This window comes from Halichoeres trimaculatus, unplaced genomic scaffold (assembly GCF_033239565.1).
Source record: "Halichoeres trimaculatus isolate MK-OKI-2021-1 unplaced genomic scaffold, fHalTri1.1 fHalTri1_scaffold_22, whole genome shotgun sequence".
Taxonomy (NCBI): domain Eukaryota; kingdom Metazoa; phylum Chordata; class Actinopteri; order Labriformes; family Labridae; genus Halichoeres; species Halichoeres trimaculatus.
In genome coordinates this window covers 23,914,987-24,037,268 of record NW_027437200.1, presented here as the reverse complement: position 1 = coordinate 24,037,268, position 122,282 = coordinate 23,914,987, and the positions used below count along the sequence as shown (strand labels likewise).

At 40.9% G+C, this 122,282-nt stretch overlaps 10 protein-coding genes across 13 annotated transcripts; 4 read left to right on the top strand and 6 right to left on the bottom strand.

Annotated features, from left to right (window-relative positions):
- The first annotated feature begins 12,790 nt into the window (after positions 1-12,790).
- Positions 12,791-43,631, top strand: LOC141811293 (endophilin-A1-like). Its single transcript, XM_074699296.1, has 9 exons — positions 12,791-13,067; positions 35,214-35,282; positions 37,314-37,386; positions 37,480-37,623; positions 37,707-37,840; positions 37,975-38,133; positions 38,543-38,646; positions 38,748-38,878; positions 39,159-43,631. The coding sequence occupies exons 1-9, from the start codon at positions 13,023-13,025 to the stop codon at positions 39,353-39,355; spliced, it is 1,056 nt and encodes a 351-aa protein (XP_074555397.1). The 5' UTR covers positions 12,791-13,022; the 3' UTR covers positions 39,356-43,631.
- A 1,157-nt stretch (positions 43,632-44,788) lies between these two features.
- On the top strand, positions 44,789-50,348 carry LOC141784297 (acidic leucine-rich nuclear phosphoprotein 32 family member D-like). Its single transcript, XM_074662077.1, has 7 exons — positions 44,789-44,969; positions 47,125-47,274; positions 48,174-48,296; positions 48,799-48,985; positions 49,065-49,171; positions 49,284-49,347; positions 49,482-50,348. The coding sequence occupies exons 1-7, from the start codon at positions 44,916-44,918 to the stop codon at positions 49,547-49,549; spliced, it is 753 nt and encodes a 250-aa protein (XP_074518178.1). The 5' UTR covers positions 44,789-44,915; the 3' UTR covers positions 49,550-50,348.
- A 1,633-nt stretch (positions 50,349-51,981) lies between these two features.
- On the bottom strand, positions 51,982-56,530 carry coro2ab (coronin 2Ab). Its single transcript, XM_074662076.1, has 14 exons — positions 56,402-56,530; positions 55,063-55,263; positions 54,852-54,968; positions 54,577-54,726; positions 54,095-54,295; positions 53,902-54,018; positions 53,714-53,818; positions 53,518-53,614; positions 53,177-53,292; positions 53,005-53,095; positions 52,814-52,935; positions 52,371-52,538; positions 52,214-52,282; positions 51,982-52,047 (listed from the first exon to the last, which is right to left on the bottom strand). The coding sequence occupies exons 1-14, from the start codon at positions 56,414-56,416 to the stop codon at positions 51,982-51,984; spliced, it is 1,635 nt and encodes a 544-aa protein (XP_074518177.1). The 5' UTR covers positions 56,417-56,530.
- Positions 56,531-58,644: 2,114 nt separating this feature from the next.
- On the bottom strand, positions 58,645-60,051 carry LOC141811229 (endonuclease domain-containing 1 protein-like). The gene is made up of 3 exons (XM_074699210.1): positions 59,725-60,051; positions 58,981-59,420; positions 58,645-58,846 (listed from the first exon to the last, which is right to left on the bottom strand). The coding sequence occupies exons 1-3, from the start codon at positions 60,049-60,051 to the stop codon at positions 58,645-58,647; spliced, it is 969 nt and encodes a 322-aa protein (XP_074555311.1).
- Positions 60,052-62,283: 2,232 nt separating this feature from the next.
- Positions 62,284-67,600, bottom strand: LOC141811228 (protein-glutamine gamma-glutamyltransferase 2-like). Its single transcript, XM_074699209.1, has 14 exons — positions 67,588-67,600; positions 66,190-66,357; positions 65,850-66,101; positions 65,561-65,679; positions 64,660-64,788; positions 64,400-64,577; positions 64,185-64,320; positions 63,975-64,084; positions 63,734-63,849; positions 63,366-63,608; positions 63,107-63,281; positions 62,865-63,028; positions 62,522-62,655; positions 62,284-62,437 (listed from the first exon to the last, which is right to left on the bottom strand). The coding sequence occupies exons 1-14, from the start codon at positions 67,598-67,600 to the stop codon at positions 62,284-62,286; spliced, it is 2,091 nt and encodes a 696-aa protein (XP_074555310.1).
- A 731-nt stretch (positions 67,601-68,331) lies between these two features.
- tec (tec protein tyrosine kinase) lies at positions 68,332-79,232 on the bottom strand. The gene is made up of 18 exons (XM_074699362.1): positions 79,139-79,232; positions 75,904-76,107; positions 75,716-75,820; positions 75,496-75,577; positions 74,783-74,911; positions 73,245-73,294; positions 72,927-73,108; positions 72,752-72,817; positions 72,360-72,414; positions 71,790-71,872; positions 71,563-71,696; positions 70,712-70,786; positions 70,102-70,273; positions 69,799-70,015; positions 69,645-69,709; positions 69,429-69,547; positions 68,952-69,109; positions 68,332-68,871 (listed from the first exon to the last, which is right to left on the bottom strand). Exons 2-18 carry the CDS (start codon positions 76,054-76,056, stop codon positions 68,788-68,790), a joined length of 1,929 nt encoding a protein of 642 aa, XP_074555463.1. The 5' UTR covers positions 76,057-76,107; positions 79,139-79,232; the 3' UTR covers positions 68,332-68,787.
- A 1,612-nt stretch (positions 79,233-80,844) lies between these two features.
- Positions 80,845-89,558, top strand: txk (TXK tyrosine kinase). Its single transcript, XM_074699384.1, has 16 exons — positions 80,845-81,610; positions 83,923-83,971; positions 85,312-85,393; positions 85,483-85,614; positions 85,701-85,765; positions 85,858-85,917; positions 86,022-86,076; positions 86,163-86,242; positions 86,330-86,454; positions 86,537-86,611; positions 88,009-88,180; positions 88,326-88,542; positions 88,624-88,688; positions 88,780-88,898; positions 89,137-89,294; positions 89,424-89,558. Exons 1-16 carry the CDS (start codon positions 81,598-81,600, stop codon positions 89,493-89,495), a joined length of 1,539 nt encoding a protein of 512 aa, XP_074555485.1. The 5' UTR covers positions 80,845-81,597; the 3' UTR covers positions 89,496-89,558.
- Positions 89,559-90,705: 1,147 nt separating this feature from the next.
- LOC141811056 (uncharacterized) lies at positions 90,706-95,865 on the top strand. The gene is made up of 10 exons (XM_074698909.1): positions 90,706-90,797; positions 91,446-91,619; positions 91,937-92,131; positions 92,219-92,403; positions 92,517-92,629; positions 92,725-92,864; positions 92,943-93,031; positions 93,123-95,069; positions 95,163-95,256; positions 95,332-95,865. The coding sequence occupies exons 2-10, from the start codon at positions 91,452-91,454 to the stop codon at positions 95,515-95,517; spliced, it is 3,117 nt and encodes a 1,038-aa protein (XP_074555010.1). The 5' UTR covers positions 90,706-90,797; positions 91,446-91,451; the 3' UTR covers positions 95,518-95,865.
- A 4,463-nt stretch (positions 95,866-100,328) lies between these two features.
- abcg2a (ATP-binding cassette, sub-family G (WHITE), member 2a) lies at positions 100,329-111,554 on the bottom strand. Of its 2 annotated transcripts, none has more exons than XM_074662141.1 (19): positions 111,402-111,554; positions 109,631-109,715; positions 109,426-109,556; positions 105,848-105,907; positions 105,615-105,729; positions 105,232-105,384; positions 104,970-105,127; positions 104,620-104,722; positions 104,471-104,519; positions 104,280-104,378; positions 104,086-104,190; positions 103,645-103,790; positions 103,473-103,555; positions 103,299-103,388; positions 103,057-103,181; positions 102,801-102,955; positions 101,366-101,455; positions 101,017-101,096; positions 100,329-100,840 (listed from the first exon to the last, which is right to left on the bottom strand). In XM_074662141.1, the coding sequence occupies exons 2-19, from the start codon at positions 109,685-109,687 to the stop codon at positions 100,693-100,695; spliced, it is 1,947 nt and encodes a 648-aa protein (XP_074518242.1). In that variant the 5' UTR covers positions 109,688-109,715; positions 111,402-111,554; the 3' UTR covers positions 100,329-100,692. The 2 variants fall into 2 exon arrangements, with proteins under 2 accessions (XP_074518242.1, XP_074518243.1); XM_074662142.1 differs by having other exon boundaries at positions 109,631-109,725; positions 111,402-111,500.
- A 1,640-nt stretch (positions 111,555-113,194) lies between these two features.
- ppm1ka (protein phosphatase, Mg2+/Mn2+ dependent 1Ka) lies at positions 113,195-117,996 on the bottom strand. Of its 3 annotated transcripts, none has more exons than XM_074662039.1 (9): positions 117,920-117,989; positions 116,326-116,459; positions 116,015-116,161; positions 115,739-115,911; positions 115,552-115,652; positions 115,298-115,463; positions 113,775-113,919; positions 113,536-113,670; positions 113,195-113,439 (listed from the first exon to the last, which is right to left on the bottom strand). In XM_074662039.1, exons 2-9 carry the CDS (start codon positions 116,434-116,436, stop codon positions 113,308-113,310), a joined length of 1,110 nt encoding a protein of 369 aa, XP_074518140.1. In that variant the 5' UTR covers positions 116,437-116,459; positions 117,920-117,989; the 3' UTR covers positions 113,195-113,307. The 3 variants fall into 3 exon arrangements, with proteins under 3 accessions (XP_074518140.1, XP_074518138.1, XP_074518139.1); XM_074662037.1 differs by lacking the exon at positions 117,920-117,989 and adding an exon at positions 117,867-117,919 and having other exon boundaries at positions 116,326-116,465; XM_074662038.1 differs by having other exon boundaries at positions 113,197-113,439; positions 116,326-116,465; positions 117,920-117,996.
- Positions 117,997-122,282: the final 4,286 nt, after the last annotated feature.

Here is a 122,282-nt window from a genome sequence, read left to right as displayed (position 1 = left end):
TTTTTATATATATATATATATATATATATATATATATATATATATATATATATATAAACCCTGGTATAAGAAAAGACAAAGGGGACCTAAAATGGAGCCTTGCGGGACTCCTCAACCTTGCTGGCCCGCTGCTGAAGAGTACTGGAGGATGAAAAATGATTGTATGCTGAGCTCCTTTAATTCAACAACATCTTAGGGATTATGACGTCCTCTTCCTCAGTTTAAGTGCAAGTTTAAAAGAACTCTGCCGCCCCAAAACCTCTTCAGGTCAGACTTTTCTAGAGGTTCCCAGAGATCCAATTTTAGGGACTTCCTTTTGTTCCCCTGAGCGAATGTTTTTGATAATTGATTCTTAATAGTCATTGGTATTTTCTGTTGTATGTTTTGCTTTCTTTTGATTAAGTCAGAAATCCCCTGGTGTTTCAGAATCAGAATTCAATTGTCTGGGTACCAGCAGTTCTCTGGTCATAGGTCTTTAGTATTTCTTGGTTAAGGAGAGGTTTTTCTTTGGTTGAGAGGAGGTCAGAGGAGCAATGGTCCACTTCACGGCTGGCTCAGTGTCCTCTCATGGTTTGCTCATTCAATTCAGGATTGCTTTTGTTTCTCTTGTTTTCACTTTTCATTTGGAAGGGTTTTATTTTACAAAGCTCGCTTGTGAAATCTTTTATATCTGATTCTATGACTTCTTTAAAGAGAGTGATATGACACCCCCTTTTGGTCAAAGGAGAATTTTGGAGCAACTTTTAGGGATCCTTTCCGTAGTACCATAAGCTGCATAAAAACAATCTGAGCCTATCAGAGACAAAAACAAAAACTGACAGTCTGTCACATGAAATAAATGACTAAAGGAAGACCTGTCTGGTGGGGGTCAGAAGGTAGGACATGGGTAAAGAAAGAAAAGGGATTTCCATACACAGACAAGGACTGCCCCTAAACTCCAGACGAGGTCACCTCTCACTTTCAATTTACTAAAAAAAATTCAACTTGACTCCTGTTTTGATTCATCAGAAATGTTTCAACAATGTTACTGAACAGAAAATAATCTGGAAGTATGGCTGTGGCTCCATCTAGTGGTGAAAAGACAGCACAACAGTCTTAAGCTGTGGTTCACAAAGACTTTACTCATATTCAACCACTTCCAAGAAAGACTCATCTCCATGCCACCCTGTGCTGAAGTCAACTTAGAATAATAAGTAAAAACAGACTCAAAATGATACAGTTTGTTTTTATGTTAAAAAGTGAAAAAATGATCAGATCAGGAAACTTAGACAACAGATACATCATCCTGTACAATGAACTGAAACCAAAGACACAAAACACACTTCCTTGAAGTTGCATAATGTAGCACCATGCGTAAGGTACAGTTAAGGCTACCAGGAATAACATTTGATTGAAAGGTAGTTTATTAATTTAAAAAAAAAAACGAACATTGAAATTATTCACCATATATGAACAAATGAAGGAATGTTTGTCCACAACTCGTGTAATCGCCTTCATATTTCATGCTAACGTCATTTTTCCATCTGCAGTGGGGTTACTTACCTATCCTTGAATGACCTCTTTGATTAAATGGACTTAAGTTTGGTTCAGGGGAACTTACAACTCTAACCCCACAACATTTGAGTCATACTTTTGAGTCCTCCGCATCTCTATAAATACTCTCTTAACACACACAGCAAGTGTTGCTCAGATCAGGCAGTTCATTCAGCAGAGCTAGTGACAGCTCAGTGAGGTAGCAAACAAAACATGAGGACCTACAGGTCACTCAGAGGACACGCCCCTTTTTACTAGTTAGAGATACCAACATTTATTTTTCAATAATAAACTTTAAAGGTGTTTGTGGAGAATGGAGCTCACTCTGGCATCAAATGCAGAACCCAGCTGCCATCACTTCCAAACGGAAGCAATTATATTTGTAGACCCAAAAGTGCAAACCCTCTGCTGGTGACATTGGCAACATTCAACCAGGAAGCAAATGCACTCCCTGAAAATTCATCAATCCCAATGTTTGGAATTGGTCCCTCAACGAAGCAGACACTCCTGTATTCAGTGATTGCTTAAACACTCAGTGCCAGCTACCCATCACCATTTCCAACCCCTGTGAGGTCCTGGATTTCTCTCTCAAGCCTTGCAACCTTTTCCCTTAAACGACCATTTTCTGTGGTCAAATCTGCATTTTGTTGCTGCAGCAGTTCAAGTTGTTCCTGAAAGTTGATGTTTTCACCCACGGGAAGTTGTGCAAGTGGAATTCCAGGCTCGTCTATCTCATCTGGGAAAGAAAAGTAGAATGTTTTCAGTTTTGTGTGGTAAAGTTGGAGTATCCAACATAGTATCCAATATAGTACAGGTATCACCAGTAACAGTATCATCACTTATACTTTGTCAATTTTCCATTGGGCATTCTGTTTGAGGGTTAGTTGGTTTTTCATTGTCTATTTCTATGCTGTGCTTACAAGAGTTAGGCAATGCCAGCCAAAGACCAAATAACTAATTATAGCAGAGATGGAGAATGTCTGTGAACCATTTGTAGAGTGGACACAGCATCTTAGATTGTATGTTTTGGGGATGACCAGGAAAGGTTCCTTGATCTGTCTTCTACCCTTTTTAAATGCTGTGTTCTGACCTGGCACCTGGATCGTCACATGAAACTGTTGTCTTGTTTCAATCTCTTGAGACGTCTGATGAAATATGGCCTCAATGCTTAGTTTAGGTCTTCCGCAGTACAATATGATCGTTTGGAGAATTACCATACAGTTAAGGGAGCATCTTCCTGTGATTGACACAATATTTCTCTAAGTGGTCCCTAAACTTCTCAATGCCAAGTCAGAAAAACGGTTATCCGTGAACCAATGTTTAACTGAATGTCTACCATTTAAAACATAATGACCTCTTTCTGTGGCACCCACTGGTAACGCTAGCTACCATCAGTCGTCATCAAAACATTGCTTACCCTCAACTTCTTCTCCTTCTATTTCTGATTGGTCCATTGGTGTTGGTCCTGAATGAGAAAGGCGAGATGATAATCGGTTTCCTAATTGGCTCGTTAAAGTGTGAGGCCCATATAAGCAATGAGCCACAACAAGAGCTGAATTTATCCCCTTTTTGAATTCCAAAACCAATGCAGTATAGTTGAGCCTGCTTCCTTGCTAAGGTCATTGAGTGCACTTTCTTCAATCTACATATGTCTGTGCAAAAATGAGCCTCAGTTCTTGCCAACAGGAGAAAAACATGGAAAACTTCCGTCTCAAACTGGTTTCTCTTGGCTTCGAAGCTACGATGGTGATGGTCAGACTCAAGGTCTTTTATGGTGGTCTACTTCTACCTTTTCATAAGGATCTTGGTGCACTCTGAACACCTCTGACCTCTGTGTAAAACAATCCACTATTAACAAAATGTTACCAACCGTTTTCTTGTGGCGGTGCACCTTCCGAAGCTGCATCTGCATGAAAACATAAAAACTGATCATTGATTGAAAATAAAACAGTTTTTACAAGAAATCCGTCCTTTCTAGTTTAACTTTAGTGTCTCAAACTCAACCCCAAAAATAGACAAAAGTAAAATCTTAAATAATCAAAATATTACATACCTTTTTTCCTGACCAGATTTTTCCCGGCTGGCACAAAGAAATGTGGTTTTAATGAAAGGATAAGATTATTTGAGCAATGTTTTTGGTGACATTTGTCAGAAGCTAAATTTCTTACCCCAAACTAGCATCACTACCCCCAGAATCAATGCAGCAAGAAACAGCAGTAGTGCAACTACGAGCCATCCACGAAGATGAAACGACAAGATCTTCAGTGAAGCTACTTCCCCGTAGACTTCTGTTAAACCAAAACTAGTTAGAGGGTAAAATTTGGACAGAGTACGGGTTCAGTGATAGTTTCTGGAGGTGTTGATAGAAACTAGCAAAGACTCGCCTGGAGGCGTGTAGCTGGCCACCCTGACTTGTCCGATGTCTGGTTGTCGAACTGTGCACGTGTAATTCTTGCTAGCCGCGATGTCCACTTTAATTTTGCTGTAGATGGAGAAGTACTCATTGTGTTCTGTGTAAATGTGGTCATGAGGAACAATTCGTCCTTCGCTGTCCGTCCACTCCATCTTTGGCTCTGGGTACCAGTTCTTAGCCTCACACCTAAAAACCAGTTTGTCAACAGATTTCTCAGGGAAGATTTGTGGCTCGGATACAGCACCTATGACTGAGCGGAAAGATTAGTTTCAAACATGTTTATCAGAAATTCCTTCGAACCAAACTTATTTTTAAATACTGACTGTAAAGCTGATATACTTACTTACAGACACCTGAAGAGAAGTTTCAGACCTGGTTATTAACTTGCACGTGTACGTCCCGGTGTCAGAGACTTTGAGGTCGCTCAGTTTTAAGGACAAGTTGCCGTTCCTTAGCTCCTGTTCGAATAAATTCGCTCTTTGGAGGAAGGATGGGTTTACATCATCATACAACAACCTCCCTTGACGGAAAATGTGAACGTAACTGGGATTCAGGTCTGATCGGGTCCACTCCACGGTCTTCTCAGCAACGGTTTCTGCAGGTTGGAGGCTACATGGCAGAACACAGTAATGACCCTCTAATCCCACCACAGGGTCTGGTGATCCAATCAACTGAGGCTCCCCTAGAAATGACACAAAGAGCAGAAAATACTCACTTTAAAGGGGAATTCTATGAATTTAATAGCAGGAACTACACTCACTGGCCATTTTATTAAGCACACCTTTCCAACTGCTTGTTAACGCAAATTTCTAATCAGCCAATCACATGGCAGCAACTCAATGCATTTAGGCATGTAGACATGGGGAAGAGGATCTGCTGCAGTTCAAAGCGAGCATCAGAATGGGAAATAAAGGTGATTTAAGGGACTTTATGGGATGGCTGTTGGTCTGAGTATTTCAGAAACTGCTGATCTACTGGGATTTTAACTCACAACCATCTCTAGGGTTTACAGAGAATGGTCCCAAAAAGAGAAAATATCCAGTGAGCAGCAGTTCTGTGGGACTAAATGCCTTGTTGATGCCAGAGGTCAGAGGAGAATGGACAGACTGGTTGGAGCTGATAGAAAGGCAACAGTAACTCAAATAACCACTGGTTACAACCGAGGTCTGCAGAAGAGCATCTCTGAACACACAACACGTCCAACCTTGAGGCAGATGGCACTTTGGGCCCCTTAGTACCAACTGAGCATGGTTTAAAGTCCACAGCCTACCTGAGTATTGTTGCTGACCATGTCCATCCCTTTATGAGCACAGTGTACCCATCTTCTGATGGCTACTTCCAGCAGGATAACGCTCCATGTCATAAAGCTGGAATCATCTCAGACTGCTTTCTTCAACATGACAATGAGTTCCCTGTACTCAAATGTCCTCCACAGTCCCCAGATCTCAATCCAATAGAGCACCTTTGGGATGTGGTGGAACGGGAGATTCTCATCATGGATGTTCAGACGACAAATCTGCAGCAACTGTGTGATGCTATCATGTCAATATGGACCAAACTCTCTGAGGAAGGTTTCCAGGACCTTGTTGAATCTATGCCACCAAGGATTAAGGTGGTTCTGAAGGCAAAAGGGGGTCCAACCCGGGACTAGCAAGGTGGACCTAATAAAGTGGCCGGTAAGTGTAGTTTCATAATTGTTTTTTTGACTTGTGCAGAAAAGTTGTGGTGCCGTCAGTGGCCTAATTGAAGAGTTGGTTACATCAGAATTGGAGTAATATCTGGAGCTCACAAAGATAGAGCCTGGGTCTACTTAAGATGGCTCTCATGTACAGCTTAGCATTTTCATTAGTGTAGAACATCTTGTTATTTTGCACTCATTTATACCGATGGTAATTTGTACCCAGAGCACCTTTCGGCCTTGAGCAATGTGAGCTGACTTGACTGAAAGATCCACCTGAGCCCTCTTATTTATTCACCTGTTTGTTATCATATTCCAGTTTATTCTTCACGGGTGAGGAATGACATGGTGGGATACAACCAAGTCACAATCCCGTCTTCAAACCCTTTCCACTGAACTCCACGAGCTACCAGAAACAAGGATGGCAGGTATGCTGTCTTAAGGATGTACTATCTGGTCTTACCTTTGAAAACAGGAAGCAAAATGAGTCCCAGTAATGGTTCAGTCACAGTACAGGTTCCTCTGGAGGTCATCCTGCCTCTGTGTCACATCAGGACTACATAAAGTAAGAGATCAGGTAGCTTCACCTCAAATGCTCATCCTTTGTAGCTCTGTACAGGCACCTGGGTACCTGCTCTGATGGAGTGACTGGTGGATTGGGGAACCTGTATGTCAGCATTACAAGCAGTGAAAGGTGTGGTTTGAGAGGTATGTGGGCCCTGTTAACACAGAAGACGATCAATCAAACGACCAATCAGAGGTCACTAGGACATAGCTAGCCAATTACAGCTGGAATGGAGTCGACCCATTGCTGCGTATATGCAAAGCTTACTCGCGATGTTTTTCGTGGTAAGATACAACTTCGTGTACCTGAGGTTTTGCTTGGACAAAATGCACGTGAAGTTCAGCGCCATATTTTGTGGGAGGAGCTTTGCTAAGTTCCTCTTACCAGATATTCATAACAGATCCTTTTTCTTTCGAGCCTGTTTCTGCAGCTTTAAGTGCTTCCTTTTATAAAATGTTGATGGGTAAACACTTGGCATTTGGAGGCATTTTGAAGTATAAACATGACATGTGGTGACTGGACAGCGGAGAAATGATCAGTAGGAACTTGAGATTGTCGTTGTTTACTTGTCTGCAGATGTTGTTGACTGATACTCTGATGTAAATGTGTCAAAACTGAAACCGGACGCGTGAGCTGCAGCGTAAGTTTTGTCACCAAACAGGATTCCTGAGGATGATCACTCCATTTCTGAAATTCCTCAACAGCATCAACCAGCTGGACCGGTTTGTTGTTTTCTGAGTTTTGGCTCCGCCTGCTGAGGTTCAAACCGACCAATGAAATCACAGGGAATCCATCTCAGGGAGTGTGAAAGGTAAAACATTTTCTGTCCAGGATGCACAAACTAAACAGCTGACGGTGCAGGTTTCAGTTTGTCAGTCACAGGTTGCTCTTCGTGTACCAGATGAATGGTGCATGGACTGGTCCTGAATCTTTGCCAGGGCTTAGAGGACTTCTGTCTTAATGCATGTGGTGCCCAACTTGGATCCTTTTCAGGATTGTCTTCTACGTGTTGGAGGTGCATCAAACCCCTAAAGTGTTAAAGCTGACACACCTGCACCCAGACAATCGTCTTGGAAGGAAAGGAAACGTAGCGGGGGGCCTGGTGCCTGTTTAGTTCAGGACGTCTTCAGGACACTCAGGCCCTGGTCTTTTCAAGAGTTTGCCTTCCACAAGAGCACCTTAGAGTAGAAGATCCTCTGCAGTAGATGTGCCCTCGTTAATACTCAGGTCCTGCCTTCAGGGGGCCAACCCACCTGGAGCACATTCAGCAGCCTGCTTAGGTCTCACTCAAACCCACTTAGTTCCTATTTGAAGCCTGTGTGGGCGTCTCATTAAGGTTTGGGTTAAGGGTTATGGTTAAGGTGCAGGGTTTAGGGTTTAGTCACATGGTTATGGTTTGAGTTTCAGGTGAAGAGTTAAGGTTTTACGGTTAGGGTTCAGGATTTGGAGCTACGGCTTTGGAATTTAGATAATGTCTAAGATTAGGGTTTGGGGTTTAGGGTTTTGGGATCAGGGTTCAAAGGGTTACAGTTTAAGGTTTAGTTTTCACAGAGTTTGGTTTCAGGATCTGGGTATTAAGGTTAAGAGTTTTCTGGTTGGGATAAGGTTTAGGATTAGGATTAAGGGTTAGGGTTCAAAATTTGGGGGTAAAGGCTTTAGAATTTGGTGATGGGATAGGATGGTCCTCTTTGTCAACACGTAGACTTATTGGCACATTCTCATTTATAAGGCGATTTTAGGTCTACTCCCTTCATATCGTCTGACCTTCATCAGTCAAAGGACTTCAGGGTCTTATAATCTTCGGTCCCAGAATTTCCTCTCGTTCTCTGTTCCTAAGGTTCGAACTGAGCAGGGAAAAAGGCCTTTAAATCCACTGCTTCTTTTGCTTGGAATGAGCTGCAAAAAGACCTGAAACTGAATGAGCTGGTCTCATTGGACACTTTTAAGAGATTGTTAAATGATGTAAACACTGAGGCATCTGGCTGCAGATGTGTCGACAGATGATCTTGCTTCCTTTAATAATCCAGTCCGTCAAATATCTTTATTTATTGTACATAAAGTGTTTTACAGGTCTGTGTATTTTGTGAGTAATGCTGTTTGTGAATGTAGGAAACTTGTACATTGTGCTGCTGCCTATCTTGGCCAGGACAACTCTTGTAAAAGAGATTTTCAATCTCAATGAGTTTCTTTTCCTGGTTAAATAAATAAAATAATAATAAAAAGAATCTGGATAAGGATTGTGATTACGGTTTGGGGTCAGGGTTAGGGTTACAGTCTAGGGTTTAGGACTCAGAGGGTTAGCTTTTAGGATTTAGGTATTAGGGTCAAGATTCAAACTGTTAGGACAGCACAGTTTTACAGTAAAGAATTTTTTTTTCTTGTACGATGAAATCCCTTTACTTAAGAGTTTTTGGTTTAGGATGGAGTTCAGGTTTGGGGTTTAGGCTTTAGGGTTTTCAGGGCTTGAGGGATCAGTTTAGGGGGTTTAGGGCCATCATGGGACCCACATACAACTGGAACAAGCCTGTTTGGGTACCATAATTGCAGCCTATGTTCAGCCTATGTAAGGCACCCATGCTGAGAGGACACTGATGCTCCGTCTCTTCCAGTGTTGACAAAATGAACTCAGTGATGGCTGCTCTGTGACCTTGAGGGGGGCGAAGCTTTTCTTTCAACCAGACATTAGCTTAGCATTGCTTATATGTTCCATGGTCCAGAAAAGTTGGGGAGGAAAACATTAAGAATGCAGATCAACATCATCACACCGACTTAATGCAGAGTGAACTTTTATTCAGTCCCTGCCGCTGTGAACCAATAAACACACAGGGGTCCGTGCACCACAAACACGTCTAGGGTTTGGTTTCAGAGAGGAAGTGCAGAGCAGACTACAAAGACATCGCTCAGTCGTCTTTCAGCAGCGAGAGTAAAGTGAGATGAGGACCACCATGCTGTTCTTCAGCCTCTGTGAGTAACTGATTTCTCTTTCTGTGCTTTAACATTCAGGATCATATCACAGATTTTTGACCTGTCCCGCACACCTTGAATCTTCTTTTCCCTCCGTCTACTTTCATATTCCTCAGGTGCGGTCTTTGCATTAGGGTCACCTGACAGCAGAAGCAAAGGTAATGATCTTGTTCTTTCTGTCACCTTCGGAGTGCACCGGGGTGATGTTTGGTTGTTGGACTGTCTTCATCAACAGTTAGTTTGTAAAACAGATGAAATCTTTCTGCAGATATTTCTTCTTGGTCGTTGCAGAAGCAAACAGGAAACAGACAGGCTCGACAAAAAGCAGTAGGTGGGCCTTCATGGAAATGACCTGCTTAGAAAAAATGACTCACGGAAACATTTGACCACAGCGGGACGGCTGGGTGTATCTATGGCTGATCCTTTGGCAGATGCTTTCTGCGTGACTTAAGCTCGTTGGGAAATGAAACAAAAGAAAGTCAAGTTTGAAACTTTGTTATAACAGAAATACGTGAGTGTTTATCAGGGCTGGTCCAAGCCCAGGGGAGCATAAACTACAAGCTTTACTAAATAAAGGAAAGTATTGAGCTAATGTCTAAAAGCAGAGGGTGTTTACCTCCTGGACTGTGGCTGGTCGATGATTCTTAAGGAGAAGGACTAGATAACTGAAGGCTCAACCTCCCAGACTACTTTTAGGAAACACAAGCCGGCCTGTACTGGAAACATCATGTTCTAAAAAGGTCTTAGGACACTGTGTGCTCTTTTCAACGAGTCTTCCTGTTGTTTTTTGCAGTGGCCCTGAGAGTTGTCCCTGACAGATCCCAGTTCTTTGAGTATGAGTCCGTATCTCTGAGTTGTGAGCAGCAGGGAAACTCTTCTGGGTGGACGGTCATGAGGAACAGAAGTACAACGACTGAGGACGACGATTTCACCTCAGGGGAAAAAATAATTGAAGGCGAAACCTCCTTTGATGCTTCCTGGTTTGACAGTGGAGTGTACTGGTGTGAGTCTGCAGCAGGAGAGCGCAGCGAGGCCGTCAACATCACTGTGACCAGTGAGTACAAAGACAGCTGAAAGACACACAAAGATGATTTATCAACACTAAATGATCTCATGACTAATCGATCTCTCCTTCAGGTGATTCTGTGATTCTGCAGAGTCCGGCTCTTCCTGTGAAGGAAGGAGACGATCTGACTCTGCAATGTTTAAGCAAGATACCTTCAGACTCCAGTTCCTCTACTCTTGATTTCATCCCGGGTTTCCCCGTAAATCACACCGCTGACTTCTACAAAGATGATGTCTTTGTTGGGAGCAGCTCCACAGGAAACATGACCATCCAGAGAGTTTCTGGATCTGATGAAGGGTTCTACGAGTGCAACATCTCTGGAGTGGGACGGTCACCAAACAGCTGGCTGAGTGTCCAAGGGGAGGCTGTCAATGCTGTTATGAACTGTAAGAAATACAATTTACCTAAAACAAGAGTTCTCAGCCCTGCTTTGTGCAAACCACTCTGAAAAACTGAAGTTTGATCTTTAACCCCATAAAGCCTGACCCATCAAAAAAACCTAATTTTTTAGAGCTAAGATGTTTAAAAACCCTTTTAACAGAATCCAAAAAGGTTTTGCCATATTGTTTTGTTGATGGTGTTTTTTTTTTTGTATCAACCTTTTTGTAGCAACATCTTTTTTTGGTAAAGTCTTTAGTAAATACACATTATTTTGATGCAGAAAATACTTTTTAAAAATGAGTGACAATTCAGATGTCGACCTTACCGCAACTTCTTAAAAAATTTCCATAATTTTTCTGGAAAAAAAAGCTTCTTGTGTTTCTTTACCCAGGGATCACAACCCCTTAGAAAAATTAAAAGTGAGGGAATATATTAACTAAGAAGTATTATCCTGTCCCCCTGCTGGTCAGTAAGAATACTGCAGTTGTGAAGCATTTCAGCTTTATTTTTGCCAGTGGTGAGATCCATTACCTTGAAAGTTCTTCTTCTGCAACTCCAGTTTCTGAAAATGGGCTTCTAAAGTTTGAAAGATAAAAAAAACACACATGTATGATTGTTTTGGTTTTTTTTACTTTGTAAAAATAACAACAATAACCTCGCTCTTGTTTCCAACCACACAGGTCCTGCTGCCCCTGTGTCCGTACTTAGAATTATTAGTCATGCAGCCATAGGAATACCCCTGCTGTTGTTCACCATCATCCTGGCCCTCATATACAGAAACAAGAGAAAAGGTGAGAACTCCTCATACACACCTGGAAACATTATAGTTGATCAACTTTTCTTTTTATTTGTTATTTCTCACAGTTTTTTCTTCTTGTTGTGTTGCAGAGAATCAGCGCCACCATGTGATCACAGAATATGAATGAAACTAAACATGAACCTGAAATAAATTTCAAACGATAGTGATGTTATTCCAACCATGTATTCATTTGGACTCCTGCAATTTCAAAGGGAGCTCTAATTTCCAAGCTGGCCCTGAATGCATCATTGGCGTCCCCCCAAAACGAGCTGTCCGTGGTGCTGAAACCCGAGCCCCCTTCCCTGGACGCAGCTCCTCTGCCTCTCCTGTGTTACATGTTGAGATGTACAGTCTCGTGCCGTCTTATTAGGTCACGTGAACGTATGTTTGTCTTCGCGGCAGCAGGGTCTGAGGGGAGGAGGGGGCGTCGGACGGAACGTCAAAGAAAACGTGACTTTCCTTTACTGACAAAGATCGTCTCCACATGACAGATGGAGTCAGAAACAGAATTCTAGGGATTTATATGGTTTTATATGTTTTACTATTTTTGTTTTTCCAGTAAAAAATCATTTTCATCAGTCATTTTCACGTTACCTTATGTGTTAGACTAATATTAGAATCAAATTTCATTGGTTTAATTTTAACAAAGCAAGATGTACGAGCTTTGTGACTGAAGTGTAAATATTTAGACTGAGGAAGCGAACACAGCACTTCTTACCACTTATTTATACAGGAGGATTTTCTGGTTATGTAGCCTTCAGTATTTACTTCAAGTTAGGAAAATGTTTTATTTTTCTTCCATGCTCCAGCAGACACTTCACTACTGTCGGTAATAACTGAGTATGTGACTGCATGAGACACACTGGGATATGAAATATTATAAAATTTCAGCATAAGTTATTTTGAAAATATATTTTCTTGCTAATAGATCATATTATTTTATGTTTTCGCTTTGTGTTATTTTGTTTTATCCTTTCAGAAATGGTTTTAACACATGTAGCTGGGTTGTACCTTACTCTGTGTTCTGATGTATTGTTTTATGGTTTGTTTGTTTTCATACTGTCAAGCCTGACACTGCTACAAAGCACTTTGGGAACCGTTTTAGGTGATTGTAAAGGGATACAGAAATAAATATTGATTGATTATTTGTATCACGTGTTTCTGTAAAATGTCCATATTATGTTTTGTTTTGTTTGTTGTTTGATTAATTTTAATTTTTCAATTTTATTCGTAACCTTTTGGATTGGATGTTTCATCTTTGTATTTTATAATGAAACTGTGCTGAATCTCAAATAAATTAGATCAAAGAATTTTCCTTTGAACTACTGTTATGAACGCATCTTATCGCTTGACGATCTTTGTCTTTGTGTCCCTTTTCCCTCCCTCTCTCCCTCTCTGACTGAAAATAGATCCAGCTGGGTTTGGTCTGGCAATCATCGCCTTCGGATCCCACCAGCAGTTTCACCAAAATAAACGGACCCTATCGACGTCTGGTGACTGTAAAAAAGAGGATATACCACCATTTTTGGGGTCCCGTCTGTTCCAGTGACTTCCAGCTGTTTATTTTATTTTTTGATAAATAAATTAATCTTATAGTTCGTTTTTTTTACTGCAGCCGAAGTGATGTCTGTGGCGGGGTTGAAAAAGCAGTTCCATAAAGCCACCCAGGTAAGGCTGAAATTCATATATAACACGTTAAGGTTGATGCTGTTGTATGTGTAAGGGGAAGCTGTGGAGTAACGCTGGGTAAATTTACGTGAGATGCTACCAAACAGACCGCTCAGTGGGTATCCTATCTGTCATACCGTGGATGTTTTGAGACGGCCAATAAATTCTGCTCCTGTCTCTTTAAATCACCCGTGTTCGAACGGCTGAAATTCGAATGCACGACGCGTTCGAATTCCAACCGTTAACGGCAGAATCCTCACAGGAGAACGCGCGTGCAGTTCGTTCAAATTCGAAATCTAACGGTAAAAATCGTGTTTTGAAGCAGAATAAAGCTGAAGGTGTTGGTTTTATTTCCCCTCAAACGTTAACACGATGAACGGGGAGACCACGGGCTGTTTTCTCGCGGTGTTACCGCGTGGGTGTGCGTTCAAAGCAGGGTATACCCCCCTCTCTGCGTGGAGAGGTGATATTACGTAATAGAGATGAAAGAGTGTATGTTGGCGCGTGTCTGCAGAGCTGATTGGCTGTTGCTATACGCAACAGGGAATTCCCTCCATTTTTACGCCTGTCCAACTTCCATTTATCATCCTTTCTACTCCTCTTTCCTCCTCTCCCCCGTGGTCATCCCTCCATCCACCCATGTCTTTATCCACTCCCTTCATCCACCATCTCTCCAACTTTCCCAAACCCCGTCCCACACAAACCTCCAGCTTTCTCTTCCTTTATTAATCTGATTACCTCATCCTTCCATCATCCCTCCATCTCTTTACATCTCCATGTTACCTCCAGACATTTTCATCACCATCTTCTTCTCTTTCTACATCCCTCCATCATTTCTAATCCCATTTCCTTATTTACCCTTCATCTCTCCTTATTTACAGTTTCTGTAGCATCCCTCTACCCTTACCCTCCACATCCTCCCACCATCTTTCTTTTCTTATAGTATCATTACGTGTTTCCTCGTAAATCTGACTGAACTTGGTGTAAAATCAAATCTTTGAAGGTGTCACAGAGCAGCTTTTGTTTTGTGACAGCAGAGATAAAGAGAAGAGGCGTTCACTGATGCTTTCCACGGATGACAGAGCGCGTCGTAAACAGAAAGATTTACGAGGGTTCTCTTTCACCTTTGGCCTCGTTGCTGTTAGCGGCTCGCTGAATGTGTAAAAGCAGAGATCTGCCCCAAACACACTCCTAAAGAAAAAGAAAAAAGCAAGTATGTGCAAAAACAGTAGGGGGCAGTGTAGAGACAGAGTTTCACGAATGGTTGAAAGTTTTAAAGACAAGCTAACGTGTTCTTCTTTTCTATATAATCTGATAACAGGTTAGAATTATGTACGTGGTGTTTTGTTTCTAAGTTAACGGCTTGACTAGCTTCCTAGCATGCCTAGCTTGTCCAGTTCAATCTTATTTATCAGACTTGATGTGTGCCAGATGTTATTTTTGACATTCTGCAGATTTTACTTTTGCTAAATTTTGGTAAATCAGTACCTGACTACAAAATACAGTTTTGTTTGGTTTTGTTTTGAAGTCATTTTTGGGGCCTTTAATGCAACAAGAGAGGACGTTGGACTGAGTAGGAAAGGGGGGAACCCGGGCCACCTGACCTCATGAGGCGCCACCTAGACCGCTACCCCATCTGCGCCTCAAATGCGGTTCTAAAAACCGTTGGTACTTGTTGTTCCAGTTGCTTTGACTGAAACATCTCAGTCTTGTTTTTCAAGGCACTAACTGGTGTTGCTGCTCCTACAAACCAGTACTTTACGAGAGGGGCGGACTGTTGCTCAGGTAACCAGGGGAATAGCACCTGTCAGGTGATAACAGATATGTTCATCTGTTTGTTGCTGCTGGGTAAGAAAGCAAGTCTGGGTTTTGAAACCCTGAAGCAGAAATGCCGGAAAGTTTCTGTCGTTGTAAAGAAGCAGGGGTGAGAATTGTTAATCACTGACATACTAAAAAAGGTGGCAACTAGCCTAGCCTGTCTTGATCAGGTTGTATTTGTACCTATGACAGTGCATACACCTGGGCATCATACTTTTCTTATCCTGAGATGGTGTCTGTGCATAGGGTATCTGTTCTGGTTTTGGATCTTTCTCGAATTAGCCGTTAGAGACGCTTTTACTAAACAAATGCTGTCGTTTCAGGTTCAGTTTGACATGCTTGAATATTCAACTATAAATATGTCAATGTTTGACGTTCTCTAGAAACAGCTGTCTCACCATGGGCCCATTAGTTTTTCAAAAATCTAACACAAATGCTCAAGCTAAATTAGCTTACCACAGAAAAACAGGTTAGCTTAGTGTGGGCTTTTGTTGTTTTGTTCAGAAATCAAACTTAATCATAGCTTGAAGGGGAACCTCAGGAAGGCAGTGTTACTGTGATGTTTGGAGCTGAAGTTGTCAGTCAGTGGTTCCTGTTCTTTGTTTTAAAAGAAAAAGACTGAGCGTGTGTTTTCAGGTTATTTTTTTATAGACTTGATCTAAAGGCTCAGCTTCTTCCACCCTAAGATTCACGTTTTGGTTTAGTCAAGAGGAAAACAAAGACAGGTTTTTGACAGGAAGTCTCTCCGCTCTTTGGTTTGAGATCGAGTTGGTCTCAGATAAAAATAAATGAATAAAAAGTAGAGTTTGTTCATCTGATGAATCATTGAGTCGGAGATGAATGCGTCCTTTCTGATCTCGTCTCCTCTGCTCGTGTCATGTGACCATGAAAAAGAAACCAGAACCAGACAGAGCGGGATGTTTCTTTCATGACTCCGTCTCCCTCGTGTCTGTCTTTGATCCACGCTGTCATCAGGACAAATTCTTGCACATTAGTTGCGTTTGTCGGAGGAAGCAGCGCTGATGAAGAGAGGAGATGATGTTTATTGATCCCTGAGGGGGGAACTGGGTCACTGCAGCAGAACAGAACAGAGCAGGAAATAAAAGTCCAACAGCAGCAGAGACAGAGACAGAGTGTCCTGGAGCTCAGACTGGAGACGAAGTGAACGCTGAAACTTTTCAGATTAAAACAATAAAACACAACGCGTCAAAAGAGACGTAACAGACTGCTCAGGAAAACATCATTAGAGTCTTTGACACAAGATGTAACTCAAGTGAGACCGTCCTGGAGTCGACTCAGAGATAAGAGTCACCTTTGAATTTCTGGGGTTTTCACCAAATAATACACAGACACCACCCTTGGTGTTTGAGGCCCCTCAGACGTCTCATGAAGCAGTTAGAGATCCTACCAAGAACGCATGATATATCCGTATTAGGGATGGGTGACTTTTACATTTGAAACGTTATGGTACCAATGCCTGGTACCAATGCCTGGTACCTGGCAATCAGTGTTGGTAGCCTACTCAACTGTCCCAATTTTTGTCATTTTTTTGTGTTTTTGTGGTAAAAAATATCAATCTGTTTCATAATAAAATTTTTTTTTTTTCAATTGAACATATTTATCCTTCAGTTTATAACCTTATAATGCTGTGTTCATGTCCAGTATGGAAAATCCCCTACTCTTCCACTCTCTGACATTCACAAGGATGCATTTAGGTACCTAAACATGGTACTGCTGATTTTTTGTCAATCAGTACTCGGTACTTTTGACAGAACTCGTACCCATCCCTAATCAGTGTTGGCCAATGTTGGTCATTTTTTTTAACATGGCCAATATTTACTCATCAGCTACCGGCTTTTTCAGAGCATCTTGATTGATCTTTTAAGACCCAAGTATTCTTGTTTTCTCTGACTATGTCAACACCAAAACTACCTAGGAAGAGTGGACTCTCTGTTTTTATGTCTCTCTTCCTGTTTTTGATCCAAAAACAGACAAAAACGTACTTTTTTGATCACGTTCATCTCAGGCGCTCCATCCTTTGATCCTCTCCATGGTCGTCTTTTCTCACGATCGCTCTGCTCTTTCTCCCTGAACTACCTCGACGCATCATCTGAGGTTGTTGTTTTTTTTTCAACCAATATTGATGTCGGTAAATATTGATATTTGGACATAACAGCAATATTTATATCCGATATTGGTATCGTGCAAAATTTTTATATCAGTGCATCCCTAGTGATTACATCGTCATTACAGTAAGTCTCTTGAAGTCTAATGAAATTCTGGTTGTCAGGATTTCTACAACGCGTGAGTACGTAGCAGTTTTGAAAATTTTGTAGACGTTTGGGACTACTTCACTTTAAGATCCAAGCTCCTGCCCCCCCTCAACCCATCATCAGTGGTTGAGAATGATAATAATTGGACTGGTTTGTGATTCTTGTGTTAGGAAACGTTGAATGTCACTGATAATCTTTGGGTTGAGATGATGTGGATCACGTCCTGGTCAGATATTCACCAGTTTCTACATCAAACCTGCAGTTTTTCAGCTTTTGTTCAGTAGAAACATCAGATCTTTGGCTCACAGGAGCAGCCGCAGCGGTTGAATCAGACAAAAAGGATCCCATGTTTGATGTGAGGTGGCGGTGTCTCTCTGTCAGCGCTGTGATGGCGAGCGGGTGGAGTGCAAGGTCCTAAAATAGACCTGTGAATCAACAGCAGACGTTAATGGAAGAGCGGGGGCGGCGGGCGGCACGAGACGTCAGAGGCGGGTAACTCTGGAAACCAGATAAGAGGGAATCAGTCGGCTCGTTTCTGCGCGGCGTTCCTCTGTGTTTCCTTTAACGCGGGTCGAAACATGACCCTGATTCTGAGAAGCGGCGGGACGTTGGCGAGCGCTGCCAGCGAGCTCATCAGTCTGTGTCATTTATGCAGAGCAGAAAGCAGAGCTGAGATGGAGGGCGGCACAGGTGATGGATAATTGTAGATTTCTCAGTAATCACAGGTTAGAGAAACAGAACGCAGAGTGTTTATTAACGCGCTGCAGGAAGGCGCAACCCTGCAAATCAAAGGGTAGAAATTCAGTCACCTTCTTGGTGTTTTAAGCGCCATGAAACGCAGAAATTACAGATTTAAGGCCAAATAAATTCACTTTATCAAAACAAAGAATAATCTGTGTTTGCCTGAGTTGATGTACTCAACATTTAAATACTCAGCTTTTACTTTGAAAAGACAGGCTGGCTTCCTGTTAGTGTTTTAAAAAAGTCTTGTAGATAAAATACAGTTTGAATATCAATCAGACGTCTGAGTGAGAGCTTCCAGTCAGGGTTTGTCCTCCTAGGTGCGTTCTCATTGGCTGTCGGTGGTTAACCATTGAAATATTAAAACGCCAACGCCGTCCGCTGAGACTTGAATCTAGGACACGTCTCAGCGTGTGGCTTCATACATGTTTTCCTCCACTCATGATCCAACAAACTGGTGCTGAGCAAGTAGTCTGCCCAATCTGCCCTCTTCAAAGATGGCCGCCGCCACCACTGCTGCCAGCAGAGGCAGGAAACGAGACACCTCAGTCTACCTGGATGAATAAAACATGAGAGCGAGATAAGAGGAGATCAATGGTCAGATGTACAGAACGGGACAGGAATAAAGAGGAGGAAGGAGGTGGAGACCAAAGGAAGATATTTCAGGAACTACTCACTTTGGGGTTCAAAGAGAAAGACGTCAAGATCACATGAAATAAACCAAACAGATAAATCAGTGTCACTACAAAAACAGACGGTCAACAAGTCAGTATTTAGCTCAACCCCTGACTCTACTGGTGCTTAAGGTGTTCGCTTTCACTGACGTTGATTTTAGCGTCTAAGGTTGGCAGATTCGTCATGTGACCCAAACATAAAGAGGGTTGTCTTTCCGTGGAATACACCGGAAAAAGGTATCAACATCTTATACTTTGGGTTAGTCATCAGATGTCAATATTTCTTATCATAAATTGCATATTTTAGCCCCTTTCTACCAACTGGTTCAGTTCGGTATATCTTGGTATGATGAAGCGTTTCCTTTGACTAAAACCAGGACAGGTCCCCAAATTACCGACCCAGACTGTCTAGGGATGTCCCAATATTACATTTTCACTTCCGATACAATACTGATACTGCAGCATTGAGTATTGGCCGATACCGATATTAATCCGATACGATATTAGCATTAAACATGCAAACTTTTATTACTTATTCTGTAATATGTCTGTCGTGTTAGAAAAGGCTTGATTAAGTGATATTATTCTAACAAAGAACAGTAGTCAGCAACAGTAGGTATGAGGAAAAACTGACCCATTCATTATTAACCAATGGGAAACAGAAACTGCTTATATAGCATTCCGATATGATACCGATATTTGTTTTTTTGCTGATATTGGACCGATATCTGATATCAATATCGGACTGGGACACCTCTAGTACTGTCCCACTTTTTGGGACCCTTCTGTTGGGGTGCCAGACAAACTGATCCAACCCCACTTCAGTCTGCTGATTGGTGGAAAGAATCGTCACTTCCTGAACATGTTTAAATCTTCAGTTGACTTCCTGACGAGAACTTTCTTTAAAAAAAAAAAAAAATGGCATCACGAAACTGCCGTCCAAATGAAACCGTGTCGTGTTTTTCTTCTCCGTTGGATTTATTAGTCGGGTACACTGTTTCGTGATGCTATGGTGTCACGCTATCACGTAGCTAGAGCAGCTTTCAGCATCTGGCTTACACGCCCCCTACCAGGAAGCTCAAACAGGATCAGGCTTTATCAATCCAAACCGTACCAAACCGTACTGATCCGTACTGGACCACTTTGGACTTTTGTCACCTGAATAACTGAAGGTTGTTGCACTCGTTACCAGTATTTGTGTTATTACAGGCCTGAAGTGTCAATAACTTGTTGTGTCTAAGCTGCAGTTCAGCCTCCCCCCACCAGGTGGAGCTGTTGCTGTGGTTAATGCTTCTGCTATGACGCTCTGAAGCTCTACAACCTGGATGTAAACAGTCACAGATGACAGGTGTTGTCTCGTAGCCTTTTTGTCATGGTTTGTCAGTGAGTTGATTCAGGTAAATGGGGATAAACTTGGATAAGAAGGATTGTGTTGTGGTGGTACTAGCTCTGCTAGTGTTAGCCACACTCGGCTAACTGATCTGTTTATATTTAAACATGTTTTTTTAAACATTTTTGTCTTGTCAGCTGTTTTGTACCTGCAATTAAAGTGATACTTAGAGAGGGGGAGTTTCTGAGCCGGGTTAGCTTTGATGAGATCGCAAAAGTCTTTGAATTTAATGGCAGTATTAAACCATAAATCTAATTTTGGTAGAAAACTGTCAGCGTTAGATTTATTTCCTAATCGTTTCACCCAAAAGAGGAGGAGGAAAATCAATGAGGCCGGAAAGAGAAAGAGGATGAGATGTCAGAGGTGAGTGATGAGGAAAAGATGGACACAAACAATCGATCTGATCAAATTCAGACTGTTAAACTCATGAGCGGTGATTAATTTCACAGATAGATGTTGAATCCTTCAACAGGCAGTCGTGAGTTGAACCCAGAGGGAGAAACACATCTCGCCTCTTGTTCTGTTGCATCCTGATCACACACCTCTCTCCGTTAAAGGGAGATGGTGTTGCTATGGATACCACACACGTGTGAAGAGAGCACAGGCGTGATGCTCACACTCACACTCGCTGTGCTCTGGTTGGCTTGCTCAATAATTGATCAGCCTTGAGGGCGCAGCACGTGTCGGAGCGGCCTCCTCTGTCCTCTGGTTCCAGGTGAATCAGACAGATTTCCTCCTCCGACCTTTGACCCCTGACCCCCTGCTGGTCAGAGGCTTTTAGTGAGGGTTAAATCGATGACTGACAGCCCTGCTGTGAAAAGGTTGTTTGGAAAGAAGTTTCAGAGAATTTGTTAAAAAGACATGCCTACACGTTCCGGCCTTTCAAAATAAAAGCCCAGACTGGCAGCAGAACGTCACATCAATGTATGCAGATGAAAAAAATCAGAGAGGTAGAGGTGTGTTTGTGTTTACCCAGAGAAGAAACCACACAGTTATTCTTTAACCTTGTTTTCTTGGTGTCATCATAAAGAGGAGGGGAACATATTGCTGCATGCCAACGCTTCACATCAATCTTCATCTCTCTGTCTTCCCTCCTACACGCTCTCTCTGTTTCCCCTCTGAACTTCCCACAGTGCCTCCTCTTTCTCTAACGCTACGAGCGTCTTAGCCGAGAGATTTTTATTGCCTCATCAATCCTGAGCCGGAGCCCCCTGCAGGGAGAGTCGCTCTCATGCTCTGAAGGAGTCGTCTCATAACGTGGTTGAGTCAGAGCGTTGGAGGGCTGACCACTTACAGCCAGCGATAAAGACCTGTTGGATATGAGGTTTTAAAGTCTTAGTTCTGGTTTTTACATGAGGACAGTTAACTTGAAGCGGTGTCCTCAAAACAGCGTTAGTTTCAGAGACATCTGGAGGTCGTTTTGGGGCAAACGTGGTCTGATTGGCTGAGACATCATTCATCAAACTTTAACTGGTGCTGCTTCTGTTGTTCTCTAACTCTCTTTGCTGCTGCTCTCTCTGCCTAAGATTTTTATATGCCCACCATGGCTTTTTATGTATGTAGGTAAAAGAAACCAAAGGTGTGCTCCCCCTGCCTTGGCTTTCATGCTTTTTCAATAATAAAAGATCAAACTGTATTGTGATCACATTGCAAATGCAAAAGTTGTTCCAGCAAAATCAAAAAGCATTGATGTATTAAATTTAAAATGAGAACAGGTGTGCTCTACCTGCCTCAGGTTTTCATGTATGTACGTGAAAGACAGGTGTGCTCTACCTGCTTTGTCCTGTCAGTAGTTTACAAAAAGAAGAGGTGTACTCTGTCTCCCTTGGCCCTTTATATAAACGCATATCACATTAAAAAGATGTGTGCTCTCCCTGCCTTTGCTTATAATATATGCACACAATGGGAAGAGGATGCATGCCCTCCCTGCCTTGGCTTTTTAAATTAAAAGATCACATATAGAAGAGGTGTGCTCACCCTGCATGGTTTTTTAAATTGAAAGATCATTCAATGTCATTAGCTTGTACATACAAAAGTATTGCAGGCAAAATCAGAAAGAATTGATGTATTTACTTCAAAATTTGAAGAGGTGTGCTCCACCTGTCTCAGCTTTTCATGTATGTACTTAAAAGAGAGGTGTGCTCTACCTGCTACCTGCTACCTGCTACCTGCTTTGTCTTTTCAGTTGTTTACAAAACGAAGAGAAGAGCTGTACTCTGTCTGCCTTGGCCTTTTATAAAAAGACACATCACATTAAAAACGTGTTCTCTCCCTGCTTTGACTTTTTTATGTGAGCACACCACATAAAGAAGAGGTGTGCTCTCCCTGCCTTGTCTTTTTATATTTGAATAACACAAAAAGACAAGGTGTGCTCTCCCTACCTTGGCTTTTTATACATGTACGTCACATAAAGAAGAGGTGTACTCTCCCTACCTCGGCTTTTTAATCAAAATATCACAAAAAGACAAGGTGTGCTCTCCCTGCCTTGGCTTTTTATACATGTAAGTCACATAAAGACGAGGTGTGCTCTCCCTGCCTTGGCTTTCTCTATATGCACATCACATAAGGAAGAGGTGTGCTCACACTGCCTTGGCTTTTCATATATGACTATTAAGGGAAAAAAAAGATGTGCTCTCCCTGCCTTTTCATTTCTTATATATATATATATATATATATATATATATATATATATATATATATATATATATATATATATATATATATATATATATATTAAAATGCAAACCCTTCCACTTAGGGCCGTGGAATGTCAGGGGGCTCCAAAACAAGACATTTTACCAAATATAATTTATTGAATTTAAATAACAACTTTTGACTGATTGTAAACTGTGTAACAGGACAAAAAGAAAGAGTTTCTGAACCCAGCAAACACAGGCGGCTGGCTCACAGCCTGATTCGTGACTCTGCTGATGCACAGCGCGGGGACTCTGTGATAGGATATGAATACAGATGAATGGAGAAACTGGTCCAGTGTGCGTCTCCCTTTGATGTATCACCTGATCGTGCTTTCTTCGTCTCTTTCATCCTCTCTCTGCGCTCTCTGCGCTCTCTGTGTCCTGCAGCCCAGTCTCTGTGTGTACTCTGACATCCTTTGGCTGTGTGTGAATGTTACAGTGCCAGTGACTCCTGTTACATAACATCAAACCATCTCTCGTAGACTGGATGTGACTAAAAGCCACTCCAGGCTGCTGCGCCGCCATGAAACAGGGCTTTTAGTTCATAAGAAGTATGTGTTTCTCTGTTTTGTCTCTTTCTCATTGCGAGCATTGATCCAGGGCGTTTGGACACATCAACAGGAGCACTTCCTCGGTGTGTATAGACAGCGACTGACCAGGCATTGATTTCACATTAATGCTGAGCCCCAGAGGAGCTTCTCAAAGGCTTAAAACAAATGAAAACACCACTCAATCCGCTCATCGACGTCTGCTGATGGATCTCATTTATTTTAGTCACACTGAACCTCACCGCTTGGTTCGCTAACATTTTTCTTTTTCTGTTTGAGACGAGGAACGTTGACCTGCTTCACCAACCACCTGCAGAATCAGGTGACCGATTTGAAACCAGACAGATACATGGGGGTGTTTTCAACAGACCAACAAAAAAGCTCCTATAGGTACTTTGGTCCCATCTCCACCAAGTAGTGGATCAGTAAAGCCTGATCCTGTTTGCTTTCTACAGGGATCCGTGCCCTTCTTGGTAGGTGGCGTGCAAACTGGACATTGTTAGCCGCATCAGCTACGTAATACTGTGACAGCATAGCAGTGCGACACAGTGTACCCCGCTAATAAATCCAACGAAGAAGGAAAAACGATTCTTTCCACCAATCAATGGACTGCAGAGTTTCTAGCTCCACCTTCTTGGGTCAGATCAGTTTAGTCTGACACCCCAACAGAAGGGAACCAAAAGATGGGACGGTACAGGTCGGTAATTTGGGGACCTGTCCTGGTTTTGGTCAAAGGAAACACCACAAAATTTGTGCCAAAACAAGACGAACCAAACCGAACCGCTTTGTGGAAACAGGTTTTTGAAACAGTTTACTCTTAGACAAACCAGACAGACTTAAGACCAAACAAATTTAAAAAGGGTACCTGATAGGGATGGGTACCTTTCACATTAGAAACGATACGGTTCCAATGCCCGGTTCCTGGCAATCGATACCGGTACTCAACTGTACCAATTTTCGGTACTTTTGTGTGTTAATGTGGTAAAAAATATCAATTTGTTTAATGATATATATATTCTTTCAATTTAACATATTTATTCTTCAAAATATTAACTTGGAATTCTGTGTTCATGTCCAGCATGGAAAATCACCTGCTCTTCCACTCCCTCAAAGTCACAAGGATGCATTTAGGTACCTAAACATGGTACCTTTTGACTTTAAATGAATCAGTACCCAGTACTTTTGTCAGAATTCGGTCGGTACCTAAAAAAGTACCTGCTTCGGTACCCATCCCTAGTACCCGAGGACAGAAAGAGATTTTTGGTTTGTCCGAGAATGACTTGAAATATAACGGACCTTGACAGATCTTTTGAAGTGAGCTGCTCAATACTGACTCTGAAGGCATGAAAAGCAAGAAATGTGAACAGTTTGTAAAAACTGATCTGTTGGGTACCTTGGGAGAAACGGCTTCATTGTATCTTTGAACAAGCTAACTTGAGTCTGTCAACACTCTATAAACCCTTTAAGGATCAATCAGATCAGAGACTTTGGTGTTCCTACAGAAGACGTGTGGGGGTACCTTCAAACAGAGGCTCGGTGTAGATTTAAAAGTCCATCCAAGAGTTACGATAAATACCCTAAAAGGCTTCAGGCTGTTTTAAAATCCATGTCCGGGCTCCTCAGTGTCTAATTTGCGCCTGGAAAGACCTCTAAACTATGTCCTGAGACAGAACCTGAACGGAACCTCACTGGACCCTCAGACTGTGGGAAGTTTGTGAGGTAACTTCCTGTGCCAGGGTTCCTACAGCTCAAGGCAAGTTCAATTCAAGACTTTTTAAGACTTAATGACGTTGGAAATCAAATTCAAAAACAAGTCGACAACCAACCACAATTGAAACGAACAAAACTAACAAACAAAAACACCACATGAATTACCTGGGTTAGCCACAATTTTAACCCAATGTTAATTTTACATAAAACATCACTTTTTACCTTTTTTTAACCCCATTTTTACAACTTTTTGCCTATTTTGCCCCCATTCATCTTTTTTGGCCACTGTCACAAACATTTTAGGAATTTTTACATGGTTTTTGAAATTTAATTTAAAATTTAGTTCTCAATTTTCCTAAGCCACTTTTGGATTATTTTGCCAATTTTTCCTAATTTTTTTCTCTCTCCAGGCACCCTAGGTAGAACCAAGACATGCGTCTGCTTTAAAAGTTCCTGGTGCAACCACATCACCGTTTTGTTAGTTCCGTTATTGTGATAACGAGATGTTGCCACGAGAGTAAATCAGGAAATTATTTAGAAAAATAGATATATAATTTTTTTTTTTGGTTCAAACTAACATAAACCTTACCAATGTGTCCAAATTTTTAAGACTTTTGAAATTTGGATTTAAGACTTTTTAATGCCAATTCAGGCCTTATTTTTAGAATTATGAATTTAATGCCTTTCAAGACTTTTCAAGGATCCACGGGAACCCTGCTGTGCTGTCCATGCAGAGCAGCACAGATCCGATCCGTTTAGTCCGTACACGATGAAAGTATCTGTCAGCGTTACATCCATAACCTCCTCCCCTCTTCGTCTTCCTCTGCTGTAGATCTGGTTGTTAATAATGCACGAATGTTGCCGAGGTGTTTGTGTTTATCTCTGCGTTGCTGCACTGCAGCTGGTCAGATTCTTCCCGCGCCGTCTCACCGTTGCCTCCAGAGAATAACAATGCATCTGCAGAGCCGTGAAACCAGCAGGAATTGAAATGCAACACATGACAGCGGGGAGTTTGTCCATCCTCTGCTCCGTGTTAGCTCGTTGTTTCCTCTAACCTTGTCAAACTCACTTTACCTTCTCTGCTCTGTTTCTTCATTTCCAGGCCCTCACCTCCCCGTCTGTCTCTCTTTCTGCCTCCTTTCTGCCTCTTCTCTCTGTTCTGTGTCTCCTCTTCATCATCAAACTCCAGATCCGATCTCCCCGTCCCGTCAGGCTCAGAGTTTCTCTCAGATCAGTCGTATCCGTTCGTTTGTTTCACTCAGACGGTGGTGATTTGGATCAGAGCTCAGAGATGTTTTCAGTCAGATTTTCTCAGCTGGTCTGATTGTTTTACTGAACAATGAGACAGAGTGATGCTGCGCCTGCTGCTGAGATGAAACGCTCTTATTTTTAAACCCTGGGACGACGTGTTATTGTTTACAGAGCGAGCCTTTTATTGAATGAACACAGCGTCTTGTTTTGATGCAAGTTTTATTACATCAGTCTATGTCACTGTTTTCATCTCCTTTCCCATCCTCGTCTTTTTTTCTGTCTTGGTATTTTCTGTCTGACATATTTCTTATTTTGCTATAGATATTTTTTTGTCTTCACAATCTCCTTTATCTTAATCATTATCTCCTTTGTTTTCATTCTTATTTTTGTCCTCATTTTCAACTTGATCATCCTCATTTTAGTTATTGTCATCCTCATTTTCGGATGAAAGTAAGGATTACAACAATGACTAAAATGAGGGCAATAAAGATAAAAAATGAGGACGAGAAAGACTTTGTCGTCCTCACTTCCATCCCTTTTTTGTCCTCTTTTTAGGTATATTTTGTCATCCTCATTTTATTGTCCTCATTTTCATCATCGTTCTCATCCTCACTTTAATAAGTCTTTCTCATTTTAATCTTTGTTGTCCTTATTTTAGTCATCTTCAATCTCATGTTCATCATTGTCATCCTCATTTTCATCTTTTTTTGTCCTCGTTTTAGTCATTGATGTCATCCTGACTTTCACCTTTTTTTTTGTCCTCATTCCGGTATATTTTGTCATCCTCATGTTATTGTCCTCATTTTCATCATCGTTCTCATCCTTATTTTAATCTTTGTTGTCCTCGTTTTAGTCCATGCCATTCTCAAATTCATCTTTGATGTCCTCATTTTCATTTTTGTCTTCAATTTGTCATCTTCATTTTTCTCCTGCTGTTTTCCAAATATTGTCATTGTTGTCCTCGTGCTCTTCTTTGCTTTTTGCTTTTAGTCATCTTTGTCAGCCTTAGTCTCATCCTTGTTTTTGTCCTCATTTTTGTCTGTGTTACCCTCGTTTTCAAAATTTGTTTTTGTCATAGTTTTTGACCTTTTAGTCATCTTTTTTGTCACTTTCTGCTTCCTGGATTTCCTCTTCTTCCTCCTCATTTCGTTCCTTGTCTTTTTGATGTTGTCTTTTGTTACCTTGCTCTTCGTTGCTGAGATCTTCGTCTCTTGTGACGTCATGTTTTCCACAGTCTCATCCTTATTTTTATCCTTAAAGTCATTTTTGACCTCTCAGAGTCGTCCATCTTCTTCTGTTTTGCTGTCCTCTTTATTGTTGCTTTGTTTTTCATCTTTGCTCTGTTTAGTCCACCTCATCTTCTCCATCTTTGTCTTCATCTTTACCCTAAACATCTTTTTAGTCAGTCACCTTTTTTTCATTTTGCTCTTTTTTCTCCCCTTTCATTGTCAGAACTTTCCATCTTGTTTTAGTTTTTTCTGTTCTGCCTCTTCCCATCTCTGCACACATGGTTTAATCCATCAGAAAATTATTTCTGCTGCTCGTCTCTTCATGCCATAAAATACAAGCAAACTGTCTCTTTCTCCTCTTTCGTCTGTTGTAGTTTCTCTGATTTACAGCGGTCTTCACCTCTGTCGCTCTGTCTCTGTCAGGTAATTAACCGATTTCTGCATCTGGAGTTTTATCTCTGCCTCTCATGAGTCCCTGCTGCGTTCAGCTGCAAAGAGAAAAAGCAGTTTGAGTTTCTCGTCGTGCTTCAGTGTTGGTGGAAGCTTGCATAATTTTCCTGAATGTTCACCGGCCTTCTGCGCCTGATGATATAACATCCCTGCTGCTGAGCGGAGCGTGTGTAGAAACCTGCGAGATGAGAAACAGAAACCTGACGCCCTGTGCTGTGAGAGGATCAGAGTCTGTGGAGCAGGGAGCGGTTAGCGAGAACCTGAGTCACGTTAGAGCTGCGCTGACGACGTCTTTCATTAAACACGCTCACTGAAAACAGCAAGAACAGCAAAAAGAGCAGCATCGCCTCCTCTCCCTCCTCCTACAGTTTGATCATCCAGTTCTCAAACTTGAGCCAAGTCAGATTTTTACTGCAATGTTCGTAGATATGGATACTTCAGGGTACCTCATAACCAGTGCTGAGTATTTACGTTTATGTAAACGCTGTAAGGTTACCATAAAATCAAGAGCATTTTAGTGCAAAAACAAAATAGAGCTTGAAGTTGATGCTAAGTGGTAGCATTTAAGAGTTACCTAAAATCAAGGAGGTGGGGTACCTTCAATTGGAAGTGAAAAGGTTCCTTAAAACTAAACCTTTAAGAGCAGATTGATGGGAACAATTTAAAACGCTGAAATCAAAGCTAACTGGGCATCAAAAAACTGAAGAAAAGCATCTTGTTGCAAAAAAGATAGGGTTTCTCAAATTTAATGATTAATGGTACCTTGATACAGATCCTAAAGAGTTACTTGAAATTAATGTGTAGAGGTACCCTGATGTGGGAGCCACAGGGTTCCCCAAAAGTCTGGCTTCTGGTAAAACCATGATAGAAACACTCTTCAGTACCAGGAAATCAATGGCTGTCAATGAATGTTTCTCAGGGGTACCTTGATACAGATGTTAAAAGTGCGTAAAGGATCAATGGAAAGCATTAACTTCATTCAAAGGACACAAAGTTCCTTGAAACTACTAAGGACCTTCGTTAAGGTATTGTGAAATCAATGCTTATACTTTATGTTGATTTGAATGTGAAAAGGTACCCAAAAACTGAAGAACACCTCGATCCAGAAACCAGGTTACTAAAGCTGATGCTTAGCGGTACCTTGACACAGTTTAAAAAACAAAACAAAGGGAAACTTAAAAAAGAGGATAGGAAATCTAAAAAGTCTCTGAACCAAACTCTAAAGTACCTTGATACGAAAGCTTGGGGGTACTTTCAAATCAACACAGGACAATAAAAAGTGATACCTTAATTTGAAATCCTAGGGGTACCATAAAACTGAAGGAGGTACCTTGATGAAGTTTTTTAACTGGTTCATGGATTTGGATTCTTAAGATCTTAATATAGATATTTCACAATACAGTCTTAAAAGTGATGGTGAGAGGTACCTTGATGCGGCGTCAATGGTTAAACTGAAGTGACACTGATAAAGAAATCGTTGTATGTTAAAAACAGTGGTTGAATTGTTTCCTGATGCAGAGGTTGAAAGATATCTTCAAAGGATGTGTCAGTGTACCCTCATAATAGAATAGATGAATAGAATAGAATAGAATAGAATAGAATAGAATAGAATAGAACTTTATTGTCATTGTAACAAGTACAACAAAATTGAAAAGAGAAATTGAGAACCGGCACGTCGTCCTCACCTCCTTCTCCTCACCTTGTGGGAAACATCTGGCCTAGCACCAGTTAGCATTGACATGCTACAGGCTGCTAACAGCTGATTTCACATGTAAACAATGCAGCCATGGTTACATGTACAGTGGTATGAAAAAGTATCTGAACCTTTTGGAATTTCTTACATTTCTGCATAAAATCACCATCAAATGTGATCTGATCTTTGTCAAAATCACACAGATGAAAAAACAGTGTTTGCTTTCACTAAAACCACCCAAAAATTTATAGGATTTCATATTTTAATGAGGATAGCATGCAAACAATGACAGAAGGGGGAGGAATAAGTAACTGAACCCTCTGCCTAAGGAGACTTATAGAGCAATTGAAACCAATTTTTACCAAACAATTTAAGTCAGGTGTGTGCCCAATCACTGATGAGTGGCTTAAAGCTGCCCTGCCCACTATAAAACACACACCTGGTAAGAATTGTCTTGATGAGAAGCATTGTCTGATGTGCACCATGGTTCGCTCAAAAGAGCTGTCTGAAGACCTGCGATCAAGAATTGCTGATTTGTATAAAGCTGGGAAAGGATACAAAACCATCTCTAAAAGTCTGGATGTTCATCAATCGACAGTCAGAGAAATTGTCTACAAATGGAGAAAGTTTGGCACTGTTGCTTCTCTCCCAAGGAGTGGCCGTCCACCAAAGATGACGCCAAGAGTTCAGCGCAGAATACTCAGAGAGGTAAAAAAGAACCCTAGAGTGTCTGCTAAAGACTTACAGAAATCACTGGCACAGTCCAATATCTCTGTGCACACATCAACTATATGTAAAACAATGGCCAAGAATGGTGTTCATGGGAGGACTCCACGGAGGAAGCCCCTGCTGTCTAAAAAAAACATTGTTGCTCGTCTAATGTTTGCAAAAAGGCACTTGAACACTCCACAGAAGTTTTGGCAAAATATTTTGTGGACTGATGAAACCAAAGTTGAATTGTTTGGGAGGAACACACAACGTCATGTATGGAGGAAAAATGGAACAGCGCACCAACATCAACACCTCATCCCCACCGTGAAGCATGGTGGAGGGTGCATCATGGTTTGGGGCTGTTTTGCTGCCTCAGGGCCTGGACAACTTGCAATCATCAATGGAAAAATGAATTCAAAAGTTTATCAGGATGTTTTGCAGGAAAACCTGAGGCCGTCTGTCAGACAGTTGAAGCTAAAAAGAGGATGGATGCTGCAACTAGACAATGATCCAAAACACAGAAGTAAATCAACTTCAAAATGGTTTCAGAAGAACAAAATACACGTTCTGGAGTGGCCAAGTCAAAGTCCAGACTTGAACCCCATTGAGATGCTGTGGCATGACCTCAAGACAGCGATTCATGCCAGACATCCCAGGAATCTGTCTGAACTACAGCAGTTTTGTAAAGAAGAATGGGCCAAGATTAGTCCTGATCGATGTGCCAGACTGATCTGCAGCTACAGGAAGCGTCTGGTTGAAGTTATTGCTGCCAAAGGGGGGGGCACAAAATATTAAATGTGATGGTTCAGTCACTTATTCCTCCCCCTTCTGTCATTGTTTGCATGCTATCCTCATTAAAATATGAAAACCTATAAATGTTTGGGTGGTTTTAGTCAAAGCAGACACTGTTTTTTCATCAGTGTGATTTTGACAAAGATCAGATCACATTTAATGGTGATTTTATGCAGAAATGTGAGAAATTCCAAAAGGTTCAGATACTTTTTCATACCACTGTAGGATCTCCAGACAAACACAGGAGAAAAAATAGTAAAAATATCACTGAAGACACAAAAAGTTTGGTGTCCATGACCAACAATGAGCCAAACAAAGTGATGATCCACTCCAAATACAAAGATGACAAAAAAGAGACAAAAAACTTACAAGAAACGGACAAAGAAGAGAGAGCTGCGGCTCAGGATTCAGTTTCAGTTTGAAGACTCGGTCTCTCAGCTCTCATGCCCCCGTGTTTCCTAAAGCAGAACTCTTTGGATGTTTATTTTTGAGGAATAATGAAACCGTCTGAGCTTTGTTTGAGCACAGATATTACACTTTAGATGAATAGTCTGAGCCGACCATCAATCCAGCTTCTAATCCAGCGACGGTTCAAGATGGCGTCTGAGTGTTTTGGCAGCCGTTCAGACTGATAGATGAACCCAGCTCTTCTGCGCGGCTCTTATTTCTCTCTGATTGGCTAATTCCCCTCCACGCCAGATTAATGTCGGCCCGAGAGGAGGGATATCTGCTCCATCTGCTGTCAGGACACCGCGACCTCTGACCCCTGACTCCTCTGGCTGTCAGCCTCTCGTCAGCCTCTCGTCAGGACGGCGGCGGTGATTTAACTCTGGGAGTGACTCAGCGAGAATGAGGGCCCTGAATATTAAAGAGGTGGAGGGAAGGCAGGAGGTGGTGGAGATGAAGATTGAGATGCAGAGACGGAGGAGGCCGGAGGAAAGATGGCTGACAGTGTGGGAGTCGTAGAAACAAAAGAAAGAAAGTGTAACAGGCAACTGTGGAGGAGGAGAGAGATGGAGAACAGATGGGTTTTTTAATGCCTCAGTGCTCCGAGCGCGGGCTGCTTCTTCTCTCTGCTTACAGTGAGTGTGTGAGAGTGTGTGTGTATGAGCGATTGATTGGTGTGAGTCTCAGTTTGATATTTTTTCTGGGATGACTTCCTCTAAAAAGTTGGAAGAAGACGTTTTATTTCACTGTCGCTCCAAGATGAATAGCCCTGAGTTTAATTTCATCCTCTGACAGCAAAGTTCTGGTTTCGGGTCAGAGCTCAGAGATAAATTTTCCTGCTGGAGGAAAAATAAAAAAGAGAAACAGACAGACGAGTGTGGAGTGAAAAAAGGCGTGTTGTAAAATATAAAAACAAACCGAAGCGTCTCAGGAGTTCGAGCAGAAAGGACGGACAGATGAGGAGGATGCAGTTGCCATGGAGACAGGGCTCCAACTGGGCCCTCAGTGTTTCCAGGAACCACACACAGTCATTAACACACACATGAGTGTGTCTGTGAGGAACACTCAGTCTGGAGCAGAGAGGTGTACCGGCACGCTGTTACATAACCTCCGTCTCTGTACAGTAACGTGGTTTCTGTTCCACCGAGTCCTCACGCCGTCTCTGACCTCACCGGGTTTCTGTCACGGCTTAAACTAACGCTCACAGGAAGACGCCAGGAGTGAACGAAAACAAAGATTTAAACTTTATTTAGTGCAGTCAGAAGAAGAGGTGTGGAGGAAAGACTCCTCTGTGCTCTGACAAAAGTCTTCAGAGGTTTTTAAATTAAAGTTTAAATTAATAACCTCTGAGAGCCTCTGAGCTGCTGGAGACGTGATTAATCTTCAACCTGATCCTGATTCTCTGCTCAACAGACGTCTTTAAGTTCTCAGTCTCAGGGTTCAGGGGAATAAAAGTGAGAATCCTACAAAGATGTTACACTTTAAAAAATACATATACTGAATTTTTACTTTTTGATTTTTTTTTTTAAATAAAATGAAAATAAAAAATATTACTTTAAGGGATTTTTTTTGTTTTGGGGTGTTTTTTGTTTTTTATTTTACTCCATTTTTTTTGTTTGGGGGGTGTGTTTTGTTTTTTTTTGTTTTTGTTTTTGTTTTTATTTATTTTATTTAATTTCATTTTTTTATATTTTTAGGTCGGCTTTTATTTCTCTTTTCGTTTCTGTTAATTATTTTGGAATTATAAAAAAATAATCTTTGAAATGAAAAAAAGATTTTAGATCAGCAAATTCAGCAAAAGGAGTTCAGAAATTTAGAACACAAAAGTTGATTTCTTGGAAAATAGTTGAGGAATTTTTCGCTTCGATATCAAAATTTACAGAAACAGAGAAAAAAGTTCTAAGTTCTAATCTAAGAGAAAAGCCCTAATCTATCCAAACAAACAAATAATTTTGATTATTTCATTGTTGATCCTTTAGGAATTAAGTCTTTTTTTTTTTCAGGAACTTAAAAAAAACAGAAGTCAGTGTAGTAAAGAATTCTCCAAATTTAGGAAGAAAAAAAAAGACGATGATTCTAGAATTCACACAAGAAGGAAAAAGAATTTTGACCTTTGGACAGAGTTCCGTTGAAAAATTCTAAAGAACAAATCAAAGTCTGAGTGATTCTAGAATTTGGGGGAAAAAAGTCAAAAATTTCTGCCAAATTTTCCTTTTTTTTTAAAATAAAAAGTAGAATTTCTGTGGAATAAGGGCCAACACCAAGTCTACCCCTTAGCCCTTTGTTTTGCGTTTGCCCATCTAGTGTACTGGTGTCTCAATTCTCCGTTGGGTTAGGGTGAAGAGCTACACCGCCCTTAAAACGAAGACAAACCTGGACCTCACTTAAAACCAAGGCGTATCAGAATTTTCCCATGATACACCACGCCTGCTGACAAGATGGAGGAAGCAGAATTATTGATTTTATAGTAATGACACAAAGTTTTTCCTCAGATATTCAGTCATTTGCTGCTCCACGTTCATATTAAAGAAAATCCAAAGGGCCCAATCAAAGGGTAACAACATGGGAGACGCCATCTTGGAAGCAAATAAGATCTGCCTGCGACACAGCCAGCGAGCGACCAGGGGTGTCTTGTTTCTGAGGGATGTGTTTGACCCTTTACTCTTAGCTCTAAAAAGATGGAGCCACAGGGAGGGGTACAGATGGGATTAGCCCTTCGTTAGCTAAGCTAACTGCTGGCAGAAAGTGCTTGAGTTGCTACAAGCAACGTAAACGTAGCATCTCTTTCTGCCTGTGCTTTGTAGCCTAGCTGTGTCTTTCTGTACGTGTACATACTGTGTGTGTTTATAAATATATGTGTGTGTGTGTGTGTGTGTGTGTGTGTGTGTGTGTGTAGTCCTGTAATGCGTGGGTGTGTGATGCGTGAGTCACGATGTGTAAAATTCTCTAACCTGAGGGATCAGGAAGCGAGAGGTGTCACTCTGCAGCGTTTTCAGCGCTCACACAGACGATCCAGCACGTTTCACGTCCCAACAGGAGCGAGGAGGAGACGATGTCAGAGGTTTCATTAGTCATCATCGTCTCATTAAGAAAGGGACCTTTGGAAAGCAACGAGCGGTCAAACAGCTGAGAAAACACACACACACACGTGGTTTGTTGTTACACGACCACAAACCACGTCTTTATTTAGTGACAGCTCTGGTTTGTCACTGCCTCGCTGATGAAAAACCTCTGAAGTTTATTTTAACTCCAGATTCTGCTGTAGGCTCCCAGAGTTTCTCTGTTTTCATTCCTTTAAAATCCCACATTTCTGCCTTTGCTCTGCAGCACTCTTCATTATGCATGCAGAGTAAAAACAGCACAAAGCTGAACCAGCAGAAACCCAGAGCCTTCATTTTCATAATGAGTTAAATAATTCATTAACAACAACAAAGAGAGAGTTCAATCGGTGTGAACGGAAAGACTGAGAAACGTTTGGAGGAGTGCAGTAAAAACTCGACTGCTCTCGGCCTTGGATGGAGCGCTGCTGTCTGAAGAGGCTGTCTGAGAGTTTAAGCAGCTTTCCTTTGAGTCAGTGAGAGCGTCACAGACTCCCTTTAAAATGTTTTTACAGGCTGAGGACTTAAAGGGTTAAAGTTTGACCAGACGGCCTCCTTCAGGTCGTAGCTGTTTGTACGAGCAGAAACTCTGACTCTGTTTCTTTCTTTGTGTTTCCTGCTGCAGAAAGTCAGCGAGAAGGTCGGCGGGGCGGAAGGAACCAAACTAGACGATGACTTCAAAGAAATGGAAAAGGTAAATCTATCAACACATAAACGTTTCTCAAACCCTCCAAACGGTGGATACCTCAGCCGAGTGTTGAGACTTTTTATGCTTTTGTTCCAGCGGCAGTTCTTCTTCTTCTGTTGTTTTCCTGACCCCAAACTGGTGCTCTTCCATGTTTTTACTCTGCTTTGGCTGGTCAGTAATCCCGCCCCCACTCCCTGACGTAGGCCCGTAGCCCCAACGTAGCGTGGATCTTTCTGCTGGCCTAGTAAAGAGTTGGTGCTTGCCAAGCACTGGTTTTGAGAGCCAGCAACTGGTGCTAAGTCTGTGGGAAACCAAAGACCTGGTGCTAAGTCTGGCTCTAGCTCCGAACCAGCCATTGAACCAGCTTGGTAGAAAAGGGGTAAATGACTCTTCACAGCAAACTAAAGGCCAATAAATCTTTGAAATTTTGCTTTTTATTTGGTTCTGTCTGCAAAAGGAAGCCAGAGTCAAGCCTCTGTGTAACTTACTATTTACAGTGAAACTGAGACTCACCAGAAACAGTATGATGGGGGCCACTCTGGGGAAAGTGATAAACCAACAAAGAAACACAAAATATTTTTGCCTCTTTTGAACTCTTGGCTGCTGATCGAGTAAGGAAGAAAGGTTGGCGAGCTCAACTCAAAAGTGCTCAAAATCGCCCCCCAAAACTGAAATCTGGACAAGTTTTTTGTCTTGTTTCTCCTAAAAATTGTCGTGTTGAAACAAGTTTGTTCCTGTTTCTGAAATTAAAAGTCCTGGACTTGGTTGCGAGTGCTGGTATCGTTTGTTCTCATCACTCATCAAGTTGTTAATTGGACCGTAAACAACCTTTTATGGCTCACCTCTGGAAATGTTCCTCATCTCTGTCTTAAACACATTAGTTTCAAGGAGAGCTCAAAGAGATTTTTTACTGTTTGCTACATTTAATCAAGAGAATGCACTTATTGGCTTTTATCCACAGATTAATCTCTGCTGACAGATTCTAAAAACTCGTTAATCAGAAGGAAATCTGTTTAGTAAGCCAGAGTGAAGCCTCTGTGTAACTTACTGTTTACAGTGAAACTGAGACTGGCCAGTACCTAACCCTTGCAACATCAGAATGCGTAAACAAATTTACCATTGTGCTAAACGTACAGTATATTATTGCCAACAAAGGCTGTTTGATTTTTTGATCAGGGTCAAAATACTGATAACAATTCCAAATTTGGCTTTTTGAAATTTATGTGGCTAACTTAGCACTAGCAAAAGTACAACAGAAAAAATTTTGCTGTTTTAACCCCTTTGTAGAACTGAGCATCATTGCAAACATGGATTAGCAAGCTTTGACATGTATCTTGTAATAATCTATAGCAGGGGTGGCCAACCTGCAGCTCGGGAGCCGTGTGTGGCTCTTTGCCTTGCAACGTGCGGCTCTTCGATCCATTCATAAGAATATATATATAGAGAGAAGAGTAACGGTGTGCTGATCAATCTAAAATATTGATTTACTGATGCCAACGTTGGGATCAGTGTTGATCAATGTTTGGGTTGTACAGATTGATACTTAAGTTTCAGTTTCTCTTCTCTAGTACGAATTTAAACACACTTAACAAACACAATAAATCTCTCTTTGAAAGTTGGAAATGTATTGATTTTCATTTTTTGTTCAGTTTGTTTACATGTGTGAGAGGAAGTGTGTTTGTAACACCCTGTGCGTGACATGGCTCGCTGTAGTACCACAGCCATTTTTGTGGCTCTTGGTCTCTGGGTTGGCCACCCCTGATCTATAGAGTCAGGCTAATTTTTTTCATAGTTATCCAGCAGCTTGTTTTAACTACAGACTTGTACAGGAAAATGCAGTGATGGCATCAAAATTCTTGGGTAACTCTCAAACCTGTTCTACTTGAACGACTTAGGGATCTGTTGTAAATATGTTTCCATGGTTACGAGCGGCACTTCCCAGGTTCATTCATATCTCTATATCTATCAAGGTTGAATATGCTATAAGTTGGTTAATGTTGCACATCTGTCAACATTTCCTTTATGTTTCCTCTGTAGAAAGTCGACATCACCAGCAGAGCAGTGCTGGACATCATGACCAAAACCACAGAGTACCTACAGCCTAACCCAGGTACAAAACACACATTTAAACCACGTCTTCTGACAAAATACCAAACCTTCAACCACGTCAGCTAAACATGATGTTACCCTGACTTCTCTGCAGCATCCAGAGCCAAACTGAGTATGATCAACACCATGTCAAAGATCCGCGGTACAGAGAAAGGACCGGGTTACCCTCAGGCAGAGAGCGTGCTCGGGGAGGCCATGTTGAAGTTTGGACGGGAGTTAGGGGAGGAGTCCTGCTTTGGTGAGTGGAAGACTTTGCGTTTGATGAGTTGTCTGGATTTATCGTCACTTCTTTACTAATCTATCCAAATCCTTCCCATCCAGGTTTGGCGCTGATCGATGCCAGCGAAGCGATGAAGGAGCTGGGTGAGGTCAAAGACGCTCTGGACATGGAGGTGAAACAGAACTTCATCGACCCACTGCAGAACCTCCACGACAAAGACCTCAAAGAGATACAGGTGAGCATTAACGATCTTTTCAAAGATACCTGGGACCTTGTAAACAATCTTCAATGCACTGATCCCTGTCGCAGTCCTTTGGTCCACGCCATCCCCTACCCTCTGTTTATCCTCTTTTGGTCTATCCTCTGCAGCACCATTTGAAGAAGATGGAAGGCCGTCGTCTGGACTTCGACTACAAGAAGAAGCGTCAAGGGAAAGTCCAGGACGATGAGATCAAGCAGGCGCTGGAGAAGTTCGACGAGAGCAAAGAGATCGCCGAGCAGAGCATGTTTAACCTCCTGGAGAGCGATGTAAGGACAGTTCCATCTTTTTTCTCCCTATAGGGTGGTTTGTCTTGGCTTGGTTTGCCCCGTATAGATCCATAACTTTTAGACAGAACCACTGCACAGGACTGCAGACTTGTTGACGTATCCTCTTCCTGCCAGATGTTGTCATCTCCTCTCTGCACTGACCTTATTTGCTCCCCAGAGTCCTGATGATCAAATATTCACCATGTCTGCAGTTGATGTTGACGTGACTCCTCTGTCACCATAGCTGCACACACAGCTCTCAACAGGATCCCAGTAAATTTCAAACCGAAGAAGAAAAACAAAGGGCAGCAACCCTGTGCCGCGCTGTGCCGAGGCCAGACCTTGGCCCAGTGGGGAACAGGACAGAGCGTGTGCAGGGGAAAAAACTGTGTGTATGTGTGTCTTGCAGATAGAGCAGGTGAGCCAGCTGGCAGCGTTGGTTCAGGCACAGTTGGAATACCACAGCCGCTCTGCAGAAATCCTTCAACAGCTCTCCAGCAAGATGGAGGACAGGTATTGATCCATCTGCCTACCTGTGGTAAAAATAAACCTAGAAATGCTGACCCGTTTGGTTTGAAAACCCTTTTTTTTAACTCTGTGTGGTCTCCATCCAGGATAAAAGAAGTGTCCAGTAAACCCAGGAAGGAGTACACCCCAAAACCCAGAATGACACTGGAGTTGCTGCCCCCCAGTGAGAGCCACAACGGGGGGATACATTCTGCCAAATCACCGGGAAGATCACCAGGTAAAGGATCGAAGGAAGCTAGGCTACACCAGAAAATCATGAACTACTCTACTCAAAGTGCAGTTCCTCCAGTTTCCACTAAAGGCTTTGTTTGTTGAACTTTTCTCAATGTTTTTCTGGTGCCGTTATTGGAAAATGAAAGTGATGTTGAAGTCTTGAGTGTCTACTGTAGGAATGTGCTAAAGACCCAGCTTAGGTAGACCTTTGGGCCAACACTGGTAGTCAGACAACCATATCTAGAACTCTTCCACCCGACTAAACCTGTGTCTGTCCCTCACAGCCCCCATGGACCAGCCCTGCTGCCGAGCACTCTACGACTTTGAACCAGAGAACGAAGGCGAGCTGGGCTTCAAAGAAGGTGACATCATCACCCTGACCAACCAGATTGACGACAACTGGTACGAAGGCATGATCAACGGCCAGTCGGGCTTCTTCCCCATTAACTACGTGGATATCCTCGTGCCGCTCCCTCATTAGGTACCGTCATTGACCTGATCTTTCCCCCAACCAATCAAGACATCCCGAAAAATCAGCCTGTATTTGCGTAAAACAACAAACCACGCCCTTCTTCTACTTCTTCTGTGCTTCTGTGCGATTCCGCTCTAACAAAACGGACTGAACCAACTGCAACGGAGACAGACGGGTTGGATAAGATGGAGCAGTCGGGCAGTGATTCCACGAGAGGAGGATTTAAATGTGACAGATTCTGTAGAGAGGGACCGAAAGAGAAGACGAAGAGATGATCTTTAACAGCACAGTGCTCACTCAGTAGTGCTCCGCTCAGCCAGCCGGCGCTGGATCCTCATGTGGCTTCGGACACTTCCGAATAAGGCACGGTGTATATGTACGTGCATGTATGTGTCTGTATGTGCGTTTCGACCTGTTCTTACTCTACTATGATCCAGCCAGCACAAATTCCTGCTTGTCAGTGGAACTGCCTGACAGCTTTCTCTGTGATACTGTCTTAAGTTTCTTGCTGTCTTTCTCTCTAAGTACTTCTGTCTTTTCTACCTTGACTTGCCTTCCTGCGCTCCTCTTCTGCCCGAGACTCCTCAGCACTTTCTGACTTTGTTCTTTCCCTCCTTGGCTAGCACTGCCTTTCAGCATGGCTCCATAATGTATTCAGAGCTTGAACCAATAATCCAGAGTTAGAGGGTCATCAGACCTTTCTGTTTTTTTGTTTGAGTAAAACTTTTTTAACATACTCTTTTTCTCAGAGTCTGCAGAGACTCTCCACTTATTGGCTGTCAGCATGAAACAGCCCTTTCAAACATTGGAGTGATAAAACACCAGTCAAAGTAGTTTCAGAGATACATCTTTGGAATAAAGCAGTAACTGCAATAAGTAGATTTTTCCGGAATGAAGAAGTACATACTTGCCTGAAACCCATTTATTGTTCAATGGGAAAGTAAGCAGGTTTTAAAGGTTCTGGGGTCCATTACATCATCTACCCATGACAGCAGTGATACACAAACATAACCAGCACGGGCCAGTCGTATTGACCAGAGCTTTTTAACAGGTTGGCGTGCATCAAGGGGAGAGTTCTTGTTTTGTTTTGTTTTCCTGTAAACTCTTCTTCTAAGTTCTCAGTGTTTTGAGTGTCACGTGTGGAGTACATGCTTGTTGATTCGTCTTAATTATGGCTTTTGCATGCAAGACTGAGTGTTTAGTTGTGGTCGTTATAAAGTTTCCTTCCTTCAATGAAATTCACAAAAGCTGCAACAGAATCTAAATGAAATCTAGAATACTGACAGATTCCTGGAACATTCTAAACACATCCAGTCTTCAATGTTTAAGAACTCCATAAATTACCTGGAATCAATCAAACATTCAGGAACATTTAACACACTATGGAATATTTCAAACATTCTAAAATCATTGTTACACTCTAGAGTCTAACAAATATTTTAGAATCTTTTAAAATATTCTAGAACATTTGTGAATCTTACCAACAAATATTCTGGCATAATTCTAACATTCTGGAATATTTATCATATGCTACATTCTATCATATGTTTTTGAATCCCTCAAACATTCTAGAATATTTTAAACATTCTAGAAGCGTTTAAACATTCTAGAATCTTTTAAACATTCTGAAAATTTTCAAACATTTTGGAATTTCTCATTATTCTAGAAACTAACAGTAAGTGTATCAGTAAGTTCTTAGACACCAGTATTACAAGTTAAATCTCTCTAACCAAGTCAAAGTCTTGTTGGAAAGACTTCAGTGACTTTTTCATCGTTCATCTGAACACATTATGGTCATACTTAGCAGGAATATTTTAAAAGCTAGAAATGTTACTCCACAAGTGTTACCTGCCTTCAGGTGTGTGAACCAGCAGTATTCTTCAAGGCAGTATTCAGCTGTTTACTCCAACAACAATAAAAAAAAAACATACTGAGGTCTGTGTTGTTAAATGTCCTCAGTTCTTCTGTAACTCAACTAGCAATTCATCAGATAAACCAAAGTTCAGAAGTCTTGCCTTTTAAAAATCAAAGAACAGTTTAACACTTTGTGTACGCGCTAAACCATTTAGCTTTTAACACTTGTTGGCTGTAGCTAGCTTCAAGAGAAGTTCACCTTATTTTGAAAACTCCATTTGAGTGAAGCTAGCAGTGATGTAAATGTTCGGACAGTGTTGGGTGGTGATGTCATTAAAATGAACAAAAACTAAAGAACTTACCGTCACAGTTTGAAGAATGATTGCTGGATTGATTTTTCCGTAAGGTGCTCGTTTTGCTCCCTTGCTAATGATCATCCTTCAACACTTTGGTGCAAATATGAACCTCAAGTCAATCGCCTTAATTAGACCATTGTTCCGTGCTAACGTTTTGAAAATTAGATTACAATTTACAACATAACAGGGTTTGTAAACCACAGCGTTTATCAGCAAACAGTGGCAGGAATTTGTGCTAGCACGGCTAATGCTAACATGCCAGATGTGGCTAATGAGCTAGCCTTTCGCTTCACATTCCAGTATTTACGTAAAGTGTGTAGCAGAATACCTAACAATGTGCAGATGCTTTAGTTTTCTAGACTAATCAAGTATTCTGACTTCTTTTACTCTGTGGTGACGTCAAAGTGTTGGGCTAGCGTAGCTGTTTTGCTAAATTGGCCATCAATGAATCTGTCGTGTCCATGATGCATTATATGCATTTTAAACTAATATGTCGGAGATGTTATACTGAGCTGTTGGAGGGAATGTTCAGGAGGAATATTTCAAGAGCTACAGTGGCGTGATGAGAGATTTATTATCCAACATTTTAACCAGGTCACGAAATCAGTGTAACTCAATATAATGTATTAACAGACAATAAACAGTGAAAAGGCAATAATTGTTATTGTACAATAAAACCACTGAGACCCCTGTGAGGAGAATCTATCTGCTGATCCGTCTGTAACTGAGTTATCTCTTCCATTGCCAAAGCACTTACAGAAAACACAAACTGATGATGCTAACTAGTCGCTCCTGAGTCGATCTTAACTGTAGCTGTTGCAGGTTGTTGTAGAAGACAGGGATTTGAAATACGACTGTGTTCTGTGTTTCTCTTTGGTTTGATCTGTTCTGTCTGTGTTCAGAGTCGACTCCTGAGTTTCTTGGTCTGCCTGTGGAAAGTCTGTGAGCTGCATGCAACTGAACCGCTTTACGTCTGCTGTTTGAGATGGTTGTAGTTAAAAGTTGAAGATAAAAAATCGTCCTGCTGGCTTTTTCTAACACTGCAGTGAGCCTGATACTCTTCGTTTTTACTGTTTTCATTCTTGTTTTCTTCTTACTTGGTTAGGCTATATTTGTATAGCACTCCTTTTTGAATTACAAAGTGCTTTAAGACCTTTGGACTCTCTCGATGATATTTATTTTGCACCTTAAACGTCAGAACTGTTTTGTTGCTCTTTTCGTCTTTTGTTATATTTTGTTTTTTCTCTTTTTCGCTGATTTGCCCTCTATGGCGACATGTATTCTAACCTCAATGAGGGACTTGTACAGTGTTTACTCCCCATCTCCCTTTTTCACCTGTATGAGGGTCAGACCCTGGCCATGTTTTCTACCTGAGCTTACCTTAAGAAATTGCTCTTAGATTGGCAGATCACACCAAACTAGCTGTCTGAAGCCTCAGTTCTCAATTTTGGGACACATAGAAGCTCAAGAAGCAGAAATAACCTTATTAATTTCAGGGGAATCTATCTTTATCTGATTAGTTCTGTAAGTGAATTAGAGGGCTTATCGTCTAAGTACAAAAAAAGGAACGTCTGTACTAAATGTTGATGAAGTACAGCCTTCACTTTGATTTTCTGGGTGTTTTACATGGCCTCTGTCTGACCTGTAGATGTGTTTCATGAAACTGTATGCCTTTAGGCTGTATAAAATAGCCCCTATGCCTATGGACCCTGGTGTCTGCTGGTGAGCTACATGTGTGTATGTGAGTTTATACACACTGCGTTGCTATTTATTTATGTAAGTACATTTGGTTAATTATTTATTAATTTATTTATTTATGCCCGCATCCTGTTTATTGGTTCGGCACCTGTGGCGTATTTTGAGGATTGTCAGAACATTGGTGTATGACCTGGAGGGCGGGCAGGTAAAGGGACTGGGGGTGGGGTTTATTGTGTGTGGGGGCGTGGTCAGTGGAAAAATCTAGCTGTGATACTAACTCTAACTGTTGCTCTCCTCGTATTGGATGATGATATTATCTAAGACCACTGTATGTATAACTGCTTGTCGTGAAGATGAACTACAATGTAATGACAATAAAGAACTAACACTATAACAACAATGCAGAAATCCTGACTCTCATCTGTTCTTCGTTAACTTATAAATAAATGTTCGAATAAGTCGTGTATTTATATGTGGTTTTATAAAGAATGATTGCCGTAGAAAATAAGTCTTACAATGTGACTAAGAAAGTCTGAGCTCCTTTGGTTATAAAGCTCATAAAAAGCCATTAATTTTCATGTTAAAAATCTAGCTTGCTAAGAACTCCTCACATTAGCTTACCTGAAACATGAGTTGTAGTAGTGCAGCGTTTTGCTACAAAAACAATATAATTGAGATTTTTAACCTTTTTGTGTATTGTTTCTGCATCTAAATCTGCTTTACCAAATACAATGCGCATAATTCCTGTAAAAACGACATGGTGTCACGGTTAGCTAACCAAGTTTCGATGTAAACAATCAAAAATTACTGCTAGTGGCGCTGTGAAAGCGTCCCTGCTACTTTCCCTCCTTTTACAAATCAACAATGAGGCATTCACGTGCTCTCCAGAAAGTCGGAAAACACAGATCCTGTCGTTTTCGCATGGAAATATTTTGTTGTCCAAAATATACCCAAAGTAAAATGAGTGGATGTAGTTTTCGTATTTGCGAACTTAAACATGCTGGAAAACCATGTTGATTTGTTTGAAACATGTTTTTGTGCTCATTTCAGTCTTCAAAAACACTCGTAGATTTTTTTAAACATAAAAAGTGCTGCTTCATGTTGGGATATTTGATTTGGTGTTTGATCAGTATGCAAACAGAGGACACATTAACCGTAGTGAGGTACAAGTGAAACGATAAGTTTCTTTTTATTTCGCTTTGCGGCTCAGTTTGGTATTTCTGAGGGCAATTAAAAGCGACAAACGGTTTGACCTAATTTCATCACACGTCTCGGGAACGTTTCACTCGTTCCTGACCCGCCATCAAGTAAGACAAAAGAAAACAGACAACTTCCGGAACAACGTCCGTTTTCTACACAAATAAATGTAAAATATGGCACACAAACGCTTGGAATTTGAGCATTGTACATTTGATAAGCAATTAAATGAGTCTTAAATCTTTATCAGAGCTCATGCAAAAAAATAAATGTTCTCGTGAAGTACGAATTACAGTTCCGTAAGGTTCTTACCACTTTTATTTTGGAAGTACGGACCGGACGTCATGTGATTGTACTCTAGCTAGCTTCACACTGTCCCGCGTGTTGATACAGAGGAGAAGATCGAGAAGAAACAAGACTTTTCGTTCAACATAGACCCAAACTCAGGACAAAATCGGAGGAAAATGGAAATGAAGAAGAGGGTCACCTTGGAGCAAAGGCAGCGGACACCGCCAGAGGTAAATAGGGGGGTCTGTTGTACCGATTGTCGGTGTAACTTCACAAGTGGCCGTTAAAGGCGAGCACATGGCGGGGTGCCTGCAGGTTCTAAAAAGTTCGCATAATGTGTTTACTGCTGAGAAGTACTCCAACACCACATGAATATAAAATATTCCTTTACTGGCGTTTATTTCTTTACATGGCGACCTGACCTCTTTGTCGTTATTCCGCGCGAAATTGTAAAAAATAAACTCTTGAGATCTGTAAAATAATACGTGCACATTAGTCGTTTTAGTAAATATCTCAGCTCGTTATATGTTAAACGAGTTGTTTTTAACTTTACCTGCACGCGCCCTTTGCTCGCGCACTAAAAGGCACATCCGTGTTTCCCGGGCCTGGCTAACGCCCGGTGCAGCATTGTTTATAAGCAATAAGACCGGTTAAAAGATGTTTTATCACAATGTTTTCACTCATTCAAAACACAGATCCCCCCTAGCCCAAAACATCAGTAGTTTCTATTAAATAATGCAGTGGTACGTGTCAGTACAAAGCTAGAAAACTTCCTTTATGACTCGTAAATAGGGATTTTTAGTGTATGTGAGACTTGGGCGTCATTATCTGAACGTTTCTTTCTAAAAGGTCTGCCCTAAAATGAAAAAATAAATAATTAAAAACTTTGAACGTCGATTTTTTGACATTCGTAGAACGCATTGTTTGGTGTAAATATCATCGCCACACTTGTAAGTGCTCGTTGTTCAACCGAATAGTGCTACCTTTCGAGATATGCTTCTTTGCATGTATGCGCATGCTCAGAGTCACAAGCTCGTCACTACTACCAAAAAAAATGTAAGAAACTTAAACTGGGTAGGTTTTATTAAAAACTTCCTTGTCTGTTTCAGTCCAAGAACAGATCCTTTCTTCATATTACTGACAAGGAGGAAATAGTGGAGTGCTTTATGTGAGAAAGTGGTAACTACTGAAAACGCTGCCATCTAAGGTGGTGCTTTCGTCTTAGGAGAAAAACTCGACGGAACACCGGGCCCAGGGCGCGTAGCCAGCGGCGTGCTAGCGTTAGCATGCTAAAGAAGCCACATCGTATGCGTTTGTTTTCCGTTACTCCCCCGTTCAAACCCTTTCCAAACTAATATCAACCTTTGACATTGAACTCAGACTCGTTCCCGTGGTCACAAATCCGCACAATAAACCAGAAACGAGCGGTTTTAGAGAGTTATAAAGTGAGCAGGCGAGCTAACTTAGCAGCGTCACATGTGTAGGGAGTTTATAAACAGTGGTGGGACCCATTCCAACATGAAACTGACCATAAGGACCTTCACACAAGGCATAGTTTTTGTCATTAAAATAACATTTGATAAGCCATTGGGTCATCAAACGAGCATAACAAACTTAGTAAATGTATGTGTCCTGTTCCAGTTTTATTCTCTTTCCAAACTCCCTGGGTCAGATTTTGTGGTTCAAAACACACATGGTCATATCTCATAATTTGTCTGATGAACAAGAGAAGTACAAATTTTCAGAGTGGCAACAGTAGAGGAGGCTTACATACTGCTCTGGGGCCCCGGGGAGTCGCCTGAAATGAAGCGTTTCGGGTGGAGGCCAATATTTGTTTATTAGAGACACCAGCCTGAGTCGAGAAAAGGTGTACCTGAACCGTAAAGCTCAGTTTTTGGACGGACACATATATTGTCTAAACAAAGAAAATACTTTAGAAACCATTATGATTTTTCTTTTAAAGTCCAGTTTTCATTTCTGACAGGTTGAGTTTGCTCATACACCTAGCTTGAATATTCATGTTCCAACTTTTGGGTTTTGTCCCTTAATGTCCGTAATTGTCCCTTAAATATGTCTTGAAATATCTCCAGAGGTCATAATGAAATTTTTCAAAGGAAGGGGAAATACTACAACTCTGCTCTCGTTAGCTTTCACACATAGTCATCTGGTGTGTTTTTAGAAAAGTCATGCTTTAGCTGTAGTGATGAAATAATGGCTCTAAATTAGTCATACTGGCAACACATACAGACACTGCTGTCATTTTTCAACTGCCTTCTGTTTGCCAACATTAGATTTTAGAAACACCCAGAACTCAAAGTTATCTGACACAAGAAATTCACTATGTTCCAAATTTTTTGGTCAACCTGCCATTTCTTTCCCTTTCAGGTCCACGAGCTGGTTCTGGATAACTGTCGCACAGCTGATGGGAAGATCGAAGGAATCACCGAAGAGTTCTCGAACCTGGAGCTGCTCAGCCTCATCAATGTTGGTCTGACCAGCGTGGCAGACTTCCCCAAACTGGACAAACTCAAAAAGGTCAGAGAAACAAACACACTGCAACTTGATGCTTTCATGATCAAGAATTACAGATTGTTATTTTTAATGAGTTTGTACAGAAGGACAACTGGAAGAGTATATTCAACCTTCCTGATAATAATACACTTTCTTTATTATGCACTGAAAGTCCCTGTCAGGAGTTTTTAAGTGATCTTGAAAAAGTGTCCCTTCTAGATATATGCCTGATCATGATACACGCTTTAAAATGTGACTATCAGCACCAGTATTACAGGTTATGTTTCGATGCTATATCTCAGTTTCCTGATCAGCAGATTGATTTATGGCACACTGAATTCTCTTTGACAACGCCACGCTGGCTGACAAAGTTTAGCAGAGAGGAGAGAGATCTGCATTTTTCTCTGCTGAAAACAGTTTCTGTGATTAATTTGGTAGTGATAGTGGACATGAAGAGCCAGGTTACGTTAGCTCTGCTTGGTGAGGTTGGAGTTGGTAGATGAGCTCTGGTAGGACAGAACCAGGATTCACTAACGTTACACGTTACATACACGTCTCAGAGCACCGGGCTGTGAGGAGAGAGAAATATAGCAGCTGCTAAACTACGCTACAAACTGACAAAGTTAGCTTGTTGTCAGGTTTCAAAGTGTAGCTCGTGGAGCTGGATCTTGGAAAAAGAAAAGTAGAGTTTAAACAAAAGATCGGATTCATTCATTTCAGGAACAAACACACGCCTTGTTTAGAGTCACGTCTTCACTACAGTGTGCATGAGACTCTAGGCCAAGAGGTGGCGCTGCAGATCCTCCTCACAGCATCTGTAACATTTAAAACAAATCTCACAGGAGCATAAAAATCAGTCAAACATGATGGGGGTATGTTTGTTTTAAGATATTAAGAGACATCTTCTTTCTTTCTCGGTGCAGCTGGAGCTGAGTGATAACAGGATATCAGGCGGTCTGGAGGTCCTGGCGGAGCGGTTAGTGAATTTAACACACCTCAACCTCAGTGGTAACAAGTTCAAAGACATCAGCACCCTGGAGCCACTGGTGAGTACAAAACCACTTCCAACAAATGCCTTAAATTCCGATTCGCGGTTCGAAGCATCAGATTTGTTGCTGAACCGTTTGTTTGTCCCTCAAAAAAGCTATAAACTGAAAGACGCTTCCGGAACCTTCTGTGCACTCGTTTCAGTTACTGTGTCTTTAAGGAACCTTAAGGCATTCTGGAACTCAGCTGAAATAAGAACCAAGGAGGGCTCCGGAATGCTGTCTTAAAGACGCTCACATTCCAGAACATTCCTTTAAGTTGTTGTTTCTTTGAAAGACAAATTTTCCCCTAAAGTAGAGTCACCAACTTGTGATGTCACAGTTTGAGCAGATCCCAAAGTGATCCCACTGAATCTTTGCGTGGCTTTAAAGTTAAAACATAACGTTTAGTATTAACATTAAAATTCAACGTAAAGTTTAATTCTAAAATGTAACAAAAGTTCAACGCCACCCACTGTGTGACCACTCTGAAAGCATCAGCATCATTTCCTCCTTCCTTCAGAAAAAGTTGTCCCAGCTGAAAAGTCTCGACCTGTTTAACTGCGAGGTGACAAACCTGGCCGACTACAGGGAGTCCATCTTTAAGCTCCTCCCACAGCTCACCTACCTGGACGGCTACGACATCGACGACTGCGAGGCCTCCGACTCTGACGGGGAGGGAGACGGAGTGGAGGATGACGATGAAGAAGGTCAGTAACACCTTGAGTTTCTAAAACCTGAGCTTAAAGATCGTCACGGCTTTTTGACCCAGCCTGACTGTTCCTCCAGAGGGAGAGTCAGAGGACTTTGACGAGGAGGAGGAGGAGGATGAAGACGAGGAGGACGTTGTGGCAGAAGAGGACGATGATGATGATGATGACAGTGGTGACGATGAGGTGCGTTTGAACTTTGTTGTTGTCTTGGTTTAATCGTTTGAATCTTTCCCATTTTAGTTTTGGTGCCAGATTAAAGCAAAAACCCTTCAACTCAAACCTTCTGTTTGTGCAGGAGGTAAACGGAGATGTGGACAGTGAGGAGGACGAGGATGAAGACGAAGATGAGGAGGATGATGGTGAGTTACAGTAAAATAATCCTGGGTGTCCTCTGAGAAAAAATGTTGCCATTAGTCTTTTTACTTTTTCCCTGTTGTTTGTTTATGGCGTCCATGTTTCTGTCGTTGACAAACCTCTGACCTCTTCTCCACAGACGAGGACTCGTCACCGACCAAAGGAGAGAAGAGGAAGAGGGATGATGACGATGAAGACGACGATTAACAACCCTCAGAGACCCTGAAAGAAACCCCTTTGACCTCTTGCCTGGTTCCCTTCCTCCCCTTACACGACCTCTCCCACCCCCCACCAAAGCTCGCCCTCCTTCTGACTCCTCCCCTTTTACTCGTTGGCTGTATGGCTGTGTTCCATTTCTGAGATTAGTCGCCTTTCCAGTGAAACAACTCACCTCTGGCTGTATCAATTGATAAAACAGATGAATTCAGAAACCACCCAAACATTGCGACCCTTTCATCCCTCTGGTTAACTCTTAAAATGCTGTGAAACGTTTTGTCTCCCCCTCCGTTCCAGGTTCCCACTCCTCACCTTGCTGTCCCACCATGGTGACACATCAGGGTTTCACGGGAGGTATCTGGACTTTAGGGTGCACCAAAACACCAAACCTCTGACTCATTCTGGACTGAACCAGCAGCTGTGATGTCATCACGTGCTGGGTTACACCTAGCCAACCCCCTTCCCACCCTCTCTCAAACTCCCCCAGGGCCGAGCGTGCTCAGGGCAAACTGTGTTCTCTCTCTTTTTTGCCAACAGAGCTTTTTAAAAGAAATATTTTTTCAGAAAAATTTTGTTTAATTTTGTATGGTTGTCTGGGGACTCTGTCTTCCTGTCTCTCATCGTCTTTCTCTTTCTCTGCGTGCTCAGAGAGATCCAGTTGATCCGTCACTCTTACACTGACTAGTTGAGGATGTTTTCTTGTATTTTTTTTTTTTACTTTTCTGTAAGTTAAAGTAAAAAACAAACAAAAAACACAAAAAGAACTTTGTAAATAAAATCTTAACATTTTGCTCCTTGCGTTTCCGATCTCACCTTCTGTCTTCTTGATCATTTTCCTGTGGTGTGAGCGAATGAGGGTGCCTTTTACTCAGGAATAGATGTAGCACAACATGCTAACAGCTACTTTGGTTTCATTGATTGATCCATGGAAACTCCTCTTCATCCTACAGTTGTTTTGTCACAGATCTGTCATTCTAGAATTAAATGAAAGAAAGTCCAGATTTTGTCACTCTAAAACCACAGATAGAACTCTGACTCTAGAGTCATTCTTCTAGAATCCTGGGTCCAAAACCAGAACTCTGGAAGAATGGTGTAACCCATGTTTTTCATAAAAATTCTAATCTCAAAAAGTTGCAATGACTTTGATCTGATCAATTTACTACACTGTAAAATATTACATTTTAAAATGATTTCAAACCAACTGACTCAAAAATAGAGGGGAAAAAATTAGGGATGTCCATGACATACAACAAAAATATTATTTAGAAATGAAATATTTTGATTAAACTGAGATATTTTGTAAAAAAAAATTGATTCCATCAGTACGGTGTCATAATTTTTCAGAAGGTGAATTATTTAATACTTGTCAAGCATTTGTCATTACACCATTTGTCAGTTTGATGGGACTGATTCTTGAATTGGTTAAAAATGGTTGAAAAGTGAAAGGAAATTCCGGCGCTAACAGAAATGCAAACTATACAGAAATTAAAGTCTAAAATGTTCAAGTTTAAAGCAGATTTTTAAAACCAGCCTTTATTTTTCACCGTACCCGTCAAAATTCCAGAACTCTGACTTTAAAACTAGAGTTCTAGAATTATAGATCTAAAGCCAGAGATTACAATCGGAACTCTGGATCTTAGAGTTTCAAGAATTCCAGATCAAGAGCCATAATTTTAGGTCTCAGGCTTTATATATAAGAATTCAAGAACTCTGACTTTGGAGCAAAGAATTCTAGAATTCTGAATTTGGAGCCAGAATTTCTTAAAACTCTGATTCTTCTAAAACTCACGCATAAAAAGAACTCTACAGCTCTCATGTAAAATAAAAGAATTCTGGATCCAAACCAGAATTCACCACACTTGCTTTTTAAAATAGTTTTGAACTTTGATTCTTGAGACAAAACTCTGGATTTTTGACCATAAAGACAGAATTTTGAGGATCTGTTGTCTACGTGGTAACACCACAGCCCACCTTTGGAGGTCTAGAGGAGTCTAGATCTAGTCAGCTCAAGGCTGATTTTGGTTCTGAGCTGAGTTGGGGGTTTAACATGTCATGCAGGTGGTCATGATATCAAAGCTTGTGTTCAGTGGTTTCAGAATTGTAGCTGTTACATAATTTGTCCTCTAGAGAGCAGTAGAAGTCTACAAATGTCCTTTGTATTCTCATAGAAAACAGAGGCATCAAAAACACATTATCAGTGCTTTTTTAATCAACACATCAGAAGTTTTGAGATTTGGGGTTCTGGCTTGATATTGATGCACAAAAATATTTAGATACTTGTGGAGCGTAAAAACAAGATCTTGGTGTGAACATATACACCTGAACTTATGTAGGTGTCAGCAATGCTTTGTTTATTGTTTCAAAATGTTAAGTGGTTAATTGATCCAGTGCTAGAACAGCTATGTGTATCTTGATGGGTGGCCTCAGAAGGTCGCTCTCATGTTGTTTCTTGTGCTCTTGATCTCCAGTTCAAGTTGAGAGATCCTCACCTGCAAATCAGAGACAAGCTGTAACGTCTGTAAGTGAGCAGAAGTCTTTGGCTTGGTCATAGTTTGAACATTTTTAATCAAAACTCTAATTTTGCCTCAGATTCTTACAGCTGACAAACATGTGAGCATACTGCCCCCTTGTGTCTTTATGTGATAGAACACTTGCATCTTTGTGGCTGAGTTGCTCTCGCAGGCCTCTGATCTCGTCTTGCTGCCGGTAAAACGCCTGCAGGAGCTGAAGTGAAAACGGGCAGAAGAAAAGAAACTGTTTATATTTTCAGGCATAGAAATCTTGTGATCATTGCTAATAATTCACGTCCTACCTCACTTTCAGTGGTAGGTGGCGGTCTCTCTGCAGGTTCGCAGCAGTGTGGAGTGCAGCAGTATGTCCACAGGGGGATCTGGGTCTCATCTGGCTGCCACCCGGACAGATCGCTCACCTCTCTTGGGTATTTGGCGTCCTGGTAGGCCAGCTGCTCTTCTAGGAAGGCCTTGAGAGAGAAACAGCTGGTTTACAGTACAGAAATAAAAACAAACAGGCAATGGGGTTGCTCCGACCTGCTGGATCTTAGGAGTGCAGCCGAATTAACTAATGGAATGGATCAGCTCTGGCGTCAAGAATTGGAGACATACTTGAAACAGATTTGGTGGAACTGTCCGTTACCCACTGATTCAGATTTTGGACTTGATATTATGTTAATTTTTGTTGCTAACGAAACAGTTAGTGCTGTACCTCCTCCATGAAGTCCAGATCCATTCTGGACACTGAACCATCAGCCGGACCCATCTGAAGTCTCAGAGAGCTCTTCACTTGCCCCTTTTCAGCAGGGGTTTCTGGGTAAGGGTTCGGTACCTGAGTCCCAGGCTTCAGGGACATCAGAACTGGACCTGTTAAAGACACAGGCAGTTGCAGTGAATCATTTAAAGAAACGTATCCATCTCTTATGTTTTACTAACCTCTGTTAACCCCCAACAGCCATTCCTGAGCCGTCATCGCAGCCTTGTGTCCAACCGTCATCGGGTACAGATCCTCTTGGAAAACACCGGACTGCAAGGATAAGATAATCTTACTTGACCTCTGCCTGCTACCTTCCTTGTATCTTGTCTTGAAAAGAAAGGTAAGCACAACCTCTTTTCTGGGTACAATCATTGACAGCGGTTCCACCAGGTCTTTAATGGCAATCAGACGGTAAAATCTGTAAACTTCACAGGCGCTCACGTCCAGGCCGCGCTTTGGCATCACCCCTGTAGTGACAGCAAAAGATGAAGGATAGATTAGTTGGACCTTGTCCAAATAGGGTACCGCCACAGCTTGTGAAGAGGTTACCCCCTGAGTACGAAGATGGTGTACAAATGAGAAACCAGATTTTGACCTGGTTTTGTATTTTTTACTGTTAGTTCATAGTATTAGGGTACCACTTTATGGGATAAACGTTACAGTAATACTTTGTTAGTGTGTGTTGATCTCACCAAGTCCTTTCTGTGGCAGCAGGGACCTGTATTCTGTCAGGAAGCTGATGTAAGGTTTTTCTTCGTTTAGCTCATAATATCGGATGTTCCCATCACCCTAAAACACAGGGATGAGTTTTTTAAAGGTATGATGAGACTTTCAGCGGTAAACTTGAAAACCAAAACTGCAGAGGTTGGTGGGTAGACATGTTGAGACCTTTCCAGCCAAGTAGAGAATGTGGGTGTCTGGGTCGTAAAATGGGAAAAGGACTCCTGCAGATCCATCCAACTCTTCTTCATACAGAGGTTCAGACAAGTCATCCTGCAAAGTTGTGAAAGAGGTACAGATGTAATTTTGGTCTGTAATCCTGCATGCAGTTAAGTTGTGTAGAGTTCAATTCTTACGGGATCCCAGAGGACGATTTGTCTGTGGTTCCAAGGTGAGCTGCCAGTGGACAGAAGCATTTTAAACCCTCCGATGTATAAAACTTTACTGGCCCTGTGGAACTTACCACTGGACACCTGCAGAGGCACAAGTACAAGTTTTGTTTTTCCTCAATTTGTAAACATCAGACTAAAAAAGCACTTGAAAACCCACCTGTAGGATCTTTCCTGTCCGTGGATCCAGGACTCGTACCCTTCGGTCTTTGGAGGCAACTGCCAGCCTACTTCCATCAGTGTTGAAGCTGACGGACAGTAGTAGTGCCTCTGCTGGGTAGCGGTGGAAAACAGGCATCAAAACCACTCGCACAGGGTGCCTGAGCACTGCTCCAACCTGGGACACATCCCAAAGAAGGACCTTGCACAAATAGAAAGGCAAGGTCAAGGATGTCTAGCTTGAACTGAACTGGATTTGACAATCTAATGGATCCAGTGGGTGTAATCCAGTGAAAGCAATATTTTCAAAAAGTTTGTCCAGGAGTTTTAAAGTTTAAGCACCATTTTTTTGTCCCCTTCGATGAGAACAACCATAAATCTCATAAATCACCTCTCAGGTTACCTTCACATACAGGTTGCCCACTCCCTTCCCCTTGATTTCCTTCCCACTCTTGTTGCTGATAGACCAGTGATGTTCCTTACCTTGTAGTCATAGGCTGAGCTAAGCAGCAGGTTTTCAGCTGTTGGATGCCACTCAATAAGTCCCACCCTCCTGGAGTGACCAATCAGCGTCTTCCTGGCTTTTGTGAGGTTCTGTTGAACACCACAAACTGGGATGTCCCAAACCTTTACCTGCACAAATTCACATAGATTTTAGACGTGTGAGATTAATGTCTTCACATAAATGTCAAAGCCCACAGTTTTCTGGGCTTAAAAAGTTGATGAAAAGTTTTGAACAAGAGCAATGTGGTGCTCACGCTGCAGTCCTCTGAGCTCGAAGCGATGCAGTGATCATCAAACGGGTTCCACTTAACATCCAGGACCCTCCCACTGTGACCACACACACGAGGATGCTGGGGGTCCACCCTGCCTGTCTGACAGCACGATTAAAGATTTACCTCTACAGTCAAAATAGCTGCTTGCAACAAGAAGGGTCAAATTCTGCATTTGAATCAACAGACCACATACATGATGGATTGGTAAGACTAAAAAGGACCCGCCCCCAGCACACTCTGTCACCACAGCAATGAAGCAAGGATTTGCAGAGCAGTAGTGATTGTCATGGACACTGCGTGTGATTGGCACTCCATCATAGCTGTTTTCTTTCGTGGATGGCTTTCCAAAAACATGGCGAAACTTTGAGCAACGTAAAGACGAACGCCACGGCATCTGGAGGACAGAGAGAACCAAGAGGGATGAAGACTTTACTGTCTGTACCACATCGTTAAAATATTAAGATGGTGATTCTTTCCTTCACACTATTATCTGCTCAGACGGGAGAGGGGTGGAAACTGTGTGGTCGCCTCAGACCTACATAATCTCATAATAGTGTTGTGGAACTTCAGCAGCTGCATTATCCAGACTAATCAATAATGCATCCAGCTGTCATTATTGGCTTTTATAATCTTATCAATAATAAATCAATTTCTTCAATAACATCTTAATCATTCAGGCACACACACATGCTAAGACCCAGACACAACAATAAATCCTTCATCCAGATCAGTTTGTTATTAAAGATTCAAAAGTACCATACAGATGTCCTGTTGTTACAGTCCTCCTGACCTTTGACCTCTGCTGTGTAGAGAAAAGATCAGATAACAGCACAGAGAGGAGGAAAGACAGAAAGAAAGAAGTAGAATAAACATTATATTGAAAGGTATTTTGGACTCCCACTCTGGGAACCACCAAGTTAGACGACTGAGTCAGGAGTTGGTACCAACCAGAAGTGGTTCAAGGAAGGAAGATTGATTATCTGGCAAGGCTCACTGATGGTTCATGGTTTGATCTGAAAAAAGAGCTACAGGAGCTTAAAAAAAGTCAGGATGTCCATGTTGACCCCTGTCCCCTGAAAGTGCCTACAATGGACACCCATGCAGAAGTGGACCATAGCTAAATTGACAAACCTGGACTTTGGGGAGCAAGTTGCATTGGTCTCTTAATTCCTCAGATCTTAGTTGATTCAAGCATTTGTGGGAAAAGTTAAAGTCTGATCTGATCCATGGAGGCCCCACCTTCATTTTAATGGTTGCACTGACTTTGCGATAAGTTGCAAGACAAGACAGTTGCGCAACAATTAACCCTCATATCTGTATAAGATGTAACAGTAGTTAGGGGCAGCTTTAGGGAAGTGCACACTCTATGTTGGCTGAGTGGCAGAGCTAAATGAAGCACAACACATTAAAAAAAAATGGCTCCTGGAAATATCAACATTATACACCAGAGATGGGATTGTTGTAACATGAGTCAGGACAACAATATTCCACAAATACAACGATAGAATACAGACAAAATGATCTTTCCTTACCTCTGTTAGGGTCATGCAGGAATCACTGAGCTTCAAACTTAGTGCTGCTGCAGTTTGACACTTCAACCTGCGAAAGAACGGCAAACTGTCCTGCTCGTCACCTAGCTGGCATTACCGACACAAGTCCTCTGCCTTACTGACTTCTGACGGTGTGTGTTTTCCCTCCTGATCTATGACGTCTCGCCTGCCGGTCCACATTATCCGAGCTTTTTATGCAACACTGCACTCACACAAAACACCACTCTACATCCGATACTACTGAAGCACACACATGGTTGCACAACTGCCAACTAATGCAGCCTGGCAAAGACTTCACTGTGAAGTATCATTGTCATAAATCTGCTATACTTTGAAGTAAAGGTATTCTCAGATACCTCATTGAAAAAAGTCTCCAAAGGATTATATTCAACTAAATGCAATGTAGTATTTAATTAGCATTTAACCTTAAAACATTCATAGTGGTACTCAAACAAAACAAAAAAATCTTTTCTCAAAATTCAACGTGTTTGACATGTATGCTAATATAAAATACATTTATTCTTGTGTTGAAATAGATCATAGGAATGCTGTTGTATGGAATATCAAGCAGTCACTCAGAACAAGTACATCACTGAGTTCAATCCATTGCTTCAATATATCATATAAGCATCTTTTTTTTTTCATCAGTAGCGAGAAGCGTTAATATTGTTCATTACAAGTTTTCAAAGCTCTTACCAGCAATATATGAAACAGATATATAAGTATAATAAAAAACAGGTTAAGGAGGAGGCTAAAAAAGATGGAGTTGACGAGTAGAGGTTGGGTTGCTGAGAGTTACTGGTTCAAAAGTAACAAGGTTAGTTGCCACTGATGCCTGTTTTTTCAGTATTTGTTGGATCCAGAGGTTATTGGCCTGGTTGCTGCCTCTGTAGTTAAATGTTTTTTAGTGCAGAATTCATGGGAGTGATATTTGATGACTTAGTAGTTTTGATTCTTTTAGGTTCACCAACGCTGATAGGTCCGGCATCACTTGGACCTTTTCATTTATTGTGTTGCCTCTTCACTGTTGATGCTAACACTGGTGTTTGATGGAAACTATTTGGTGACGCTGCTTTTTGACAACTTGTAAGGCATTTTTGTTTCAAACTACACTCTCAACTATTTGTCCTTTTGCATCAGGGCCTCCCTGTCCTTTTTCTGTCCCTTATAGAGCCACTTCGTGCTGCGCTCTAAAGGAAGTTGTGAACAGCATGTAAAGAGTTTTTTAGCCTCCTCCCAATTTCTTTCGTACAGGGAACCTTCATTTCTTAGCACAATAGACTGATGGGTTGCTTTCTTTCTTGTCATTTTGAGCTTATAAACCTTGATCAAAAACTGATTCTTAAGATACTAAATCAACCCGGAGAGTGCCATGACCCTTTTGTGATCCTTCATCAGTACAACAGTTTTCAGCTGTTTTAAACAATTGCAAAAGTTGTTTCTGATAAACCAATAGTCTGAGTTTGACTGGGGCAGTACACCTGTCAGTCGATAACGCAGGTGTCCGAGCTCAGGGGGGACAGGAAACTCATGTAGAGCAGAAGGTCAAAAGCTCGCTTGATCTTGATTTTAATTGTGAATATAGACCATAAAAACGGGGCCTCATGATCCCTCTGATTTTGGGGATTTGAACAAGAGGTGTCAGAAAGTTACCACTTTGTTGGGAGTCAGAGCGGCCTATCTTGCATTAGCAGTTCAATCAAAAAATTGATGCAGAGGACTGACAGTTGCTGATTACATGCCTCTATGCAAAAACATAACTCAGTCATCTAGTTCATTTAAATTGTTTGCAAAATGGACAAAATTGTTAGTAAATTGTGTGAAAATATTTGTGAATTGCATAAAAACACATTTTTCTTCAGAAAATGGTGACATCTGCGATTGATCCCAAACTTTTGAGGGCTCGTGTACAGGTTTGGTTGTCTGTTTCATTGTACTTGTTTTTGATGGAGTAATCTTAGAAATAAATGCCGCTGTCTTTGCTCCTGAAAATGTTGTAGTTTGAGGTTTAGAAGTTGCTGGAGCAGTTGTTGTTGGTTCAATGGCTGTTGGTTCGGTGGTTTTGGATGAGTCTGAGAAGGTGCCTTCTACAGTTTTTGCGAGATTGTTGACATAATTTCAGTTGTTGTCGAAGCAGTTGAAGGTTGAGCGCTGGTTTGAAGGACTTTGGATACCTCTGAAATTGTTGTAGTTCAAGGTTTAGAAGTTGCTGGAGCTGTCGCTGTTCAATGGTTGTTGATGAAACAGATAAGGTACCCCCTCCAGTTGTTGGTAAAGTAGTTGACAGACTGCCAGTTGTTCTCATAGTAGTTGTAGGTTGAGTGCTGGTTGGACGGACGGGGGTCGTTGGTGTAAGTGTAGTTTTGGGCGTGGTAGAGGGTGGAGCAGTTGTAGAAACATGAGGTGGGCATGTGCAGGTTTTTTTCTCTGCATTCAATCCTGGGTAGAACTCAGTTACTGTCTCAGTTTGGGGACACTGCGTGTTAGGAAACTCGTCAAAGCTTGGTTCCCCAGTGCTCAACTTTTGTTTGAGTTGTTCCAGAGTTATGGTCTGCATGTACTCTGAACCAGGTTGTTCTGCAACGTTGTCCCCCCAGTGTGCACTAGCTAGCCACTTGTTGATTTTGCTACTGTAACAGCAGAAGGCTGTCCAGAGAAAAGAAGGTATATTAACCCTATTTTTGAGTTTGTTGTTGTTGCTTGGCTTTGCCCCAGTTACCACATACCCTTCAGGGGCATTATTATTGTTGATGCAGTACTTTTGCATAACACATTGCATGCAGCTCTCCATTTTTTGCCATCTGCCATTATTAAAAGAAACAGCTTGTGGAACAATGTTTGTCAGGGTGAACGTTGATTTTTTGTCATCTTCTTCAAATGCATGTATAACTGGAAATAAATGTCCTCTATTGTTTATCGTACTGTTGCTCTTGTAATCATCATTACTGGCCTGGCGGCGGTAAATGTCATCTCTCATGTTGGCAGTGTTCATTTCTTCAAGCTGCAAAAGAGAGAAGGTAAATTCACTGGTTACCATGGTTGTGGTATGATAGAATGGCTTCACCACCGGTTATTTGTTCACAAGCAAAATATCAAAGTAAACCAAGCTGATAAGATGTAATGTTACATCATTTGCCTTCATGTTTTTGACTCATAGTAAAACAGTAGAGCAGCAGTTTTTCTCCTTGATAGTGGTAACACAGTAAAAAAGCTGCGTAATCTGAGACCAGAAGCAGTAACACCACATCATTGTCTCAAAACCTTTCAAGATGTCAATTGAGAAGTGATTAACAAAGAAGCTGTACCTGTGGTTCGATCTTCCATCCAGTGTTTGGTCGTCTTGGCTTGTGACCTCTGTACTTGTAAGCAGAGAAAACTGGGATCCTGTTCACGGTGTCATAGAGTGTCACAAACCTTCTCCTGTTTTCGAAAGTCTGACAAATGGTTTTGTATCGGTCTCTGTCCAGGATTTCGCCACTCTCTAAGATTCCTGGGACCTCTGGTGGAGTTCCCTCCAGAAAAAACTCAGCACAGTCTGACATTGAATCCACCACTTCAGGTGCAGCGGGAACAACGACCAGAAGAAGAAAGCCAGCGACGGGCAGGAAACACCATCCCTTCAGGTACGTCATCTCCGTACTCTGTATTTTTTGGTTATAGAAAAGAAAAGCAATTTTATAAACATATGAGTTTTGTTACATTTCACAGCCAAATACTAAAACACAAATGGTTTTAGAATTTGTTAGAGAAGCCTGCTGAGTAACTACAGAAATTATTAGATTGGTGAGGTAGGGAATATCAGGGGGACACAGGACCTTTAATCCAATAATCTACCCATTATTCTTGTGATTAATCTAGAATTCTATTAGGAAGGCATTTTTAAATGAAGTATGTTACTCCCATTAGTGTTTTAACAATGCAAATATCCCAGTAATATAAAGTTTAATGTTTTATTTTGGGCTCTAAAAATATTTAAATGTTTGTTAGACTGACTGATGCACATTTTCACATCATACATTTTATAACGAAAACATACACTGAAATATAATTGCTGTGCATGGAGGGTGAATGTTGATAACCTGTGTGAATATGTGCAAAAATCCAGCATTTTGGGTACATTTATAAGGTTATCATAAACTTGCAGGCTCAGGTAGTTCAGGCTGTTGTTTCAGTGAAATAAATCCTTCCCTGTTCTCTCCATCCGGAGTTTTCAGTGGTTAAAATAATAACAATTTAAAAAAAAAAGATCATTAAAAAAATAAATGAACCAAATCACCTCTTTTTAAGATTGTATTAACAGGTTAAGTTCTGAGAAAAAAAAATAATTAAAAAAGTTCCTTGTAATTGTTATACAGTATTTTTTTTTCTTCAAACTTTGTTCAAGATAGTTGAAATTTAAAAAAAAAAACAAGGTCCACAGCTGTTGTCTGAGTCATCAACTTGACTATATATTTTTGTATTACTTTTTACACTCATGTTTTTTTTCTACCGTTTCTGAAAGTTATGGACAAACACATCAAAGAAAACCAGACATTCACATGAATGAACAAAAAGCAGCATCTTTTAGAGCCTAAAAACAAACTATTTATGTAATCAATTAAAGCAACAATATAAACAAAGTTGTGTCTTTTAGCTCAATTCTCAACTCAACAAAATTATTTAGAAACTGGTTTATTTGATAAAGAGGTGAAAAATATGTTGATCAAGTCAGATAAGAAAAAACTTACTTTCCTTGAAGATATGACCATCACCAAGTGTGAACAAAAATGTGTTCTTCATCAAGTTTCACATGTACTTGTTAAGGTTTCATGCTGAAAGGACTTCCCTTTATTTTATCAATTTATAGAGTCAGATGTCAGCAGATAACCACTTCCTCTGTGTTTCGAATAACAACTGGTCCTTAGATTTCAAGGAAAAATAGAAGTTTGAACTGGTGGGTCAGGGCATGGCATGATATGACCAGACTGTATGAGTGACTTAGAAACAGGGATAATGCCTTCTTGGCTTTCCCCTTTCAGAGGATAATGTATCACTGTATCAGTTGGGGTCAGATTTTGGTTTGAAGGCCACAGGTTCGTTTTCATGTTTCTCATGTTTTGTTTTTTTTTACCGTATCTGAAAGTTATGGACAAACACATCAGAGAAAACCAGATATTCACATGAATGAACAAAAAACTGCATCTTTTAGAGCCTAAAAAAAGACTATTAATGTAATCAATTAAAGCAACAATATAAACATAGTTGTGTCTTTTAGCTAAATTCTCAAAAATCTTAAATTTATTTAGAAACTAGTGTATTTGATAAAGAGGTGAAAAATATGTTGACCACGTGAGAAATGAAAAAATTACTTTCCTGAGAGGGCTTAAACACTTCCCTTTATTTTATCAATTTATAGAGTCAGATGTCAGCAGATAACCACTTCCTCTGTGTTTCGAATAACAACTGGTTCTTAGATTTCAAGGAAAAATAGAAGTTTGAACTGGTGGGTCAGGGCATGGCATGATATGACCAGACTGTGTGAATGACTTGGAAACAGGGATAATGCCTTTCAGAGGATAAGGTATCACTGTATCAGTTGGGGTCAAATTTTGGTTTGAAGGCCACAGGTTAGCAGCTTTTGATGAAACACATATCATACAGGTCATTCGTTTATTTCATGTTTATCTGATCTGCAGTTCTTCAAACATTCCATATATCAGACATAAGTAAGGGTTGGGGTTAGGCTCATATTTACCATTGTTCAAACCCACCGAGTGGTCAAATTAAGAATGACGTGTTAAAAAACAGAACACGATTAACTTGTAAATCAAACAGAAACATGACGCATTTTCATTTTGCTGTCATCGTGAACTGCAAACACACAATCAGAAGAGTTTCACATTCACAGGATAGCTCTCCTTCACGTCTCTGAAGGCGCTACAGTCGAAGTCAGCCACCACAGTCCTCAGCCCGGCCTTATAGGGGACGGTCAAGATCCGCAGCTTCAGTGTCATGTTGGGGCCCAGCTCCCTGGTAGTCCTAGAAAAGACGGAGAATTATCTGAGTTTGATGAGTTAAATCCAGTCAGTAATACTGCCTTTGAACTGGTAACCACAGCCTTACCCCTCTACATAGTCAGATTTGAAAAGACCAGATCCAGTGACGGTCAGAGAGCAGTCCTTGAGGGTCACATTGAGTGGGTTTGTAAATTCCACCTCCATGGTCATTGTTTCATATAAACGGGCCCCACCGATGACCTGAAACACACAGGGAGAACGATGCGGATTGGAAAAGCTTTTTCTAACTTCATTACCTCCTGGATGTGTTGTTCTTGATTCCACGTCTAGATCCATGGTCAAAATGTGGGTAATATGGGTAACTTTGCTCTCCAAGCACTGATTCAACTTCCAGTGGTCTCCAGTCAAACTTCTCATTATAGGTTAAACACATGGGGGGCGCCACCAACCTTAATAGAGATGTAGGGGTTCTCCAGGATGATGTCAGTCTCTGTTTCGTAGATATCATCTTCCTGCTGTTGGTCAACGGCCACTGCTGTGATCTTCATACTATCGCAATCAACCATGTCCTCACCGTAGGCCGAGTACAGGACCTGGACTGGTAGGATCACAGCTGTAGGACAGAGTCAAGGAGTTAAATATCTTTAACCAGGGTGTAAATGTAGATGATACTGAGGGGATAACTACAGACCTTGTCCTGGCAGCAGCTTCTTCTCTTGGACTGTGCTCTGGATGTTCTTGGCCAGTCTTCCGTTGTACATCATGGCCTGGGCTGTGACGCGAATGGACATGGTCTTTGATGCACGACTTTTGTTGACCACCTTCAATTTTAGTTTTATGTCCTGACCATTCACCATTTGGGTCTCCTAGATAAAAAAAAAAAGTTTGAGATATTCCTAAAAATATACAAGAGAAACTCATCTGCTGTCTCTTACAAATGTTGTTCTCACCTCTTCAAACTTCATTTCCAGCTTCAGTACCTCGTCTCTGCTGATCACCTCTGGATCTTCTCCTGAGTTCACTCTGTTGAGGGCTCGCCTGAAGGCCGCTCTCTCCCTCGTACTCCCTTCTTTGTGTTTGTAGTTGTCTGTGATATCGTTCCTCCTGTCACTGCCGACAGCCTTGGTAGAGATGTTTTGACCCACTGTGGAGGTGTCGGAGTGCATTCTGCGCTTCACACCTTGAGCACTGACCTGAAGACACAGGTACAAATGGAAAAAAATATTCATAAGTGTGTTGTTGATGTGTTTTTGTGAACAAGTTAGTATCTGTATGACGGATACTGTTAGAGTTTAAGATCCTGAGCAAAGGGACGGACCATCCATTTGACGATGTCAGCGTTGACTTCAGAAAAGACGAATGGCACGTCGTATTTCAGGTCAGCGTCACCTTGGAGGATGGCGTTAACAGGAGCTGGACCACAGCAGAATGACCCTGCAGGAAGAAACATAAGTTTCACTTATTCTCTTTAACTTTCCGCAGATTTTTCTGGAAGTTAAATAGAATGAGGCTTAAAAACATGGTGCAGGAGGTTTAACTCTGAAACAACTTGTTTTCACCTTCACTCAGTTCCTGGGGCGTGGGGTCCAAGACTTGCCAACCATCGTACTTGTCTCCTTTCTTGAGGTCTGGTCTTTTCATCCATCCCTCCACCCACACGTGGAAGTTCCTGCGGATTGAGTCCAACAGATTGATCGACTCTCTGCATTAGCAGGATACAAACAACCTGTTGGTGTCTAACAGTTGGTCCGTCAGAATGCAGGTCTTACCAGATGCTGTCTTTGGACTCGGTGGCTGTTATTCCGTAGTCATTGAAATACTCGTCGATAGTGAGGCTGCTGTTTGTGTCATGGGCCGACTGGAAGTTTGTGACAACACGACATGGGATACCCAGGAACCGCAGCACTGGAATCAGACGCATGTTTAAGCACCAAAGCCCAAGAGTCAAATCATTGTCTCCAAGATGGACGACAAAGCACTGCACCTGTACACATAACTCCAGCAAACACCCAGCACTGTCCGTACTTGACTGGATGGCAGTTGTTTTGGTACCAGCGCTGAAGGATGCTCACACTGCCCGACCAGTGGCTGGGCCTCACACCATCAATATAGTTGCCAGACCAGCGTCCCATTAGTACGCCTCGATCGCCATTACAGTTGATCTAGGGACAAGCAAACGTACACTTCCTGTTACTCATTAATCTTGTTGAATTTCTGGTAAACATCCCCAGTTAGTGCTCCTACCATGGTGCTGATTACACGTCCGACATAGATGGGGTTACAGCGAGCGGACACGTCATCAGCTGGGTCTCTGATGTGTTTTGGGTTGATGTCCAACATCCTGAGACAAATGTCCACCATGTCCTCTTCAAACTGCGTAGAAAGATAAAAGTTAGCATGATAAAAAGATCAATATCCCAACCTACTCATCAACTGTGTCTTACTGTACTTAGCTATAGGTTAGGTTGATTAAGCAAAAAGAGAGGAATTAGGACGCTAAAGAACTTTGCGCTCTGAAATTCAATGAAGAATTGGTTCCAAAGAGTTTTGAAGATAAAAGTTATGGAGAGTTTCTTCTTTGAGGTTAAACATGATGCTCTCGGCATTTCCTGGTTGTTGTGCCCCAAAATACCAACTCTTTACCCCAACAAATTAGGCATATGACCATCCAAGGACCATAGACTGTACCATACATTGGTGTAGACACTGTGACGTCACCACTCTTAGTTTTGAAGCCTATTGTCGTCTGAAGTCATGTTGACAAAGCTGAACTCAACCCAGCCTGTGCTGGAATTTTTGAGCCAGGTTTGCCAGGATGAACTGTAGTGTTAAGCACTTCCTCATCAGCTTCATTTCTCAAAAACAGGCGTTGCTACTTGCATAGGAAACTGCACTACAATGAAATTCAAACTCTACCCGAAAACAAGAAGTGATGAACGTCTATCCAGAGGTTGGCCTGCATCTCTACCATTAACCATGTGGTGGAGCTGTTGCGCTACAGCTCCGGACTCTCTAATGAAGCTTAATTTTCACATTGTGTTTTAGAAATGTCATACTGTTGTTGTCTCTGGTTACAAAATGCAACTTTTTGAGGAAGTGGAAAACCTTAAAGAAGAAGAAACTTTATCAACACTCCAGCACTCACTTGACCAAACACCCAGGTCATAGGATGAGGGTAACCAGCTGTTCCTCGATAGATAATCCCCTCCTCGTTCAGGACATACTCCTTTCTCTCCTTCTCATCAGGGAGATACACCCAGTCAGCTGCAAACACAGATAGTAAGGGCTTGAGTCAGTAACTCAGCATTAACTTGTCTTTCTCAGCTGGACCCATTAAGACTTCTAACGGGAGGGCTTAACATCCATCAAGGCAAAATGTGATTTGGTTTTTACAGTTTGTTTGTTTTTGTCTTGACCGCAGTGACATCACCAACCTGAGCACCAGGGGTTGAAAAGCACCACCAAAGTCCCCAAAGTCTTCTTCTCACTCATCGTGCTTGCAGACAGCGAGTACCTGCCCACGGGGGCATCAGCTGGAGGGGTCACAGAAAGTGTCACAACACCCGGCTGCAGGCTGGCACTCTTTTCAAAACGGCAGTTCCATATTGCCTTGACATCACTGGCGTACATTCCCGAGGGGTTCCCAAACTCAGACTTTGTCCCGAGGGTTTCTGATGGAGCAGGACCTGGTAAGAACAGGACTATCATGGTGAGGTTTGGTGGGAGATGGAGTCAATATGTCATTAACAACACAAATCATTACAAAAAAACTACCTGTCTCCACAGTGAGGATGAGAGTGTCGTTGAAACTGAAAGGTTTCATCATTTCCAGAGTGAGGAGGAAGGACTGACCCCGCCTCACTATCAGCTGCTTCGACGTTATGTCAATGGTGTGATGGGCACGGTTGTTGTCCTCACAGTGGAAGTCGACATTTTTAATCACTACGGGAGAAAAATCACAGCAAATAAAAAGCATGACCAAAAGTTAGCATAGAAATAATGAGGTCACATGAGCGACGCTCTCATTGAAATATCTACGTATTTTAGTGATATTATATAGTATTTGCAATTAGTTGCTACTTACTCTTTGCTGTTGCGTCAGCAGTGAACTGTTACAGGTCTGAAGACGGACCTGAGCCAGCCTCCTGCTTTTTAAGCCATCTACTATTTGTACTTCCTTATTAAGATAGAATTCCTGCAGCACCATTGACACGCTCCGATTGCTGACAAACATGAGCAGATTTCACCAACAGGTAAAAAGTGAAACTGGGTCCAGGGTTATAAAAACAAACAGATTAAGACAATCCGAGCTGTCTACATCTGATAAGCGCTGACGGTTTAGAATTTGAAGAACCTGATTTCAGGTTATCACTTTGAGGTCAGTGCAGTTCATTCTGCACAAAGGAGCATTGGGGCCATTATTCAAGGTTACAGTAAGAGCTCTGGGAAGGAGCACATATGTTTTTGACTTTGTCATATATCAAGAGTTTCACCCTTTTCCAAAACTCGAACAACCCCACTACATGTGTGTCCAAAAGTTCTGTGAGGACTATTCCCTCAGCATTGGCTACGTTTACATGCAGTCAGTATCCTGGTTTCTGAAACAATGGGAATAACCCATTAACAGGCGTTAGCAAACAGGTTTATTGCAGTTCACATGTTCTCAATCAAAACAGCGACGCACAGAGAACGTTATGACCATAGTCTGTATATAGAGTGAACAGTGTGGCTCCGCCATTTATCATTGTACGGTTTTGAAGCCAAAATACCCCCGTCACAGGCACCGCCATTAGTAGCCAGAGTCTGTGCAGTAGAGACAACAAGGGATTCTGGGAGAATCTGAGTGGAGCTGGGTGATAAAAAAAAATGATTTTTTTTTCTTTTGAGAGTCTTATCACTTCCTGACTCGACCTCCAGACATATTTTACAATCCCCGAAAAAAATACACGAGAACTTGTATACAAGACAGCCAAATATCTTCAAATCACCACAACAATTGGACATGAGAAACATTTCTACCAGGTGTATTAATTTTTTATAGTTTGACCACAGCCCATCTGGAATGACTGGAAAGACAGATTTTTTAACCTATACTGCAGCCAGCCACCAGGGGGAGCAGTTTTTGCGGAGACCTCACTTCGAGCCAAGCAAGATGACGTCCATTTTTTTTACAGTCTATGGTCATGACGCAACCATTTTCACTTCTTCTTCCTGTATCCATAGCAACAGCAACAACAACTGTACTCAAAAGACCAAGATTACTTGGTCTTTTGAGACAAGGAGTAACCCAGGGGTCATTCTCAGGTTTTTAAAAACTGGTATATGAGCGTATTACGATGTTTTCCAGGTTGAAGATGTGACTCTTGCCAAGGCGATTATTTGTTTTGGAGGGAAGAGCTTTTCTGTAATACTATTTTCTTTGTTCAAGACAACTGTTTCCCAGAATGCAAAGCGACAAGGTAAGGTATTTATTTGTTGTTTTCACCAGACTTAGCAGACACTTTTGTCTGAAGCATTGTACAACATTGAGCAGTTAGGGGGTATGGTACCTTGCTCAATGGCACCTCGACAGGGCTCAGGAAGCTATGCCGACAACATTCCAGCTATCTGCCCAATTTCCAGTCTTGCTCGGCTAAAATGCAGTTTTTGTGTAAACGAGAGTCTGTAACGTGTTACGTTAGTGAATCCTGGTTCTGTCCTACCAGAGCTCATCTACCAACTCCAACCTCACCAAGCAGAGCTAACGTAACCTGGCTCTTCATTTTATTGATAGACTCTCAAGTTTGAACAGACCAGGGACATTTGGTGTAGCATGTACTCACATTAAAATGTTAAACAAATCTATGACTGGATGATTTATACTGCTTTTATTTTCATCTGAAAGGTTATGATGAGGAATCCAGATTAGCACCAGAGCAGTTTAACAAACAGAATTTTGATGATGAGCTGATGAGATTCCTTAAATGCCAAAAACGTGTCTGACACACCCGAGAGTATCAGGAAGCAGATCTGAACTCCCCGTGTTATGTTTTCTGATAACGTCTCTTTATCACTGTTTTTACTGACAGATATCCGACTGAAGGATTTTCTGCTTGAGAGAAAAACAGGTGCTAATTCAAAGGTCACAGGGCGGATCCAGGTGATTATCAACACTTCTTCTCCTCTTCTTCTCCTTCTCTGTCAGTTCAAGCTGGGGTCAAAGTTATAAAACCAAAAAAAGAGAACATGAAAAAAATCCAGCGTGAGCAGCAGTTTTTTCAGCCATGAGTCCAGCTCTGCTGTGATTGGTGGATGAGCACACTCCAGTTGTGATTGGTCAGTTCTTTAAGTTGTTGATGCCATGAGATGAGTTCAACCTGATTGGTCAGTGGATCAGACGAGGGGAGGAGCGTCACCCTCCAGAGCTTCAGTGATCAACCGGCAGAGCTGAGAGAACGATGGACGCTTGTCTGGTTTCTGAGAACGAGGGAACACAGAGTCGATCAGGACAGAAACGTCTCAAACTCATCAGGATATAACAAACCCACTGCTCTCACCTCCAGCCAACACTGGTGCATGACATCATAGATGAAGGGCGGGGCTTGTTTGGGCCGATAGAGTCGATGACCATTAAGCACCAAGGTGACCACTTCATGGTTCTGGTTCTGTTCGAATGGCATTCGGCCCTCTGTGAAGACTTCCCACATCAGCACACCTGGAGACACCAACAACAGACATCCTTTGGTAACTCTGGGTGTTCTCAGTTAGTTCAGTCATCTTCTGTGGTGTCATTTTTTTGATGTATGACCTGGGTTGTTGCCTTACTGAAGGCTACTAAAATCTGCCCAGGTCTTCAGCCAGTGGTGGAAACACAGACAAACAATGGGTCAAAGGAACCACTTAGTTCTTGGCTCTTCTGGTCAAAAGTATCTCAGTTTTTATCGTCATATATTGCATTTTAAGTAAAAAGTCCATCCTTTCTTACAGTTCAACTTCCTTTTATTGAATTATTTAATTGTGAAGTCAAAGTTTACCGTACGACCAGACGTCCGACTTGCTGCTGTATCTGCAGTAGTTAAAGACTTCAGGAGCCGACCACTTCACAGGGAACTTTGACCCGGATGAGCTGGTGTACTGGTTGTCCAACACGTACCTACGAACACACAGTAACAGTTAAGAATGACTCTCTACAAAAATACATAAACATGCTTTTTTACATTTAGTGAAATAGTCTTAAGATCTGGTCATACCTGGCCATACCAAAGTCGGACACCTTCACAACCAGCGAGTCATTCACCAAGCAGTTTCTAGCAGCCTGTACGACAGGAGGAAGACAAGGAGAGCTGTCATGGGACTGGTTTTGGTAGAGTGGTGTAAGCTCTATCCAAAGAAACCAGCAGTTACCAGGTCTCTGTGGATGCAGCCGTGGCTCTCCAGGTGCTCCATCCCATCGCTGACGTCCAGGCACATGCTCAGCAGGGACCCCAGGCTGAAGCTGCCCCTCCACTGCCTGAGGTAGTTCAGCAGACTTCCCAGCTCCATGAACTCTGTGACGATGTAGATGGGCTTCTGCTGGCTGCACACGCCGTACAGCTGCACCAGTTTAGGGTGGGACAGCTTCCTGTGAAACACATGAGGATGTAGTTACCACATGTCTCCAGTAGAGGGAGGCAGAGGTTGAATGCTTTGTTTGAATGCCTTCCTTACATCATGACTTTGGCCTCCTCGATGAAGTCCTCCTCGGACATGGCTCCCTCTCTGATGGCTTTGATGGCCACTTTGTGCTGAGCCTTCCACTTCCCCAGCCTCACCACGCCGAACTGACCGCTGGCCAGCTCCCTCATGAAGGTCAGCTCGCTGGGGTTGATCTCCCACTTCTCTGGAGGGTGAGAAGAGACAGGATACATGGGTGAAGATTCTTCCATTGCTTGACCCTGTTTGTCAGGGTCGCGGGTGGCTGGAGCCTTAACACAGTTGTCTTATGGCAAGAAGTGCGGTACACCCTGGACAGGTCTCCAGACAATCACAGGGCTGACAGAGACAGACAACCTTTCACCCACACAGTCACACCTACAGGTAATTTAGTGTCACCAATCAACCTGATGTTTTGGGACTAACCCTAACCCTGGACAATATGCAACAGGACATACAAACACGGAAGGGCACACCTTGCCTAAACAGGGATTGGGGCTGGTGACCTTCTTGCTGTGAGGCAACAGCACCAACCGTTGAGCCACCGTGCAGCCCTGCATTAATGTTTCCTTTAAATACTAAATTGGTGCACTTTCAGCTCCTGTTCCTCTTGAGTTCCACTCACCGTAGCTGAAGCCAGCAGTGGACGGGGCGGACTTGTCCTGTTTCCCTACAGGGTACCTCAATCTGGAAACCAGACCTGACACAGACAGAAAACAACAGGGGTCCAGACAAGTTTTAGATACATTTACGTGTGAAAATTAGGGATGGGTACCTTTCACATTTGAAACATATAACCTTGTAATGCTGTGTTGACGTCCAGCATGGAAAATCACCTACTCTTCCACTCTCACAGTCACAATGATGCATTTAGGTACCTAAACATGGTACCTTTTGGTTTTACATGAATCGATACTCAGTATTTTTGCCAGAATTCAGTCGGTACCTTTAAAAGTACCTCATTTGGTACCCATCCCTAGTGAAAATCAATATTCTATCTTAGACAGTAGTTAGCTAATTGTAGTATAGCTCTGGAAAAATGGTTCACACTATAGTTTATCAATAACTTAAAAAACCTGACAGACTAAAAAGATGTGCTCGGAAGCTTATTGTGCTTTAAATTTCAACAAATACATGACTGAGTGAGATTTTTTTTCACTAAGTTTTAGTTACGCAAGAGCAAAATGAGACAAAAATTAAAGTTTAAATCATGTCGAACAAAAAATAACTTCCAAATATTGATCCTCAAGGTCTCGAGAGAGCCTTGACCCATGACCTTGTGGTTGAAAGAATAAGTCAAGATCCAAAACAGCACCTCATCGTTAACCACTTTTCCCCCATGTCCATTTCAACATGGGGCTCTATGGGTACGTGAATCCTTTAGAGCCAGCCTCTAGTGGAAACCTGAGGAACTGCAGTCTTTGGGACTTTGCAGAGGTTCAGTTTGGTCTGGATCAGATATCTGGTGTTGTTTACCTGCTGCGTTGTGTTTGTGGTACTCGATGAGGTCAGAGATGGAGTCGAACAGGTGTTTCTCAGCCAGGTAATACTGTGGAGGTGAGCTCTGTGTCAGCTTGATGTGGTAATGTTTGATGACTGGACTCGTTTCCCTGTGGTCACACCAAACAAAACAACAATGAAAACAGATTTTATTACTTTCAGGCTGATTCAAATTTAACTTTTTCATTCTTCTCTTTGTTTACCCTGCTGCAGACTTGGAGTAAAGAGAGACGGTGTAGGTTCCTGCTGCACTCGAGTCTCTGACTATGAAGCCTCCTTCTTTGTCCTGCAGGGGGCGACAGAGCAGGAAACAAAAGGTAATCAGGTTTATGAGATTTCACATACCGATTATATGTGGCTTAAAAAGACAAATTGATTAACACTTATTCAAGAAAATCACAATTACTTGGTCTTATGAATGAATATTTTTTTGATGTTGACATTTTTATGTTTTTTGTTTAATACATAAATATCAGAGAATTGAAAACATTCAACGGCAACAATTTTATCACAGTCAACATCAATCGGAAATTATAGGAACAATATTTAAGATTATACTTTAAGATAATGAAGATTAAAAAACAATCAATTAAAAAATGTGAACTCAGAAAGGTTTTCAATTGTTTGGGGGTTTTTTTGTAAAGTTTGACTTTTTAGCATGGCGCTCTATGGGATTGACTGACTTCTAAAGCCAGCCTCTAGTGGACACTTAAGGAACTGTATCAACTGTTTTTAATCAAGTTGAAGACAGAAACGTTTTCTGACCAGCTCACCTCTTTTCTCAGCAGCTCCTCCGCCTTGTTCCGGTTTACTTGTTTACTGTACCAGCTGGAGAAAAACAACAACATGAAAAACACACGTTCAGTATTCAACGTGTTGGGTAATCAAAGACAGTTTTGTCTTTTCAGGTAAGTTTTTGCTGATTTTTTGGCCATAATTTTGGTTGTTTTTCTACACATGGAATGATAGTTTTTTTCTGAAGTTTTTTTTTTTTAATTCAAATTACAATTTTTTCCTGAGGTTAAAACACACTAGGGGCAAATTTACAGCCCTTTGAGAACATTTGAGGGCGCAAATGTCTTTTAAATCTTTCGACAAATTTCAATCCTGGCTAGATTTATGAAATATTTCTGCAGAGTCAGACTGAGACCATAGCAGAACTCACACAAACTCCTGCAAGGCTCCAGATTTCTTCTCCGTCACGTAGTTACTCGGGATGTAGCCTTCCTCTCTGTCGAACACACACAGAAAACAGGAAAGAGTCAGAAACCGAACAGGAAACGCTCCCTGACCCTGAACGCCATCAGCGTCCAGAGGCTGCGTCTGATGACCTCACTCACCCGTACGAGTTGCGCGCCTTGTACCAGTTGACGTCGCATTTATCCACGATGACGTACTCGCCTCCTTTCACCAGACTCAGGTCGTGAGGCTCGGTCCCTGTGAAGTCGTACAGTGCTACAACCCTCTCCTCCTCTTCATCATCGTCATCATCCTCTTCTTGAATATCATCCTCCTGACCGGGCTGAGGAGAAGGCGGAGAGGTTTCACGTTTTCACGTTTTTAGATAATAATCCTGAATGAATATACATTGGTGTGTGTGTGTGTGTGTGTGTGTGTGTGTGTGTGTGTGTGTGTGTGTGTGTGTGTGTGGTAGTCACCCTTTCGTTTCCATGCTCTCCAGGAATTGGTGGTAAAGGTTTTCTAGAAACTTTCAAAAGAAGAAACAAAAAGAAAGATGATTATTTTCATTATTGTTGTTGTTTTAAACAGAGCTAACGCTGCTGCAGTGTGTGGATGAATCAGCTAACAGCTTTATTCAGACTTTCCACAGTCACTTCCTGTTTGTCTTTCACACTGAATCAAGAGTTTCAGATTATAAAGAACTCACTGAATTATCATCGGCACCTGTTGACTTTTTTTATAGACGGTCATTTACTGAAAATACCCCGAGCAGTGCTTTGCTTTAATGTGAAGTTTTACTTCTCTAACTTCAAACCACATCTACCTTTGACCATAAAAACTACACGACTATACCCACAGTGCACTGCTGTACCCAGGAAGTCTTTGACACTATTTAAATATTTGAGATGAAATTTTTTAGAAGATTTAAAGACGGAAAACTCATCAGTTTCAAACAGATTAATTCTCTAAGCTGAGATTTCAAAAGTGAAATCTGAAACTCACAAAATCACAAAAGTAGAAAAAAAACTCACATTTAAAAGCTTAACCAACACAGACGTGTAGAGCTGCCCGGAAAAATATGCTCTCGCTTTAAGAATTTTAATTAAAAAAAAGAAAAACAGCTAGGCTGTCTGTTTGAGTGCTTCACACACATCAACAGACGTCTTCCTGAAGCTTCCAGCAAAAGTTTTAAGAAGGGTCTGACTGCAGACCTCACCTCTCAAGCCCCTAAACCTCACAATTCGCGTTTCCTGCTGTATCCACTGCCCTCTGTCCTATCCTGTTAAAGCCATAAAAGCCCAAAAGATAGCTTAAAGAAGAATTAAAATAAATTAATTAAAAAAAATCATCTTTCAGACCTCGAACTGCACCGTCATAATTTATCACAGAAACAGCAAAATATCATTACACAAATAACCAAATATAAAATTTAAATGAATATAAAAATAATAAATATAAAATGAAAAAATACATATTAAATATGTGATACTAAAAAATAATACATATAAAATATAGAATTAAAAAGTAATAAAATAAAATATATTTTACTAAAAGTTATAAATATAAGATTAAAAAAAATAAAATAAAATATACTAAAAAATAATACATATAAAATATAGAATTAAAAAGTAATAAAATAAAATATATTTTACTAAAAAAATATAAATATAAGATTAAAAAAATAAAATAAAATATATTATACTAAAAATTAATAAATATGAAATTTCAAATCAAATCAAGCTATTTTATTTTCAAATGTTTAACATTTTGTCACTGTACCTAAAAAAAAAAAAAGTTTCAGAAGTGTGTGTGAAACAAAACAGTCTGAAGTGGCTGAAAAAGTCACGAAAATCAAATTTCAGGTCAAATCTGTGATTATTTTTTCTCCAAACACAGTATTTAGATTTTGCACTGTGGTCTTTGAGAACTACTCTTCATAATTTGGTCAAGGCGAGCAGTCAAACAGGTTAAAACACTTCAAGAGGTAAAGGCTGTGACTCTACAAGATCCTTACTGTCTCCAAACAGGTTGTACCCCTCGCAGCCCAGGGCCTGTTTTTCTGCCTGGCGACAGCAAAGCCACGCCCCCTCCTGCCACAGCTGAGGGTGGAACTTCGTCATGACAACCTGATTGTCTTTGATCTCTAAACAGAACAGAAAAATGGTCAGCGGTGGATCAAGTCTCTAATAACAGTCATCAGTCCTCTATTTCCAAAGAGAACTTCATTCTGACATTCAGGTTTTGGCCACTTGGGGGCAGCATCAAAAAAAAAAACAGCATTCATTTATGATTTACTTGGCAAAATTAGATAGGTTATATTTAGTGGGCAGCAATCTCTGGTGTAAGTTAGAAAAAAACAACAAGCCATGTGTTGAGGGCTAAACCTGCAGTTCCTAAAGTGTCCACAGGAGGCAGGCCCCAAAAATTCAGGAGATCCTGTTCAAAAAAGGTTAAAAACTGCAAATATCTGTCTGTGAACAAACTGTACAGGGGGCTGATTTCCCGTAAAGCTCAATTGTTCAAAGTGGCGACAGAGAGTCATGGAAACAACCGGAGCTGATGGGTTTCTTGACCCAGTTGTGAAAACCTGTTTCAGGTTTGTGGTTTGAAGTGTGAAAACAGTTTTTTATTGGCTCCCAGACGAAAGAGTGTGAGTTCAATCCTTCAGAGAGTCACTGCTCAAGAATAAAACATGACGTATAACACTAAAATATAACAGATACCAACCTTCTTTGAGGGTCTGGACCCACAGACTCCTGCTGTCGTGACTGGGGGCGAACACGTACAGGGTGTTGGTGTCGTAAACCACCTTAACACCAACGCAAACATGAACATAGAGTTAGAAACGGACACAGAGGTGTTCGGGGAGTTTTTAGGGGGAGTTTTTTATCTTTCACAGATAAAGATTGAGACGTCCAGAGTTACTGAGGTGTGTTTCTGATTGTACCTGGAAAGGGTATTTGTTCTGACAGGGGATGACGACTCCTCCATTCTTGACAATCTCAACACACCTGATCCGGCTCAGCTCGATCCAGCCTCTCCTGCTCTTCTTCTGCAGACAGACATCATCCGTTTTCACCAAGTCCTGAAGTTAGCAGTTAGCATGAACGGTTCCTGCGATGGACTCAGACTAACCTCTGCTTTTCCATCGTAGTACGTCAGCCGGCTCTTCGTCAGGACAAACAGCCTCTCCTTGTAGTTCAGCGGCGACGTCCTCTTCTTCTGCTGCGAGCGCTTGATGAGCGTCTCCTCCAATAGCAGGTCCTCACTCATCCTGGCCCCGCCCATGTCCTCAGCCCATTGGTGGGAACGGTAAGGAGGCCGGAGGCTGAAGGTGAGCTGGGAAGAGGCACAAAGTCTCACTTAAAGAGTAATCTGTAAACTGCTCAGCTGTTGCTAACATAACCACATCATAACGCGTTGGAGGGCGGACCTCAATCACCAAGGTCTGCTTATAGCCCCGCCCCTAGTCCTGTCCACGGACACCAAACTGGTCGTGTTTGCTGTCGTGATTTACTTTATTAGTTCCTCTGTTTGTCCGGAGATCCTATGTAACCATGGTTGCATTGTTTGCACACAAGATTTCAGATGTTAGCAGCCTGTAGCATGTTGATGCTAACTGGTGCTGGGGCTTGTGTTCCCTGTGAGCTGAGGATAAGGAGGTAGCATGGATAGCCTCATTGGCACTCGATTAGAGGATTCAGATATTTTTGAATATTCATTTTGCTAGATCAATCAATCAATCAATCAATCAATCTTTATTTATATAGCGCCAAATCATAACAAATGTTATTTCAAGACACTTTACAAAAACATTTACAGGTCTAGACCCGTAAATGTTAATAAAATTTTATTAACAGAAACCCAACATCAAGACAAGATAAGGAGTCTTATCTTATCTTAATCCACCATGAGTACAGGACTTTGCAGCATTTAGCAAGTTACAATGGCAAGGAAAAACTTCCCTTTAACGGGCAGAAACCTCGGACAGAACCAGACTCATGTTAGACAGACATCTGTCTCGACTGTGTTGGGGTTAGAGAGAGACAGATAGAGGAGAGAGAGTGGGAGAGAGGGGGGGGGGGGGGGGGGGGGGAGAAAAAAGGAGGGGGGGGGGGGTAGGGATACACACACACGCACACAGACACACACACAGACACACATACACACACACACACACACACACACAGAAAGGGAGAGAGAGAGAAACAGACGGAGTCTGAAGTTTGGCGCTGTGGCGACAGTTAAGGAGAAACCAGCAGGCCAAATCCAAAGCTGTAGTAGCTGGTGTCGGACAGGAGCACAGCAGCAGGCCGTCTTCTTCACCGATCCCCAGGAACCTACAAGACAAACTCAGACCCTCCCAGAGAGGTGTATGGTCAGTAACTATAACAGGACAGTAAGACTAGAAGTTAGACTGACAGAAAAAGAGGGAAACAGGAGCCCTGTGTGTCAGTTCCCCCCAGCAGTCTAAACCTATAGCAGCATAACTAAGAGCTGGTTCAGATCTGATCCAGCTCTAACTGTAAGCTTTATCAAAAAGGAAAGTTTTAAGTCTACTCTTAAAGGTTGAGACCGTGTCTGCTCCCCGGACCTCAACCGGTAAGTTATTCCAAAGAAGAGGAGCCTGATAACTAAAGGCTCGACCTCCCATACTACTTTTAGAGACCCTAGGTACAACGAGCAGACCAGCATGTTGAGAACGCAAAGACCTAGACGGATTATACGGAACAATTAAGTCTTTAAGATACGATGGCCCGATGCCATTAAGCGCTTTGTAAGTCAAAAGAAGAATTTTAAACTCTATCCTAGATTTTATAGGTAACCAGTGTAGAGACGCTAACACTGGAGAGATGTGCTCTCTCCTCCCAGTCCAAGTCAGTACCCGAGCGGCAGCATTCTGAACCAGCTGAAGAGTCCTAATAGACTTATTAGGACAGCCGGATAAAAGAGAGTTACAGTAGTCCAGCCTAGAAGAAACGAAAGCATGGACCAGTTTCTCAGCGTCGCTCCGAGACAAGATGTGTCTAATTCTCTTGATATTGCGAAGATGAAAAAAAAAAAAAAAAAAAAAGATGAATCAGCCTCTCTTGTACATGTGTCCTGGTATTTGTAACAAGCTAGAAATGCTAACAGGTCTTAAAGGTACCTTAAATGCACAAAGCCAATAACCTACTTCACCTTCTGCCTTTAAAAAAAATATGTTTTTAAGCTATAATGTTGCCTTAATGCAGTGGTTTCCAACCTTTTTTGGGCTGTGACCCAATTTTTACATCACGATTTTTTTCCAAAAAATAAATTTTATATATATATATATATATATATATATATATATATATATATATATATATATATATATATATATATATAATTTTTTATAAATTAAATTTATTATTAAATTTTTATGAATTTTATATATTTTTTTAAATAAATCTTAATTTTAACCAACACTAAGGCTATATAATGTATACTTTTATGGATGAGGTTTATTATAATAATAATAATTATTATTATTATTAGAGAAAATTTGTGGTGTTTTGATTTAAATGAAATATATTCAATCATTAAAAAATATATTAGTATTTTTTAATCTTTTTTTTTTTTTTTTTTATCAAGTACTGGAAATTCCAGGCGACCACACTTGGGGTCATGACCCCAAGTTTGAAAAAGACTGCCTTAATGTGTGTAACACTCCTCAGCAGGGTAGAAATTATTCAAGTTTAACAAGTCCAGAAAATAAGATCCACTCAGATGATTCATGTTTGGCTGTTTTGTGCTTTTTGTAAGGCTGTTTTTCATGTGAACCAGTTTTTGTTGTGCTAAAACTGAGTGGCTTCACCTTATGTTAGCAGGGATTTCACAAATATTTCACCAAAGCTTTTAGTTTTTAACCTTTTTTAGTGAAAGTATTTATTTCATCGCTGAAAACGTTTGTTTTGATTTTGATTTTAATTTTTTACCGGTAGCGTCCGTAAATCCGACAGCACATGAATGCAGCACAGCGCTCTAAATCCACCTGCTCTCAGGTATATTTAAAGGTATTTTGTAGAGTTTAACGCCCTGATTAATATCTATAAACCCAGTTAATAAACCCACAAAGGTGAGCTAACGCCTTGTTAATGTGGATGTGTCAGACTGACGGTGGTTAAAGCTCTGACTGTGCTGAGTTTAACTTCTTCACTGTGTGTAACTCAAACTAAAGAGCAGTCCCTCCTCTGGTGTTTCCGTGTGTTAATCTACTGTTTAAAGGAGCTTCACCGGGACATTTTCTGCTGTCTCCGCGGTCAGTCTGACAGAGGGTCATGTAACAACAGTAAAAATGTTGATCAGATCAAACCTGCCTCAGCTCTTATCTCAGCTCTTATCTCACCTTTCATCGTCGCTCGCTCCTGTCTCCGCTCATCCATGTGCGTTTGTTTCCTACGTCGCTGTAAATCCGAGGAGCGGGATTCAGGAAATAAAGGAGGCAGGCGAACACACACACACACACACGGACACGGACACACACAGACACACAGACTAAAACTTCCTCCCTGCTCTGACAGCAGCGTGTGAATGTGTGAGAACGTATGAGTGACGGAGAACAGAGGTCAGTGTGTGTGTGTGTGTGTGTGTGTGTGTGTGTGTGTGTGTGTGTGTGTGTGTGTGTGTGAGAGAGAGAGAGAGAGAGAGAGAGAGAGAGGTGGGCTGATAGTTCATTACATCACAGCTTTAATCTGAAACATTATGACTTTAATCTTGTTTAAATGTAATTTTATTCTAGAAACATGATCACTCAATCTCTTTGAATATTACAACTGAAATCTGGAAACATTGCTCCGTTTATCTCATAGAATTCAATCTTTTGTCTGGAAACATAATAAGGATAAACTTGTACCGCTATAACTTTGATCTGAGAACATTATAACTTTAATCTGGTTACATTATAACTTTAAACTGGTTAGATTATAACTTTAATCTGGTTACATTGTTTTTTTTTTATCTGTTTACATTATAATTTAATCTGGTTACATCATAATTTAAATCTTGTTCTATTATTACCATTATGTGTATACTTTATAACTTTAATCTGTTAACATCATAACTTTATTCTGTTTACATCATAACCTTAATCTGGTATATATTGTAACTTTAATCTGGTTACATAACGTTAATCTGGTTACATTATAATTGTTATCTGGTTACATTCTAACTTTAATTTGATTACATTCTAACTTTAATCTGGTAATATCGTAACTTTAATCTGGTTACATAATAACTTTAATCTTGCTGTATTATTACTTTTATGTGTATACATTACAACTTCAACCTGGTGACATTATAATTTTGATCTGGTTACATCCTAATATTAATTTGGTTTCATTACTTTTGTCTGTTTACATCATAACTTTAATCTGTTTACATAATAACGTTAATCTGGTTACATTCTAATGTTAATCTGGTTGTATTCTTACTTTAAACTGGTTATATCGTAACTTTAATCTGGTTACATTTTAACTTTAATCTTGTTGTATTATTACTTTTATGGGTATACATAACAGCTCTAGCCTGGTTACATTTGTTTAAATCTGTTTACATCATAACTTTAATCTGTTTACATCATAACCTTAATCTGGTATATATTGTAATTCTAATCTGGTTACATAAGGTTATTCTTGTTACATTATAATTTTAATCTGGTTACATTCCAACTTAAATCTGGTTACATTATAACTTTAATCTTGTTGTATTATTACTTTTTTGTGTATACATTACAACTTCAACCTGGTAACATTATAATTTTGATCTGGTTACATCCTAATATTAATTTGGTTTCATTACTTTTGTCTCTTTACATCATAACTTTAATCTGTTTACATAATAACGTTAATCTGGTTACATTCTTACTTTAAACTGGTTATATCGTAACTTTAATCTGGTTACATTTTAACTTTAATCTTGTTGTATTATTACTTTTATGTGTATACATTACAACTCTAACCCAGTTACATTTGTTTAAATCTGGTTACATCCTAACTTTACTTTGGTTACATTACTTCAGTCTGTTTACATTATAAAATTAATCTGGTTACATTCTGTATTTAACCTGAGATCAATTGGACTGTTATCACACAAGACAGTTGAGATTTATAGATTTTTGCAGAAACTAATGGTTTCACTGACTGAATAGCTCATTGACTTACACTCACTTTAACGTTTAGGCAGAGTTTTTTAAAATAACTGTCGACACATTTCAAATACTACAACACTAAAGGAGAAGAAGAAGAAGAAGAAGAAGACACATCTGTTAAGGGTCATCCTAAAACCACGCTGACCAGGTGTTTACTCTCTCTATGTGTGTGTGTCTGTTTTAGTGAGTAGAGGGGGTGCTTTCTGAGTTTCGTCACTCAGACGGATGCTTTGTGGTTTGTTCATGTCATTCTCTCACTTCCTCTCATGATCTTTGTGTATCTCTCTGTTAATCTGCTCCCATGAAGAACGACTGTTGAAGAACGACTGTTGAAGAACGACTGTAGCATGGTTTAATCTGTCAGATTATCATCAGCCAAACGTGTCTCTGGCTTCTTCTTCCCCCTCATATCTTCTTCTTCTCTTTGTTCACTCCTTCACTTGATTCTCACCTTCGCCTCCTTCACTTCCTCCGCCCACCTGCCTCTGCTCTCTCTGTCTCTTCCTCTCTCTTGTTTCTGTCGCTCTGCTCGTTCACACCTGGAGCATCACGCCAGCTTCATCGATGATCACAGCACAGACGTCTACGACCCTGAGAGACCTGCAGAGACAGACGAGAAGAGGAGGAGGAGGAGAAGAAGAGGAGGAAGACCATCAGCCATGATCCACCTGAGTAAGTGCTGACCTTTAGATCCAAACACCAAAGACAGAGGAGAGGGTTTTTGATAAAGAGAAGTCTGTTCAGGAGACCATTCAAAACGTGTGACACGGCAGAATCCAACAGAGTGAAATATTTCAGATTTTAATTTGCAGATATTTTGATTTCAGCTCAACGGGAAGTAACAGTTCTGCTTTTTAAAAACAGCTTCGTGTGCTAAAATCTGGAAATATCACATGTAACAAATCTTCAGATCAGACACAGAACAGAAGACGTAGTAATCAAAAAGTTAGAGCAGAGTTTCAAAGACTTTCATGATGTGAAACGTTGAGGATTATCTTTTTCACGCCAGGTCTGTGTGGAGTTGGTACAAAAAGAAACCAAACAATGATTTCACATCCCGCAGACACCAACACCAGCCCTCAGACTGGGTCCACAGCTTCTTTAATCAACTCTGGTTCAATGATTTCACAAACTGTGGCGCTGAACGTACAGATGTGTATATCTGCGCTTTAAGAAAGTGGTGACAGAGAAACGAGCCTCAGACGCTGTGAGTGCAGAGCGCTGAGTTCATAGAAACAATAATGAGCTTCAGTTAAAGTTTCACTTCTGTTTGTCTCACTGCCACAGCTCAAAGCTTTCTGTCCTGTCTCTCTGTTTCTCTCCTTTAGCTCAGCTAGCTGCTCCTAGCTTTCAGCTACATGCTAACGATAAAGTCATTGAAAACAGAAACATCACTATTTCCACATTCATGTTATTATGATAACATTTGCTACATGGACAGCGTTGAAGACTGGGCGTGACCTCTGTCTGAAAAGAAGAGCTGAGGGAACTTAAACTGTGTTCTTTCCTATGACCAGCAGGGGGCCAGCCTGTTTTTATAGAAGGTAGTCATTTAACATCATATATTTCACAGTAGGATGTTACTGAGTTAGCTTATGTTTACATTAAGAAGTTCATAATAAAGTGTCTATGAGGCACTAAGCCAGGAGTCTGCAACCTTTACTTTCATAAGAGCCGTTTTGCCTCAGCTCACCTGGATTAAAGTCATTCAGGAGCCACAAAATCTGCTTTAACTTCAAAACAAAGATGAAAAAGTGAAAAATTGTAAACGTAGTAAAACTCGTTAAAGATTATCAAAACTAGAAGTTTTTTGTGTTTGTGAAATTGTACATGTGATGTCTTGTTTTTCTATATTATATTTAATAAATTTGCAGATACAAAAAAATAAAATAAATGTGTAACAGCATGCATTTGTTCAATTTGCAAAATTTATGAAATTTCAATTGGTTGCATGATTCTTGCCAAATTTGAAATGTCAAATTTTGCAAAATAAAAGAAGATATTTAAAAGGCGAAAATAAAACAAAAAAATTCCCCAAACTATGAAATTTTAAAAATTTGCAAAAAATTGAATTTAAAGAATTAGCAAAAATTTTAGAAATTCAAAATATTTTGTATTTTTTTTAATTAATTTCAAAATTTTTGATTTAAAAAATGTAAAACAAAAAAATTAAAATGTCAAAAAATGTAATGCTGTTTTGACAGATGTGGTGCATTTTTAGGTTTAAAAAAATGTTAGCTCATGATTTTATTTAGTGTCCATGTCTTCAATCATCAATGCTCTCTGTAAGAAAAACAAAAATTCTTTATTTCAGTAATATTTTCCTAAAGCTACAAGGGGCCACTGCAGAGGAGTCAAAGGGCCGCAGGAGGCTCCAGAGCCACAGGTTGAAGACCCTTGCACTAAGCTAAAGAAAGTTAGTTTATATAAATATAATGTTTTTATGAAAAAGAGACATAATTATAATTTTGTCTTTTAGTATTTTGAAAGACTGATTTGAACTCTTGTTTGGTTTCTAGTTTTTGCAGCGTGACAGTCTCTGTTTCTTTTAGTCGTCAACGCTCACCTGTTTGAAGAGAAACAGGAAGACCTGCCGCTCTCTCACACACACGATGAACTGTGAGAAAATGACCCACAGCTGTCTGCTCACTCGCCCACAGAAGACACACACACACACACACACACACACACACACACACACACACACACACACACACACACACACACACACACACACACACACACATACTGACTTACATAGAGTGAGAAAGAGTGAGTTCTGCTGAAAAGGAAACTACACTTCCTGACAAAGACCTCCTACTCAAAGCCACAGAGAGGGCGCGTGTTCGTCTTAAAGCTGAGACACAGGGAGGCCTGTTATTTTTACCCAGAAGCCCTCTGATATCTCTAACCAATAACCCCCCCCTTAAAGAAACAATCCTTTAAAACATGATGTAACTCTTCTCTTCTTCTTCTTTGTCCAGATCACTCCATCCGCTCCTTCTTCTGCTGCTGCTGTGCTGTACAGACCAGGTACTTTCACCGTGTTCATCTTTCAAACATTCATCAACAACAACAGTTTGAGCTCTGAACATAAGTTTTTTTCATGTAACTGATGGGAAAAACACAAAATCTAGTGTAGCATCGTGTTAGCATGTTAGCTTCTGGTGACCTTCCTTCAAGTTTAATGAGATTTTATCTCATATGTGTATATATATTTAAAAAAAAGGTTGAGGGAAAAAAAACAACAACTCTGTCTCTTTTTTATTGGTAACCCTAACTTTACTTTTGGAGTCTAAACCTTAGAAAGAAGAGCCCCAGTTTGTTTATTTCAGCTAAATTACATTCAACTAAGCCAGGGGTCTTCAACCTGTGGCTCTGGAGCCTCATACGGCCCTTTGACTCCTCTGCAGTGGCTCCTTGTAGCTTTGAAAAATATAACTGAAATAAAGAATTTTTAAGTATTGATGATTGAAGACATGGACACTAGATAAAATAATGAGTTAACTTTTGTTAAACCTAAATATGCATCACATCTGTCAATACAGCTTAACATTTTTCTGTCATTTTTTTTTTTTTTTTTACATTTTTATTATTTTTTTTACTTTTTGTTTTACATTTTTTAAATCAAAAATTTAAAATTTATAAAAAAAAAAACACAAAATGTTTTGAATTTCTCAAATTTTTGCTAATTCTTTTAATTCAATTTTTTTGCAAAATTTTTCTTTTTTGCAAATTCGGAAAATTTGGCAAATGTTTAAAATTTCATAATTTGGGGAATTTTTTAATATTTTTTTCACGTTTTAAATATCTTGTTTTTTATTTGGCAAAATTTGACATTTTAAATTTCGCAAGAATTTTCAAACCACTTGAAATTTTATAAATTTTGCAAATTTAAGAAATGCATGATATTACACATTTATTTATTTTTTTGTATCTGCAAATTCATTAAATATAAAAAAAAAAAACAAGACATCACATGTAGAATTTTATAAACACAAAAAATTTCTAGTTTCGATAACTTTTCACGAGTTTTACTATGTTTACAATTATTCACTTTTCCATCTTTGTTTTGAAGATAAAGTTGATTTTGTGGCCCCTGAATGAATTTAATCCATGTGAGCTGAGGCAAAACGGCTCTTATGAAAGTAAAGGTTGCAGACCCCTGAACTCAGCCTAAATCGTCTTGTCGAATAAAATGAGTTTCTAAATGACTTGGTTTTAAACTTTTGCCAGAGTGATGGAATAAATATAAAAAAAGTCATTTTCATGAGGTGTTATGAAAGTTTCCACCTCTTATTCTGAGAGACAAGCTTTTTGAAAACAGCGGACTGTTCCTTTAAAATGTAAACTCCAGGGTTGGTTCATTTCAGGGAGTTCAGCACCCGCATGGAGCTGGAGGGCAGCACTTCTCTGTGTTTCCAGAGCAGACGGTACTCGGGCCCCAACTGCCGGGTAAGACCCAGAGTGTGGGTGAGTGTGTGTGTGTGTGTGTGTGTGTGTTAGTGTGTATCTGTGTGTGATGTCCCCTATCGTCGTTTCAGGTGGACAGGTCGAGGAAGAAGCTGCCCTGCCCTCCTCCTGAACATGACGACGGTGTAGGCGGGGCGATGCTGAGGGTCGTGGCGATGTATGACTTCACCGCTAAGGAGGACAGTGACCTCACACTCAAACAGGTACACACACACGCACGCACACACACACATACGACAGTCAAAACCAAGCAGTGAGTGTGTGTTAAAGTCCGGTGCCGTGTCCACAGGGAGAAGAGTACATCATCCTCCACAAACAGGACCAGCTGTGGTGGAGGGCGCAGGACAAACACGGGTAACCCAACGAGCTCAACCTGAACATGTTCGTAGATCGACCACGTCTGACTGTGTCGACTGACGATGTTTACTTCCTGTGCTTTCCTTCAGGAATAAAGGCTTCATCCCCAGTAACTACGTGACAGAAAGTGACAGGATCGAAGCTAACGTGTGAGTATTACTGCTTGTTTTTGGCGTCATCTTTACAGGAACATTTTCCTTCAGAAACAAAAACATCTCTTTGATAATAATCTATCTGTCCGTCTGTCTCTAAGGTGGTACTGTAAGAACATCACCAGGACTGAAGCTGAGCAGCTCCTGAGACAAGAGGTTGTGAGGATGTTTCCACAAACTGAAAAAGTTACAGTTGAGACCTTTAAGGATTTAAAAATGAACTGTTTCTGGTTACTCTCCAGGACAAAGAGGGGGGATTTGTGGTGCGGGAATCCAGTCAGAAAGGAGTCTACACCGTCTCGGTCTACACAAAAACAACAAGGTGATCCATGCCTACGTCTGTAGCTCAGATCCTTCCACTGAATAAGTTTTTATCTCTGAACTAAGCCTTTCACTTCTCTGTCTGCAGTGCAACCGGGGAAATTAAGCATTACCAGATCAAAACAAACGACTCTGGACTTTTCTACCTGGCAGAAAAATACACGTTCAGCACCATACCTGATGTCATACACTACCATGAACACAACGCAGCCGGTACAATCAAAACTACAGTCCACACATCTAATGACAGGAAAGTTTTTCATTTGATCCAACCTAACACTCAGTATTTTTGCAGGTATGGTTACGAGGTTGCGGTACGCTGTGGGGCCGATGGGGAAAGGTGTACCAGCCACTGCAGGATTCAGCTCAGGTAGATATAAATACATCCCCATAAAGCTGCTGTGAGCATCATTTGAATGATTTCATGATCAACGCTTCTGCAGAGTTCAGCCTGGGTGAATCATTTGCCCTTTTATGCAGATGATATCATGCTCTATATTTCCGATCAATCGGCTTGTTTCACTTTCGGTTTGATCAGATGTCTGCTGATAAAGGGTTCAGTGGAAACTCAGCTGCCTTAACTGACTCACCACATGCCCTGTGTCTAGAAACCTGTCAGTACTTTGTAGCGGTAAACGTAAAACTGTGAATTTTGAGCTGTGTGCTTTAAGCTTTGCTCTCAAGTGTCTTTATATGCAGATGATATCTCACTTTTTATCTCAGATGCCTGTTTGCCTTGAATTTTGCCTCTTCTGCGATTCTTACTTACTCTTTTCTAGCCACAAGTCCAGATAAAGAAACCTAAAAATGAATTTATCTTTTTTGTAGCACAAAGATTCCCAGACTGATGATAAAGTAGAGAGTAGCATTAAGTCTCTCCTTATGCAGATGATATCCTGCTCTATGTCTCAGACTTTGGAGGTTGTTTTAGGGACTATTTACACAGCAACAGTTTTAGGATGAAACACAAAAGTTTAGTTGCATTTCAGCCTCCTGTTTACAAGAAATGTTATAGCTGACTTAAAACAGAAACTTTTATAAAACAGCCTCCAGAGTGGAATTTTTCTGAAATGCCGTGAACACTGTTGGTGTGTAAACAGTGAACCAAAGTTTTCAGAGGAAATGCTGACATTACGCTCCGCTTAGTGAAAATGAATTCTCAGTGAAAATGCATTTGATATGTATAACAAATGATCAGTCCACCTCTACTTTGGAGGGATCTACCAAAAGACACTATTGGACAAGACAGCTATCGCCACCTATAGGCCTGGCATGCTTACTACAGGGTTTTCAGACCTTCAGTGTTTCCGTGTAAAAAGATTTTTCACAGCATTTCGTCTTCGATCTCATAGCAAATTTGACCATTCATATCTCGTGTCTTGTGGCCTGTTTTCCTCTTGGTCTTACCTGGCATTGTGTTTAAAAATGGTTGACGGAAACTGTGCCATCTTCAATAACTTCATAAAAGTTCCAAACCTTTGAATTATTTTGTTTTAATGGTGGTAGAAAGTGGCCATGACAGTCTGTGGTTGGATTTGAATATATGATATAAGCTTTGACAGTCTCATTTTCTTCAATCCGAGATATTTGCATTTGTCATCTTTATATGCAGATGATGTTGTTGTAATGTAACATAGGACAACCACCATGGCACTGTACAGTGAAGGCGCTCTGAAACTTCTTTCCAGGTTTTCTTATATTTCCTTCTTCCTCTTTAATTCTACATCACTTCCTCTTTCTCTTTCTTTCCGTTACCCCACCCTCCAGAGAAGTGGGAGATCAACCCCAGCGAGCTGACCTTCATGAAGGAGCTGGGCAGCGGGCAGTTCGGCGTGGTGAGGCTGGGGAAGTGGAGGGCTCAGCACAAAGTGGCCATCAAGACCATCAGAGAGGGAGCCATGTACGAGGAGGACTTCATCGAGGAGGCCAAAGTCATGATGTAAGAGCAGGAGGAGGAGGAGGAGGGTTGATCTGGACAGGAAGTCCACGCTGGCATGAGAACAGGGAACAGAGAAAGAGTTTGAAAACTGTGTGAGGTTCTCGTATGGAAGTGAAAATGTGGCTCTGTTGTTTGTCTGCTCTAGGAGGTTGTGCCACCCTAAACTGGTGCAGCTGTATGGCGTTTGCTTGCAGCAGCGCCCCCTATTGATCGTGGCGGAGTTCATGGAGAATGGCTGCCTGCTGAACTTCCTGCGGCAGAAAGGCGGGGCTCTCAAGGACGCGTGGCTTCTCTCCATGTGCCAGGATGTTTGTGAAGGGATGGAGTACCTGGAGGCTCACAGCTTCATCCACAGAGACCTGGTGGGTCCTTCTTTACGTCTATGACTTTCCAAAAAACGGTTTATAGTTTTTAAACTAAATGTTGTTTTTTTTGACATCCAGGCAGCCAGAAACTGTCTGGTCAACGAACACAATGTGGTGAAAGTCAGTGACTTTGGGTTGACCAGGTATGGCAGCGCCCTTGTTTTTAATTTCATTTTTGACAGCTGTGCTCTTGAAGCTTATCTAACACATATTTTATGGTTTCCATGATTGTAGGTATGTTCTAGACAACCAGTACACAAGCTCCAGTGGTGCCAAGTTTCCTGTAAAGTGGTCTCCTCCTGAAGTTCTCCACTACAGCAAATACAGCAGCAAGTCTGACGTTTGGTCCTTTGGTGAGGAAACATTCAGTTTACCATCTGAACCAGACTGTAACATGTTTATTCCTGCTGCCTCAAAGATCTGCTTTGTTGAATGGTTGTGTATGTGGTCTCCATTGCCTTTGGAGTCAGCCTCATGTGGACACTTAAGGAACTGCAGTTTTCAACACTTCCCCATCCTTTCCTGATGACTGGAGGTTGTTACAGCGGCGTCTGTGATGTCAAAGCTTTATGAATGTGTGTTTGTGTGCAGGTGTGGTGATGTGGGAGATCTACTCAGAGGGTCGGACTCCGTTTGAAAACCGCACCAACTCTGAGGTCGTCACTGACATCACCGGAGGAGTCAGACTGTACCGCCCACACCGCGCCTCTCAGCCGCTCTACGCCATCATGTACCGCTGCTGGCACGAGGTAAATCATCAAAACTCTTCAGTTACATTAAGCTACTAAATTTTCCTACCAACATTTAGAAAAAAACATCTTAAGTTGTTGACCTTTAATTAACCATCTGAAATCTTCTTTATCCTCTCGGCGATGTAGAGAGCTCAAGGTCGACCACCTTTCTCAGAACTTCTGGAGGATATCAGGAAACTGGCAGAAAACCCGGACTAACATGAACAGAGTTGGTTAAAAAGGCTTTAAAACTGTACTGTACTTTACTTTACTGTAAATAATGAACATACAAACTATATTTTATGACTGTAAATAACTGTTTTGTCAATAAAAACTGCCTGACTGATGCTTTCCTGTCTTCAAGTGTTGCTTTCATGGTCTGTGGTAACTCAGAAACTTAATGACCATTAACAGGTGCAGATCTTCATTTGTTGAATTAAAAACTGGGCTCAGTAGCTGTTCAGGTTTTAGCAAATTGAAAGGACACCTCTGTAAGTGAGTGTTATTTTATATTATTTAATCATTTGTTTCTTTTCAATAAGACTGAATCAGTTTTCTTTAGGTCAACATCAAACAGGAAACTGCTAGACTGAAGGATGAGAGGTAGTAAAATAGCTCAGTGCACTTAAGATGACAGCAGGTGGTGCTAGAGAGCTTCTTTTAATGTAGAGGAATTGTTTTTGACAGGTTAACATGTAGGTAAAAGATACAAAACCGATTGTTTTTGTTTGTTTTTTAAAGAAAAAAATAAACAGATCCCCAGAGTATCTCAGTTTGAACTTTTTTTTTGTTACCTTTACCAAAAATTATGTTATTATAAGCAAGGGTTGTTTTTTTTTCTTAACTATGATGGCATTTTTAAGATTATTATGACAAACTTCGTTCATAACTTTGTCATTTGTCACCCCTTTTATTCAATCGCATTTAATGGCTTGTTTTGTTTTAAATGTGTTTCTGCTTGGAGCAACAGTTCAGTCTTTATTGCCATTTCAGACAATTTTTGAGTTCCTTCATTTGTAAATTCTGTTAAAAAAAAAAATCCTGTTAAAATAAGCAAAAAATATGAACTTTTTCATTCAGTATATTTCTGTTATACTATTTTTTAACAGTTTAAGAGGCAAAATAAACAGTTAATTATTTAAAATTGTACGGTTTAGCAGACGCTTAGTCCAAGGTGAATAAAACACAAGCAAGAATCTTCCTTTAACTGTGTAATTTTTAAACAAACCGTTAAAATGCGTCCATTTCCACCTGTAAACAAACGGTGTTCGAGGAGAAGTCGTTATTTCAAATTTTAAAATGTCCGTTCGAAAGATAATTAGTTTTAGAACGAGTTATGTTGACGTCACGTTCTGCCCGCTGCGTGGCGGGAGGCGTTGCTAAGGCAACACGAGCACACACTGTGGGGCTGACTTCTCTGGTGACTCTGAGCACACACACGCTCCAAACATTACTCCAGTGTTTACGTCCGTAACAGCAGCTCACCGTGAAGTTTAAACGAGCAGAGAAGTCACCTCTAAGGTAAGAAATGTGTGTTCAGTTCCGTTTCAGCGCTTTTAAGAACAAATAACGGAACGGTTTGTTCACTGAACTCATTTTTATCGCTAATATTCATCATGACTAGCAAAACAGAGTCCAGCCCTGTTGTGCTGTCCTTCATGAATGGTGTAGGGATGAATAATGATTTACAAGGGAATCAAATAATCTCCAATAAATCTAAAAGGCTAGTTGTGTTAGTCCAGCCACCCAGAACTTTGAATATCAATGTTGTTCTGTGAGATTAAGTGAAGTATTAACAAAACTTCAAAACTATTTGTGAGTTTTTAGCGGCTATAGTAATTGTGTAAAGATTGCTGGCAGTGTGCCCCCCCCAAAAAAAAATCCATAATCATTTTAATTCCTAAACACTTCAGCAAAATGTTAGTGTTTGTCACAATTTTGGTCAGGACCTCAGTTAAGTCATTAAGTATTTCATTCTGAATTTTTACCCCCAAAATTTGAGCGTATACATTTACACAGTCAATGAATCTTTTAATAGTCAATCTTATGATTATCTGTATTATAACCATGACTATCAAATATTGGCAGGAATAATAAACTGATTAAATGAGTTATATGTTGTTTTATGAGGTTTTATTTATTTTTTTTAATAACTTCTATTCCTCCCAGAGAATCATGGAGCGTTACGAGTCCCTGGGTCTTGTCGGTGAGGGCAGTTACGGCACGGTGCTGAAGTGTCGTCACAGGGAATCAGGCCGCCTCGTCGCCATCAAGAAGTTCCAGGACTCGGATGATGACAAGACGGTGAAGAAGATCGCTCAGAGGGAAATCAAGCTGTTAAGGGTACCTGTCAATCAATCCATCAGCCAATCAGTCACCAAGTAACTGAGCAGCGAGCGGCCCCTTTGAGCCTGAAACCTGAGTGACTGAAAGCACAAAAGCAGCCTGTCAATCATGGAACAAACCAAGTCACGACAAGTCAGAGTCTGAGACACAAACAAAGTCATAGAGTTGGTGTGAGGGTAAAGATAGAAAGAAGAGAAACAAACAGGTCACGGGTTTATGTACAGGATGAAGACCTTCATAAGGGCTTTGTGGGTTTACTTTGAGTATCCAGCTCTAAATTTAAAAATCCTTCTCTCATCTTTCTCACCATCCAGCAACTGCGTCACGAAAACCTGGTAAACCTCCTTGAGGTGTGGAAGCGCCGGCGCCGCTGGTACCTGGTGTTTGAGTTTGTGGAGCGAACACTTCTTGATGATTTGGAGCAAAACCAGAGCGGACTAGACCTCAACACCAGCCGGCAGTTTCTGTTCCAAATCCTGAGGGCTGTGGCCTTCTGTCACCAGCAAAATGTGATTTCTCTATAGGCTTACAAATCCAATCAACCAGGCCATGAAAGGCTGAGTTTTTATGTGGTTTTATTGTCATTTTACTCCTAGATAATCCACCGTGACATCAAACCGGAGAACATCCTCATCTCTCAGGGGGGCGTGGTCAAACTGTGCGACTTTGGCTTTGCTCGGACGATGACAGCGCCCTCTGATGGAGCTGTCTACACTGACTACGTGGCCACTCGCTGGTACAGAGCCCCTGAACTGCTGGTGGGAGACACCAAGTATGGAAAGTAGGTGTTTCTGCTTCCATGTCTGGATGTTAGCCTTAGCTTATCAGTGCAGAGAATCCTGACAAGTGTATGTTTCTGTGTGTCTATGTATGTTTGTGTGTGTGTGTGTGTAGACCAGTGGATGTGTGGGCCGTTGGTTGTCTGCTGTTAGAGATGTTAACAGGTCAACCACTGTTTCCTGGAGACTCTGACCTTGATCAGATATATCACATCGTCAGGTGCTTTGGTGAGCTCATACTGTTGATATAAACATGTAAAATCTCGTTTTTATACTCTATCAACACCTTTTCTGTCTTTGGTGGCTCTTTATTTTAATGACAGGTAACTTGACAGCTCATCACCAGGAGTTGTTCTACAGGAACCCGGTCTTTTCTGGGGTCAGGCTGCCCCAGTGTTCTGGCAAAGTCCAACTGGAGCAGCGCTTCCCATCAATCCCAGCCAACGCTCTCGACATTGCACAGGTAGAGTGTTAGTTGGAAGCTTAAGGATAAGTCAACTTTAGAGTGAGACCGATTAAATCATTGTGTTGTCTTCTACAGAACTGTCTCCAGTTGGACCCAGAAAACAGGGCTCAGTGTTCAGAACTTTTGGAGCACACTATGTTTACGCATGACTCGTTCGACGTCAGGTAAAGTCATGAACTCAGTATATTTGCACCTTATCTCGTCACCCATTTACTGTCAATTGCTAACTTGCTCTCTATTTTTGCATCGAAATAGGTTCTTGGATGAGCTAAATGTTAAGATCCAAAAAGAGCACAGAGAAAACTCTACCCTTCCTAAAATAGCCAGAGCCCAAAGACGAGAAAAAGATGACGGGGATGCCAAGACTGGTAGAGGCAAAGATAAGAAACAACATGAAGAGAAGTCAAGCAAGGAAAAGGAAAAAGTGGATAAAGAAGACAAGTTACCCAAAACTAAAGGCAAGCAGCCTTCAAAGCCAAAAAACATTCGTAATACCTCAGAACCAACCATGTCAACAAAACAATCCAAAACAACAACTGCCAAGATCATTGACAGTCCAGCAAAACCATCCAAAAACAACCATGAGAAGAGCATGAGATGTAAAGCTGCTAAGACCACTGGTGCAGAGGTCAGGAAGGACCCTGAAAATCCTAAACCCCAATCCTCTGACCCATCTGAGGCATCCAGTATGACAACGGGCAACTTGGTAGATGTAACACCAAAGAAAACACAGGAGAAAACAATAAATTTACCCAACAAACATGTGTCAAGTGAGGCTGAGAGAAGCGTGATGGAGAAGCAGAAGTCACCCAAATTTGAGGCAAGTCGAGACTGTGGGGAAAGCAGGAACACCTCAAACCCAAAGATACTCTCTGACATCGACACAGTCAATACTTTATCTCCTTCTTTAAAAGCGTTCACTGATCAAACTGAAACAGAATCAGCTCAGGAAACGAGCCAAATGTCCCGCCCAGAGTACCCTAAAGCTACTGAATTGTCCAACAGAGACCTCACTGTGCAAGCAGCTGAAGTCGCTGGGACAAGTGTTTCACCATGCAAGATGACAACTTCTTCAAAGCATTACAAACGTTTAAATGTGGACACAAAGCAAAGGCTGACCTCTGAATGCCCAAAAGTCTTACCATCAACCACCAATCCGTCAAAGACTACCTCAAAGTCTGGGCCTAAGATTACCAAAGGCAGCACTTCTTTATCCTCCGGTCCTTTCAAGAGTCTCACCTCAGATCTTTCAGCTCAGTCCTCACAGGTTTTTGTTGGAGAAAGTCTGGGAAATGTCTCTACAACAGCAACAAAAGGAACCCTCAGAACAAGATCCTCTTTGGATACTAAACCTTTAGATAACACCACATTCATACCTGTCGAACCTTTGACAGACTTCCAAACGGACAAGGACTTTGATGAAGCATTGAGTCGTAATACTCTGAAAGAGAACGTCAAGGAGAACCATGGACTCTTGACAAGAAACCTCAAGAAGGATTCACAGTACTTTGAGACATCTTGTGTTTCCAGCAACATCCATCAACAAAGCACTACCACATCCAAGATCACCACAGAACCCAGAGCAAAATCAATCTCTATGCCCCCAGACGAAATCCCTAAAACCAGAACACCACTGGGGATCAGAAAAGCTCTGAAAGTCTCTGATAAAGACAACAGAGAGGATGTTTCCTCATCCTCCTTTCCAGTTGAGTCTTCATTGGATCACACCTCAGAGGTTGAGAAGAAAGAACCCAGCTTGAAATCATTGAAATCTCTCCATTCCATGATGGGGGATCCCAAAACAGCCCTTGAATCTTTTGGGAACCACACCACTTCCCCGACAACAATGACCTCAGAGTCCCTTAAAACTACATTTCCTACAGAGATGAGAAAAAAAAGAGACAACTCTGACAGGAACGACTCAACTGACGTATCTACAAACTCAGATTCTACCCCAGTGGCAAATCCAGACCATGGTAGCCCGATAGGGATCTTGCACAACTTGTACACTGTGGACCGTGATGTGCTGAGTTCCTCTCCCCCTCCTCCTCCTCCTCCTCCCTCTTCAACTCCTCTTCAACTCCTGCGTCCATCTTCTACACACCTTGTGCCCTCTATCTCAGCAGTCAGTACCAGCAGCCCTTCCTCCAGTGATCACTTCTACTCGGGGGCAGGTTTCCACCCCGGGCTCCACGACCTCAGGTACTTAAGTTTTCCCTTAACCACAGTACTCAGACCAAAGCCAACAGGCTGGAAGATTTCCACATCTAACAACATTTTGTGTGTTTCTCTCAGGGCTTCAGACAAACCAAGGAATCAAGGGGGCATTTACGGCCGACCGACCCAACAATCCTTGCCTGGTCACCTCACAGGATCACTAAGTTATCAGGTAATACAACATTTGTATAAGTTTGTGCGTACACACTTAAGACTTCCAAAAATACCTCTGTCTCTTTCTTTTCAGGTGCCAGAGAAGAGTCACATCCGTGAGCACTCCTTCCAATCCGACCTCTGTCACTTCAGTAGCACCAGCAGCATAATGGGGACCAAAAGGAAGTCCGACATCCACCTCCCAGATCTTAAAAGCTCAACGCGGCCAGAGCTAAAAGGCAAAGAGGGTATGAACTCTAAACATGCACAGAAACCCTGATGGTACCTCAAACACAACTTTTTAAAGGCACAGTCTTTGATTCTTGAAGTTAGAGCATCTTGCTTGGAGCAAAACTTGAGGGTTTAGAAACAATGAGGGGTTAATTTTCTTACTTTTTTTAGAAGTCCATTTAGCAGCATTTCCTTTGAAGATATTTTCCTCTTACGATAAACAAAACATGAAAGGACCTCCCAAAGACCAAAGAAGTGTTCCCTCCAAACACAACAGATCTGATACACAACACAAACAGAAGCACTGTACCAAACACTGCTCCATTCACTTAAATGGGACTTTAGGAAACACGTTTGTGTCTTGTGTAAATCAATGATCTGGTCGCCTTAACATTTAACAAACATGGTATTTTAAAAAGACATTGTATTGACAAGAAATTTTCAGCATCTGCTTAAAGGTTTTAAGAATTATTTAATATGTGAATATATTTTTTAATCATGTGAAACGAAGAGCATATAACTGCGATTTAAGAATAAAGATAAATGAATACTGACAGTTTTGGGTTTGGTTTGTGTCAGTAGATACAAAATTAGTCATTGTCTACTAAACAAACAGTTAAATTTACTGGAAAACAGGAGCATTTGAAACATAAAAGCCAAAAGTCTCATTTTCAGATTAGTCACTGGAGTCCTCTGAAGAGGACGAACCCATTCTCCGTCTGTTCCCCTGTGCCCTTCCCGCTCTATTCAGCAGCGTTGAAGGTAGTTCGTCACTTTCTGATGAACTCTGACCTCTGTAGCGCCGCCCTCCCATTGGCTGAGAGATAAACCTGTTGGACCCTGGTAAAGAACCGGCGGCATGTCGTCTGTTGTTGTTCAGGAGCTGGAGGAGGAGGCTGAGGGAAGGGTTGGGGGGGTGTCTGACCGGGCCGGCTGGTTGTGGGTGTGGCCTGACAGGCGTTCCACTTCTTTTGGTTACTGGTTTTCTCACTGTTGGTTTGACCAGTGGTCTTTTGGTTGTCGTCACCACCTGCTGGAAAATGCAAGGCATAGCAGATTAGAGAGAAGAAGAAGTGTAGTGACAGCAGTCGCCATGTTGAAGGCGCTTAGTCTATCGTTCTTTCAGCTTACCAGGAAACAAGCAAGGGAACAACTACAGTGATTAAAAAAATCCCTCAGGGTAGAGTTACCTTCTTGGTGACGGGTCTGGTTCTGGTTGTAGCAGGTATGGTCACGGTGGTGGCGCTGTCAGGTGTGGGAAATGTAATAATCCTGCAGGTGTCCACAGCAGAACCATCGATGTCTGGAAAGTCAACGTCTGACGGAAAGGGGAGAAACTCATCTTCTGCAAGGAAAGAATCGACATGTTAGGGTTAGATTCCTTTAAAACAGCTGATAAGTTCTGTGGCCGGTTGGTGTCGGCCAATTCCCAATAGCCAAAACACAACAAAAGTTAAAAGAGGTCAGTTATCCCAACGGACCTTGTGATATCCTTCATAGTACTGACTTACATGTCATAACCATAGACTGTAAAAAACAAAAGGACGTCCGCTTGCTGGGCTCGAAGTGAGGTCTCTACAAAAACTGCTCCCCCTGGTGGCTGGCTGCAGTATGGGTTTAAAAATCCATCTCCCCAGTCATTCCAGATGGGCTGTGGTCTAACTTTAAAAAATTAATCCACCTGGTAGAAATGTTTCTCACGTCTGATTGTTGTGGTCCTTTGAATATATCATTTAGCTGTCTTGAATTCAAGTCCTTTTTTTTCTGAAAAGTTACGTTGTCATTAGTTATACGAGTTTAAAAACGAGGCTTTACGTAACGTTTAACGATAATTAACAGCTGCCGTTCTCAAGAATTTTTTTTAATTTTTGAATTTTGGCTTCAAAACCGTACAATGATAAATGGCGGAGACACGCTGTCCACTCTATATAAAGTCTATGGTCATAATGTTAGCATTAAAGCTATATTTAGCATAGCTGAAGTTAAAAAAGAAAACAGTCATTAACTTTTACAACTTTTCCGTGACCATTGCAATCGACCTTTTAGCTTTCGTCGTGGTTGCACTTTTGTTGTGTTATTGCGTTTGCTTTTGTCTGACACCTCCCAGCCACTGTAGATAAGACTTGCTTAGACTTTTTATGGGGTTAAATTTACACATCGACATGAGAAGTTTCCCAGTTGTTTCCACTTCTTCTGTTTCTCCTCCTCTAACCTTGAAGTTGTCTCTACACACAGGTCAACCTGTCCTGTAACCTCCATCTTAGTGTTTAAGGTGTCTGTGCTGCCACCTGATCTGTCAGTCCACGCTGCATATTTCATGAAAACAGCTCCCAGGTGTGTTTTTCCTTTGTACCACTCTTTTGTGTTTCAGCCATGAAAAAAACAGCCTACAGGCCTCGTTAAACCATCTATTATTCATCGTACAAATTATGAAACAGATTATTATTAAAGAAGGAAACTGTGCCTACCGTTCACCAAGTCGATGCTCTGACCTTTGCCGATGAAGGCAAAGAGGAGGAAAATCAGAGGGAGAGACATGAACGTGCCGGACACGACGTCAGCAAAGTCAAACAAAAAGAGAAGAGTGTAGAAAACAGAAAGATAAAAGTGATGTTGACGAAGGACGGGTCGCTGACGGACGGACTGAAGAGGATGAGGGATGAGGAGGGTGTTTTATGATAGGAAAGGAGGGAGGAGGAACGCAGGAGCAGGCGGGTAATGTCTAGACTGCAGAGCTGTGGCAAAGAATTGCAAAAGAGTTAATCCTCTTGTCTTTTTGACTCTTTGTTTATTCAGCGACGGTTTACAGAAACACCCGGCTTACCAGAAACACGTTCCACACTCTGATCCTCTGTTTGATGTTTTAATTACTACAAATCCAGTTTTCCTCTGGCTCTATCTGACTTCCTGTCTGATATACAAGGTTCTTTTATTTTTGATTCATTTTTACTATTTTCACCTCTGATTTCAAATACGGCTCTGTCCGTTGGTTGAAAATTCTCTTCTTCAGCTGAATTCTCAAATAAAAGTCTTTTAAAATTGCTGTTCATCCAAAACATGATAGGAACATGATAAGCTAACATGCTTGAGCTAAACTGTTAGCATCTTTTCCATCAGGTAATTTATTTAAAGGGACACAGACTTTATGTGTTGGTGTGTTAAACTGGCTTCATAAGACTTGTGTTTAGCTGCTAAGCTAGTTCTTTACATTTATACAAGACAATATATGAAGCCAATAGGTTGTTGGCTAATAAAGAGTTGTTCTTATTTGTTTTGAAACAGCAGGTGGCGCTAGGCCATCTGTTGTCCCATTTAGAGAAGAAGTAGTCCAAGTTTTCAGAGATGGAAAAAGTCCTGAAGTTTTAACAATTTTTTTTTATATGTTTCCTAAAAAGATTCACCAGGCTGTTAGAGCCCAATCTTTGTCCTTTTTTAAAACACTTTTATACCACTTTAAAAACACTTTTTACAGGTGTGCTTTTACTGGAGATTTTAGCAGAACAAGTTTTTATCCTCAAAATGTTGCTTTTATTTTATGTTATTTTTAACTTTTTTTTGACAGTATCATGGACAGGATCTTAAACTCTTCATCTTTTGTTAATCAATAGTTGATTTAATCTTTTATTGTTTTAATTTTACAGATGTTTTCCTTTATTTAGCAGTGGTTCTTAGCCTTTTACTTATTTCCAATTTTTTCCTCACAGTTATCTTTTACTTTAATTCTTTCATTTCTTTTCGGTTTGTTTTTATTATGTAAAGCACTTTATACCATTGTTAAAAAATGTCACGTAAATAAAGTTTAAGTTTATTAATATATATCTAGGACATGAAATGTAAAAAGATATAGTATAATTTTAAAATAATTTTAAAAAATAAGTAAAAAAGCAGTAATTGACCCAGAATATAACGATGCTTGATTCAAAACTTAATAACTTTTTGCCGGAAATTTTGGGCTAAAAGGTTATTACGGTTTGGGTTTTATGGTATATTTCTAAATTACACTTTATTACAGTTTTTTGTTAAACTTGAGTTTTTATCGCAAATAGGCTTCTTATAATGTTTGATATCTCAGTTTATGAAACTAAAGAAAAACACCACTAGTGCCGTTTTAAGGGGTTTTCAGTAGTTTTGAGTTTGGCTAACATTTCATTTTTTTTTTTTGTCTTACAGATGATTTTAACTCGATTTCTTAACAGTTTTGTTTTTATCATAATATGACACTTATGAAAATACTGTAACCAGCTGGAGTTTCCCTGTTATGTTTCTCTGTTTGTGAATCTTGTGTAATTGAACTCCAGGTGGGGTTAATGAATCATTTCAGATCTCAGATTAATCAAAGATGTTTCCAGAACACTTACAGTCCGGAGACTATGACTCCATCAGCGTCACAGTCTGGAGTCTGGATCAGAGTCTCAGTCTCAGAGTGTTTCATCTCTTTGGATTCAGCTCCATGAATCGATGCCTAAAAGTTGAACCTGTCATTTTTTTTAAGTGAAACATGAACGCAGAATTCACCGTGAAAGATCTGGAGAAAAAGTTTCATGGTTTGTTGTTTGGTTCAGGTTTGAAAGAGAAACCCTCTCGTCTTTATGTGTGTGGTGTGTTCCTGCCTTGCTCAATGGCAGGTTATACAACCGAGGAAACCAGTTACTCATTCACTCCGAGGTTTCCCCTGACACACACCCAAACACCAGGTGTGTGTGTGTCTGATGTTACTTAACTGGAACCAGGGATTTGCTAACACACACACACACACACACACACACACACACACACACACACACACACACACACACACGTTCAAAACCCTGTTACCAAAGAAGAAGAGTCTGCTCATACGCACTGCGCTGAGACAGAAACTGAAATTCAACTTTTTATTTTTAAAAACTGAAAAATATAAACTTCTGTTTCTGTGAAAATTTCTTCTTTCTTCTTTGGCTCTTAACATTAAAGTGCAGAGATCACGTTTGTTTTGGTATTTCTTACACTTAGAGAGCGTGGTGTGAGTACGGAGTGCACAGATAATAATCAACATTTACACAAACAAACACTTCACATCTTTTAGTAAAAGAGAACTTGGAGTTATCCGTTAAATACTTCAAATATAAATCAATGAACGTGAACGTACGTCAGCAGGAACATTAGTAAAACAAACAGACGTTAACTCGACTTCCTCCTGGTTTGAGGAAGAAAAGGGTGCTGGGATGATGATGATGATGAAGGTTTAGGTGAACTTCTTGATGAAGCGCAGTTTGAGATACGCGATGGCGAGGAAGCACGTGGTCATGATGGTCAGAGCCAGGTGGTTCTGCCAGAATCCCCAGGGTGAGTAATCCACGCCCTGCTGATCCAGAAACTCCTCCCCCGTGCACCTGGAAGAGTTCACCGTGTTAAAATACTGAATTCATCCAAATGAGAAATCACACAGGGTGTAATGAGTGATTCTGTCCAGCAGGTGGTGCAACTGCTACAACCCAGTTTAAAGTAGACAGCCTCACCATGTGGACTTCTTGGTGTGTGTGTGAGTGTGTGTGAGTGTGTTTCTTACGCCAGTCCAGGTATGGAGCGGGTTTCGTTTGGTGGCATTTCACAAAACTTCAGTCCTTTAAACTCGTTAATCTGCAGAGCCTGGAGACGAAAAAACATCAGATGTTAAAAGACAAAAATGACAACTGAATTGCTTGTTAATACTAATAAAAATCTACCAATGGGAGAAATTTCTCGTAGAAATTATCCTTATTTTAAGAAACTTCTCTAGTAAATTTTTCTTATCCCATTGGGAGATTTTTTTAGATGAACTAACGCATTAATATGGAAGAAGAGGAAAAGGAGTAAAAAAAATACAGATTCAGGGGCACATACTGTAAGTGGGTCTTTATGTGTGTGTGTTCACTTACGCCAAGTCCGTATCGAGGAATACTCAAGTACTTCAGCCAAGCCAGCCATTCCACGATGGAGGGAAGGTTCACCAGCAAACCTGCAAAAATCTGCAAAAAGAGAAGATGAAGTCACCTTCAGGTTTTTGTTGGGGCTTCGTTTCCCCAGCTCTCAGTTTGACGTGGACTGAGTCAAATCGTCTTCAAGAGGAGTGAAATAAATAAAAGGGAATCATCAAGTTGCTGAAAAAAAAAGTTAATCTTTGCGAATCGGTAATGCACCCAAAATGTTTCAGTTTTTTTGATAGTTTGAAAAGCATGTTGGAAGATTAGGGCCATGTTAAAGGAAAGAAATAATTTACAAGATTAATCTCATACATTTTTGAAAGAAAAGTCATAATTTACAAAAGTAAAGTTGTAAATTCATGAGAATAAATTCATAAATCTGTGGCTCCAATAAAACGTCTGCAAATATCAACACAGCTAAAATAAGAAACATAAATATTAAATAAATTCACCCCGGAGAGGTCATTTAAATTTATGACTTTTATCTGAAAAATTTATGAGATTAATCTTGTAATTTTTTTTTTTCTTGAACGTGGCCCTCTATCGTAGAAAAGTATGGAGTAGTGAGAGTACCAAATAAAAAAAATAAATCTATAAATAAATAAATGAATATAATTATATAAGAATCTATAAAAGAATAAATGAATGAATAAATAAATAATATAAGAATCTATTAAATAATAAATAAATAAATAATACATAAGAATCTATGAAACGATAAAAAAATGAATTAATAAATAAATTATATAAGAATCCAAAAAAGAAAAGGCTAATAAAAGTATAAATATAAAGACAAATAAAAAAATAAATAGAAAAGTGCTTACTAAAAATATAAAGAAAGAAAGAAAGAAAGTAGCTAAAGTATTATTAATCAAAAAATTAATCTTTTTTTTAATTATTCTTTTATAGATTATTATTTACTTTATTAATTCATTTTTTATTCTTTTATAGATTCTTATATAATTTATTTATTAAAACATTATTCCTTCATTATTTTTTATTCATTCATAATTTTTTTAAATTTTTCATTTATTTATTTTCTTCTTTTTATAGACTTATTTTTGTCATTTGGCACTCTCACTACTCCGTAGAAAAGCTTTGGTGGCACAATCATGTCAATTTTAGGAAAAAGAAGTTTGACCACTACCTTCTTTTTCTCTCAAAATAAAACCTTTTATTCCAGCAATCAAAAAAAAAGATCAACTGATTTTTTAATTTTAAACTTCAAATGACATTTTTTAATTTAGGCCAATTTGCATTTGTGATGAGTCTCGTCCTGTTGTTCAAACTCAAACTTAAACTCCGCCCACTTTGGTCAGACTATGCTCAGGTAATGTGCGGATGTGTGTGATAGTGTGTGTGTGTGTGTGTGTGTGTGTGTGTGTGTCACCATCATGAAGACGCAGGTGATGGTCATGAAGATGTTGGCGATGGCGACCACCGTCTGGTCGGCTGAGATGGCGAGCGCCATGGAGGTGGCCGTGTAGGACACCAGGATCACAGAGAACATGAAGAGGAAGAAGGCGTCAGCTGTGGGCTTCAGACCTGCACACACACACACACACACACACACACACACAATGATTTTTTATTATGTTCAGTTTTTTGGTTCAGTTCATTTATCTAATCCTGTCTCTGCGACCCACCGATCATGAAGTACGCCACGCAGGTGAAGACGATGGCGGGGATCGTCCTCAGGGTGATTATGTCCGACAGAATCTTGGACAGGAAGTAGACAGACACCCTGTAGTAACCGCTGATATACTCGTGACTGAGGAGAGAAAAAACAAGAAGCTGAACGTTTGGAAATGATCAAATCAGACGAGTAAATGTGTTTAGAAAGATCCGTTAGCTTAGCATCAGGCTAAGCGCAAGTGAGCGAACCTACATGAAGAGTTTCCGCTCTGCTATGAAGAGCTCGGCCGACGACAGCGAGCTGAAACACTGATTGACCACGATGAAGAAGAGGGCGCCAAACCTTAACGTGAAGAAACCACGGGTCAGTCGATCAGCACGATCAAAGCTGATCAAACAAAACAAATCAACAAATAAATCCCGTCACCTGTTCTGGATTCCCCCCTGATCATTCTGGACGTCGAAGAAAATGGCTCCAACAACCAGAGCGAGGAACAGCGTCACGGCGATCTGTAGCAGAATGAAAACACGGCTGTAAATGAAAGGAGTTGGACACCACAGTCGACTTTCAGGAAGTGAAACCTGCTTCCTGTTTGTACCTGAGCGACGGACGTCTGAGGGTTGAGCATGAGGTTCCTGAACGTTCTCTTCAGAACCCATCTGAACTGCGTGAAGAAGCCGGTGTTGTAGGTGATGGTTCTGGACGGAGCGGTGGTCGTCATCTGTCGGCCCCGAATGATCTTTTCTGAGAGACAAACGGAAAAACGATCATTTTAACATCTGTGACTTAGTGTCAGTAACTTAGAAATTCATTCATAAAATAAAAGAAGTCTCTGTGGGACTGTCAGTTTGGTGTTGACTACAGTGACACCTGTGGCCAGAGTTGGTAGTGCTTTTTACTGAAAACGTTTTATTATTTTTAAGCGTGTGATTCAGTTGAAACTGATTATTAAAAAAAAAAAACGCCAGTTTCTCGTCCTGTTTCATCGAATCAATCCTCTCCCCATCACCGCCCCCTGCTGTTTGGCTGCAGTACCTACCCATCTCTGCTCTGGTGTCTTTGTAATACTGGCTGTTTCTGTATTCTTCCACCAGTTTGTCTTCGATGCCTTTTCTGGATTTGGACATGGAGTCTGAGTCTGGATCTGAAGGGGAGGGAAAAAAACTAAGTACAAAAATTTTCATTTCTGTTTTTTTTTTAAGCACTTTTTATTTTTCTCTGTTTTCGTTTCACCTTCTTTTCCCTCACTGTTCAGAGCCACGGCCGTTGAGTCCCCGTTAATAATGTCCAGGAAGAAGTCAGCTGGGTTGTTGTGGGGTTCACAGGTGTATCCTGGGAAATGAGGTTCAAGAAGTAGTTACAGTACACACATTGTTTTTCGTTCCGTTTTTTTGTTTTTAACGAAGGTTTGTTTATGTTTTTACCGATTTCTGAGAAATAATCCAGCGCGCTCTGAGCCGGAGCGTGGTAAACCTAAACATTGATTTACAACAAAAAACATTAATACAAAACAGCTGCTAGAAAAAAACAAAAATTAAACAAATAAAAAAAGAATTTAAGGGGTGAAAAAAACCTGTTTTCCGTTGACGAGCAGCGTGAGGCTGTCAAACAGGCGGTAGATCGAGTATCGAGGCTGGTGGATGGACAGGATGATGGTGCGACCGTTGTTCGCCATTCTGAAGACACAGGAAGTAAAACATTAACAAACAAATACTTTTTATTTTTTCAGCTCTGCCTTTAAATAAAACTGTCTCTGTGTGAATTCAGCCAAACTGTAATTTACAGTAACCTATCTGTGCCACAAGATGGCAGCACATCAATGAAGACTTTACAACGCAAAATCACAGAAACAAACTTGATCTGTCTGAACTGGATGAGAATAAACAAGGTAAAATAAATGATGACAAAGTGACATGAGTTTACCTCTTGAGCAGCAGCAGCACAGAGTTAGCCGTGCTAGCGTCAAGCCCTGTGGTTGGCTCGTCCAGAAAGAGGACGGACGGGTCTATGATCAGCTCCATGCCGATGTTTGTTCTCTTCCTCTCACCGCCGGAAACCCCACGAATCAGCTGAGTGCCAACCTGACACAGACAAGAGATATTTTTATGTTTCATTCTCATTTTACTTCCTCAGTCGTTCTTTTCTTTTAGTTTAATGAGTAATTTTCTTTCTTTTCTTTCCTCACCCTGGAGTCGGCGACCCGGCTCAGCCCCAGCTCTTGGATCAGTCTGTTGACTTTCTTCTCCTTCTCCTCCTGAGAGATGGACTCTGGGAGTCGCAGCGCTGCAGAGAAGCTGAAGTTCTCCCTGACGGTCAGCGTCCCCATCACCACGTCGTCCTGGAAACCAGAGACCACAGACTCGTCCTTGATGTGAGCTTTGAGTTTTCAGGTCTAACGTGTGACCTTGGCTTTCCTGAGGTCACTCAGTAACTCTGCCTTGGCCTGAGATCAGCGCTGGCTGTGCCTCCCTTCCTCACTCCACCAGGAAACCCCTGATTAAACCCCCCTCCCTCGTTAGACTCCCGCTGATCTGGCTTCCCGTCTGTCTTCCTGCCTGTCTCACCCACCTGCACCACGTATCCAGACAGACATTTAAAGTTGGGAGGCTGAGGAGCGCCGTCGATCAGGACTTCCCCCGCCAGGCCTGCAGGGTCCTTCCTGGCCGCCAACACGTCCAGAAACCTGAAAGAGAACGGTGAAAAACTCTGAGACCGAGAGGAGGAAGACTCTGACGAGTCTGTGCAGAAAGTTTAACAGTCAAATCTTTCTCCAACAATCCACCAACGTTCAAAGCACTCACGATGACTTTCCACTTCCTGTCGCTCCCATGATGGCGTTCAGCCCGGGCCGCATGATCCCGCTGACAGGAGGAGAAAGAAGGGACCACAGTGAGCATGTGTTGAGGAGGTTAGTAATGTACGTTTCTTCAAGTTCTAGAACTCTGAGATCAAAGGCGGAACTAAGTTATGGCTAAGCCCCGCCCTGAAACGTGATGAGCCAATCACAGTGCGTATAGCCATTCCCATACACTCAGACATTCTCTGTCCAAACGTCTTTTTAAATGCATTACAGAAAGTCAGTTTTTGCTTAGTTTTCGAAGGTTTTTCTGAGATTTCCAGTTTCAAAATGGTCAAACTGTGTTCATGGGGTACATGTAACTCTGACACAGAGTATCCTGAGAGTCTGATTGACGAGGTGTGTTTTTAACCCTTTCCTCTGACACATCTGAACAGAGGAAAGTGTCTTTGGATAAAGTTGAGCTGTAAACCAACATCAGCTCTGCAGATTGTGACTTTGCTGGAAAGAAATATAAAGTTATCTTTAACACTACAACCACCACTACAGTCTGACGTTAGCTAAAGTTAGCCTAGCGTTAGCCCCTAGCTGTGTTGTTCATCATGTCTCTTTGTTTGTTGGGAGTTCATTGGCCTGTTTTTGTTCTTCAGTGATTGTACATCATTACTAGCTGTTGTCTAAAGCGCTATGGTTAAGCTAACATTAGCGTCTGGAGCTTAGCTTCATTAGCTTAAATGTAATAGCTGAGATAACAAAGGTTGTCAAATGTTGTAGCTCCAAACTAACAGAGACACACTCTAAAGATGGTAAAAGGAGGTTATGTTTTTGTCCTGACCAAAGCTGATCCTTTGTCATGTTGTTTGAGATGCTAATGCTAACCATATGATGTTTAATTTTTGTAAATTTAGTCTGTACCTGAAGCTTTTCTATCACCAAAAATTATCATCAGCATCCTGTGACATGTCTCTAACTGTGACACCTGCCATGGCTCCACTCACTGAACGCTCACTGTCTGTCTGAGTGGGTGGAGGGGGCGGGGCTTAGCCACAGTTCCGCCCCTGACCTCAGAGTTCTAGAATCCTTCATTCAAACATCAAAGGCGTTTTCCTTAGTCCAGTTTAGCATGACGAGGAGGTTTCAGTTCTGCTTTTCTTTGACGCGCCTGTTTCTGAACTTTGAGATTCTCAAACGTCATGTTTCAATAATTTTTTTAGGAACTGAAAGAGTTTTTTGTGGTTTTGCAAAAAAGTGACTGTGACTTCAGGTTTCAGTAAAACTGTTTTGCGAAACGTGTGAATCACTTAGGAGTGTTTTTGCTGACTCAGGGTTTAAACTTCCCCTTAAAAAGTGGTTACTCTGCCACTTATTCATTCAACACAGTGTTTTTATAAACTAACAATGACGCTGCAGTTTTCTTTACCTTTCTTTATCAACATGACAAAACTGTCATTTTTATCCTTTTCTCTCCTTTTGATATAATTTCATCTGTTTCAGCATTCTACTTCAAAAATAAAACCTGAACAGTTTTTGAGACAGTTTTCCCAGCTAGTATAAAAAGGAAAGTTTTGATCAACTTTTGAGGAACTTTTTTTTCTGACAAATCTGACAAAGCAAAGGGCTGAACTTCCCCCTGAGTAACGTCTGCCAGGCTTTCTCTGATCTGTCAACAGTTTCAATAAAACATGGCAGTAAAACCATGACAGTGCACTTTTGTGTTGTGTAATAAAACTGCAAAGTGCTCTCTGTACTCTAATGTTATCATTTAATGTTTTAAGACACATTTTTTGTCACTTTTAAATCCACTTTTTGAATTTCAAACGACAAAAAAAGAAAAAATTATATTAAAAATGGGAAATTTTAACAAAGAAATCAATCAAATAAAAAAACGTGATTAAAAATTATATCGATATTTAGATATGAGTAAAAAGTAAGTGTTTAAAAACGGTAGTTTTTGAGGTAAAAAGAAGCAAAGATAAGATCATTTGATTTACGCCATGAAAAAAACTAAAACCTCAGGTAAATATTGAAAGAAGCAGAGGAAACATTTTTCACCAGGATCATCATTTTTAGAGCTTTGAGATAAAAAGAAGCTGTCAGCAGAGTTTCAGACGTCGTTCTCACGTGAAGAGAAAAACTGAAGCTGTAAAAACTTTGATAAAACGTCTGAACCAACCTTCAACTCTGGGTCTGACCTGTCAATCATTACACACACACACACACACACACATACACACACACACACACACACAGAGGTAACAATAAAATACCAAAGATACCACTTGTACAATACAAACACACACTCAATCTGTACTTTGACCGTTTCATAACATTACATAACACACTGTAAAAAACAAACAATTAAACTGTTTGATCACAGAGCGCGATCAGAGCGTTTATGGCCACGTGTTGGCGTGAAAAAACAAAACAGACTCGTGTTGGGTAAGAGGGATAAAAATCAACCCAAAAACTAAAACCCCTGCCAACAGGAAGGGCAATAAACGAGCCGATAAAAATGCTAAAACCTGTCAGTAGCTAGCTGGAAACACAGGGTTTTAATACCTTAGCGTACACTGCAAAAATCAAAATCAAAACAAGATTTTTCCTTATTCCAGTGGAAGTTGTTGATTAGACTTAATATGAGACACATTCTCCTGACAAGTCCAGAGAAATGTCGTATTTTAAGATGTTAGCAAATAAAAAAACATCGTAACGAGCGGAAAGAGACGAATCAGAGAAAAGCTGTAGAGAGCCAAAAGTTCCCAAAGTCGAACTCACTGCTTCAAGTTTTCTCTGATTACTTCGTCTCAAGAAGTAGCTGAAGTTATTGATTAAAGGAGAAACTTCTGTGAGCACGATGAAAATCCAACATGTTTTTGACCTCAGGGGGCTTCCGTAGCTGAGCTATGAGTCGGGTCAACCGAGGCTGTAGGGTCTACATGTGCAGTCATTGTGATTTTTGTTTGTCTACGTGCCGACACAATCCCACAATGAACACACACGTGACTCTTTGGATCACACACACACACACACACACCTACACGCGGAGGCTTTTAAAGACGAGGGAAGGAAGTTTCCTTTGTCCAGGAACTCAGGTGCACTTTCCCTTTGTGGCAAACACTCACCTCAACATGAGCTTGTTATAAAACAATGACTCTGGGGTTAAACCAACAAACAGACGCGGCGGCGGCAGGAAGCCGAGCTAACACCGAACGTTTGAAACTTCACTCACTGAGAGCGGGTGTTAAATTCACAGAAAGACGTTTGTTGTTGAATGGGAGAGCTGAAACCGCGCCAACTGTTTGATTTTTGTATTTCTAGTGGTTGAAATCCAAGAATAGCAGCGAGGTCCTTTCATTCTAATCAGTGATGCTAGCGGCTTCGCTCTGCGCCGTCCTCTATAAACAACAACACGACGACGAACAATGGATGAAAAGATTCTGGGAACGTTGGGGAGCAGTAGCTCATGGAAGGACCATGGAAGGACGATACTTCTTTCTTGAGCATAACGACAGTTTCTAACAGTTTGCGAAGCAGATTGGTGAACAGTTTGGTGCCAACTTGGAGAAACGTCAGTTGACTCACTTGAGATCGATGAGGATGTCTTTGCTCTTCCCCGGCTTACGGCACAGACAGTTTCCTCCCTGTGTCACTCTGTAGAAGATGTTGTGGAAGCTGACGGTGGCGCCACGCCGCTGTTGGCCCGTCTCTGCTGACTGAGTTAGAAAAAAGTCATAAAATAACTGATTTGTAAAATGTGATGTTAGCATTAAGTAAAAACCAAAGGTACCGTGTGCTTGGACGCTCCGTTCAGCTCGATCTCCATCTTGTTTCTGCTCACAGGCATCCTCGCCTCCCCTCCTGAACACTGAGCACTACGGAAACGTTCAGCTTTAGATGACAGTGTTCAACTTATTCAACACTTTTTTATTTATCAGAGTCAGAGACAAACCTGCCCAACTGTCCAACCCCTGACTGTTTCTTTACAACTTTGCTGACCTGGAAGCTAAAGATCACCTGTTTGTGAAACCTGCAGAGCTCCGTCAAAGATCTAAAATAAATTTTGATGACTGTAGCTTAGCGTTAATGTGCTGAAACATTTACTCACAGTCTGTGAAATAATCTGAAACATCAGAGATGGATGTTTCTGTATTATTGTTGGTGGAAGATGTCAGTTATGTCTAGAAAAACTTTGTGATATTTAGAGACAAAAGCAACACCTGCTTGTTTGGTTTCTTGAAGTCAGAAAAACCTTGAATTAAGAAACTGAAAATTAGATTTCAGAGTTGTTCTACACTTTACAGGAAATTGTTGCACCATTTTTATCTTTTAGAATCTTGAAAGAAGACATTTTTCCGGATTTTGGATCGATTTTAAATGGAGTCTTTTAAAACATTATAACTTGAACATGCTTTGTTTTGACTTTTGCAGTGTAGATATTTCTATATGTGCCATCAAACTTTAACTTATTTACAATATCGTTTTTTAATATATCAAAGATAGACTGATTCTTAATTGTGTTTTTTAGTCAAATGTCCAAACAGTTTTTTCAAAAATCTCAAAAATCACATTTTTTCTCTTTCCCTACACTTTTCTCTGATCGTTTTTACCAAACATAAACAGCCTATGTGTTTAAAGGATAATGTCTTTGGTGAAATTGTATAATATACTTCACATGTAAAGAGGATTCTGAATAATGCTGATTTGTAAAAGGTTGTAAAAAAAAAAAATGCTGATTTGACAAAGCATTTTATGTTGAAAGATAAACGCTTTGTCAAATCAGCGTTTTTCTCCCAAAAACAAGACACACACATGAGATGAGAGATTGACGGCTTTTCTTTTCAGTTAGTGACTAAAACGTCTGTTCGAAGGGAGCGTAAGGTGAAGTGATGGTACATTATATTTAGCATATGTTTACTACTATATACTTCCCTGTGGGGGGTGGGCCAATGTGTGAAGCATCATTTTTTTGCTAATTTATAAACATAATCATTCTGTACATTATACAATTTATTATTATTATTATTGGTAGTACTGGTAGTAGTAAATGCTTTCAATTCAGTTCAGTTCAATGTTTTATTACAAAATGCTGAGTATGTCATGTGGTGTTTCATTCTTTTTTGACATTAGTTTAAAAGTTAAACTGAAAATGATAAAATGTTAAAGTCAACTGGTAAAAAAAGGAGTAGTGAACAGTGATACCTTAAGACATCCTAAGACCCATGTCTATAGACACGTCTACAGACGTCTTTTGACTTTCGAAGATATCTCAAGACATTTCAACAAATGTGTCTTAAGACACATCTTAAAAGTCTAGATAACTTTGATGGCTGGGTATAAATGTCTTCTTTTTTTAGATAAGATACTGACCTGTGTTTTAGAGGTAAATTTATTCTGAAGTTGACTAAAAAGTGACGTGTTGCTTGTTGTCGCTGGACTATCGTTAAGTTTCTGTTCCAGAAACTGGAAATACTCGAGTTAAACTAAAACACGACATCAGTGAGATTCATGAACAGCATCAGTAAGAGCAGCAGTTAGAGCAGAAAGAGTTCATCACTCACCCACAGCAGTCAGAAAACCCGCGTGTTCACCTGCTGACGACCGACCCCAAACACGGACTGCAGGGTCCACGTGTGGCGGCCGTTTCTCCACAGCTCTGTGGGTGGGTGAGTGGGTGGGTGAGTGGGTGTGTTCAACCCGCTTTTATGACTGAAGGCAGATAAGATAAGGAACAGGCCGTGATGTAACTCTCTGTTTGTCGATAAGCAGCGGAGTTTAGATACTGATGAACTGGACTGAGAATATTTCAACCTTTTTTTTTTGTCTTTTCCCCTTTCTCTGACTTTTTTTGTTTTTGTTTCATATCGTTTTTTTGTGGTTCAGACCAGCTGGCTGAGGACTTCATCCTTCAACACATACTTTGGGGTTAGAAATTTCACATTTTGAGAAACTCTTTGAATTTGATACAAAATCCTGTCTTCCCTTTGATAGAGGAAGTGTGTATCAACCCAATCTGATTTATTTTTTTATTTTGAAGTCTCTAACTGAAGCATAAACGGTTCAATAAAGATTAACACAGTGAATGACTGTGACGCAGTTTTAACGCAAATATTAAGAAAATTACGTATACATTAAAAAAAGTGCACGTAAACAATCTAGACACTATAAAATGTATTTTTTTTATGTGGAACAGAAACCTATGTTTAACATGAAATGGCTCCATCTACTGGTGGTTAGTGAGAACTACAATAACAGTGTTCAGTCAGAGCTGCTGCAGTTTGAAAGTCTGTGTAAAACAGCTCAACATTAATAAACCCTGTAAGTAAATTAAATCTTTTTGTTGTTGTTGTTTTATTTTGATGATGAGTGTGGGTCTGTTTTTAAAGAGCTTCAGTAGCAAACACTCAGTGTTACCACAGCACTGAAGGTCAGCACAGACGCAGTCAGTCACTCAGTCCTCTGGGACGACTTCCAGCGTGTGTCCAGCGTGTTTTCTATCTCTGACATACATTATGTGAAGTATGTGCTGTTGGATTTCAGGCACTGACCTGTTGGCAAGAAGAGGAGTTTTTACTGCAGTCAGAGTGAGCCTCAAATCTTCCTGTCCACACCATAAAGGGCGGGAAAATCCTGTGACCCTATTGGGTGTTATATGAATGACATTCTAGAACACAGGAATGAAAGGAAGGGAGTAAAGAGAGCACCATTCTGGAACGCTGGAAGGTTCCGGAACTCTTTTACAGAGAAATGTAACCTCTATTACCGGAGGTCCCAAGCGGCAACCTCCAGTCTGAGAATATGAGACAAATATGAGAAAATCTGCTGTTTCTCCAGTGTTCGCTTGAGGCTGGCTCTGGAAGTACAGGAAGATACATACACACCAAGCCAAAAAAAGACGTTAAAATATGTGTATCTGTGTAAGCCACCGGTTACAGATATTATTCTGTGAAATGACTTTTGATCAAAAAGTTTTCATATTCACATGAGATGAAAACAAATAAGAAAACACAAACATGAATTCTCAGTTTAACATGTTGATTTTTATTCATCTCTGAACAGAAATCTTTTAATGTCGGTGCCCACAGGGCAGTCAGGGCTCACAGGTGAGAAGTCTGGACGTTTAATTTATCCTCACGTTTCTCTACGTTCATAATCCCTCACAAATCTGTGCTTTCACGTTTTGAGCCAAGGTGACTGAGACAAAACAAGTTTGTCTGAGTGCACGCTCCAAAACACACACTGATGGACTCACACTGACACACAAACAGCAGCAAACCTCTGTATGTACAATATATTACACACTCTATTTACACTGTGGAGTTAGAGCTACAGCCAGCACTACTGAGGGGGGGGGGGTCTGTAAAATCAGGACGCTTCACAGATGATGATGATGATGAGTTTGAAAAATGTTTGTCTCCTCCTGTAGACTGATTCGGAGTTCATGTGATATCTCTGTCTCTGAGTTTTTCACGCCCATCTCCCGCTGGAAGCGAAGTTCCTGCTCATGCTGTAGATGGCGGTGGAGCTCTGATGTTTCCCCCACGCCCCAAGAGGCACGATGATGATGGTGGAGTTGTCCTCCGAGCCGTACTGCAACGCCTGAAAGAGAAATGGTGTGTATGGTTAATCACCTCATTAGCTCTATAACTTTCAGATGAGATGGCGAAGGGATCGGTGAGGTTAAGCCTCTGCTACCTGCTGGGCGATGACATCAGCAGCCTCTGTGGGGTCCTGACACTGGTTGATGACATCACAGATCTCTTGGTCGCTCAGCAGGAAGTTGATGCCGTCTGTGGTCAGAGCCAGGAAGGAGTCGCTGCCGTGCTGGACCTGTAGTGATAACCACAGGAACAGGAACGTTAGCTTGAAGCAAAGATCCATGTTTATGCCCAAAGGTCAAAGGTCGGATAAAACTGCTCCCAGTTAATCCTCACAGTAATCCGTCGCGTATCTGGATCTGCGATGACCCCACTGCTTTTTAAATGAAAGTCTCCGATGCTTCGCGTCATGGCTAGCCTGCCGTTGACGTTAGCTTGACCGACGCTGTTCCACGTCACGAAACCTCCGAACTTCTGGATCCTGCACAGGAAGTGAAAAAAGGACAAAAAAACGATTAATAATCCTGTTTGTTGGGGATTTTTGTTGAGTTACAAAGTGGACTGTACCTTTAAGACAAACCAGGACCTTTCATAATCGCAAAGTTTCATCTGTAGGTCAGAAACTCGACTCTGGAGTGGATCATGTGTTTGGGGGATCAGGGTTAAACATAGATCCGGTCTCTGTTATGTAACCCCGGCTGCTTTGATCCCCTTTCATTGGACCAGATGAACCCGATGTACAAGCAGAGTCCAAATACGTCACAGTCCAACATATCACTGAGTCTATATATAAACCTGATCCACTCCTAGAAACCTAAACCCCAACGATCCACTGACTTCTTTCTGCACTGCCCAGTCTGGCCCAGAACCCAGACCAGGAGCGTTTGGTCTCTTTATGGATGAAACATGACGGGCCTTCGTCCCCGACATCAGTTCAAAGTGTCCACGAATAACCTCCGCTGATGCCTGACTCGCTCTGTACTAAAGGAACCAAAGACCAGTTCTCAGTCCAAAGCAGACTTTCCAGAGAGCATGAGTGACCACACATACCTAAAAACTGAACTTTCACAAAACTGCAAAATAACGCTGGTTTGGGAAAGCTTTGATCTGATGATTACAACAATGGAGTACGGCCATAGTTTAGCAAAAGATGGAAGAAATATCTTATTTTGAGCAAAAGTTGTGATGCTACGATACAAAAGTTATAATTCCAAAGGGATTAAAGATGTAACATGACAAGATTGAAGTGTTGATGTTAGTAGATTACAGTCATAAAATTATAAGAATAAAGTTGCAATGTTTTTGTAATACAGCCATATTTTCCTGGGGATAAAGTCGTATTGTTATGGGAACAGATTTATTGTTTTGGGATTAAAGTCATATTGTTACGTAAACACAGTCACAATCTTTCGGGAATAAAGTCGTATTTTGGGGGGATAAAGTCGTATTGTTACAGGAATACAGTCACATTCTTCCAGGAATAAAGTTGTATTTTACGGGATTAAAATCGCAATCTTTCAGGAATGGGGTATTTTTAAGAGAATAAAGTTTGGGAAATAAAGTCGCATTGTTACAAGAATTATGTCATTTTGTTCAGGGGCATACAGACAGTGTCAGGAGATGAAAGCTGCAATGTTACAGGAATAAAGTTTGAAGTCGCAACATTTCGAGAAGAAAGTTATCAAGTTAGAAAAAAAACTGTATTATTAAAATCTAGTCGCAGTGTTACTAGATTAAAGTTTTGTTATGAGAAAAGTTGTAATGTCAGAAGAATAAAGTCGTTATGCCACAGGTTTAAAGTCACAGTGTCAGGGGATTATATTTCAGAGTGATCAGATTAATTATCTAAGGTTGTGTACCGTTTCCTCTCCTCCTCGTGGTCTGGTGTGTGGTCTCTGGTGAGTTTTGTTGCTTGTCCCTTTCTGCAAATCATTGCCCGACTGTCGCCCACGCTGCCAATGACCAGCTCCACGCCGTCACGCAACAAAGCGACCGTGGCTGTGGTTCCCGCGGTCAGGAAGGAGTCTGAGCAGGAAGAGACGGATAAGGATCAAACACAGTGACCTTCAACAAACACTTAAAGAGAACGATGTCACGTCTCTTTTTCTCTCACCGTTGTTGAAGTAGCTGAGGTGTGTGTGTAACGCCTTGTCAACGTCCAAAAAAGCTTTTTCTAAAACCTTCTCCAGGTCTCCCTCCTCCTCCAGAGCGTCCCTGTTCAAAAACAGTTTCATGACAGCTTCATTTTTAGCCAATGAAACTGTGAAATGGCTTTTTTGGCAACTTTAAGATGTTCCTACTTGATAAACTTCTCCATAAACGTGAGGCAGTAGTCTGCAGCATGTGGGCCACCGTGCCCGTCAAACACGGCGAAGTACAACAGGTTATCGTTGATCCGGGCTACGCGGAGGCGATCCTCGTTTTGCTTCCTGAGACCCAGAACTGATGCACTGCCAACCCGAGACAGACTGACCTGAGAGAGAGCGTACATCTGTTATTCACACACTCACTATTTTAATGATTCGTTCATTGCCATGGTGATGATTCATCCACACACTCATCCATCGTCCAGTCACCTGGGGAATGGGTTTCCCATATCTGATACTGGACGGCAGCAGGACTGGTTCTTCTATCCGGTTGTCCCAGATACCAAATGACTCCCATGTTACTGGCTGGGTGCTGATGTGACGCACACCTGCAACTCTAAACAAAGCCCCGCCCACCTGCAGGTAACAAACCAGAATGAAAACACAGTGAGGTTTATGTTTTCCTGCCGTTTCTGAGATAAACTGGTTCATAACAAGGATTTTTTTCTGGACGTGATCTTAAATTTGACAAAATAATCAAAGTTATAGTGAGGGCTGTGTTAAGCAGGTGTGTGGGTCACCTGTGCAGAAGCTGTGGTGGTTTCTGAAGAGGAGCGAGCGGTGAGGAAGGTTTGCCTGGTGATGGTGGAGCGGCTGACTCGCAGCAGATTGATCAGCACGGTGGATGACATGGCAACAGCTGTGGAGGACACACCTGTTTCTGAAACATAAAACACAAAAACTGATAAATAACTTTTCAACAGCCTGGGTATATGAGAAAATGTGAATGTGGTTTCTGGTGCTTCTGTGGCCAGCCTCAAGTGGACGCTCAAAGAACTGTAGTTCTAAGAGTGGAAACTGGAGCTTACCGACAACCCCAAAGTATCTAATATATTTTGTGTATTTATATTTGACACTTCTTACAACCTCATCTACACTTATGCAAACTGCTGGGGGTCAGTTTTCGCAGGTACAAACAGAAGGATCACCTGTTAGCATCATTTTGGATTTTGATCCTTCAAGCTTGTTGACATTCCCAAGGATCATCTGTCCACGTTCCTTCATATCAAACTTTCCGTCCTTATCTCTGCGTAGGGTGTATGTGTGTGTAACCATAAATAGCCTTACACCTCCGGCTGTGGTTCAGCAGTGTGTCGTCTCATATCTATTACACGTAGCTGAAAGTGGCCAAAGCTTATAAAGAACTGCATCAGGCTTTAACTGCAACAACATCCCAAAAACTACAAATGTGGAAAACCACAAAGCATAACCTTGAGTGTTTTGAACTAAATATTAAAAAAACACACTAACCAGCTCAGGAACTAGAGCAGGAAAATTTAATGTTTATGTGAGTGTCTGACCTTAACATGACTGCCAAGAGCAGTGAGTCCCCTCCAAAACACGCGACTACTTGTTGACAAAACAGAACAATGCACATGCGTAATATGGAGCATAGAAGTGTATCAGGGGTCACACATAGTGACACACATACCGTTAGACAAGCAGAATAACAACACACGACACTTATCTATTTAAAGTACAACATAAAGTCATGCAGTGTGAAGATAAATAGAAGCTATTTTCGACACAAGAAAATCACCTTAGGTCTAATAACTGAATATAACTCTGCTGTTTCCTGTGTAAACAAATAAAACAAAACTAGCTATGCTGAATAACAACAAACTAAGTAAGAATACAGCATCAAAGTGCTACATTTGGGAAAAATGTAAAGGAAAACAAAAACTTGCACTGAAATGGAAGTACAACTAAATTAAATAAAGCAAAATAGGTCTATATTAGCTAAACTTTAGCACATTAAATGAAAAAATGGACAACGCACTTTGCCAGAGATATAACAAGGCTAATTTTTATTATCTTTCTTATTTTCATAGTGTATGGATTATTATTTTTAATTCTTGAAAGCTTGTACTAAAGTCGTAGAGTCAAACATTTGCCAGAAAAAATATATATAGAAGAATTTCTATTACCCAACCATTTACAGCACAAATAATCAAAACACTGGACAAAAACTACTTGAGATACTCACTGTATACATCACAGGAAGTGAAATGTTTTTAAAAATGTGCTGTTAGAGCCTCTGTTTGTTGGAAAAAGGACTTACTCATTCGGTGTTTGATAGAAAACTAGCTCAAAATGGTGCCTGCCAAAACTCACCGCGTTCTGTTTCCTTTTATTTTCCCGCCGGTTCGCTCTCCTGCAGCTGCTTGAAACCTGCAGTCGCGCGCGCGCTGTGCCTGTGGCGGGAGGCTCGGCTCGAGGGGATTTAACTGAACCACAGCCATCCAATCAGAAACCGAGTGCAACAAACGTCATCGCTGGACACTGGAGAGGAGAGGGGGGAGTGGCGGTTGATGGCGTGAAGCCAGATCTTTGGAAGGTTGTACATTTTCTCATCTTCTCGACCTTTTCTCTTCATTTGTTCTCAGATGTTTAAATCATAGCTTTAAAATAATAAAACAAACCTGTGCATCTGAGATAGAGCTAGAAGTAGAGCTAAAAACAGAAGTGGTGTTATTTTTTCAAAAGGTGAGTATTCTGCCAAAAATAAGTCTTGTAGTATCAAAACAAGCTAGTGCAGATTTTTAATTCTAATGTTAAACAAACTTTGACAGTGATTTTACATAAGCACTTGCTGTCTGTGGAGGGTTTTCATAACTTTGCAGGCTAAAAATACATGATGTAGGTCACAGCTGAACCCACCAGGGCTCCCCGGTGTTATTTAACTCCCTCCACAAGAAAATACTCGAACCTTTGAACTAATACAAAGCGTTAAGTCTTTTATTCATTTTTCTTTAAATATGATAAAGAATAAAATTAAGTTAAGGGAAAGCTCACAGAAATGTTTTCTTATACAAAGATCAACTTCATTCTCTGGGACCAAAAATCAATCATCAACTACAAACAGCCCACAAGGACAGAGACCAGTAAGCAAACACTTGGTCCGTCAAAGTTTCAAGAGTTAACATTTCAACATTTATGCTTTGATATCCATCAGTACAGCAGGATTTTAACAAGACTTCAGGACAATGAGGCGCATTTCACTCCTTGGGTTTCTCTGTAAGTGTTTCTGATTTTCCTTTTACCTTTACGACTTTTATTAACTCCAAACTTACCTTTACTCTTTCACTCTTGTTTTCAGTGCTGTTCTGCTTTGTGAGCACAGAAAATGTTCCTGATAGATCTTCATCTGACAGTAAGTGTTTAACTGCACAAAACTCACCTGTTAATTTATTTTTTAAGTAAAGGTTTAATGTTTGGCACCTTTGACTGCAACCCAATCCCTACTTAGAGATTCTAATTTTGTTTTGTTTTTTTTGTGACGTCAGCTGTACAGCTGCAGCAGACCAGCTCTGAGAAAAAACCCGTGGAACTGGTGGCAACAAAATTGAAAGTTTCCCCAACTTGGTACCTCAATGTGGGCGACACAGTAGAGATCAACTGCACCACGATTGAAGACAGAGGCAACTACAGCCATGGCATAAACCTTCAGCTAATCTGGACCAAGATGGTCCCTGAAGATAAGACAAAGACAGTAGGAAGCTGTTGTGTTCATCTATACTTCCAAGTTGACCCTATTCTATGTTGTGAGCACTGCATCGATGTGTCTACGTCACTCTGCAGTAAACCTCCTAAACACACGAGGGCAGAGTGGTGATCATTACAGCCCCTGTTTACGATTCCCTTGGGTTTTGTTTGTTGTAACTAAAAATAGCACGATCCACACGGTGGTAACAATGCACTGTTTCTATCTTCTAACAGGTCTTAGTGAGTCAGAAAGCATCGACAGGGATCAACTACCTCCTGGGTCCCGTTACCCATGAGCACCAGGGGGTTTACACCTGTGATGACGACGGCAGCATGCCAGATGTTTTTGTCAACGATTGGCACCATATTATCTGGGTGGCTGGTTAGCAACAAATGTTGTTTTCATATTCCAAAGATATCTAGAGGAAATGTCCCAAACAGGACACTCATTAGATTGGGTTGTTCTTATCGCGCTCCATCACAGATACTTCCCCAAGAGCGACTTTGGACGTTATCAGCCACAACAGGAGCCAGTTTCTTAGCAGTGAGGCTTTCACTTTGAGCTGCCAGTTGCCTGACACCAACACCAAGTGGAAGATGATGAGGTTAGCCACAAAAATAAACATCGTAGTAGTAGCACCAACACTTAATGTTTTTGTCTTCCAAGGTTTGACCAATGGTGGGGGACTATTACAGAGTGTCCCAACCAGGAATCTTCAAGCAGTCGTCTCTCCTTAACCTCCAGTTCTGAGTATCCCTGGTCGGACATTCTGTATTGGTGCGAGAGTCCAACAGGGGAGAGAAGCAACGCCCTCAACATAACTACAACTGGTGCTCACCGCTCACCGTCACTGTTTGGACTCTTAGACTCTCAGATATTGTTCTCTCATTGATCCCCAAAAGATCAATCCAATGAAACGTAAGATAATTTTAATGTTCACACATTCAAGTTTCATTTCAGTTGGTGTGAATGTGACCCTGGAGAGTCCACCACTCCCTGTGTTAGAGGGCGAGGATGTGACGCTGCGCTGTTTACACCAAAACAAGACCACGAAATCGCTTGAATCCAACTTCAGAGCTGTTTTCTACAAGAATAACCGCCGGATCAGGTGATGTTTCAACAAAACCATTGCAAATAATCTATGTCAGATTCAAGCTTCACCAAGCAGTAGAGATGCTGATGGTTCGTTTCCACGGTTGGACCAAAAACAAGAGCAAACTGCTGCAGACGGCGGTGGCAGATGATAAAATAAGAAAACTCTTCCCTGAATTCGTCTCTTTTGTGTCTCAGGAGTCAAACTCAGGGCAGCTTGACTCTGAGAGCGGTGACCAAAGCTGACGAGGGGATATACAAGTGTCGCCACCCAGAGGATGGATCGTCTGCTAACACCTGGATCACTGTTAAAGGTAAGAGCTCACACAGATATCAACACAAAATACGTACAAAGAAAAAAACATCAACAAGGATGATTTTATCCCAAACAGCTCAATCTGACAAAGACCAGAAGAAGACCGGTATCTGAAGGACTCTGGTGTTTCCTGGCTGTGATTGATCATTGAATCCCTGTCTCTGACCTGTAATACATATGCTACTCAGAAAAACCTGAATCTGTATATGTCTGCCATGAATAAATGAGTACAGGAATGTAAAAGGAAGAGATTGTAAGGAATACTGAACGTCTGCCTCGCTGTAGGGAAATATGTGAGCCCTCAGTGTGTCTGTGTGTGAATAAAACATGGCGGAGGGACTCTGTTGTTAACATGAGCGTGACTTTAATGTTTCTGAATAATTCAAAGGAGCAACCCGCTGCTCCATCAACAACATAACTCCTCAGCAGGAAGATGAAGAAAGGATGAAAAAAGAGAACATCAGTATGTTGATCTGGTGTGAAAACGAAAACTTTTAATATATATGTTCAATTTTTTGTTTAAGATCATATAATGTTGGTTTAAACATAGAAACAAGCAAAAGCTCACAGTTCATTGATAAAGCAAAACACAAAGTCTGCGTATCGCCCCCTTCAGGCTGAACTTGAAAGAAGTGAAACAACAAACCTCAATCAGAAAATTCCAGAAAACAATTCAACTCTTTCACACACAAACGTACACTAACACACTCCGACGTGCTCTGGAGTGCTTGAGTGGTTTGTGCCCCGTTTCATAAAAAAGAAAGTGAATAAAATATTTATCATCAGCACAGAGTAGAGAGCTCCTGTCCTCTCCGTTTTACCTCAACAACCACTGCTCTGTGAAACCCAGAGTACACTGAAACTGAGGTACGACTGATGTCTTCACTGCAGAACAAACACTCGCTGCATTCACCGAACTGTTTCACACTTTTACCTGCACAAATAAAACAACACTGAGGTCAGAAACATTTGTGAACAACAAAAGTATGAAGTGAAAAAAGCAGTGGTACCTTGATAGTAGTGCCCCTATGAGAACATTGATGTGAGTAGAAAGTAAAAAAAATGTACGGAAGACAAAAAAACAGTGATACAAGCCGAAAGAAAAAAGAATCTAGTATTCAGTTATCAACTTGTGAAGTTGTACTTTTTGTGGTTCAGGATGCAGACTGATTTTTAGATAATCTCTTATGTGATATTTCAGCATTTATCTAGAATAGCTTTAAACTGTAAGTATGAATTATTTCACATAAAGTTATTTGAACATAATCTTTTCCCATTATGACGTCATTTTAACTTACTCTGTAAAATTACCTATAAAATTCTCTTTTATCGCGTAAAATTTATTGTGACTTTACATGGACTTCAGTGTCTCACATACAGCTTTTTCCACTCAAATTTTGTCTATTACAACTTTTTTTTCATCTTGAATATACATGTTTTTTATACTTTGATGCATAGCAATACAACATTATTTCAGCTTCCATAAAATTATTATTTAAACTTTCAGAACTTGACTTTTTTCCTAATGGTGTCTCATACAAATATATTTTTTTTATTTCAATCTTGACTATTAAAACTTTTTT

Coding starts and splice junctions, on each gene's coding strand:
- LOC141811293 (XM_074699296.1), top strand. CDS start 13,023: ATGTCTGTGGCGGGGTTGAAAAAGCAGTTCCATAAAGCCACCCAG. Junction 35,283..37,313: donor ACTTCAAAGAAATGGAAAAG/GTAAATCTATCA, acceptor TTTCCTCTGTAG/AAAGTCGACATCACCAGCAG. Junction 37,624..37,706: donor AGGGGAGGAGTCCTGCTTTG/GTGAGTGGAAGA, acceptor CTTCCCATCCAG/GTTTGGCGCTGATCGATGCC.
- LOC141784297 (XM_074662077.1), top strand. CDS start 44,916: ATGGAAATGAAGAAGAGGGTCACCTTGGAGCAAAGGCAGCGGACACCG. Junction 48,986..49,064: donor GGAGGATGACGATGAAGAAG/GTCAGTAACACC, acceptor CTGTTCCTCCAG/AGGGAGAGTCAGAGGACTTT. Junction 49,348..49,481: donor CGAAGATGAGGAGGATGATG/GTGAGTTACAGT, acceptor TCTTCTCCACAG/ACGAGGACTCGTCACCGACC.
- coro2ab (XM_074662076.1), bottom strand. Junction 52,936..53,004: donor GCTGTTGGGGGTTAACAGAG/GTTAGTAAAACA, acceptor TGTCTTTAACAG/GTCCAGTTCTGATGTCCCTG. Junction 52,048..52,213: donor AGCAACTCAGCCACAAAGAT/GCAAGTGTTCTA, acceptor TCTGATTTGCAG/GTGAGGATCTCTCAACTTGA.
- LOC141811229 (XM_074699210.1), bottom strand. CDS start 60,051: ATGACGTACCTGAAGGGATGGTGTTTCCTGCCCGTCGCTGGCTTTCTT. Junction 59,421..59,724: donor GATGGAAGATCGAACCACAG/GTACAGCTTCTT, acceptor TCTCTTTTGCAG/CTTGAAGAAATGAACACTGC. Junction 58,847..58,980: donor GCAGAACAACCTGGTTCAGA/GTACATGCAGAC, acceptor GATTGAATGCAG/AGAAAAAAACCTGCACATGC.
- LOC141811228 (XM_074699209.1), bottom strand. Junction 65,680..65,849: donor TTTCAACCCCTGGTGCTCAG/GTTGGTGATGTC, acceptor CTGTGTTTGCAG/CTGACTGGGTGTATCTCCCT. Junction 63,282..63,365: donor TGGAAATGAAGTTTGAAGAG/GTGAGAACAACA, acceptor TTTTTTATCTAG/GAGACCCAAATGGTGAATGG.
- tec (XM_074699362.1), bottom strand. CDS start 76,056: ATGGGCGGGGCCAGGATGAGTGAGGACCTGCTATTGGAGGAGACGCTC. Junction 69,710..69,798: donor GCTGCATCCACAGAGACCTG/GTAACTGCTGGT, acceptor CCTGTCGTACAG/GCTGCTAGAAACTGCTTGGT. Junction 68,872..68,951: donor TGCACCAGTGTTGGCTGGAG/GTGAGAGCAGTG, acceptor CCTCGTTCTCAG/AAACCAGACAAGCGTCCATC.
- txk (XM_074699384.1), top strand. Junction 85,615..85,700: donor GTGACCTCACACTCAAACAG/GTACACACACAC, acceptor CCGTGTCCACAG/GGAGAAGAGTACATCATCCT. Junction 88,689..88,779: donor AGTGACTTTGGGTTGACCAG/GTATGGCAGCGC, acceptor CCATGATTGTAG/GTATGTTCTAGACAACCAGT.
- LOC141811056 (XM_074698909.1), top strand. CDS start 91,452: ATGGAGCGTTACGAGTCCCTGGGTCTTGTCGGTGAGGGCAGTTACGGC. Junction 91,620..91,936: donor GGGAAATCAAGCTGTTAAGG/GTACCTGTCAAT, acceptor CTCACCATCCAG/CAACTGCGTCACGAAAACCT. Junction 92,404..92,516: donor GGAGACACCAAGTATGGAAA/GTAGGTGTTTCT, acceptor GTGTGTGTGTAG/ACCAGTGGATGTGTGGGCCG.
- abcg2a (XM_074662141.1), bottom strand. CDS start 109,687: ATGCCTGTGAGCAGAAACAAGATGGAGATCGAGCTGAACGGAGCGTCC. Junction 103,791..104,085: donor AGACACCAGAGCAGAGATGG/GTAGGTACTGCA, acceptor TTTGTCTCTCAG/AAAAGATCATTCGGGGCCGA. Junction 100,841..101,016: donor CGCTCCATACCTGGACTGGC/GTAAGAAACACA, acceptor GAACTCTTCCAG/GTGCACGGGGGAGGAGTTTC.
- ppm1ka (XM_074662037.1), bottom strand. Junction 115,912..116,014: donor ATGGGAAACCCATTCCCCAG/GTGACTGGACGA, acceptor GCTCTCTCTCAG/GTCAGTCTGTCTCGGGTTGG. Junction 115,653..115,738: donor TTTATGGAGAAGTTTATCAA/GTAGGAACATCT, acceptor GTTTTTGAACAG/GGACGCTCTGGAGGAGGAGG.